Genomic DNA, 144,179 nt, shown 5'->3' on the forward strand with positions numbered 1-144,179 from the left:
ATGATGTTGGATAGGTGTTGTGTTAGTTTAAGGGTTCTCGTGGTAGGCTTTGTTAAAGAGGTAAGTCTTCAGGAAATGGTACAGGCAGGCCAAGTTTTACCTTGGACCTTGTGAAATCCTATTCCTTGGGACAGGCCTGGTTTTGAGTAACCTTGAAAGACACAGACTGGTGCAGATTGAGACTGTAGGACCCTGTTGGGGACAGCAATGCAGGAAGCTTGTAATTGAATCCCAAGAGACATTCCGGTCAATATTCAGCCCGTGATGGTCTGTAGTTTTTATAATGCTGACCGCCATGGCAGAATTAGCCCTGGATATTTAATGCCAGCCCATGTCCAGGCACTACTACTACTACTACTATTTAGCATTTCTATAGCGTTACAAGGCGTACGCAGCGCTGCACAAACATAGAAGAAAGACAGTCCCTGCTCAAAGAGCTATGTAATAAAAGTGAGCCAAGTATAGGACAATCAAGCCATTGTGACATCACTGATGAGGTTGGCTCTTATTGGTGGACTGAGGCATTATGACATCACACTATTAGCTCTGGTTACAAGAGACTACTACTACTACTATTTAGCATTTCTATAGCGCTACAAGGCGTACGCAGCGCTGCACAAACATAGAAGAAAGACAGTTCCTGCTCAAAGAGCTTACAATCTAATAGACAAAAAATAAATAAAGTAAGCAAATCAAATCAATTAATGTGAACGGGAAGGAAGAGAGGAGGGTAGGTGGAGGCGAGTGGTTACGAGTCAAAAGCAATGTTAAAGAGGTGGGCTTTCAGTCTAGATTTAAAGGTGGCCAAGGATGGGGCAAGACGTAGGGCTCATTCTACAAAGAATATGCAGGTCCCAGTCAGTATTCAACCACTTATGTAGGCCTAGGCTGAATATCGCCTGGGACCTGCGTAAGGAATACAGGTGACCTCTGATTCCAACTTCCCTCATCCCAATGCCCCTCCCACTTTTGATGACCTGAAGGCCCAACCAAGCCCCTCCCTCCCATGCCTTCCACCTCATAGAACCCCCCCCCCCCCCCAGGCCCACTTGTTCCTGCCTATTATGGTTCCTTTCACAAAATGGCTGCCATGACCTTTAGCCAGTGCAGGTACAACCATAGTCCACAGAAGAAGTCCTGCCCACCTAGAGAGGATGAGGAGGAGCCTAATGGATAGACAGAGAACCAGGAGAGTCTGGTTCAAATCCCACTGTGACTCGTGACCTTGGCAAGTCACTGAAATCTCAGCTACAACCTTAGATTTTGAGCGTTCCAGGGACATAAAAATCCTTAGTGTATGTGAAGGTAACTCACCTTGAGCTGCAACTGAAAAAGGTGTGAGCCAGATCCAAATAAATAATTACTGCAGTATATATGTATTGAAAATTGTTTCCTATGTAACGCTCCAGGTCGGAGAGGTATAGTTAAGTCTTCCCCTGGATATTCCCTTGAGCCTGGGCTCCAACCCTGAACAAAAATCTCCAAGGGTTAAGGTGTTCCGACAGCAGCTAAATAGTTTCTCAGACTAGGCCATGTCAGGCAGCTGCTGTCTCTCCCCAGCACTTTCTAGGGACTCTCACCACTTCCCTATTGCATGTCAGGGAATTAGACTCCAATCTCAGCCTCTGCTGCCAGTCAGCTAGCGATTCCTCTAACCTCTCTTCTAGATGATGGATTGGTACCCCAGAGCCACAGAAAGACATCTTAACAAAACTGCATTGATCTGGAAACAGCTGGGTGGAAAAGCTGATTTGGCACAACAAATCACCAGAAGTGGTAGGGGAGGGGAAGGAAGCAACACTTTTCTCTTTCCTCAGTATTTTAATAATAGAAGATATTTCATTGCTTGGCAAGAAAATGCAAGAGACTCAAATTGTCTTTCAATAATTCTAGTGCTGCCTCTCTGATTACCCCTCCCCCCTTTCTCCTCTGAATATAGCAATGGAGGCTGCTGTAATTTCTAAAGGAACAAACTAAGATACTATATGAGGCCAACAAAGGGGGGTGTGGATTCCACCTTCCCCACCAGGAAACAAATTGAAAAAGATTGTAGGTGAGGGATCTGGCATGACCTGGCAGAAAATCATCACCGTCTCTTAGTACTCATGTCTCGTTCATAGAAGAAACTCTTTATTCCCTCCCACTCTGCTGTTATTTCTTTACACGTTAGCTATCTTTACAGTTGTCAATGGAGGGGGGCAGTAGCCCTGCATTTCCTTTCCAGATTCCTTGCTCACAGGATGGGAGATCCTGACAAGAAGCTCTGAAATGAGTGGGCATTAGATGAAGTTAAAATTGGAAACACTCGGAAGTAATCTAAGGAAACACTTCTTTATGGGTTGGGTTGGGGATGTGCAAAATCAAATGGCCTCCCAGTTGAGGTGATGGAGATGAGAAAGCAGGGGACAAGCAGGTGGGATCTCTTAGGGGGAAGAGAAGAAGGTGGATGATATATTTGAACAGATAAACAATGAAGCTGTCCAAAAGGTTCCATCTGGAATGACATAAAGACATCTGGATGTCTTTATGTTGTTCCGAACTGAACCTTTTGGACAGCTTCATTGTTTATCTGTTAAAATATATTGTGACCCCTGAGGCAGGCGGTTTGTTACGCTGAAACACGGATCGCGACTTTTAAGCATCAGTTCCTGTGTTGGAGTGTCCATTGTCCACCGTCTACTTTTATTTTGATTGGACTCTCTACGTAGAAGTTCTCCCTGTTTGTTTGTTGTTCCTGGATGATATAGATGGACAGACTTTATGGACCATATGGCCTTTATCTGCCATCATGTTCTGTTTCTACATCCCAGCCCTCTATTGCTTAGAGAGACCTGGAAGATTAAACACAAGATCCACTATCTACGCCGGTTCAAGGAGAAAGGGTCACAGTGTTAGACCTTGGAGCTTTATGGGGCCCAGAAATTTTCACATTGTCCTTAGAAGTGAGGCCCGGCCTTAGCTTTGGATTTTTTTTTCTCTGTTCTCCCCCTCCCCCCCCCCCCCCCCCTCGCCTTCCCCTGTGACAGAGATCCCTGGCGGTCTCACTTTGTGTTTCACTAGGTTATGCATTCTTAATGCTGTTTTCCACATTTTCAGCCTTGCTGCTCTAGGGGCAGGTTAAGAGCACATGAAGGGCTCTTTTTTTTTTCATGCCTAGACATGTTTGAAGTCTTTAAAGCTGGTTTGGGTAAGTGAGCCAAGAGCAGTACCACTCCACTGACTCTCTGCCACTCGGGGGAGGAGGGGGGCTGAAGGGCAGAGATGTATAGATGAGTGAGGATAAATTCAGCCTTTCTTCTTGAAAGGAATGTATAGAAAAGGTGTTGGATTATTTGTAGTAAATAATTAGCAGATTTTAGTACACACAGCTTCAGCTTTAGAAATGTTAATTTCTTTCTTCATCTCTCTCTCATTCACCCCAGAATAATTCACTGCTGAGTCACTTTAAAGTTGAAGTAACAAAACATCTGTTTACTCACAGTTTGTAGTTAGATTATAATCAGACAGGCTTATATATACATATTACTATACATTTGTATTATCAGCTCCTTCCATGTGCTTAGATGGCAATGGATGCTCACACCACCATAGATCCTCTCAGGTTAGGAGAGATCATGAGCTCCATGTGCTCCATGTGCTGCATCTGCTGCATCTAACCCCCACAGGAAGTTGCATAGCTATGTGACCTCTCTAAGTAATTCACATCAGAGGTCACAGAGTAATCACAGAGAAATAATAGGTGACAGGCAATGCATGTAAAATACAATTACATTCCAACAAACCCCTTCTCATGCATAACTGTCATGCAATTATTTATTCATACAAAGTCCAAGCTTTATACGCAGATTCACAAAATGTTCTCTGGGTAACGGTTTGGTCATGATGTCAGCTGTCATCTCACTGGTGTGACAATAGTGTAGACTGATGACCCCTTCTTTTGCCAACTCTCGCACGTTGTGGTATTTCGTTGCGATGTGCTTGGTACGTGACTGAACCTTGTCATTCTGTGACAGTCGGATGCAGCTCTGATTATCTTCCATTATCTGGATTGGTCTCTTTTCAGCTATTCCGAAATCCAGCATAAGTTTTTCAATCCACATCAGTTCTCTGCACGCTTCCGATACGGCCACGTATTCAGCTTCTGTAGAAGACAAACTCACAATACTTTGTTTATGACTGGCCCATGAAATTTGTACATTTCCATACATAAACACATATCCACTTGTGGATTTATAATCAGAATGATCCCCTGCCCAATCTGAATCACAGTAACATATTAGTTTTGGATTACTATTGGCTGAAATCTTTAATTTACAATCAATGGTACCCTTTAAATACCTTACCATCCTTTTAACTGCAGTCCAATCTGATTTGGTAGGTGAGCTGACCCTTCTGCTCAAAATTCCTACTGCATTTGCTATATCAGCCCTGTATGTGGTAGCTAGATATAAAAGCTTACCTATGGCTGATCTATATTGGATGTTATCTGGTAAAGGTTCTCTTACTGTTTCATCCTTCAGAAAATCAGTGATCATGGGAGTGCTTACAACTTGGGCATCTTGCATACCTAAACTTTCAATAAGCTCATTTATTTTCTGCTTCTGGCTTAGAAGATAAGAACCATCATTTTGTTTCTCAATTTCTATACCAAGATAGTATGACACATTACCCAGTTCTTTTATCTCAACATTGAGGTTTAAACACTTTACAATGTCCTTGTACTCTTGCTCACTTTTGCTTGCAATGAGCAGATCATCAACAAAAGCTAAAATGTATGCATATTGTCCATTTGTGCACCTAGTGTACAAACATTTATCTGCTTCACCTTGCTTAAATCCTAAATTTGTCAATATTTCATGCAATTTTTCATTCCAACATTTTGCACTTTGCTTTAATCCATAAAGACCTTTGTTTAATTTACACACTAGCTGTCTTTGTTTTGTATTTATGAAACCTGTTGGCTGTTCCATGTACAAGTCTTCAGTTATATCTCCGTGAAGAAACGCTGTTTTCACATCAATGTGGTTGACTTGCATGCCTTTTGAGACTGCAATGCTCAGAAGTGTTCTTATTGTCGTGTGTTTCACTACAGGTGCAAACACTTCATCAAAATCTTCTCCATATTTTTGAAGATATCCCTTTGCCACTAATCTGGCTTTATACCTTTCCACTTTTCCTTGTGCATTCCTTTTTAACTTGAATACCCATTTGCATCCTATAGCTTTCTTGCCAGGAGGTAATTTTGTAAGAATCCAAGTATTATTTTTATCCAATGCATCAATTTCTTCTTGTGCAGCTTTACGCCATTCAGCAGCTTCTTCTGCTGGCATTTTCTCAATCTCATCCCATGTTAAGGGCTCTTGAGCTTCTGCTGACTTTGTTAGGTAAGACAGTCTTGGGGGTGGAACACCTTTGTTTTCCCTGGATGAGCGTCTGACTACAGGTTGGTCTGACCTTTCCGCATCCTCTAAATCTGAGAGTACTTCTCCAATTGATTCCCCTTCTCCAACTGTACTGTCTTCTTCAATGATCCTTTCTGTGTCTGCTTCCTCTGCCTGTTCCTCGTTAGATACAGGTGAGTTGCTTTCAGACATCTGCCTTGGTATGGCATTTATATACACTGGCATGTCTATTATGGTTCTAGTTTCATATTCTGGATGATAAGGCTCATCTGGGATAATCCAGCCTTTATCAACCCTTTTGTTTTCATCAAAATATGTAACATGTCTTATGCCAACAATGCCAGTTTTCAGATTCAAAATTCTATATCCTTTGTGTCCTGGAGCATAGCCAACTAAAATGCCCCTTTCTGTTGTGGAATCCAGCTTATGCCTTCTTTGCTTTGGTACATGAGCATATGCTGTACTTCCAAATGTTCTTATGTGTGACAGGTTTGGCTTCCTACCATGCCATGTCTCATGTGGTGTGCGCTCAGCGCCTTTAGTTGGCATTCTGTTTTGTAGGTACACTGCTGTGAGAATGGCTTCCCCCCATAGTCTTTTAGGGAGATTGCTATCTGACAGCATACATCTGGTCATTTCCACAAGTGACCTAAATTTTCTCTCTGCAACAGAATTTTGCTCTGGTGTATAAGCTACTGTTGTGATATGCTGAATGCCTTCTTGTTCTAGAAATGTGCGCATGCTTTGTGAAGTGAACTCACCACCATTGTCGGTCTGAAGAACCTTTGGTTTTCTTTCAAATTTATTGCTCACCATGGCTACGTATTTCTTCAGCATGTCTGTGACTTGACTTTTCTCTTTCAGCAAATAGGCCACACAATATCTAGAGAAATCATCCAAGAATATTAGCACAAATCTGTTATTTCCCAATGATGGGATATTAAACGGTCCACATAAGTCACTGTGTATTAAGTCCAGCACTTTATTACTCCTATTTCCTGTGTATGCAGGAAATGAGGGTCTCACACCTTTTTGAGTAACACAGTCTATGCATTTCTCCATATTACCAGCATCTGCACTTATCTGAATGCCGGTGGCCAGTTGCTTACTGTAAAGATCCTGGATCACCTTAGAATCACGATGTCCCAGGCGGCGGTGCCAGATTTCCAGACTACATATACCATCATTCTTCCTTACTTGCACCATATGTGAGGCTTCACCTGAAATGCTCAGTTTATAAACATCATTATGCATAAAAGCTTCAGCATACACTTCATCATTTTTAGAGATTGTGCACTTACTGTTTTCAAAATGAATCACAAATCCCTTCTTATCTAATGTAGATACACTAAGCATATTGCAAACTGCTTACAGACATCACTTACAGGAATTTCTTTAACTTCATTAGACACTTTGCATTTTAAGAATCCAATACCTTTTGCTTGGATCTTAGCAGTCCCTGCGTTTGCAGTTTTAAGAATACCTTCCTCTGGACACATTTCCTGAAAGAAATCTTTACAATTGGTTAAATGGCATGTGCTCCCTGAATCCAAAATCCAAGTACTTTCATTTGAATTATTATTTACCATAGTCAAAGATTTTTCTGCCATTAGAAAGCCCTTGTGTTTATCTTTGTCCTTCATACATTTCCTGGTTTGAAAATTCTTTAGTTCCATTGGCTTAGGTGAGCTAGAGGGAGTGTTTTGTGTTTCCTTACACCATTTAGATACATGTCCCTCCTTTCCACATGAGTAGCAAATCAGCTTGCCCTTGGGTGGAGTTTTCCCATAGCTCCGCCTTCCTCTGTTCTTTGCCAAGAAATTTGTTTCATTTCTCTCTGACTTGCTTTGAGAACACATCTCCTCAGAATCATTTATTATGCATTCCTGCCTTAGTTTTGATGTTGCCTGTTCAAAAGATTGCCCTTCAATGGCCTCATTTACAGACCTAAAAACATCAAACTTCTTTGATAGTGAGGTAAAAAGAAATGCTCTTTTCAATGCATCACACATGGGAATTCCAGAAAGTTCTAGCTTTTGAAATGAAGACATAAGATGCATAATGTGATCATTACATTTACTTTTATCCCTTAATTTGGTTTCATTCAACTCTGCCAGCCAAATTGGTTGCTGCTTTGCATATGTAGTTGCATACATAGTTCTCAGTTTACATAAAATGTCCTTTGGTGTATCTTTTCCCTCCACTAATATGGCTTGTTTCTCTGAGAGAGCTTCCAAAAGCATGCACTTCACATAATAGTTTGCATTGTCCCATTCAGCCATATTTTCAGCTGTTCTGTCTTGATCTAAGCATATATATAATCCTTTTGCTCGAAGGAGACATATGAATCTTAGTTCCCACTGCCGATAATTAAACTCAGTTAATTTAGGCACCTTGAGAGAATAGAAAAATGGTGAATTTCTTCCCTCAGCCATTTTCTTAGCCTTCTGTCTGCTGTGTGGGGGGAGAGAGAGACAGACTGAATCTTTCCTTTAAAACTTAAGAGAAAAATGTGGCCTTTTTTTTTTTTTTTTTTTTTTTTTTTTTTTCTGCCTGGTAATATTTCTCTTCTTTTTCAATTCCTGGACCCTGGGCCCATAACCCTTTTGTTGGATTATTTGTAGTAAATAATTAGCAGATTTTAGTACACACAGCTTCAGCTTTAGAAATGTTAATTTCTTTCTTCATCTCTCTCTCATTCACCCCAGAATAATTCACTGCTGAGTCACTTTAAAGTTGAAGTAACAAAACATCTGTTTACTCACAGTTTGTAGTTAGATTATAATCAGACAGGCTTATATATACATATTACTATACATTTGTATTATCAGCTCCTTCCATGTGCTTAGATGGCAATGGATGCTCACACCACCATAGATCCTCTCAGGTTAGGAGAGATCATGAGCTCCATGTGCTCCATGTGCTGCATCTGCTGCATCTAACCCCCACAGGAAGTTGCATAGCTATGTGACCTCTCTAAGTAATTCACATCAGAGGTCACAGAGTAATCACAGAGAAATAATAGGTGACAGGCAATGCATGTAAAATACAATTACATTCCAACAAAAGGCAGGCAGAGGAAGTCTTTGGTTTGCAGCCACAGTGTAGGAAAAAGGCTTTAGCCTTGAAGGAAGCCCTTTTGGAGTCCTGGGTCTGTTCCTTGTGGCACTAAGTCCCCTCCCATTCACATGAGAGTTTTTATTTGTGGTCTCACTAGTGATGTGACGCCTAATAACGCCACCATTCAAATGCAGATTTTCATTTCTTTCCCCCTCTCCTGGCAGCTGCAGGGCTTTCCTCAGTCTAAATTCACTTTAATGTTCTTTTCTGTGACAGAGAGTTTTTTTTACAGAATCTTTCTGACCCTGATTCTGCTTTACATAATCCCTTTTGTTTTCTTGTGCTGGGAGAAGAGGAGAGAGGGGGGAGGGAGGGAGCTTAATAGCCTTTCTTTTCATGGCTCTGGATTTTTAACATTTTTGTCTGCTTTTATATTGTTTCTAAAGTGAAAGACAATGTAATTGGGATCAGCAATAGAGAAGAGAGTTTGCAACGTTTCCAGTATCGTTTAGTCACAGTACCTCACTCCTGCCTGGCAGAACCTCCTTCTGTTCTCCTACCAAGATTCTGTCCCCCACCCCACCCACCTCTACCAGTGCACCTTACTCCTTCTGTGCACCACCACCTAATAACCCAACATACACAGATTACAGGTTTTGGGGATAATTTTATAAGCGCCCACATGCAAGCAGCCACTGCTTCCCTCTGTGTGGGCTCTGCAGAATTTTCAAAGCAAAAATCTTGTGCATCGTTTCCCTGGGGACGCTAGAACCTGCCACTTGGAGACTTTTCTGGGAGTGGAGGAGTGGCCTAATGGTTAGTGCAGCGGGCTTTGATCCTGGGGAACTGGGTTCGATTCCCACTGCAGCTTCTTGTGACTTTGAGCAAATCACTTAACCCTCCATTGCCCCACATACAAACTTAGACTATGAGCCCCCTACAGACAGAGAAAGTACCTGCACATAATGTGTACAGCGCTGCCCTCTAGGGACAGAAAAAGTACCTGCAAATAATGTGTGCAGCACTGTCTGCAATACATCTAGTAGCACTATTGAAATGATTAGTGGGCTAATTTACAACCATACAGTAGAATTCAGAAAATATAGGTTTACTCACGTATCAGCTGGTTGCACATGAGGGAGTGGAGGAGTAGCCTAGTGGTTAGAGTACCAGTCTTGCAATCCAGAGGTGACCGGTTCAAATCCCACAGCTGCTTCTTCTGATCTTGGGCAAGTCATTGCCTCAGGTACAAACTTAGATTGTGAGCCCTCCTGGGACAGAGAAATATCCAGTGTACCTGAATGGAACTCAACTTGAGCTACTACTGAAAAAGGTCTGAGCAAAGTATAACAAGCTATTTCCACAGATAAAGCATGGTTTTACCTGCCAGGATATCCTACGTTTGGTTTATTCTGTCTGTATATCACCTTGGGTAAATTTCTCCAAAAAGGTGGTAACTAATGAAAAAAAATATAAAAGAATAATACCAAGACACTTAGGACTCTTTTACTAAAGGGCATTAAACCCTAACATGCTTTTAGTGCATGAGAAAAAACATATACGTTCTGCAGTATTTTGCCTGTTAGTGTGTGCTGAACCGCACATTAACTATTTATTTTTTAAAATATTTTTTTCAGGGGGCACGTCATAAGCAGAGAATGGGTATGGAAGTGTTATCTAGCTCCTGCATCTGCATCTGCATCACCCTCTCAGTGGGCTCATTTTCAACACCCCCCAGCTGTTCTGTAGCGCTACCAAGTGATCCAATTCAGGAAGGGACACTCTGGGCTAGTTCAGGGTTTCTAACTTGTATCTAACTGTGGAATTTGGAGTCTGGGCTTTTTAACTCTTGAAATTAGCATTGCAGCTACCACAGTACCTCAGGATGGGGTCGTCAGAAATCCAGGACTGGCCTGAAATATTTCTCCATAAATTCATTTCTGCATAGCCTGTTCACTGCTGAAACACTGGCCATGGCACATTTTGATCACCAGCGAGAAGCAGCTATGCCAGATTAATTCTCTTGTACCAGCAGAGGTCAGCTTGCTAAGTGCATTATTCTGCCGGAGAGAATGTAAAATGTTCGGTTTCGACACCTCTAATTAGCTGACAAGTGTCACATTTAGAAAGCCTTCTGGAAGGAGGCGAGTGAAGAGATCTGGGAGAGAATGTTTGCCAGATTTCAGGACTCTAGAACAGTGGTTCCCAAACTGTGGATCAGCATCCCAAGCGGAATGGGAGTCTCAGAAGCAGGGTTGCTGCCCCCCCCCCTCCCTGGGGATCTCCACTGTGACATGTCCAGGAGTGGCAGTCAGCATGGGGGTCTGCGAGTCCCTAAGCTTCACAGGCTCTATCCTAGGGTTTCTTAACCTATTTCGGTTCTTCTGGCTTTTAAATGATCAGTAGAAATCAAACAAAATAAAACATGGAAAAGAAAATAAGATGATACCTTTTTTATTGGACATAACTTAATACATTTCTTGATTAAGTTATGTCCAATAAAAAAGGTATCATCTTATTTTCTTTTCCATGTTTTATTTTGTTTGATTTCTATTGATAACCTTAAGAGTGGACTAACACGGCTACCACACTCCTCTACTAAATGATCAGTGAAATCCTCGCACCCCCTTCCTAAACCATGACAGCTACATATGTCGCTAAAATGACAGCAGTACACGGTTATATTACCAATAACTGTCCTAATAACTGCCTTCACTTTATCTAGAAAGTTTCAGTAAATTGCCTCGCATTTTGAGACCCGTCTCCGCAGTGACGTAGTGAGGGAGGACTGTACCCCTCACCCCATTACTACACCACTGTAATCACCTCTGCTTAGCTTCCATCACCTCCCCAGCGTGTACTATATACCTGAACTGGCAGAGTCCCCAAGCCCTACCAACAGCCCTCCTGCCCGTGTGCCACGCCACCCCCACCTCCCCACCCACATGCCATAGGAGCCGACTCTGTGGGTGCTGTGGGTGCTTGAGCACCCCCAATATTGAGAATTTCCTTGTATGTGTCCAGGGAAGGGTTATTTCCACTAGGCTTAGCACCCCCAATAATTTTGAAAAGTTGGTTCCTATGCCACATGCAATGCGTGATCGGCGTACTAATGTGTAAGCGGTCTAAGGTTTGGTCACTTATCCCGGAAGTAGGCTGGTTGCCAAAAAAACATTTTTATCTTGTTAGTGTCAGGTGTGTTAGATGCCGTCAGCGCTGGTTACCGCTACGTCAGTTAAGTGACCGCCATTTCTTTACTTAGCAGTTGTGTTATGATTTTTTGAAATTAAATGATACTTTGGGAGAGTTTGGCGTGACAAGTGATTTAAAATGTAGTAAGGTGTGCATTTGGAATAGAGGTCCTTTAAGCTGATTAAAACCTGTCTGATGTCTTCACTCTCCTTTTTATAGTTAATGTTTTAAGACGTCTGTTAAAGTTTTTCTTGCCACCTTGATACCTGCTTCCTTTTTTTTATTTTATTTCTTGCTGTCATACTTTGAAAATGTGGGGGGAGGGGAAAGTGGATGAAGGAGGGGAGAGGCAGGAGGGTTCCTAGTTTGTCTTCATGATCATCTGGGGTCACATTCATTTAAAAGTGTCAAAATGGGGACCCATTAAATAAAAAGTTTAGGACGGCCAGCTGTTTAAATAAGAAAAAAATAGTAACCTCTGCGAGGGCTGAATTCTGTACCAGCATCTCTTCTGCTCATGCCTTCAACCATCAGATCAGACACATAAGTCAGCATTAGCAGACCCCCTGATTACATCACAAGGTCCACTGCTGATGTCATCCAGACTACAAACGGGGGGAAAAAATCAAATCAAAGTGAGGATTAAAAGATTACAGGTATGGTAAAAGCGAAAACTGCAGGTGTAAATTAGATCCCAGTTCTTTTGTGAGTGCTGTAAGGCAGCCCAGGATGGGTATTAAAGGATTTGCAGGCATGCCAACCTTCTGCGTAACCCTGCATCTGGGGTGGGTGGCGAAGCTTTTTAATGCACACTCCCTGTGGTGGGCTGTCGCCCACCTACATGTTCTAGCTTTATTTTAAGAGGGAGAGTCACTGGTTTTTTTTGTCCTCTCATGTCCAGATTTGCTGACATACTCTCCAACCTGTCTTCCTTTGGAAGCTGTGGCATTTCAGAGTTTTTGGCAGGAAGATTCCTACTCATATTGGAAAGCCACCAAGTAACTGCTGCAGATGGGGTGGGAGGGAAACTGAGAAAGTCGCACGCTCTCAAGCTGTTGCACATGAGGTGGGAAATCTCCTGCCCTATCATATCATGTTCCCTTTTCAGTATCCTTAAAACAGCAGATGCCCTAAAGAGACCCCCTCGCCTACTCAAGCTGGACTCCCAGTACACAGTGTCTCTGAACCCAGAGATTTACTGATGCAGGGTACACTGTGCTGCTAAAAGTGAGATTCCAGGTGGTGACCTGCAGAGATGCTTTTGGGCTTCTTGAAAAGAAAATATATAGATGCAAAATGAAATTAGAATTAAATTTGACCTCTTCGGTGATGAACGCCTCATCCAGCAAATAGAGGAGCACTTTATTATACTGGTGAATGTTTTGCCTTTTTAAAGCCTTATCCAATACTGTTCAAAAGACAGAAGCAGAGGCTTGTTCGAGTCTAGGTCAGTGCTTCCCAAGTCCGGTACCTCAGGTTTTCAGGATATCCACAATGAACTATGCATGAAAGAGATTTGCATATAATGGAGGCAGGGTATGCAAATCAAGTTCATGCATATTCATCGTGGATACAAGGAGACCAGCTCAGTCAGTCCTGGTTTCACCTAATTGTAAGCTAGGAGGTGAAGCTCTTATTTCCTATGAAAATCAAGAGTGCACCTCCCTGCATGCACTGCGGTCAAACCAGGACCCAGTTAGTTTGGTCCCCTGGACGTGAGGCTTTCTGGTCAAATGCATACACCAGTTACCAACAATAAGTAAGGAAGAACATTATACCATAAGATAGGTTCTTAAAATACAAAACAAACAAAGAAAAATAAGTCTACAAGCATGCAACAATAAATAGGGGAGAACATTTTACCAAGAGAGAGGTTCTTAAGATACAGGAAAAAGAGCAATTTCATAAATTAAAATATGTAAGGCGAAAGTGTTCATCGGTAGTGTAACCTTGCTCAGTATCAAAGGCTGCCGGTCTGTCTAACCATAGCGTTAGAAAACTTAAAAAAGTAAAATAGCTTTTATTAAGGGTCCTTTTACCACAGCTTAAAATGACGTACCGTGCTGTGTCCTGAGACATCCTGCGGCACTTCTGACACGTACGCGCTACTGGCAAGCTAAACAATAGAATGAATAGTTTTGCTGAGGGGGTGTGTCTGAGGGTGGGCAAATCACTTAAGCGTCCATTGCCCCAGGTGCAAAATACTTAATTGTGAGCCCTCTAGGGATAAAGTACCTGCATATAATGTGTACAGCGCTGTGTATGTCTAGTAGCGCTATAGAAATTATTAGTAGTAGTAAACCATAGATGTCTGCTCAAAGATGACCATCCAATCACCACTAAGCTTGTTGGGTTCTGTGTCTTCTATACAGGATTCCTTTGTGTTTATCCCACGCATTTTTAAATTCTGTTACCATTTTCATCTCCACCACCTCTTGCGGGAGGGCATTCCTGGTATCTAGCACCCTCTCTGTGAAAAAGTACTTCCTGACATTATTTCTGAGTTGGGCCTCTCCACAACCTCAATTCATGTCCTCTAGTTCTACCGCCGTCTCATCTTTGGAAAAGGTTTGTAAATTAATACCTTTCAAATATTTGAACATCTGTATCATCACCCCTGTCTCTCCTTTCCTCCAGGGTATATATCTTCAGGTCCCCAAATCTCCACTCATACGTCTTGCAGAGAGAGTTGAGGAACTTAATTGATGTAAACCAGATATTCCATTTTCGGTGAATGGCATTGAATCTTCGGCTCATATCAATTCTGGTTCCAACATTGGACTTCCAACCTCCTACCTAGACCAAGGTTTCATCAGGGAGACTAAAAAGCAGTCATATAATAAGCGTCAATATTCTTTCAAAGAAACTACGAAATCGAAAATGTTGTCAAAAAATCAAGGCTTATATAATTGCAAATTGTAACTGAAAACTGTACAAAAAAGATACATAGAAAAATACATGAAAGAAAAGCCAAATGCACTGTGGTATGAGGGGACATCCTACAGTATTCAGGACTGGATCTCTTGAGGATATTTTGATATATTAGTAGCCGAAATTAAGGTTCACTAACGGATTTAGTGCACACTAATCATTATCAAGGAGCCCTAAACCTTATGTATGGGATTCTACAGATTTATTGATATATATATTTGGTCCTCTTATTCAGATTTAGCGTTGGGTTCTGTGGTGTTGGCCACTGTGGATATTACCCTTCTTCTATCCTAACATAACTCAAGAGCAAGTGGTTCAAATTGTAGAAAAGTAAATACACTGGGGCTGATATTTAGGCTGCAGGACTTAGCCGGGCTAAATCCCCCAGTCTGTGGTGATGCCGGATATTCAATTCTGGGCTGTTTCTGGTGACCAACATTGAATATTTTTGGCAGGTCAAGTTCAAACCACCCAAAGATATACCAGGTACACACACAGCCAAACTTAGCCGCCAAACTCACGCTGAAAATTGGCAGATTGCCGGTTATATCGTGCAATAGAACTGGCTACCCGCAAATTTTCAGCAGGTCATGGTACTGGCTACCCGCAAATTTTCAGCAGGTCATGGTCGGTCATGTGTCACTGAAAATTCACGGATAGGTGGCAAAGTACCATTTATAACTGGTAGGTGTTGTTCCTAGCTCATTAAATGGTTTTGAATATCGGGGGGGGGGAATGTATCTATGTGTGGATTTTCAGTGGAGAAAATCTAATTTTTTGGCTTCTGTGACACGTAAGGCATTGTACAACATCTTTCTTTTGAAGATTAGGGGTATTTTTGTTTACAAATAAAACACACTGCCACGGAATCTGTCTCATACGTGTTTAGTGTACATCACTGTGTATGTCTAGCGTTATAGAGGTGATCGGTAATACTGGTGATCTATCATTCTAAACAAATAAGCCCACTCAAAATAGAAAAATAATGAATACACTGAAACAAATGTGCTTCATCTTAAAATTGTGACGAAAAGGGATCCTTGGACTCGGAGCTCAGCTCACGTTACCACTGCTCCTCATTGTCAATCAGAGGATCACTAAAGGGCTTTCTAAGTGTCCTTCCTCTCACCTCCACCATTTGAATTATTGCTGTACAGCAGCTTTCAATATTGGTTTTGCTGACGGGACACTGGGAAGAATTTGCAAATACAATTAGATCAAGAAGGACAATTTTTGTGTAGTTTGGTTATCACACATAGCACAAGAGAATGATGGTATAAATGTTTTTGGACATTGGAGGTGGCGGAAGGACACTCGTGAGGCTTTTTTGTGATCCTCTGACTGTCAATAAGGAACAGTGATAATGTGGGATGATCTTGCAGCCTGAGCTTCAGGTCTGAGGATCCTTTTCTTTACAATTTTTAGGATCTAACATGGCAGCGTCTAGCACTTGTTTATACATGGTTTTCTTTGGAGAATCATTTGTTTACATGGTGCCATAATAAAAACTCAGAAACGATAGATTGATGATATCTTTATAATATAGACCAGGTACCTGAAGAACTGTCTTACTTTTTTGCTTGGTTCATATACGCAATAATAATTTATTCTTTACTTCAAATGTCAGCAACACCCTCAAGGGGGCTCGATGGGACCTCACAAGATTAGCACCAAAAATCATGCCATCACTTGGAATTCTATGAAGGCACGATCGCAGGAGAGTAGCACGGTTCTCAGCTACCGTCTAACACGCAGATAATGCTGCTAAGTAAAAGGGACCCAATGTTTCCACCTGAGGCAGTGGGGGGTTACGTGAGCTGCCCAAGTTCACAATGAACTGCATTGGGATTTCAAGTGGGTTCCTCTGGGTCACAAGCTCTAACCATTAGGGTAACCCTCCACAAGTTAAGTATTGCTTGAATACATTTTACTACTGTATAACTTTTAACATTTTGAAAATATCTTTACTGGACTAAAAATGTTAATAATTTTGCTTTGTAAGGTTTTTTTTTTTTTTTCAAATGTGTTATTAGACTAGTTGGTAACCTTTGACATGTAAAGCGTTGTGCTGAGTAATGTTACTGTATGTATGAACTCGCTTTTCTTGCAGTTTTGAATGTATGATAGGCCTGTACTATTCAATGAGGTTTTCAGTCTGAGGTGAGGCCGAAAATTTTCGGAAAACTCCGGTACACAATTAAAAGCGATGAGCTCCGTAGGTCTGACATAATCTTTGAAAGTGAGCAACCAAAAACCCTGGAATCAGAACTACTCTTGGAGATATGGATCCAAGAAAGACTGTGACAGAGGAGAGGAAGGACTTCGTACAGTGAAGAAATATTGTGGCTGCCTCCTGAAGGCATGTAATTATAGTGTTGGTCTTGTTTATTATTTATAATGACTTCCTCTTGCCTATTACAGACAATGGCCTTTCCATAAAGCATGTTCAGCAGTAAGTTGTCATTAAGAGGTCCTCTCAACTCAGCTCCAGAAGGATGTTTTCTAGGAACTGTTGGCTTTCCAGTACCTTCTCAGAGGAGAGTGACCAGGTGTTTTCACGTTGTAGTTGTCAATGGCACTTTCATTTGAAAGTGTCAATATCACTTCTTGTGAAAGGGAAAACCTAAAAACGCTGCATGGTCCAAACCTTCAGTAGCAGCTTGATGGCACCAGATAAAAGGGTGCTGTCAAGTTAATGGGTGAATCTCTGTATAAAGACACTTGATAAATACCAATAAATAAATAACATGAGCTGTGCTGAAGGACTAATCAGAATATTGTTGTCCTCAGAAAAAGGAAAATATGAAGTGGACAGACAATGAACCAAGTGGCATGAAGACAAGAAAAGATTGTGTTGCTCAAAGATAACCAGGAAGGGGTTCAATTCCACCAAGAGGAAGGAGATCATCATCTTCTACAAACAGCCAACAAAATCTGCCTCTGACATTGAGAATAGATTTCTCCAGCTTCCAAGTATGGAACATTTTGCCTGGTGGAGAGGGTCATAGCTGCCAGAAAATTGGAAAAAGAAAAGATTTGAGAAGAATCGGGGCTTGATGTTTGATGACATCATTAACCTCTGTGGATAAGGGTCAGTAAGGCTTTTTTTTTTCATGGCCATAGATGTGGAATTGCATTGCACACACTCTAGGTCAATCACAGTGATTTAACATTATTTTGATACTCAATGAGTTTATTCCTGCAAATCCACTTCAAACTTACATTTTTGGACTGTCTGTCATGCCAGGGCTCCATGTGCAAATTTCCAAGTTCCTGTGGGAGGGGGACTGTTGGAATGTTGAACCTGTAATAGGTGAAGTCCTAAAGATGTTGGCACTTAAATATTTGATGAGTCTCATTTATTGTTTCTTTTCTTGGTCCTGCTCTTCTCTTTCATTCGTCAGCCAGTGTGTATATTTGTGCATTGAATTATTTATTCACACCTCACTCTCACTCCCTTGCTTTGCTGATTGCCACTTTACTCCATTATCTTATCCCCCTCTGCCCTTCCTCCCCCCCCCCCCCCACTCCCCCCAGCTCAGCTCCATGATTTATTGAAAGCTATCCTTGCTTTGTGGTTAGTGCACTCTGTCACAAGACAACAGACTTAAATATTTACCAATCCAGAAAATTTAACATATGACAGAGACCTCTATCTGGAACCCGACCCCCTGTCCCACACCTTCAGATCCTCTGACCCCTGTCCCACACCTTCAGATCCTAGTGAGGGAGGGAGCACCGGGGCCAGTGGAGAAAGAAGCATGACTGACTTTCTGGATGCCTGATGTGGAAAAATATTTTGTACAGAAGCAAATCTAGCCTTAGATCCCAAAGCACACAAGTGGAGGAGTGGCCTAGTGGTTAGGGTGGTGGACTTTGGTCCTGGGGAACTGAGTTCGATTCCCACTTCAGGCACAGGCAGCTCCTTGTGACTCTGGGCAAGTCACTTAACCCTCCTTGCCCCATGTAAGCTGCATTGAGCTGCCATGAGTGGGAAAGCGCAGGGTACAAATGTAACAAAACAAAAAACACATATGAAAGTTATTCTGCCCTAAATGCAGAAAAATGCTGCAGAAGACTTTAAGGCAAGAACAATGTGGAAACCAGGACACCAGGTCTGAGGAGTCATAGAAAGGTTGGCTTGTCCTGCAGCAGGGGCAAAATAGCTAACAGCTGCCCCCCCCCCCCAAAAAAAAAAACCTGACATTCTAGTGGACCCCTGGATCTTCCACATGCCAGGAAGGACCTGCTCTATTCCCTGATATCCCTTCCCTCGCCTAAGACGGTATTCACTCTTGGAAATATTTCCCTCCCTGACACCACCAAAAAAATGTTCATGGTAATCTAGTGTAACCCCAATCCCCCACCGCCCCCCCCAAAGAAATAGCTGGTAGTCTAGCGGACCCTCAAAAAATAATCAGAAATCACAGCTGTATTATTTAGCTGGATGGGAGAAAAAGGCCTTGAAAGTCTTTGAAGTTTAACATTGAACTGTCTCAGCAGCTTAGGCTGAACATTTCTTTCATTGGCCATAAAAAAAAAAAACCTCCCAGAACCTGCTGAAAGAGTTCAATGTTAATCTCTGCAAAGACTTCCAAGGCCTTTTTCTCCTATCCATACTATAAGGATACAACTGTGATTTCCCATTGTTTGTTTGAGATTTGACTATTTTCAATTTGACTGCCTTCTGGTTTTCAATAGTCTAGTGGACCCCAACCCCCCCCCCCCCCCCCCCATCCACCCACCATATACCTTGATTAAGAGAAATGAGCAATGCTTTATTCACTCTTCCAAAATGGAGGAAGGATTGGGAGCTTGTCAGTGCTCGGAGCTGCAGAGTCCTAGCAATTGGAATCGTTTAGATTCTCATCTAGCTTTTCAAACAGAATTTCAAAAGAAACCTATTTTGAAACTATATTTCTCCACGAAACGAGCCTTGTTCTGACGTCAACAATTAACAATAATTTCCTGATGTGGTCAGACAACCCCAGCAGTCTCGCAGGAAACAGTTCCTTCAACTTAAGCCTAAAGCTTTGGCTGTGGGGCCTACGGTGTTTATCCAGGCGTTAATCAGGCAGTGCCGGGTCAGCATGGGAGTTCTTACCACCACCTCAATGGGCGGCGGTAAGAGCCCTCCCCCGAAGTGGCTGCACGGCAAGTACTTCACTGGCTGCGCAGCCGTTTCTTTAAAAAACAAAAAACAGCCTTTTACCTGCTGTGGTTAAAAGGGGCCTCAGCGTGCGTCTAAAAGGACCCTAAATGTTGATAAAACAAAGATATTTAGACTAGGAGTTCCACTTGAAAACTACTGGCCGATAATTGAACCATTCAGAATAGATCTTTCTTTTTAGAAACATCTGGAAACTCTGCCGTTTAAGATGAATTAGAAAATATCGTTCATATAATCATTTCAGGCTTTTCCCTACGTTAGTCTCCAGGTCCTTCCAAAATACAGCAACCAGACTAATTTATGTGCATTATTTTATAGAATGCACTTAGCGAATTATGCGTGTAAATGTTAATTAGCCCCATTTTGCACTGATAAGTGTTAATTCAATTATCAGCTAATTAAGTTCCATGTGCAAATCGGTTACACCTGGAACTTCACTGTTTATAGAATCGGGGGGGGGGGGGGGGGGGGGGGTTAATCCCTAATAGGAAACTAATGTATTCAGGTTTTACTGGATGGTTTTGCACTTTACTATGGATCCGCAATTAACCAAATTTTGGTAATTGCAGTACAGAAGTAATTGTATTGTGTTGTATTTCATTTAATTCAAACAACTATAAGCTAACATTTTCAACAAATCTCATACAGTCAGGCATCAAAAGTTTTATAACAACAACAACAAAAAGAAATGGTCCATCCCGAATATCAACCACCCCCCGAACAGAAAACCGTTCAAGGCAAATTACAATTAAAACAACAAAAAAAAACCCCATTTGCTATACATTTCAGAGCCCTACTCAACCAAAATCCAGTGACCTTAACTCATGTCAATGCAGCACTAAAATCCAAGGGGTCCTTTTACTAAGCTGCACTGAAAAATGGCCTGTGGAAGTGTAGACACGTGTTTTGGGCGTGCGCAGAATCATTTTTTAGCGCACCCGTAAAAAAATGCCTTAACATTTTTGCTGAAAATGAACATGCGGCAAAATGAAAATTGCCATGCATCCATTTTGGGTCTGAGACCTTACCGCCAGCCATTGACCCAGCAGTAAAATCTTATATGGTAACCAGGCGGTACTGACCTATGCACATCAAATGCCACTTGGCATGCCTAGCTGATGTGTGCCAGCCGGGTGGTAACTCGGAATTGGCATGCATTGGCCACTTAAGTACATAAGCATCGTCATGCTGGGACAGACCAAGGGTCCATCGAGCTCAGCACCCTGTCACCGACAGCGGCCAAAAGAACAAGCAATTTGTCCTGCCCATCCTAGAAATACTGTAGTATTCCCTCGTCCATTCAATAACATTCTATGGCTTTTTACTCCAGGAAGCCGTGCAACCTTTTTTTGAAGTCCGCTAAGTTAACTTACGTGGCTTAGTAAAAGGACCCCTAAGCTTCCCCCAGGCTTCCAAGTAGGCCTTGAATTTCAACAGAACCTTTCCAAATAGATTGTAATTTAACCTTACTTCCAAAAGGTTCTGTGAGGTGACCTGAGAATCCTAATCGGATTATAGTTTTTCAATAAATCTGATAACTATGATGGACTCTCTGATAGCGTGGCATTAAATACCAGACAAAACAAATGGCAGCCAATCTAATTCAGCTAAAAGTGGAGCTTTTATTCTTTAATAATCGGACTGCTGTGTTCTGTACTAACTCTAATCTTTTTACTTGGTATTTTGACAGACCAGAATATAAATCATTACAATAATCCATTCTAGAAGTCACATAAGCATGTATCAAAGATGGCAAGATCTTTTTCATCAGAGAAAAGACGGAACCTATGAAGCAATGATAGATTAGGACAAACAGGCTGAACTACAGACACTATGGTTCTCATTTTCAAAAGAGAAAAATGTCTCTAAAGAGACACTTGGAGCCTTATTGTATAAAATTTATGCTCTTAAATGAAGAGCATACTCTGTGCTCCAAAATAGATTAATTTAGGAGCGCAACCTTTAAAGAACAAGGGCTCAAAGTGGCAGATGGACATTTTTCTCACCACTACATCTAAATTATGGGATGTTTTTCACAGACTTTGTCCAGATACCAAAGGGGGTGTGTTTGGGTGGGTTAATAATCTGGACATTTTCCTGGGATAATGGAACAGAAAAAAAAATGTCCAGGGCAGAAAAGAAGTATGTTTTCATCTACACCTGTTTCAGTCATGACTAACATCAAAAACACTCGTTAGAAATTCTATAGAAAATACGCAACAAATTAAGGGCCCTTGTTAACTAAGCCCCTGCTGTTTAGCGTCTACTAAAAATGATGTGCGTGTTAACAAGAGGACACCCCATTAGATTCCTACGGGTGTATCTAGCATAACGTGCGCTAAAAAGCGTGCATGCCTACGGAGCAGCTCAGTAAACAAGGCCCTAATTTCTGAAAACCATGCAACCCACTTCAGGAACTATTACTACTACTACTACTACTAATATTAACATTTCTATAGCGCTACTAGACTTACGCAGCGCTGTACAAATTAACTTGAAAAGACAGTCCCTGCTCAACAGAGCTTACAATCTAAATTGGACAGACGAACAGACAGCTAGGGGTGATAAGTGAGGGTGTTGAGTAAGAGAGTCATGGTTAGGAGTCAAAAGCAGTAGCAAAGAGGTGGGCTTTAAGCCTAGACTTGAAGACAGCCAGAGACTGAGCCTGACGTACTGGCTCAGGGAGTCTATTCCAGGCATAGGGAGCAGCGAGATAGAAGGAACAGAGCCGGGAGTTAGCAGTGGGGGAGGAAGGGGGACGACAGGAGACATTTACCCAGCGAACGAAGTTCACGGGGAGAGTAGCTCAGTAAACAAGGCCCTAATTTCTGAAAACCATACAACCCACTACAGGACTAATTACATTTCATAGCCAGTAACCACAACGGTGGAGCAAAAAAGACCTCAGCACACTATCTTTGCTTTTAAGCTACACAGCAAGAGCTACACAATAGTCGTAATTATTGGTCAGAAGAAAAACTCCACCCTCTCTTCTGAGACAAAACTGTGGTAAATCAAGCAGGAACAATAAAAACATAAACGTTGTAGATAATCGTGTAAACAGTTCAAACAGCCACTTATCTCATCACTCATCTGGCAATTCCTATATCACAGCATAGCTCCACATCCCGAGGAGGAATCCTCGTTTCAAATGCAGTATGATACACAATCGATTACATTTTTGGATGTTAAAATACACATGTTCTCCAAGAGATTCTCACAACGTTTTTTTTTTTTCTAAGCCAACTGATAGGACCTCATTGCTGTATTTTACTAATGAGGACCATATGAGGACCATATTTGGTCAATTTTTTTGCCAGACCATCAGACATCACTGCAGAAACTCAGGCCAAAGTATCGGCCTGCTTATCCCACATTGCTGCCTGGATGTCCAACTGCCACCTGAACTGAACATGGCCAAGACCGAACTTCTTGTCTTCCCACCCAAACCCATTCTCCTCTCCCTCCACTCCTCTATCTCGGTTGATAACACCCTCATCGTCCCCGTCTCATCTGCCCGCAACCTCGGTGTCATCTTCGACTCCTCCCTCTCCTTCTCTGCGCATATCCAGCAGATAGCCAAGACCTGTCGCTTCTTCCTCTATAACATAGCAAAATTCACCCTTTCCTCTCTGAGCACACCACCTGAACTCTCATCCACTCTCTCATTACCTCTCACCTTGACTACTGCAACCTACTCCTCACTGGTCTCCCACTTAGCCATCTATCCCCACTTCAGTCCATTCAGAACTCTGCTGCACGTCTTATCTTCCGCCTGAACTGATACACTCATATCACCCCTCTCCCTCAAGTCACTTCACTGGCTTCCAATCAGGTACCGCATTCAGTTCAAGCTTCTGCTACTAACCTACAAATGCACTCGATCTGCAGCCCCTCCTTACCTCTCAACCCTCATCTCCCCTTACGTTCCTACCCGTACCTCCGCTCTCAAGACAAATCCCCCCTTTCAGTACCCTTCTCCACCACCGCCAACTCCAGGCTCCGCCCCTTTCTGCCTCGCCTCACCCCATGCGTGGAACAAACTCCCCAAGCCCATACGCCAGGCCCCCTCCCTGCCCATCTTCAAATCACTGCTTAAAGCCCACCTCTTCAATGTCGCCTTCGGCACCTAACCACTACACCTCTACTCAGGAAATCTAGACTGCCCCAACTTGACATTTCGTTATTCAGATTGTAAGCTCCTTTGAGCAGGGACCGTCCTTCTTTGTTAATTTGTACAGCGTTGCGTAACCCTAGTAGCGCTCTAGAAATGTTAAGTAGTAGTAGTATTTGCACCTCAGATAATGAATATTTGCTTAGATTGAAAGAATGGAGTCACAAGTTTTTAGATAGGGGCTATCCTAAGAAAGTGAGCTGTGGGGATTTTAGCTGGCGTTTGACACAGTGGGACTGGAGATGGATCTACTATTTTGATCCTGTGGAACCTCAGGGTTTGAATATTTGCATTGAGTGGTCTGTCTGCCTTCTTTTGATTGGTGTACAGTTTGGACTCTGGTTATGCTGGAAGATGATAAATGTTGGTGACTTTTTCCTTGATCGCCATCTTGAAGAACTGGCAGGGGTGTTTTCCCCTGATGCAGCTGAGGCAAAACAAGGATTCCTGGTCGGGATGTGGAGCTCTGCTGTGATATCGGAATTGCCATATGAGTGATAAGTGGCTATTTGAACTGTTTACACGGTTTTGTACAGCATTGTGTTTTTATTGTTCCTGCTTGATTTACAACCGTTTTCACTTTTCCTGGTCTTGCCAGAAGATCTTTATCAAATCAAATTCTCAAATTTTTGACTTCAGTTCTTTTTCAGTTCAAGGAATACCATCTATCCCAGGAGAAGAAAGATGGTATCTAAATCCTTGAAATCCACATCTAATACGTTTTTGTTGTTAGATTCAACTTCAGTTTGTTTTCTTTAGACCATGTGGAAGGATCCGTCAAACAAGTATTCAGTCCCTGCGTTGATTTGGTCTCATCCCCTGCTCAAACTCTATCTAGAGTTGCACATCATCAGCGAATAGATGGCGCTCAAGTCCATGATGTTCTGTAATAGACACTATTGGACTTAAATACAAACGAAAAAGCAATGATGGTAATACTGAGCCCTGTGGAAGGTCACGACTAAGGGGCAGATGCACTAAGGTCCTTGGAAGAGCCCCTCCCTTACTGATTCCATAGTGAATCGGTAAGGAAGGGCCATGCATCAAGGAAAGGGAATGCAAATGAGCTGAGCTGCTCATTGTAACTTAAGCATCGGTGCTTAATTTGGGGGGGGGGGGGATGGTTTGAAGTGCTCTTCCTCCACTTCTTTTTAGACCCCAGAGCAGTTCTGCTTCAGCTTATCCCTTCCATAAAGTCTGCAGATGAGAGGAGGGGAGAGGGTGAGCCTGGAGCAAAGAGTCGGTCCCTCTACTCCATAATCCAGCTGGTCTTCTCCTGTTACTCCCACTGGCCCACCCATCTCCCACCTCCCACAGTTCCACTTCCTTTTTGTCTACAATTTAAACCCTGGTTATAATATTTGAGTTTTGCCCATTCCAAGAGACGTATTGAAATCATTCTGAATCCATCTGACAGCTTCTCTAATGCCTGATTTAAATAGTCTTTTGTAGCAAAGGACGATTTACAGTATCAAAAACAAGTCTTTGATTGTCTCTGAAAAGATACGTAATCTTGATGCAGCTTCCATTCCCCTGGTAACTAAGTCCACAAACATCTCTTCAAAACTCTTCATTAAGAGAGCGATTCTCTCCCCGTTACCTGTGTTGGCTCTGCTCCGAACTACGTACAATGTTCAAGGTGTGGCTGCACGAGCGACCTGTACAAAGATCTGATGATAATCTCTGTTTTGTTCTCATTGCTTTTTGGTTAATCCCTGACGTTGTATTTATTTATTTATCTATTGCATTTGTATCCAGATTTTCCCACCTATTTGCAGGCTCAATGATTTTTTTTCTTCTTTTTCTGGAGTCGTGGCACGGTGTGTTGAAAATTTTAATGTGCCGTCCACTGTGACTCCAAATAGAGAATGGTGCAGGGGCAAAGTACGTCCCTGTCCCCGTGAGCTCTGTCTGATCCCGTCCGCAGAAGCCTCGAACGGTTTTCAAAGTATAAAAAGAAACAATATTCTGTACAACTGTTGTTTTATAAATCACAATCGATACAGAACAAGGGAGGGGGGAGACACCAGACCCGCGCTAATTGTGGTTTTTATTTTTTAGCATGGGAGCGAGACTTTTTTACCACTCCCGCACCGGGAAAATGTTTTGCTGCCGCACCTGCGGTAAACCTTGGTAAACAAAAAAAAATGTTGCCGTGTCGTTCTCTACTCCAAAATCTTTCTCTTGGATGTGACGCCTAACTCAGAAGCTGGTATTTTATCCTCACTTACATCACTCTCCACTTTTCAACGTTAAGGGCCCTGTTTAGTAAGCCACGCTAGCGTTTTTAGTAAACAGGGCCGTAGCTTTCATCTGTCATTTAGCTGCCCAGTGTCCTCACAAGGTTGCTTCACTGATCCTCTCAATGTTCTAACAACTGTCCGTCATTTTGTGTCATCTGCAACTGGGACCTCCTTACCCATCACTCCTATTTCCAGCCGTTTATGAATTTGCTCCCAGGACTGAGCTTTTTCCATGCTGTTAACCGACTGTTAACAGCTCTCCGTTTCTTGTCTTTTACAAGTTCATCCACAATGGGCAGGTCTTAAAACCCGTGATTTTTAAAAATTTCCTAAGGAATCCTTCGTGGGGGAACTTTGCAAACGCTTTCTGAAAATGCAAATACACCGCAGCAGCCAGCTCACCTTTATCCACTGCTGAAGGAAAAATCTCCAATTAAGTCTTTGTGGTGAAAAATTCCCTCACATTTTCATAATTGGCTTAAAAGTCTGTATGTCAAAGAATGAGCCTGGGGTGGGTAGGAACCAAACAGAAACAGACAGACAGCTTTCACCAGCCCTGTTGCATTTTTTTACTTTTTAAATAGATTTTTTGTTTAGGATTGTAACTGCTGCTCTGTGCAGGTTCCCCCTCTTTTGTTTAGGGGTGTAACTGCCGCTCTGTGCAGGTTCCCCCCTCTTTTGTTTAGGGGTGTAACTGCTGCCTCTTTAAGTTTTGCTTTCAATAGAAACAGAGACTCACTAAAAGCATAATAGGTGGGAGCAGTCCCAGCGGCAAATGTACCCTCTGTGCCATTCCCCCAGCTGCTCCTGCCCCATCCCGGTCTCACAACCTAGCAAGGGAAACCCATGGATAGGGCCCAGTTTAGGTAGGACTGCCTGGCTTGTGCCCGGGGTCCTTGCACTGGCCCCACCTACCTCGGCCCCCAGAAGCAAACAGCCCTGCACAAAGCAACGCCTTCTGTAAACAAGGTGTGTACTCTATCCAGGTACCTGCAATTTTTTTTAATAAAAGAGGTGTAGAATGCAATTACACCCCCACACGCACTGGAGCCCTGGGCAGGGCTGCCTGCAAAGCACGTGAAAGTAGATCTATTCCTCCATGTAAAACAGGCTTACCTGTTGAAAAAGCTGCATAAAATTATCTGGCAATGGAAAAAGTCTGAAATCTGCTCCCTTATATCTACCCCTCTCCTCTTCCTTGGATCCAGACACACACATAGTAAATGTGACTCAGAGCCTGGGCAATAACTGCTCCAGCTCACTCTGTTCTGCCAATGCAGCAGCAGCTGAATCTATCCCCATTCACTAAAGCTGTCTGGGTGTAGGGGCAGAAATATCACTTAGCCCCACTCCTGCCCACCCAGCACCCTTCCTCCACGGGCCTGGGTCGGGCTACGCGGGCAGGTAGAAGGAACCAGGGGTTGTAGCCCCCACTGCTAGGTGGCTGGGCCCATAAAGCTCCCTGGCAGGTTCCGCCCACAGCTTCATTTGGTTTGGGTTAGAGGCCCAGGACACTTTGCCCCTTGCACCCACCTGAAGCTGCCACCAGGCAGATAAAAAGGTAGAAATCGTGTAAAAGCTGCTTTTTTTTTGGGGGGGGGGGGGCGGAGGATTGGTCTCCAGATGTGCATAAGTAAGAGAGCAAAGGCGGATAGAAATCACAGCTGAGCACAATAAAGGAAGGAACAAACATGATTTGCATTTTCTCTGAAACGCTGCCGATTTGACCAGCCTCACTAACATCATTCTTCGTGCTTTATCATCTTAATCACGGTAGAAGAACAATCCCACACCTCCAGCTTGACATTTTTATGATGCATTTTGCTACCGCAATAAATTTGGGATCAGGCGCTGCCTGTGCGGAAAGCATGCATGCAAAGAGAGCAGAAGGACCACTGCAAGCCAAGACAGCGCAAGACGAGACAAAGCAAGCAACAAGACTCCCTCACGCTCCCCCCCACCCCGTTGCGAAAAGGACCAGGAGTTGCACGGACACACAACTTTCACGGGAGAAGGAGTGTGGTGTGTGTGGACCCCCGATCCCGAGCTGCTCGTCGTGCCCTGCATGCAGAAAGGCACTAGTACTGAGGGGGCCGGGGGCGGCTCTCGTCTGGGCCCTCCCCTACAAGAGGAGGGGCGCAGCGCTGCAGCCATTCTCTCTGCCTCATTCATTGGCACTAGTAGCGGGCGGCGGCGGAGGAGGACGGGCAATCGCTGTGTGGAGTTACCGGGCAGACATGGTTCCCATCGCTCGCCTGCTCTGGCTCTCGGTCGCCGCGCTTTTCCTCCGGTTACCCGGGAGTGTCTGCAACAACAGGCATGCAATCCACTGGAACAGCTCCAACCACCAGTAAGTGCATGCACAGCCCCCAGATCCGCACAAGTTTCTTTGAGGGATATTTGGTGTTGGGGGGGGGGGGTGTGTTAAGAAAGTTGGTTGCAAGGGCAGGCGGGCGGGCCCGGGTACCGGATCGGACCTGGCGGGCCCGGACTCCGATCTCTTGTTACAGGTAGCTGGTTTGCTTTCTACTTCTTTTGTCACGATTTGGCCGGCAAACTGGACTCTGTGCAGACAAAAGAGGGTTGGGGGTGAGGCTTCAAGGGGTGTGGGAGGGGGGTGCGGATGCATCGCTCTGCCCTGCGGGAACCTGGAGGAGAAAGGCAGCGGGAAAATGGTGCAGCCGTTTGGGTCAACGAATGGGGAGTCTCCACCCATTCCTGGAACTGCAGAAATTGGAAATCTGGGCCCGGAGGGGGGAGGGGAATTGGGGGGGGGGGAGGCTTTTGTCTGTGGCTGCAGACTGGGAGGAGGTGGCTTTAACCCGCCTAGTGCTAGAGTCTCCTGGGGGGGGGGGGAGAGGAGGGATCTGGGGGTCCTATGCACAGGGCAGATGAGGATCGGGGGGGGGGGCAGCTGCTCAGGTACCCCGCTTCCTTGCACCCTAGTCGGGAAGCAGGAGGCTTGTCTCAGCTCACATCTGGGATTCATTTCCTTCTTCGGAGATTTTTTTTTTTTTTTTTTTTTTGCTGGTCCCCTGCTGGGCTGCCGAGGAGCCCCAGGGTCTTGCAAGGACCGCAGTGTGTACTGGGAGGGGGCACCTTAACATCTGCCCCAGCATTCTCCCCCCCCCCCCCCCCCCCCGGCAGGTTGAGGTTTGATTAATGCAAGCCGAGGGCTCTGAGCGCACAGAACGGGAGCCATAAATCAGCCAAGTAACGCTGAGCTCATGGAATCAGTTCACCTTGTCCTTTTTTTTTTTTAGTGCTTCCGCTGGGTCCGGGGGTGGGGGGGGGGGGGGGGGAAGGAGGCCTCCAGCGCTTTACTCGAATGATGAAAGGGGGGGGGGGGTGCATGGCAGAGCTGAAAACATCTGGAAACCTTCTGTTTCTCGGCTCGGAGCAGGTCACTCAGCATCTCTATGCTGGCATCTAAATGTAAGCTCTTTGGGGAGGGGACGCCCGAAATTTTGTGCAGTCTTGTTTATACTTATGTGAGTAACACCAGGAGCTGAGCTCCAGGAGGTTTCTGGCCTAGCACAGCCAGGTTTCCATAAGGAGGCTTGGAGGAAGGGTTGAGTGTTGGGTGACAGATACTGTCCCAGCCTCTTGCTGGTGGGGGGGATTGAGTTTCTTAGAAATCCCAATTCTGATGCTTGAGGTGTAGAAGCTGAGGGGCCCTATCAGTGTTAGCTCCTGTTTTGTTTTTCCTTCCCTTAAGCTGAGACAGACCCCTCTTCCCTCCTCCCTTATTACTAAAGAAGCTGAGCTAAGCCTAACCAGGCCTGAACAGGGCACCTTGGTCTGATGTGGGCGTTTAAGCTAATTTAGCTGTTCTCTTTCTCCCAGCCTAATTTCATCCTCCCAGGGCTCTGCCGCCTTCCATCCTTGAGTAAGGTTGAAATACAGAACACGATGGCTGATGAAGACCATTAGGGGTCCATCTGCTTCCAATGCTATCGAAATCCCCTCTTATCTCCAGCTTTCTTACCATTTCTTCACTCACTCACAGCCCCCTTGAAAGCTGACCTCTTGCTCTTTCTGGTGACTTTCTTGGAGGAATTCGAACGTCATCTCTATTTGCAAACTTAAGTTTCTTGTCACCTTGCTCCTGGTGCAAAGTCTCCTCTGGACCCTCCCTCTCTATTGTGGCCCCCAACCTCAGATGATTTATAGACCACCGACTTCCTCCACAACTGTATAAAGCTGTTACCCCAGAGACATGATTTTTCACTGATTCGCAGAACATCGGATAAACACACAAGCAATTCAATGAACCGTTTTCTAAAAGCTTTCCCCATCTGTTTTAGATCTTGCACATGGGTGTCTGTCTGGGGGAAATCTAGTATCTTCACAAAAAGACAAACTCTTTCTGCTAACCCACTGAGACTAGATCAGGAAGATGCTGAAAAACAAAATCAGCCCTGAGGCTCTCTGTTAATCACCTTTCTTTTTTTCCAGTGACTTCCAGTAACCACCACTCAACCAACCAGTGTGAAATCCAGTCTGCTAGCCTGGGCTCACTGTGGGGCTGTTAAGTTTATCAGGTCAAAACATTTGTTGAAATCCCAAGTGGACCACATCAAAGGCATGTCCCTGATCTCTCACTCTGGCCAGTTGGAAGGGGCATCCTGGTGGGTCAGTGGACTGTGTGAGGGACCTGCTCTGACATCTGGCCAACAGCTGGCAGTTGCCTCCCTTTTTCTGACACTGCAGGGCATGGGTGAGGTGTGTCTTGCTAATATTTCTGGCAGGATTAACTTGACACACCTACCAATGAGCCCTGTCTGAGTCTCCACAGGGTGCGGTGTGGTGGGGGAAGGGGGGGGGGCTTGCAGCTGTAGTGTATTTCCCCTGTATCACGTTTGCAGATAGACACACTCGTATCTTGTGAAAGTCCAGCATATAGTGAAAAATATTCCCGCAAAGACGGAATACTGTCTGGCACAGCCTTGGGTTGTCTGTGCTGAAAGTTCATCCTCCTGATCTGTCAACGGACGGACGGATGCAGACATGGTTGTCTTTGTGTCTGTGGCATTTGTACTCTATACTTGCTTTCGAAAATAATTCTGAAAACATAGAGTGATAACCTGAGATGGATTTTAGCTGTGTGTGTGTTGTGATAAATGTAATTTTAAACTGGTTTTAAATTGGCTTTAAGTAATAAGGTTATGTTTAATTTAGGTCTTTGTTTTCTGTATTTATCTTTGTTTGGTACATTTTCTTTACTGTTGATTGTACCATACCTTGAATTTTATGTAGGTGTGTAATAATGATTTGGTAAACTAATCCAGCTAAAATATAATGTTCTGGTGTGGGCAAGAATCCTTCATGGCCAGTAAGCCACATTATGATTTGCAGTGGCCCAGTGTTGCAAGGAGCTATAGGGGCAATTTGCAGAAAACACAGGAATGTAACTTTGCCTGCCTTAAGGGTTTTAATACAGGAGACGGATAAGCTAGATTAAATGTGGGTCTGTGTCGCTGTGCAGCTCCTGAATCCATTGTGTCCCCTGGATTGCTGGCATTGGCAGGGAATTCCCTTACATCCTTTGCACAGATTATAGGCGAGTTTTCTCATACCGGAATCTTAGTAAGAGCTGTCTTCTCTCCCCCCCACCCCCTGGCCGCCTCCTATCCATGCTAGCTATTTATTTATTTATTGGGATTTATTAACTGCCTTTATGAAGAGATTCACCCAAGGTGGTTGTACAGAGGTCCAGTTTAACGTAAAACTTACAATTTTGTTAACAGCATAACAAAATAAACATAAATAAAAGAGGTAAACACGAGAACAGTAAATTATAAGCTAATAATAGGACTAACATGAAACAATATCAAAACTATACGTGGGGGGGGGGGGGCTGGGAAAATATTCTAGGAAAGTTGCGATTTTAACACCTTCCACCCTCTTAGGAGTCTGTTGAGAGGCAATTACTGTCCTGCCACCCCTCGCAGTGGAAGACGCGGACTGTCTGCTTGCTGGATGTACAGCGTTTCCTACGCTGAGGAGGGCTGGGGGAGATTCGCGGTGGTCCCTCGCTCGCTGCTGCTGGTTATTGAGCTTTCGGTAGAGGTATTCTTCGGTGGACTTTCAACGTCCGGCTGTCTAGAAGGTGCAAACGTGGTTTCTGATTTCTGGAGGACGCTGGTATTCTGAGGCTTTGCCTCGATGAGACTGCGTAAACTCCTGGGAGCACAGACCGTCTCTTCTGTGTATCAGTACAGCACCACATTTGGTTTATACAGAAATATGGGCCCGGGTTCTGTGTTCTCATGTTGTCAGTGCTTATGGAAGGGACTTAGCAAACCCTGGAAGGTGTTTTGCTAACACTTGTTAACCATCCGGTTCTGTGTTCGTCTTTACAGCATATTTTTGCTTTCTGTTCAAATACGGAGAGCCAAAGATGAACAGGTGAGAGCTTCAGCCTGGACTAATGATGCACTTTGCAGGTAACTTTATAAGGTGTTTTCCATATAGCAAGGATGTTTTATAGGTGGATGAGTGGTAAGTACGCCTGCACTGGGGAAAGAGTTCATGGGACAGAGTTGCGATACATGTGCCCATTATAAATCAGATGTGAATGTGCACATCGGCGTTTTCACGCTGTCGGGGCTGGATCTGGGAGCCTCACTTATAAATCCACATAGTGCTGCTTACAGACACTCGGACCCTTTGTGACTAGCCCACCGGTTGCCAAACAGGTCCTGGTGTGGCACGGTCCGTCCAGTTCTTGAGATAACCACAGCGAACGTTTATGCACTTTTTGGAGACCTACTACAGTCTGTCCTTGGAGCAGTGGACTTAGGGAAGAGCAGACAGCTGCCAAAAAATGAAAGAAAATTTCATTAAAAATTGCTGAAAAAAATGAAAGAAAAAAAAAACGATACTACACAGAAAAATGGGCGTTAAAATAACAAAAATATATAAATACACACAGTTCACACATACAACAGGGGCTTGTTGAAAATAGGAAACATTGAGGGCAAAGAACTATGCCCTCCTCTGAGGATGGAACTGGCCTTGCAGCTTTATCTGCTACAGAATCACTGGGGTCCCTAGATTAGCTTTGTCTGGCCAGTTTCTGTCCTGAGAGTAATAAAGGAGCCTCACTGCTTCTTCCTTCAGAAGCATCCTAAAATCCAGCAGTGCTCCTGTCCCTTCCTTTCAGGATTTCTGGAGCAGAGCAGGAGACTTAGGCAGTCTGGTACAGTCCTAACTGGGAAGTGTCTGGAGAGATGTTCAGCTCCCACTGTACCGTTTTTTTTTTTTTCTGTCTTCTGCTGTATAAAACCTGGGGTGGGGTGGGAGGGGGGACCACAAATCCAGTCCTGTCCTGTGGCGATATATTTCAGTACCTAATCGTCAGCATCTCTGAGTTTCGCAGCAGGGAAGGGGCCCCTCTGCCTTCTGGTTACAGTTCCCTGGATACTTTCTGTTGTGTTCTGGAACAATTTTTATAGCTTGCGACAGTCGAGGTGCAGAAAGAAGCTGCGTCAAAAGATGGAGAGCTGCAAATGCAGCAGCGAGAGTGGAAAAAAAAGACAGTTTACCTGAAATATTCTGTTTAATCACAGTGAGATTTGGAAATGGTGCACAAAAACAGACATTGGGCAGAGTTCTGATTTAAGAAAGCTCATTAGCTGCACAGGAGCTGACAGCGGGGGTGGAAGCAAGGAATTCACCCTCATTTTCTCAACAGCTTTACAAAACTTATTTTCTGTCTCTTAATTTGGATGAATTCTGCTCCTCTGGTTCTCTTTAACTTTAGCTAGTACAGATGTGCGTGTCCTGGTGTTCTCATGCCCTTTTAACCCCCTCCTCCCCCACCACTCTTTAAGAGGGAGTTGGTCACACACCTTAATCTCTGCATTTTGGAAAAATAGTACAGTAAATGACCCCCTCCCCCCCTCAGGCTTTGAGGGTTCTGTTAGGACAGATGGTGATGGAAGGGAAGCCTTGCAGATCTTATCAAGAGGCTCTGCTCTTTTTTTTTGGTTCCTTTCTGTTTTCATTCCTGGGCTGCTGTGACAGGCTCTGGTTCCCTTAGGGGCAGTGGTTCAGGGATGCAGTGCATTCCTTTCCTCCTCCCTGAATTTTGGAGGGCAAGGCCTGGTCCCTGCATCTGAGGTGTCCTCAGGACCCAACTCACTCTTAACCTGTCTACCAAACAGTTAGTTTCCACCTGTGTCGTAAGCCTTGCAAGAACCTGCTGCAGGTTTTCCGTGGATATGTGTGGAAGGAAAGGAGAGGTCTGAGGACAGCGGAATCACTGATGGGTTACATCCTAGCTAGACATTTAATAAATCTCAGGTTTATCGTATACAGACATGCCGACTTTCTATAATCCCAGAACGTAGATTGCTGTTCCCTGAAATGTGGAGAAATAGAAGCTGAGAACAGATAAGGAGATCAAACCCAACTACCTTCCTGTTATAATAATGTGTCGTACATGATCTCTGGTTTTATACTGAAACAGCGATGAGATCAGACTACCTGAGAGGCCGTGTGAGGAAGGAACACCCCCCCCCCCCCCCACGTGGTCTGGATCGCTCAGGTGTTTCATTTTCTATGGGTAATTCTCAAGTCCGTTAATTCACTAGGGAAATTCTTGAATTATCTGCCTATTTTGTCTCACCCACCTTCTCTGGCAAGTCTTTCCATTCATTTCTTTCCCCTCCCCCCTTCCTTCACAGTTTCCTTTCTGTCTGAACAGTGCTGTGTGTCTGTTTCCCCATTCACCACCAGGCTACATTCTGCCAACCCAGTACCCATCCACTTGGACACTGCCTGCTGCTTTCTGGAGGCAGAAAATGAAGAAGAAAGAGGCAAATGTGTAGGATTCATCCAGCTTTTGGTCTAGAGCAGGGGAGGGCAACCTTTATACAGAGAGTACCGATGTTCACGTTGCCCTATCTGGAAGGTATTGTTGGAACCAGAAATGCATTAAAAATGGTGGAAGCGAACTGCTAGAGTGGCTATTCTGAACATTTTTGAAAGTACGGTATTTAAAATTGGCAAAACTCTGTGTCTACTTCCCATGGTCTCGTGGGTCACAGTTGCTCACCCCTGATCTCGAGCCTCGTCCTTTATCAAGGCACGTTTTGCAGCTGGAGCCCATTTCGGAGATTGCAGATGTGTGTTTTGTCTCTCTGTGTGGTCTACATACGTCTGTGAGTGTATCTGTGTTGTATATAAAATGTATTTACACACAAACACGCCTTTGTATAAGTGTGGGGGTGTTTTCACTATGTTCATCTCTTTATGTGTCTTCTGGATATGAGACTCTGTTTATAATTAACATTAGGTGTATAGACGTAGGAAGACAGCTATTAGCCAACTCTGTATCAGACACATTCCCCAGGTCTTGTCTTCATGCTTCACATATGTCAGTGTTACACCTGCATGGGGGCTTGGATGAGCCCCCCCCCCCTAATTTGCTTCCATTCTTGAGGGTGGAAGCTTTAAACAAACAAACAAATAAACTGTTATCTGCTTAGCTACAAAAGGAAAATCCGAAATAAGCATTGTTTGGATTTGGGATGTTTGGCTAATACTGGTGCTTTGAAATGCTCCCCCCTCCCCGGATCCCCCCTTCTTCTTTGGATTTTATTTATCTTGAGGTTCCCCCTTTCCTCTCCCTCACCTCATTCCTTGCTGGTGACAGGGTCTTGCAATGCCCACCCATGGCTCTTTCTTCTGCCACCTGAGTCGTGAGTAAAGGCAGGAAGGGCCCCCCCCCCCCCCAATGTTTATCCCATTTTCATCCCTTCAGACTCGCAACAAAAATTCTTAGGCTGCCTCTTAAATATATTATTATTATCCAGGAAAGTCTGTTCTGTCTTGTCATGCTGGTCTCATAGCTTTTCTCATTGAATTACTGTTTTCCCCTTCAGCAATGGACCAAAGAGACAACAGGCTTTATGCTGTGTGCCGCTTCAAGGCGATGCTTCTGATAATTATCGTCATTGGTGGAGATAGGCTAGGCTTTCATTCAGGAGGATCTTTCTGATCTGGTACAGATCCATGTTAAAGAAGCCGGGAGCCTTTCAGTCCCTGAAAATGCAATTCCCCGCTGTCTGTCTCTGGGGATGGGTCTGCTGTTGCTTTGTGATTGAAGTCTCACCACCCCGTTTCCCTTCCCTCCCCCTCTGGTTCCATCAAGGATCCCCATCTCATCCCTTCAGCCGCCAAACTCTCTCCTTTATGTGTGAAGGGGTGCCTGTGATTATGGTCCATCTCTGGTACTTTTATAAGCACAGCTACCCCAGTTACTGCACTGACCCTGTGGACAGGCCGGGGGCTGCCAGCATACAAACCCAAACTCAGAGAGAGATGGCAAGGTGAGGGTTCAGTGGCTTGTAACCCGTGTGAAGCAGTGTTTGTGTTGCAGGAGGCACTCAAAGCCCGTCTTCAGAGGCCCTGCCTTGGCTCCCCATGCTCTCCAGCCAAATTCCAGGCCGAAACCCCCTCAATTGCCGTCCCTGTTTTGTGATTGTGTGGTGAGCAGAGGGGACAAAAGAAAGGGCAGGGAGTGGATAAGACCAGAGTAAACGGGGGTTTTAAAATATTATGCTCCGTTGGTTTTCAGCTCAGTCTTTCCAGAACAACAGCTAACCCCTCCCCCACCCACCTGCCAGCATCGTGTGTATGTAGTGGGGTTTTTCTCCATCCTAAGCCATCAGTCACCTAGGAGGTAGGTGGAGGGGTGCAAGAGTATTACACAGAATCACAGCAGCTACACTTCTCCGCTCCTTCAGAGGATTAGGGTTCTTAGACTTGCAATTATTATTTTTTTTTTAATAATTTAAAATGCTGAACTCTCCTAAGAGCTCTTGAAAAAGAATCCATTTTATCTGTTAATAATCCCAGCCCTGCATGAGAAACAGATTTTATGGCCAGAGACCTGGATGCTGTTTTAGTGCACTGAGATATGCAGGAACTTCGCAGCCATTAGATGGGGACCTGGGGTGGGAGTGGGGATGGGGGAGAAGGGTCTTTGTAGCTCGGGTGCATCGTCATCTTCTGGGACAAATGAGTCTCTGGCTCCTCCTAGAAGCTGTGTACTAGAGATGTTGTCTTGGCCATGATGGTACCCCAACTCCCCCCACCACCATTCTGCTCTGTGATTCTGGGCCTGGTCTCATGACAACTGTCAGAACCCGTGGGGATCCCACACGAAAACACCCACACAGCTGATGATTTTTAGACATGCTGCATTCATGTGAGGGAGAAACTTGCATGAGGCATCTTTCTGCCTGTGTGCCCAGATTTTGTCTGCACACACTTGGCACCCAGAGAATCAAATCCATAATTTATAAATGAGAGAGTTCAGCAGTTTCAGCAAGTCCACGTGGGTCAACGGAGCAAGTCACTGACTACAAAATATGAAATTGAATATTAAGAGCATGAGGAATGGTTGTATGTGTATCCACATCCTTTGCTGCCCTGATTAAAGCAACTGGGACCCTGCAGTGTGTATGTGTTCAGTCCTTAATCTTTGAGAATTTCTGTTCTTGAAATGCTGGGATCAGCCTGCCCAGCCACTGCCTCACATCGGCCCACTATCCATGCAGTAATCGGGCAAAGAACGTGCAGGACAGGAGCCACAGGTACACAGAGCAGCCATGTTTGATTTCCACGTTTAGGGCTGTTTAAGAGAACTTTTCTTCTGCCCATCTCACAGTCCAAGGTGTATTAAAAAAGGTATGAAACAGTATATAAAACGGAATAAACAATCCATGCCTAAGGTATTCCACAGATTTAGTCCTGCAGTTAAAAAGCTACTTGCATGCCCCCGTGTGACACACAAGTCTCAAAGATGGAGCCATCTTGGTCCTGTGATCCCAGTTCATACCCTGGCTGATGTAGTGTTTCACAAAAACACATGAGAGACAGTTCAGTGTGAGGGAGTCATAGCAGCTGAGGATGCAGGCCACTGTCTGTTAGAAGAGACCTGGCTTTTTCCCCAGATCCTCTTCCAAGATAAACTTGACAACTGTGATTGATCCTTTGACTATTCCTTGTTTAAAGAAGTGGGATATCGGTACGTGAGATGTATGACGTCCGTATATTAGGTGAGCAGACGGGGATGTGGCTCTTGCTGGTGCATCCTATACTGATGAGTGGCCTTGGAGGCTCTCTTCTGATGAGTCTTGTGGAGGTGATATTGGCTTTGTGGGCTCTCTTCTGATGTATTCTCTAGTGGTGAGAGTGTTTTTGTAGGTGCCTTTCTGTTGTATCTTGTAGAGGTGAGCGTGGTGTTGGCGGCTCCTTTCTCTTGTATCTTGTAGAGGTGAGAGTGACGTTGGAGGCTCCTTTCTCTTTTATCTTGTAGAGGTGGGAGCGGCGTTTGTGGCTCCTTTCTCTTGTATCTTGTAGAGGTGGGAGCGGCGTTGGCGGCTCCTTTCTCTTGTATCTTGTAGAGGTTGGAGAGGCGTTGGAGGCTCCTTTCTCTTTTATCTTGTAGAGGTGGAGCGGTGTTTGTGGCTCCTTTCTCTTGTATCTTGTAGAGGTGGGAGCGGCGTTGGCGGCTCCTTTCTCTTGTATCTTGTAGAGGTTGGAGAGGCGTTGGAGGCTCCTTTCTCTTTTATCTTGTAGAGGTGGGAGCGGCGTTTGTGGCTTCTTTCTCTTGTATCTTGTAGAGGTGGGAGCGGCGTTGGCGGCTCCTTTCTCTTGTATCTTGTAGAGGTGGGAGCGGCGTTGGCGGCTCCTTTCTCTTGTATCTTGTAGAGGTGGGAGCGGCGTTGGCGGCTCCTTTCTCTTGTATCTTGTAGAGGTTGGAGAGGCGTTTGTGGCTCCTTTCTCTTGTATCTTGTAGAGGTGGGAGCGGCGTTGGCGGCTCCTTTCTCTTGTATCTTGTAGAGGTTGGAGAGGCGTTGGAGGCTCCTTTCTCTTTTATCTTGTAGAGGTGGGAGCGGCGTTTGTGGCTCCTTTCTCTTGTATCTTGTAGAGGTGGGAGCGGCGTTGGCGGCTCCTTTCTCTTGTATCTTGTAGAGGTGGGAGCGGCGTTGGCGGCTCCTTTCTCTTGTATCTTGTAGAGGTGGGAGCGGCGTTGGCGGCTCCTTTCTCTTGTAACTTGTAGAGGTGGGAGCGGCTCCCTTTTGATGTTTTTCTTGCTACAATCTCTCGTCTGGTCTGCCCATTATGGTGTTGTCCACCCATATGGAACGCTGTACCCAGATCCCCTTTAAGAGTGGTTTCATTGCCTCTTAAGGTTGTAACTACCACTCCACTCCATTCAGGTGATCTCCTATGCTTTCTCATAAATACAGTGGTCTGTAAGAATGTAGCAGCCACACCATACGGACAATACAGAGTGCTTCATTCCAGTCCTTTTGCCTCTAGGAATTCTCTCTCTTTTTTTTTTTTTAATCCTATGGGTTTTGAGTTTCTCTACCTTCAGAAGGTGTCCCAGAGAGCTGCTACATTTCCTTCGAAAACCTATTTTCTGACCCTTGAAGTTTCATACTGTGACCCATAGGAGCCAGCTATGTGGGTGTTTGAACACCCCCAATATTGAGCAGACTCCTTGACTGTGTCCAGGGAGGGCTAATTTCCATTAGATCCTGCGTGTTTTCTCCTGTGACATCTAGTTTAGCCTCCACACCAGTCTCTGGACTGCCTCTAGTTTAGCTTGTCTTTTGCCCACGTTTTCTCCAGATGAGGCCTCAGTAATGACCTGTATTTTTTTTTTCATGCTCAGTTCTCCTCCCTTTGCCTCCCTCCCATTCTGGATGTAGCCTCCACCTTGTTGCACCTTGAGAGCGTTGGACGCTGACTTCCTGAGCTTATTGTCGAGCTCGCCAGCTCCTCGTCTCCTATTCTGTACTGTTGCTGTGGATTTCTGCACCACAGGATGACTTAAAATGTATGGTCCGGCTTTCGCTCCACTACGAGCATACAAAGTGGATTACAAAGGCAGCAACATGGTAGATGACGACAGATCGAGAGCACAAGAGCCCATCCAGTCTGCCCCATCGGTTGTAACTGCTGTTCCATGCTGGTTGCCCTCATGTTTTTTTTTTTTTTTTGGAAGCACAGTGCACTTATTTCACTGCCGTTTTGGGCTGAACTGCTGCTCAGTGCTTTCCACTAAGGATCCTTTGTGCTTATCCCTACCACAGGAGCTGGAGCCAGGGACTGAGGCTGCAGGCTGTCACACTGGGGCTATTCAGTCAGATTAAGAGGAAGGAAGAAGGTCTTGGTGCTGCTGGAATAGGGTTCTCTTATTCCATTGCTTTCCCCTACTTTGTTCCCCTCACCCCACCTGCCCTCAGATTGCTGTTTTCTGCTGTTAGTGCTGTATTTCTTTTGTGTGTATAGGTGGATGATACCTGCGTGGTGTTTCTGATGTTGAACAGGAGAGAAGCATCGCATTGTGCTTATGTTACTATTGGTGGCAGCAGGAGAAGCCTTTTGGTGTTTTTCTGGATGAAAGTAGTACTAGTTGTTAGCACAGCAGGCAGATAATCCGGAAACCAGGGTTCAAATTCTGCTTCTACCACTCACATTCTCTGAGACCCTGAGCAATTCTCTTAACGCTCCATTACCTCAGATTTTAAGCACCCTTGAGAAGGGAAATACCTCCTGTACCTGACTGACTTCACTGAACTCGGGTTTGAAGATGTTTCTTTTGACACGCCACATTTGCTGGCTACCAGGTCACTGCAGTTTAGGTAATCAAATTAAGGGAACAAGAAAGGAATGCAAATTTTGTCAAAGAAAAGGTCCATCAAAACAAAGGGGATAAGAAAGCCTTAAGGAAGTGGAGAGCATATGCCCAAAAGTAGACTTGAGTGTGGATAATGAAACCAAGAATCCACATCCAAACCCTTTGGGATAAAAAGAAAAAGGTGTTTTGTTATATCAGCCTCCTGAGCAATGCCAGTTAAAATATCTGACACAAGCAAACCAGTGTAATGGGGCAGGGGAGATGCCTGTAAATGAAGACACAGGCTCTGGTCCCTGGAGGGATGAGGGATGCAGGATGCTCCTTCATCTCTCTAAAACTAGCAGCAAGATGCAAACTAACCTTCTCTCGGGAAGGGATTGATTGACAGACCTTCATCGAAAGGTGAACTCAGGACTTGCTCAAGCCTCTCAAATTATGCCTTTACATGTAGCTGGGTGCTTGTCCCCCCCCCTTCCCCCTTCATTATGTCTCCTGCTGCTTATTTGCATTTTATGGGAGGCACTACAACAGTGACAGGTGGGGTTTTTTGGGGGGGGGGAAGGGTGGTCCCCACTTTCTGCTTTACACTGCATTTTTTTTTTCTGGAGGGGGAAAGATCACATTCATGGCAAGAATGGAATCCGAGTCCCTGTGGGGAGAGATCCGGGAGGCAAGAGCCGTGATGGAGCAGAATGTTTGCCACCCTCCCCCCCCCCCCCCCCATCAAAAATCTTCATGCAGCATACGGGGGAGGGGGGCTGCGCATTAACTGCAACCCTGTAAAACATATGGTCTCCATGTGCCCTTGGCTTTCTCTTCGCATGATTGACTGAATAGATTCTGTGCTCTAGGGGAAGGGGAGGAAGATGTTGATATGAAAAAGGGTTGGGGTCTGTGAGGCAGAATGTAGGCAAAATTAGCACAATGTCATGGTGATTAGAGTGTCCAGAGGGCCTCTAAAGCATTTATTTCCTTATAGACCAGGCTGTCTCATGGCCACCTCAGACGTACATGTAACCCAAATATCTCCTTGAAGTCCTAGCTTAAGTGGGTGAGCTGCCGATATTTCCAGTCATGAAGAAAGACAGATGATTGAGGGGGAGGGGGAGAGACATCTTTTATCAGAATTTCTGATGTAAAATAAGTAATCACAGTATCTGGAAAATTTTTAAGAAAGAGCTGTGAAGAAATTTCCAACAAACCAGAACCTGGAACTTGGCTTCCGTCTACTATTTTCTTCTGTGGAACTTGAAGGTAGCGGGTACCTGTGCTCTGACTCCCTTGGAGCCTTATACCATGGGGGTTAGTTAATTAGAACGTTGCATTTACGCCTTAATTAGCTGAACCCCCCTCCCCCCACGGGTTTATTAGAGTTGGCAGCTGTGGATTTTGCTGACCCATGGGAGGGATGGGTGGGCGAACGTGAATCTTCTCATATCAGCAGAGAAGTTAATTTTACTGCACATGAGTCAGCCCAGACGTAGGCACTTTTTATTATTTAATTTCTTTTTACGGTTTTTAAAAGAGGGAATATGTCAGCAGAAACAGAGCCAGGGATAATCAGAGCCACTCATAAACCCAGTAAAAAAAAGGAAATAGCAAGCAATGAATAATCCGGCTCCTACTGTCCCTAGCCTTTCCCTCCAGAAGGAGCAGGGCCAGCTTCTTCCCACAGGAGGCACTGTAGGGGGAATGAACCTGAGTTCTGGCTATGGGGAAGCTTAGGGTTTCTACAGCCCCAGCCTCTCCGGGAGTCTGGTGTTTTTCTTTTCATGTTGAAAGCCATACCTGCCCAACGGCTCTTTGTTCACCTGCAGCTGGTATTCCTGGAGGTTCCCAGGGGACTGTGTGCATCAAGCTTTCTACTGACTCCGTCTACTGGGACCGTTCAGTGAAGCAGCTTCTAATTAGCTGCCTTGTTTTTGGTGTCCCCACGCTCCTCCAGAGAGAGATATGAGGTGGGCACCATTGTAGGCTTTTAGTTGCTGTGAGATTTTCCCCAGAAAGCCCCAGGGATACTGCGAGAAGCCGGCAACTCGCAGATTTTCAGGTTAACATTGTTGTGTAACGAATACTTTTCCTTTGTCTCATCAGATGTATTGGAGAGAGCATTTCTGATTCATTCTTCATGGTCATCCACCTTCTCCCTTTTTGCTCCTTTTAGTGGCTGCTCCGTCTGCACATCTTTCTTCATGCCCTTATTAAACGGTGCATGTTTATTCTGAATCGTCTTTGCTGTTCAGTCTGCATAGATTCGATTCTTGACAAATGAATAGTGGCAGCAGTTAAGGCTGGCTGAGGCACCTTACAATGGGTCGTACGTCTGCAAACCTTTCTTTGTGTTTTGGCTTTGATGTCTGTGAGCCGCTCCCAGGTATTGGACTGTCTACTTCCTCCTGTCGGGTCCCTGCACATAGCATAGGGAGGGGTGAATTTTCATTGCTCTTTATTAACAATAAGCCTTTTTCAGTCCCGCTGTGACAGAGCACTAATGAATTCACTAAAGCATGATAGTAGGGCTGGTCCTGGAAGTAGGTGAGCAAGGCCATGCCATGGCTGGAGCAGGACTGTTGGAGCTGGACATCCACAGGGAAGAGAAATGAGGTTCCCGATGGACGATCTTGGGTCTAATTGCAGAAGGTAATAGAGCAACCAGCTTGAGATTGATCGTTTAATTAAAACCCAATTAAAAACTCTATTGATCCTGTTAAGCAAAGCCCAAAAGGTTGGACTTTAAAGAGATTAAACAGACTTTGCCTTTGTCAGTAAATAGAATAAGTAAATCTCTCTTGTATTATAAGTTTATATATTTTTTTCCTTTGATAATAAAGCAGAATGTGCAGTCTTCACACATGAGTGATGCTGCCAGAAAGAGACTTGGGCCAGACAATAGTGAAGAAAGGCTTTAGGAGGTTACCAGAGCAGTGGACTCTGTCTGTCTGTGTCGGTCTTCTGCGCTGTCATTGTGTGAGGTGGCCTCATTCTAGGGCTTTGGTTTTTTTGTAGAGCCCATTGAATGTTCAATTTAATCTCTATAGGTTAACTACAGTATGTTCCAGAAGTTTCTTTTTCATATGAGTTGCCTTAGTACCCCTTTGTTAGGTTTTTCAGTTGGTTCTGTACTGGTGTTCTTTGATTTTTATTTTTTTTTACCATTGAGCTGTTTGATATAAAAACAGCCAAATGTGAAATCAATATTCCAGCAACAAATCTGCCAGTGATTTCAAGAAGTGCGGGTGATGTCCGTCAGAAACACCCCATTAATTGTACCCTGATATGTCTGGGACCCAAATGTGAAATCCATAGTTGTACCACCTGTGAAAACATGACATGTAGAGTCTTTGTAGTTCTCATGTTCCTCTGAGTCCTACTGTAGGTCCATCACTATCGGCCTCTACAAACCCCTGGAGCTGCAGCCTCAATACGGAGTATCAGTAGAGGCCTTTGGTCAGGTGTCATAGACAGAGTGCTGAAATCTTCCTCATGTGAGGAAAGGCTAAAGAGGTTACGGCTCTTCAGCTTGGAAAAGAGACGGGTGAGGGGGGATATGATCGAGGTCTACAAAATCCTGAGTGGTGTAGAACAAGTAGAAGTACAAAGACCAGGGGATGCTCGAGGAAGTTACATGGAAATACTTTTAAAATAAATAGTTAAGCTCTGGAGCTCGTTGCCAGAGGATGTAGTAACAGCGGTTATTGTATTTGGGTTTAAAAAAGGTTTGGACAAATTCCTGGAGGAAAAGTCCGTAATCTGTTGCTGAGACAGACATGGGGGAAGTCACTGCTTGCCCTGGGATTGGTAGCATGGAGTGTTGCTACTATTTGGGTTTCTGCCAGGTACTTGTGACCTGGATTGGCCACTGTTGGAAACAGGATACTTGCTAGATGGACCATTGGTTTGACCCAGTATGGCTAATCTTATGTTCTTATGACCATCACTGAAGTCCCACTCAATGAATGCATTAAGGGATGTCAAATGAAGATGAAGGGGTATCGGTATTAAAGTTCTGTGCATAATGCTGGAATGCGGAGCTGGCAACATCTCTAGTCTCAGAGAGGACTGCTCATCCTTCTTCACAACTAAGGGCATACAGCAGCTTTCAAGGACCAGGGACCTCAAGTGACCAGGAGGATGCCACTGCTTCTGTAGGCCAAGTGCCATTAGCATGGGTAGTCTGAGGAGCTGGACAGGAAGGTCCGGGAGGCACCGTTGGTGCTTTGGCATCTTCTGCCTCTCCTGTGCACTGAGGGAGGAAGCACCAGCCTACTCTAAAATTTAAGCCCCAACAGATACAGGAAAACCTCCCAGAGGCATTGTCTTCTACACAGGTTTACTTCCCATCTCTTTTACAAAACATTTTCTCTAATAGAGGTTTGGATGCACTAGAACCCTAACTCGCCCTTGCTTTCCCTCTTCAGCCTTCTTTCTTGGCCATGACTGACTGACTTAAAATATATATATATATTGTTGTTGTTTTCTTTCCCTTTTTCCTTCAGTGAGCCTGTGCATCTTGGCTGTTCCATGAAGCATGACTCGTCGAGGAAAATAAAATCCTGGAAATCAATCCAGTTTCTTTGTTTGTTGCCCAATCAATAGTAGACCACATTTGCCAGAAGGTCAAACCTGCTTCAGCAAAGCATGAGGGCCTTGGGGTAGGAGGCTGGGGGATCATTGTTCCCTTCTCTCCACTGGCCTTACTGCAAGGAGTGGGGGTGGTCTGGTGTGCTTCAGCAGGTGACCCCCATGCTGCAGAGTCCTTGACTTGGTTAGCAAACCTTAGTACCTGGTTCCTGTATTCTGAGAGAGGTGATTTTTATGGTGTTGCCTTTTTAAACTCTCATCTACAGAATGGAGCTGCCCCCCCCCCCCCCAGCACACAGACATTGACATGGTCTTCCCTCCTCTCAATGTATCTCCCTTGAGGTGCTCATCATTGCCTGGGAATGCCCACAGCCCAACTGATAAGGAAGATGTGGGGTAGAATTAGATGTTGTGACCACCCTGATCCCTCCCCAGCTGCAGCAGTTGTGATCACACATGCGATCTGGGTGGGAGGGCAGCAAAGCTGATAACCTTTAAAACTCCTCTTTTAAAAACGTGTTCATGCAGAAGGCGATTTGGACAGGATTACGTTTGTTGTCTTAACCCTTAGGCAGGTTGCCGACTCATTTTTCTGGCTGCAGTTCTTCCTTACGTTCGCCCTGTGCTCGCTCTCTGGGGTTTCCTTCGCTTCCTGGAGATTGTGATAGTGAGTTTGAATATTGGCCACTTAATATGTGATAGATAAACAATTTGTAAAAGCTTTTATTTCATGAACACTTATATCCCGCCAATCCAGAAACAATTCCTTCTCTCAGTGAGTTACATTTTTAAAACATATACAATATCATAAAATATAGAAAAACGAAGGCAGTTAAAGATCAGGGGGCTCATTTTCAAAGCACTTAGACATTACAATGTTCCATGGGTTACTATCAGGCTCATTTTCAAAGCACTTAGCCTTCCAAAGTTCCATAGAAACCTATGGAACTTAGCCTCCCAAAGTGCTTTGAAAATATGCCTCTATGTAACTTTGTAAATCTTTGAAAATACACCTCCATATGAACTATCAAGTCTGCCCATCCATACCATCTGCTGTCGCTGTTGCTCCCATAGAGATTCCATGTACTTGTCCCAAGATGCAAATATTACACAAAACCGAACAATATAGAAAAAAATATTAAAAATACAAACACAGAAGGCAGTGATCCCCAAACCTGTCAGGTTTTCAGGACATCCTCAATGAATACGCACGAGAGAGATTTGCATGTCGAGGAGGCAGTGTAATCAGATTTATCTCATGCATATTCATTGTGGATGTCCTGAAAACCTGACTGGCTGGGGTTTGCTGCACGACAGGATTGGAAATCAGGGACATAAGGTCTAGGGACCGTAAACAAATAAGTCTCCGTTGTAAAAAGAATGGTCTCCTGGGAAGGTGATTCCACATGATTGGATCTACTACTGAGAAATGCTCTAGCCCTTGTTACACTCAGCTTCGCCTCCCTCTAGTCCTCTTCATCTTCGCCCTGTTCACATGGTCATGTCCTTACTAAGGGGTTCTTTTACTAAGATGTGGGGAAAAAGGGCCTTGGCGGTAGCGGCGAGGACCATTTTTCCCATGTGCCAGGGCCCTTGTTATCGCAGCGGGTAATAAGCCCCACCCCCCCAAATGACCATGCGGTAAGATTATTCTTACCGTGTGGCCATGCGGGGGGGGGGGGGGAGTACTTTACCACGTCCCATTGACGTGGTGGTAACTGGGCAGCACACAGCAATGCTCGATTGTCACCGAGTTAGTGCCCGCACTACAAAACGCCGGAAGTGGCGCACGGTCGAGGTAGAACTGCTGCCGGCCGTGTTGGGCCGGCATTGGTTCCGGGTTAGCGTGCGGTAAGTTGGCGTTGGGTCGATGCTTTGTAAAAGAGCTGCTAAGGGCCTCTTGTACTAAATTGTGCTAGTGATTCCCAGCACGTCAAATGAGAGGAAGCCTGTTCAATTCCTGTTTGCCGTAAGGGACTTGCTGGCATGCCTTAGAAAAAGAAGCCTTAAAATTCCATCCTTCCTTTTGCTCTGGATTCTCCGAGGCTGATATTCAATGGGACAGGCAGTTTATAATTTGAAGCATCTCACGTAGACAGTTCTAATTATATTATGTCGTCAACGCATGCCCAGAGTAGGTGTTCAATTTATACCTGCTTTTTGTATGGCACAGTTACAAGATTAATATTGCTGCTTGCTTATATAAGTTATACGTGTGTCCGGCGCTGGTCCCTTTTTGTGGCTGTGTAATTCCGGATGTCTGTTCACATGTCCAATTTTTAAAACACTTATGCAGCTGACATCGGCACCAGATTCATAACTGCTTTTCGATACTGACCTGTGCGTGTCTGGCTTGGTTGGATCCTCAGTGACCACTTAAGAGTTCCACATTTCCGTAAAGCACCCCCAGCCCTCGAGATGCCCTCAGGCTTTCAGGATACCCACAATCAATATACATGAGATACATTTCTATTGTATACAAATGACTTCAATCTTTACCCGGTCCTCTCGTGGCTCTCCTCCTTTCTTTCAAATCGTACTTTTCAGGTTGTTCTCTCTGACTCAACTTCTAAACAGAGGGAGTTACACCACGGAGCTACCTTAGGGTTCAATCTTTTCTCCACTACTCTTCAATCTCTACCCGAGTTCCCCTCGCTGCCCTTAATCAGTCTTTTGGGATTTCTGCCTATTTCTATGCTGATGACGTTCTTCTCTTCTGTCCCACATCATCTGTCTCCCCCTCTCTCGCTCCACTGCAGACCTGCCTTGTACCTATAGCTAACTAGCTTAAGGAACATCGGTTGGTTCTCGGTCACACCTCTCTCCCTCCCTCCCTTCAACTATCACATTCTTTGGCACCTCAGTCTCAGCAGTATCTAGCTTTCGATATTGGGGCATTAACTGACCAGCTTCCGCAAACTGCTGAAGACCCATCCCTTTGACAAAATATACCACAAAGATCAGCACAAGAGAAATTTCCCATAGATATCCAAAAATGTCTAATAATGCCTTCTGTCTTAGTACTATCATGTATTCCACTACCATACAAACCAAAATCCTTCTGTAACACCAAAGGTCTAGGTGGTGGGAGGCGGGGCTGGTGGTTGGGAGACGGGGATAGTGCTGGGCAGACTTATACGGTCTGTGCCCTGAAGAGAACCGGTACAAATCAAAGTAGGGTATACACAAAAAGTAGCACATATGAGTTTATCTTGTTGGGCAGACTGGATGGACCGTGCAGATCTTTTTCTGCCATCATCTACTATGTTACTTTTCTTATTTCCACTATCCATGATGTATTGTAAGCCACTTTGAGCCTGCAAAGAGGTGGGATACAAATGCAACAAATAAATAAAATAAATAAATACTTGATTCCTCTCTCTCAAACACAAATTACTAGAAAATGGCAAAAGCTTTAGGGAGCAAGTTACGGTCTTTGCTTAACTTTAGCGAAATGGAACCTGACTAGCTCTTCACACCCTGTTGGTCTTGCCCTTTTATTTAAAAAATATATATATTGTCATAAGTTACCAGAACGCCAGTTTTATGTCATAAATCATAAAGCGGAAACTGGGAGTAATTGGGTAATATTCATGAGTAGGTCGGTGGAGATTCAGGGCAATTCCAGTAAAGAATCTGTTTGTTGTAAGGTTTATAGGAATGAAGAACTTTACCCCGCAGGAGGTGGTGGAGATGAAAACGGTAACAGAATTCAAAAATGTGTGGGATAAACATAAAGGAATCCTGTTCAGAAGGAATGGATCCTCAGAAGCTTAGCCGAGATTGGGAGGCGGGGCTAGTGGTTGGGAGGCGGGGCTAGTGCTGGGCAGACTTCTACGGTCTGTGCCCTGAAAATGGCAGATACAACTCAAGGTCAGGTATACATATAAAGTAGCACATATGACTTTATCTTGTTGGGCAGACTGGATGGACCGTACAGGTCTTTCTCTGTCGTCATCTACTATGTTACTATGTTTACATACGTATTGCCATACTGGGACAGACTGAAGGTCCATCGAGCCCAGCATCCTGTTTCCAACAGTGGCCAATCCAGGTCACAAGTGCCTGGCAAGATCACAAAACAGTACAATACATTTTATGCTGCTTATCCTAGAATTGAGGAGTGGATTTTCCCCAAGTTCATTTTAATAATGGTCTGTGTACTTTTAGGAAGCCATCCAAACCTTTTTTTAAACCCCGCTAAGCTAACCGCTTTTACTACATTCTCTGGCAACAAATTTCAGAGTTTAATTACACATTGAGTGAAGAAATATTTTCTCTGATTCATTTTAACTTTGCTTGGAGCTGTCCCACATTTCTGCGTGGCCAGTCTCTTCGGGGGCATGTAAAGGTGTATATTATACTCGGTTCCATATTCTTTCCACCCTCTGCACAGGATATTAGCTACATGGAGAAATTTCTAAAACTGCCTCTCTCAACAGAAATGCTTGTCTCAATTTACGCATTTCTGGACCGGCGGATCCTATTTTCATGAAACGCTCCTTTTGCCCCTACTTTTGTTAACTACAAATTTCCCAATTTCTGCTGCTTGGTTTCTTTAACCCTATCTCTCACGTGGTCCTGGGTTGTGGGGCTTGGTCTCAGATAGTAATAGATGAACACCAAAGTGACACATAAGATTTGTTCTTTGGATAGATGAATTCCCAGCTGCAGGGGACGGTTTTAGATCTCGGTTTGTTTGGAGGAGAGGATGCAGGAATTTGCATTGAACTATAATTTCTTTGATTGCTATGCAGTTCAGTCGGATGTGCCTCAATGTTCAGCTCTGTCTGCCATTTATTTTGAATATTTTTGTATCTGTACTGATCTTTGGGTTGTAATTCCTGTGACTGGTATAGCTGAGGTTTTGGTACAGGTGAATGAATGCTCGTCGTTGGTTAAAACTTGGCTAGTTTTCAATGTCTGAAAAGGGGAATTTTACTGATTAGCTGTTCTGCCTTACTGAGGAGTCTTTGTGGTTCCTGTAGTTTTGGAAGAAGGAATGCAGAGGAGATAACCTGCAGCCACCTTACTGGGCAGATGAGCTGGACCATGCTGGGCTTTGTCTGCCATCAGCATCAAACATATAAACGGCGAGTGACCGTACTCACTCGCAAATGCGCAGTAGAGACTTCCCTCTCTGCCCCGCCCCCGCTTCAATACGTGATGATGGGGGCGGGACAGAGAGGGAAGTCTCTACTGGCATGCTGCAGACGTCGGAACCGCTCCCCCTCCCCCGGAGTCGCCGCCGCCCCTCCATCTGGCCCGAGCACTGTGAACTTACATCACCACGCAGCAGCAGGCACATCAGCAAAGCTGCCGTCGGGCTTCCTTCTCTGCCTTTGTCCCGCCCTTGCCGATGTTATGTCACACGAGGGCGGGACACAGGCAGAGAAGGAAGCCCGCCCCGACGGCAGCTTTGCTGATGTGCCTGCTGCTGCGTGCTGATGTAAGTTTACAGTGCTGCTCGGGCCGGGTGGACGGGCGGCGGCGGCAACTCCGGGGGGGGGGGGGGGCTCGGAACCCCCCCCCCATTCCAAAAGTAGCCCGTTTTCACAGGCTCAATGGCTAGTTTACTATAAAAAGGGAGTTGCAGGAATCCACTTGGCAAAGGATCAATAATTGGAAGTGTGTAAAAATAAGAGAAGCATTTAGTCAGAAGCCTGTGAAACACACATGGTTTCCTAAAGGAAAAGTCCATAGACCATTAATAAAATGGACTTGGGGAAAATCCACCGTTTAGTTCTAGGATAAGCAGCATAAAATGTATTGAACTTTTTTGGGATCTTACCAGGTATTTGTGACCTGGATTGGTCACTGTTGGAAACAGGACACTGGACTTAATGAATCTTTGGTCTGTCCCAGTATGGTAATACTTATGTACTTATGCTAGCTCCTTATCATAGGACTTTTGAATTAGAGTGTACTACTGGATTCTCAACTGTAATTCAAGTGATATTGTAAGGAGAGAGTAAACTCTGTGTTGAGTCTTCTTACTAAATGCTTCTCCTAGTTTTACGCACTGATCCAATTATTGATCCTTTGCCAGTTGGGTTATTGCAATGCCCTTTTTATAGTAACATAATATATTTATTAGGATTTATTTACCGCCTTTTTGAAGGAATTCACTCAAGGCGCGGTGTACAGCAAGAATAAGTCAAACATAAGCAATAGACAATTACAGCAGTAAAAATATTCAAACAACAATACAAAGTATGGGATAGTTACTACTTACAATGTCAACACAATGCGTAATAGAACATTTTCATAGACAGCACAGGGTGTAAGCAAAGATAGAACATATAGATAGGTAAGATAGAATAACAGAAGTAGGAAAATAGTGGACTAGTTTTAAAGAAACTTGCTTGAACATTAGCCACTCTTACCCTAGCTAAGATAAACATGTCCTGCTATAGTATGTGCAGCTGGAATTTAATGGAATTTACTTATTCTGTTGAAGGTCTGGTTGAAGAGCCAAGCTTTCACCTGCTTCTTGACGTAGAGATAGTCTTTTGTTAAGTGAAGCCTTTCAGGGGAAGAGTATTCCAGAGTTTGGGGGGGGGGGGGGCTATTCCGGAGAAGACTCACTTGTGGGTATCACATATCTGATGTCCTTTGAGGAGGGTGTGGTTAGGGATACTCCTTCAGACGACCTTAGTGACCTTGAAGGTGTGTAGAGGGAGATCTTGTTCTTCAAGTACTCGGGCCCATTTCCTTTAAGGGCCTTGAACATCAGACAGAGTCTTAAAATTGATTTTGTGTTGTACTGGTAGCCAATGACGTTTTTGCAAAAAAAGGTGTGATGTGGTCACATTGCTTGCAACCTTCTATGACTCTTGCTGCAGCATTCTGAATTAATTGGAGCTGGTGCAGGCCCTTTGTAGTCGGACCAGTGTAGAGTGCATTACAGTAATCCAGTCGATGTTATCATGGCATGCACAACTGAGACAAGACTTGCCTTCTTGATGTAAGGAGACAGGCAGCGTAGTTGTTCCAAATGATAGAAGCAGCTCTTGAAGGTTGCTTGGATTTGGGGCATCAGAGTAAGTGTTGAATCTAACTGTATTCCACAGTTCCTGATTTGTGATTTGAGGGGGAGTTCGTATTTCCCAAAAGAGATTTGGATGTCAGGTATGTATCCACTTAGTTATGATGGCAAAGACCAGCATGGTCCATCTAGTCTGCCCAGTAATGTGTCTGCAGATTAACCTGTCTTCCATCTGATTCGGGTTACATGTAAGCAGGGCGGGCAACAAGAGTTGGCTAAGGATCCCAAATTTCATCAGGGCATGAATTTCTGTGCTTGACTGGTGTGTCCTTGCCCCGAACAAGAGGTCAAATTCATGCCCAGTTTGTGGTTATGATGGACCTTTTATTGTCCCAGTGCATTTTCTTTTCTCCTCCTTCCAGTCCAGTTGGAACCCAAGCTGAAATTTGCCACCATAGGCCTTCACTTACAGCCACCTGGGGATTTTTTCCCATTTGTTTGACCTTGCTTAGCGCTGGTGCAGTGATAATTCTGACAACCTGGAGCCTTACATTAAGGCTTCGACCAGAACCCCATATCATGGTCTTCAAAGCCACCCTTAGCAGTGATTTTCTTCCCTGACCAACCGCCCTCTCCAGACAGACTGCTGCAAGGCTAAACACTGCCCCAAGCAGTCAGGTCCCTGCTGGAGCTGGCTTATCAGCCTACCACCCTGGCCTTCTGCTCCTCTTGAGGGGTTCTGCTGAACCTGGCAGAAAGCCTGAGCCAGGAATCGCATAGGGGACCCCTCTGCAGGGCAGCAGACAGCTCTGACCCCTCTTTCCCTTTTCATCCTCATAGTCTTTCCCTTCTGTCACCTTCTCTCCCTCCCTCGTTCTTTCATCACTTTCCACAGGTTTCATTATTTTTTTCATCAGTGATCCAGCAGCCTGTTAAAGGGTCTTTTTGTCATTGCAAGAACTTTTTTTCTGTCGTTCTCAGTATTAATTATATTTTTTTTTCCAGCAAGACTTGAGGGCAGTTTTTTTTTTCCTTTTTAATATGAAGTGATTCAATTTTTTTTTCTCTTTAAATTCCTGGTACATCAAAGGCATTGACTTGAAAGGTCGGAGGCACAGAACCTCTCCTGCCGTGTCTTTGATGTTTTTCAAACAATTAAAACAAAAAAATTACTCTGAATTATATAGAAGCTGGTTCTCCCATCGAACCCCAAACCAAGAGGGTAATTTCTGAACCTTTTTTGACCTGCTTTTCCTGGACATTTTTTGTATTTGAACAGTTTTATGGATCTCTTAACCAGACATCCCTTCAGCTTAGGGCTGGACAGTCCATTCCACTCCACATTGTCTGAAAGAGGGAAAGCCTGTCCTCATTTTATCTTTGACAGTGCATGTCACACCTGCCTAGGGTTACCCCGCAGCCTCTTAGAGGGTCTATCCCCAGCACAGCTCAGGTCCGCCTGCACCTGCTTCTCATGCTCTACACTAGCACCCTCCTCCCACCGACTGGGTCACAACTGCTTCTGGCCAAGTCTCTAGCTCTCAAATTATCCCCAGTGATTTCTAGGTTATTGGAGCCACACTCCCAGTGGTCCCACAGTTCCCAGGAAGCACTCGCAGACCAAACATACAAACCACCAAGATTCTTTATCATTCCAGACAGGCAGAGGCAATAAACAATTATTATTGTCTTTAAAAATTGAACAATGAACAAAAAATGTGCAATCAGCAAAACAAACAGGTAACTAAAATATGGGTCAATTATAAAACTAACTAAACATTTGCATACTTCCTAGAAAGTACCTGGAGAGATCATGGCATATATCTGTTCACAGAGCTTCAGCAAAGATCTCTCTCTCTCTCTCTCTCTCTCTCTCTCTCTCTCTCTCAGCAAAGCCTTTTGAAATGGTTCACTTAAAAATAAACTGAGTGCCCTCGGCACAGGCCTTAAGTGATTGGGTTAGGAACTGGTAGTGGTTAATGAAGCTGACTTTGAGGAAAGGGGAGTTATGAGTGGTGTTCTGCAGGAATTGGTCCTTGGTCTGCTTCTACAAATAACATTTGTGAGCGACATAGAATGGCTATTGTATCATTTTTTATTTTAGTTACATTTGTACCCCGCGCTTTCCCACTCATGGCAGGCTCAATGCGGCTTACATGGGGCAATGGAGGGTTAAGTGACTTGCCCAGAGTCACAGCCGGGAATCGAACTCAGTTCCTCAGTTCCCCAGGACCAAAGTCCACCACCCTAACCACTAGGCCACTCCTCCACTGCAAAAAGGAAACTATTCACAATAGGGCAGATACCATGGAATGTGTTGAAAACATGAAGTGGGATCTAGAGAAGCTTGAGATATGATCCAAGGCTGTGGCAGCTCAGAAAGATTTGATTCTTAGAAATATAATGCAGAGTCAATTATTTGGGCTGCAAAACCCCAAGGGAGTGGTACAGTTTAAGGGATGAAGTTTTATGGAGAAAGGAAGAGTGGGACCTTGGAGTGATCATATCTGGATGATCTTAATGTGTCTAAACAGGAGTTAAGGCAATGGCAGAAGCTAGAAGGAAGCTTGGATGCACAGAGAATACCTAAGTATAAGCGTCTGGGAAACCTCATTTGAAGTACTGAATGCAGTTCTGGAGACACACCATCAAAAGGATATAGACAGGATGGAGTTGATCCAGAAGGTGACTGCTAAATGTTCTTACCATCTTGTTGTGTCACACCAAGGTCCTTGAGCCCAACATCCTGCCTATAACAATGGCCAGTTGGGGTTACAAGTACCCAGCAGGTTCAGAAAAGTAGATCTGTTTCCCACCGTTTTCCAGGGGTGAACAATGGATCTCCCAAGCCTACCTGGCAAATATGTTATGGACTTTTCCTCTAGGAACTTATCCAAACCCCATTTGAAATCCCACTATTAGTCACTTTGATCACATCTTCTGGCAGCAGATATCCACAGCTTAATTACGCACTGCAGGAGAAAACAAAACTTTCTAAGATCTGCTTCTAATGTGCTACTTTCATGGTCTTCCCTCTTGTTCTAGTGGTCTTTCAAAGATTAAACAGCCAATCTCTCTGTTTAAACATTCCACCCCGCTCATAATTTTTATAAAAAATTATCTTATCCCCTCTCAGGCGTCTTTCTATTTTTTTTTATTTTTTAAACTTTATTTATTTTATGTGTACACTAGTAAGAAATGCCCGTTTCGGGGGAAAATGAAACGGGCGCTAGCAGGATAATCCCCTCCCCACCGTCCTCCCTCCGTCCCTCCCTCCCGAGTTCCAGACACCCCCTCCGTGCCTCCCTTCCGAGTTCCACACCTCTCCTCTCCCTCCCTCCGTCCCTCAGTGACGTGGTTGCGAGTTTACGAAGTTCGGTGCGCTCTCCCAGCAGCTGTCAGAGAATGTGTGAAAGTCGTCCGTTGTGTCTTCGCCGCCCCGCCCTCTGCGTCATCGCGTGTTGATGCGAGGGCGTAGGTACACTGACTGCAGACCCGCCCCGCCCTCAATGTCATCGCGTTTTCACGCGAGGGCGGAGCTACAGTGACTGCAGCCTGCAGGCCAAACCGGATATCTCAGGCGCCTCAAGTTTCCGGCTTGAGGCTTCAATGGAACGTTGGAGGTGCCTTTTATATATATAGATTTGTTATACTGTCAATTCGTCAGTGACATCAAGGCGGTGCACAGACCAGGCATTTAGAACAGTAAAAACCACAACAAAGGAAAAGAAAATGAACATCAAGGGAGAAGAATAGCAGAGCAGTATAAATCCTCGTAATGAGACAACAAGGGGTAGATGGGATTTAAAAATAGCTACAAACAAGTACATCTAAAACTCCCTACTTCAAATATAGATCGAAAAGCCTTACGAAAAAAAAAAACGGCTTTTAAGTGCTACCTTAAAGCTGGGATAAGAGAAAAATAAACAAATATCGGGAAGAAGGTGACTGAGCACAAGAAAAGTCAGTGTGTCTGGAACTGAGGAGCCAGAGGAATCGCTAGTAAATTGCTATCCGCTAATCGAAGAGATCCAGCTGGATGGTAAGGAACCAGAAGAGAAGCAAAGACGAGGGAGTGTCGGAGTAAAAAGCACATTGTTCAATTCTGGTCACCGCATCTCAAGAAAGATATAGTAGAATTGGAAAAGGTGCAGCGAAGGGCGACTAAAATGATAGAGGGGATGGGATGACTTCCCTATGAAGAAAGATTAAGGAGGCTAGGGCTATTCAGCTTGGAGAAGAGACGGCTGAGGGGAGATATGATAGAGGTCTATAAAATAATGAGTGGAGTTGAACAGGTAGATGTGAAGCGTCTGTTCACGCTTTCCAAAAATACTAGGACTAGGGGGCACACGATGAAGCTACAAAGTAGAAAATTTAAAACAAATCAGAGAAATTTTTCTTCACTCAGCGTGTAATTAAACTCTGGAATTCGTTGCCAGAGAATGTAGTGAAAAAAGCAGTTAGGTTAGCAGGGTTTAAAAAAGGTTTGGATGACTTCTTAAAGGAAAAGTCCATAGACCATTATTAAAATCGATTTGGGGGAACCCACTGCTTACGTCTAGGATAAGCAGCATAAAATTTATTGTACTGTTTTGGGATCTTGCCGGGTACTTGTGACCTGGATTGGCCACTGGTAGAAACAGGATGCTGGGCTTGATGGACCATTAGTCTGTCCCAGTATGGCAGTACTTATGTAAATGTGCTTTTTTTTATCAGCCATGGCACACTGGGTGAAAATGCCAGTGCATTGTCCACACAGAGTCCAAGTCTTTTACCTGGTTGATGACTCCTAACTTAGATCCCAGAGTTTTGTGCCTATACTAGGGTTTATTTCTCTCTTTCATGAATCACTTTCTACTCATCCATTACCAAAAGCCTTGAAAACTACGTACAACCACCTAAACTTCTGGAAATCACTGAAGATTAACCTGTTTAAAAAGGCATGCCCCACTGATCCAACTTAAATGCCTACTCTCTGCAACACAACAAAAGGAAAGTACATAATGGACATAACACAACTCTTCCGTTGACTTTGACTGTCCACATGAACTTTATCTAACCACAACATCACTTTGTATTTGTTCACACCGGAGTCTGGGAACGCCCCTCCGGTACTTTGTAAGCCACATTGAGCCTGCAAATAGGTGGGAAAATGTGGGAAACAAATGTAACAAATAAATAAAATAAATCACACCCTAACATTTTGCTTGAATCACCCCAACCTATTTAGATATTTCTTTACTGTACCTGTCACTGTAATAGTACCCCTATACTGTATTTGTTCACACCGGAGTCTGTAACACCCCCTCTCTGGAACTATGTAAACCACTTTGGGAAAAGGTGGGATACAAATGTAACAAATAAATAAAAAAAATATTAAACTGCTGACTGTAAAGCTTATAGAGACAGACATACACTTTGGAAGAATAACGGGACAGGGAAGGTGTGCTCTACGCTCTAGAATGAGGGTGAAAAGGAGTTAGTTTACTGTTGAATCTTAGGGAACTATTTCCTTACAGAAAAAGTGATCAATATGCGGAATGGCTTCCCAGTGGAGGTGAGCTATGTATCTCAATTAAAAAAAAAAAAAAAAAAAGGAGTGAATGAATGAGAGAAGGGAGGGATTGTAGAGATCAGTAGTTGGTATGGATGGACAGACTGGATAGGTTGTTTGGTCTTTGTGTCAGTTTCTACGTACAGAGGATCTCTGAGGGAGAGGGAGGGATTGTAGAGATTAGTAGTTGATGTGGATGGACAGGGACAGTAGAAGGTAGGCCATATGGTGTCTGCTTCTGTGTTAAACTGATTCAGTGGTACAAAGGCCCTATCGTGACACTTCATTGGGATTTCACCTTATGTCTGGATTCAGAGACAGTCGTTTCCTGGTGAGATCATTATTGTGTCGATCTTTATTCAACTACCTACTAGAGGTAGTTTTGATGTTATTTATTTAATATTTAAATTATAGTAGAATTAGCAAGAATAATAACTAAACCAGTAATCTGGATTCATAAACAACCTTTCGAGTGATTTCGCAAGTGTGGAGTCTGGAGTGAATGATGGTGGTTGAGGTTGTAGAATTGTGGCCCCTTGACTAAATGAAAGGTTGCGATCCTTGATGGAGTGGGAGATCTGTTCTCCAATTATTGCTAGCAACCAAGGCACAGAGAGAGAGTGAGTGAGAGGGGTCGTCCTTTGAAAAACATGCAGAGTGCTGATGGGGCATCCTACTGTAAATTGAGGCCTAGTGATTTGGAGAGAGCTTCAGTTTGTTTGTATGCTCAGGCTTCTCCGACCCCTTTTACTCCTCAATATCCCTGTTGCCTTCTCTCTAAAGCTCTCATACACACTTGTAAATCACCTGCTAAGAAACCAACAGCTTCCAAGCACAGAAACCTTTGCACAAAACTGATTTGCTGAAAAATTGCAGTAAGTGTTTTAAAATAATGACTCCATTTATTATTAGTTTTGCAATTGATGGCATACAAGCCCTCCCAAGTGGTTCCTGAGCTTCTCGGCCTATCTGTGGGAATGTGTGCTTAGTCTTCCATAATCTTATATTCATCTGAGGAGCCTGGGCCCTGGGGATTTGCATAAGATGTCTCAGAGTAAATGTATTTTTCGTTTGTTGTTTTACTTATTTATTTTGTCACAGGGTTGAAGTTCTTTCAGAAGACTCCCCCCTCCCCCTTTCCTTTATACCTTAGAGAGAGCACATTCTGTGCTGCAAATTTTTTGTGAGCTATGGTTAAAATTGTATGAAACCAGAACTGAAGTGAAATGTCATCAAGCCCTCCCCCAGTTTGCCTGCTCCACAGCCCTGAGAGAGAAGCTTTTCTGTTGCTTGTGTAGCATTTTTAATTGGGATGGAAATGCCTGGGAGTGTGTGAAGGTTATTCGAGGACTACTACTACTACTATTTAGCATTTCTATAGCGCTACAAGGCATATGGAGCGCTGCACAAACATAGAAGAAAGGCAGTCCCTGCTCAAAGAGCTTACAATCTAATAGACAAAAAATAAAGTAAGCAAATCAAATCAATTCATGTGTACAGGAAGGAGGAGAGGGAGGGTAGGTGGAGGCGAGTGGTTACAAGTGGTTACGAGTCAAAAGCAATGTTAAAGAGGTGGGCTTTCAGTCTAGATTTAAAGGTGGCCAAGGATGGGGCAAGGCGTAGGGGCTCAGGAAGTTTATTCCAGGCGTAGAGTGCAGCAAGACAGAAGGCGCGAAGTCTGGAGTTGGCAGTAGTGGAGAAGGGAACAGATAAGAAGGATTTATCCGTGGAGCGGAGTGTACGGGAAGGGGTGTAGGGAAGGACGAGTGTGGAGAGATACTGGGGAGCAGCAGAGTGAGTACATTTATAGGTTAGTAGAAGAAGTTTGAACAGGATACGAAAACGGATAGGGAGCCAGTGAAGCGACTTGAGGAGAGGGGTAGTATGAGTAAAGTGACCCTGGCGGAAGACGAGACGGGCAGCAGAGTTTTGTCTGTTAATGGTTGCCTTTTTGAAAGCAGTATCTCTCTGTTGCCTTTCTTGTGCATATCTGTGCATCCCAAAGGTCTCCATCCCTCCTCTTACTCTTGAGGACTTTCCAGTGGAGCAGACGAGTAGCCTAATGGTTAGTGCAGTGGTCTTAGAACCTACAGAACTGGGTTCGATTCCCACTGCAGCTCCTTGTGACTGGGGAAGTCACTTAACTCTCCGTTGCCCCTGATACAAAATAAGTACCTGAATATATGTAAACCGCTTTGAATGTAGTTGCAAAGTACCACAGAAAGGCAGTATATCAAATCCCATTTCCCTTTCCCTATTTGAGATTCTACATGGAATGTTGCTACTATTTGAGATACTGTTGCTACTATTTGAGATTCTACATGGAACGTTGCTACTATTTGAGATTCTTTTTAGACTCTAAATGGAATGTTGCTACTATTTGAGATTCTACATAGAATGTTGCTACTGTTTGAGATTCTGTTGCTACTATTTGAGATTCTACATGGAATGTTGCTACTATTTGAGATTCTGTTGCTACTATTTGAGATTCTACATGGAATGTTGCTATTATTTGAGATTCTGTTGCTACTATTTGAGATTCTACATGGAATGTTGCTACCATTTGAGATTCTACTGCTACTATTTGAGGTTCTACATGGAATGTTGCTACTGTTTCAGATTCTGTTGCTACTATTTGAGGTTCTACATGGAATGTTGCTACTATTTGAGATTATGTTGCTACAATTTGAGGTTCTACGTGGAATGTTGCTACTATTTGAGATTCTGTTGCTACTATTTGAGATTGTACGTGGAATGTTGCTACTATTTGAGATTCTGTTGCTACTATTTGAGATTCTACGTGGAATGTTGCTAGTGGAGGAGTAGCCTAGTGGTTAGTGCATTAGACTTTGATCCTGAGGAACTGGGTTCAATTGCCATTGTAGCTCCTTGCAACTCTGGGCAAGTCACTTAACCCTCCATTGCCCCAGGTACAAATAAGGACCTGTATATACTTTGTAAATCGCGAAATTGATTACCACCTATGTCGCTAAAATGTGGAAACAGAGCTGGCATTGCAACCCAGCCCTGCTGTTTGGACACCCTAGCCTGGGACCCTCAAAAAAAACAGGATACACTGCGTTCGTGCAGAGGACCATAATTGTTGGAAAACAGTCCATCTTCACGGAGTGGATATCCTACAAATACCCCACGTGGCAACAGTGGCGCGCCCGAATGCTGTTTATGCTCCGTATGAAATGCATGGGCATAAAAGATTTTGACGCTACCCAAGGCATCAAATTCCAACAAAGATGGAGCCCTTTCTGGGATACCATGAACCCGAAGGCCAGAAGCTATCTGTTAAATATCTGAATTTAGATGGACAAATAAATAAGAGATTGAATTACTAACTGCAGAGAGATGGGGTGGGGTGGGGGGATGGAATGAGAATATGCTTGGGGAGGTGAGGAGGGGAGAAAATTGAAACGGGACTAGAAAATCAGACCAATCGGCAAAGTACAGAGATTAGTAGTTACTTAGGGATGTCAACCACATGGTAGTTTTGACACTGTTGGAAAGATTGATGTACTAAATTGTTGTTAAAAATGTTGGCAAACTCAAAATGTTAAACTCAACAGCCAGTAGGAAGAAGGAGGTGGTATATCAAGTCCCACTTCCTTCTTTCCTTCCTTCTAACTTATGGAGGAGGCAGGTTGTGCCACCTACCCACATCCCTAGATATGCCCTCTGACAGCTTCACCTCTATTGCTGGTACCATGAGATCACTCATTTTCGCCAACTAGCCTGCTACTGCTTTCAGCACTCCTGTCCCATTGAGGATTTTACTTCCAGAACTTTTACAACAATCTCTCAGTTAAGCATTCCTGTCATAACACCAGAGATTCACCAGACCCCTGAGGCAGGCCTTTTGTGCTGAAACATGGCCATGTCGGTCGTCTTTTAGCTGTTTTCCAATAAAGACCTTTTGATATTCTCCTTGGATCTACCTCATTGTTTTGTTGCTCACGTTCACGTGAGGCCTTCGCCTCCTTTTTGCTTGTTTAGGAAGTACAGACGCCATTTTGATCCCAGCCCACCAACAGGGCAGGAATGACTGGAGATTGTTACTGCTCCCTGCTAAACACCAAGGGGCCCCGATAAGAGCTGGGGGAAGGGGGGTATGATGGGTGAGATTTTTAAAAGATATTGAGGGAAGGGGGACTGGTATGTGGAGATGTGCAGAGTTTTTTGTTGATATATAGAAGCCACAATAAATACATCACAGACATCATAGGTGCATCTGTGTTGTTCAGAATGTACATTTCCTGTGGTAAATGTCGGACTTTCGGGAGATGCCAGACCATGCCCCAGAACAGTTACTGCATAGTTTTTTCAGTGACTGCATATTAATTTTTCAGTTTATTGTGTGCTAAGCACAAAGGCTTGCTACATTATTAAACAGATCACAAAGTATAATTTCAGCAAGAAAAGGTGAGAGTATGAAGCAGGACAGAGGGACAAAGGTTGACAGTATAAAGCTGGACGAGGAGGGTAACGGAGCAGGATCACGCTATGAGGTTTGACAGGAGGGTGGAAGAGAGCTGTCATGTGAGACTGGATAGGGGCAGGTACAGAATGACCTTCAGGGGAGGCGGTGGGGGCAAAAGAGGCAACAACATTAGAAAAGCCTGGGATAAGACCGGAGAGCCTTAGTACTTACTGTCTGTGGTCTTATAGCAGGTGGCTGATGGGAGAGTCTTTAGCTGATGCTTTTCTGGAGATGAAATGAAATTCTGCAGCTAGCCCATTGCCTGTACACCCTGATTTCCATGCTCCCCTCCCCATGCCACCAAAGCTTGACTTTTCCTGTACTCTTAGCAAAGAAACACACAAACACAGCTGAGAGAGGATTATAAAGTGCGCCCCCCCCCCCCCCTCAAGTCTGCATTGTCTTTTTCTGCCATTCAACAAATGAATGCAGACTGGACTCAGCGGGCCGGGGATGCGGCCTGCCAGCATCTATTAGATCACTTGTTCGAAATCAGAGCCCTCTTTTCTGGCGCATTCAGCTGTGAAGAGCTCTGATTGGGGGAGGGAGAATTGCAGGAGGGTAGGGGGGGGGGGGTATATGGTGATAGCAGAACAGAATAATTTGTCTTCCACTCACCCCCATCCTAAATGAGCTGGTAGAGAGGAAATGTCCAGGGGTGAATGAGGGCCTTACTGGCTGGTAGCTGCCGTCAGCTTCACATTTAAGGGGCATCAAGAGCAATGCTGTTTGCCTTTGTGTCCTTCATGATGGTGCAAAGTTACATGGAAGGGGCCCGATGACGAAGTCCTCCTTTCTGTGGATTTACACGTCTCCCCCTCACCCCTGTTCTATCATTATATTCGTTGAGTGGAGGAGTAGCCAAGTGGTTAGCGCAATGGACTTTGATCCTGGGGAACTGGGTTCAATTCCCACTGCAGCTCCTTGTGACTCTGGGGAAGTCACTTAACCCTCCATTGCCCCTGGTACAAAATAAGTACCTGAATATATGTAAAGTGCTTTGAATGTAGTTGCAAAATACAACAGAAAGGCGGTATATCAAGTCTCTTTCCTTTCTAACCTCATATACCTCTGTGGTAGCTCCCCTTGGTCACATCTTTCTCAAACCGAAGATCCTTGGCTGTTTGGAGTTTCTTTCTAGGTGAAAAGCTTGTGTTCTGGACACATGAACACATGATTTCTTTTAATGATCGATCTGCCATACTCGAGTAGTTCAGCACTGTCATGCCAGGAGCAAAGCAGTTACCAGAGCACCCTGTGACTGGTTGGAACCAACATGGGTGATCAGCAGAGGAATAACTGCACCCTTTGTACCCTGGGCTCTGTTACTAGTGCTTCATGAATGGGGTGGCTGGGGTTGCTTCAGCTGCAGCTTTCCCTGAATATGGGGAGAGGAGGGGGGGGGGGGGGATTGCTCGTCTTCCTTCATCCCAGACTTCCACCGGCGTCACCTTGTAGATGTGCTGAGATTATTGAGCATCCGATGGTCTGACTTATGAAAGTTGGGTGTGTTATGTATTCCCATCTTCCTTCATGCAGCTGCCTTGCTCCAAGGAGCAGAAAAATGATTCTCGGTGTGAGTAATTTGTAAAGCGACTGAGGCAGTGTCATAGCAGGAACTGGTGGAGGAAGAGAAGAGGGTCTCCCCTTACTGTCAAAGCAACAAGAGGATCAGGGTGATTCCAGAGTGAGAAGAGGAGAGAACTAGGCAGAACCAGGGAAAGTGAGATGGTGACAGGATTTAGTAAAAGGCTTACAGTTCTGTTTAACTGCTCTAGGGCTGACGCAGTAAACTGCGCTGTGCTTTATGCTTGATTTTCTCATGCTGATCTTCCAGTGCAGAAAGGAAGGTCAGCATGGGGAAATGGGCATAAACAGCTGTGTTAAATACATGCAAGTAGCTGCATAAAGTATTTGTTTTAATGTAATGCAGTGTTTTCCCTCTTTTTAGTACTGAATCTTATTTAGAGCACCTTCAAGCTGGCAGAAAGATGCGTCACCTGATGTGATCCAAGCCCTGGTGGCCTGTAGCGCCCTGATCTCCAAAACCACCAGCACAATTTCTCTAAGGTCTGTGGACCCCCAATACCCTGTCCAGAGCCCCCCCCCCCCAAACACACCTTCAGAATTGGCTGCGCGGAGGCAGGAGAGAATCCAACCTCCCATCATTGCAAAATGGTGGAACCTAACACCAGTTTATATGACCTGAGAGTCTCCCATGGAGACAAGGGGACAGTATCTGCATTTAGGAAGGCCTGGGACAAGCACAAAGGATCCTCAGGAGCTTAGCCGAAATTGGGTGACGGAGCCGGTGGGGGGAAGAGGGGTTGGTGGTTGGGAGGCAAGGATAGTGCTGGGCAGACTTATACGATCTGTGCCAGAGCCAGTGGTGGGAGGCGGAGCTGGTGGTTGGGAGGCGGGGATAGTGCTGGGCAGACTTATACGGTCTGTGCCAGAGCTGGTGGTGGGAGGCGGGGCAGGTGGTTGGGAGGCGGGGATAGTGCTGGGCAGACTTATACGATCTGTGCCAGAGCCAGTGGTGGGAGGCGGAGCTGTTGGTTGGGAGGCGGGGATAGTGCTGGGCAGACTTATACGGTCTGTGCCAGAGCCGGTGGTGGGAGGCGGGGCAGGTGGTTGGGAGGTGGGGATAGTGCTGGGCAGACTTATATGGTCTGTGCCCTGAAAAAGACAGGTACAAATCAAGGTAAGGTATACACATATGAGTTTATCTTGTTGGGCAGACTGGATGGACCGTGCAGGTCTTTTTCTGCCATCATCTACTATGTTACCACATTACTTTGAGGGAGCGCTGAGCAGTTTCTATGGATGGCGTAGACTGGATAGACCAAATGGGCTTTATCTGCTGTCATTTTCTGTGTTTTCATGCGAGAAATGAGAGCGTCTGGGCAGAAGACGTGCTGTTTCAGAACCCCAGGTATGAAGTCATACTGCATCTTCTGCCTCCGGTGTCCAGGAATTGGGCATTTAAAGCTACTGCCAGGAACTGCTCACAAGGAGAAGGCAGCATGTTCCTTTTGTAAAGTGTTAGTATTTTCTTTTAAAGGCTGAAGTGTTAAACAGTGCCCTGTTTAGCCGGCTTAAATGCCACTTAATAATTGCAGGATGACTGAGCAGTGTGTTCAGCCTTCGGATATCAGAGGGATGAGAATTCAATGGACTGGGATTAGGTGACTGGGGATCCTCTCCTGCTTGGATCTGAAGGGGACTGGAGTGTTTAATTGATGCAAATGACTTCCCTGAAGGCAAACCAATGGCATTAAGAAAATAAGCAGGAATTGAAATTGTAAGAGGCTGGAATTGCTTTGTAGAGGAAAATGCTCCCTCACTAGGGAGGGCAGCTGTGAATGAATACCAAGGGGACAGGAGATGTTCTCTGTTGCTCTCAAGTGGAAGGATCCTGGAATTTATGGACAGCAAGTCCCCTTGACTGGTACATTACAGCCTGTGCTGTGCACACTCAGAGGTGCATTCATGAGGACTTAGAGGGTTAAGTCTCAAAAAGCCTGTTCATTTCTTCCACACTGCATGGATAAATCTCAGCGGCTAGCCATCAGGTGTGACACCTGTAGGACATCACTGCTTCTTCTAATGCTAGTTTCTTATCTTCCTCTAGCTTCTGCCTAGCAGAGCATACGTGACCTGGTTTGTAACTTAATGCACACCTCTCACCCTCTCCGATGTCCACCCGTAAGATCTCACAATAATCCAAAGTGTTGCCAGCGGCAGCACGGCAATTATCTGAAGATCTGACCTCCCAGGTCCCATTTCCCTTTATGGATGGAGCAGACCTGACTTCATTGCCATGCGTGTGGTCTTTTAGCTGCTGACCGCTTCCTCCACTGGCACTTCACCTATTAGCAGTGTGCTTTATCCCGTCATCCAGTCTTCTAAAGCCAGGGGTCAGGAGTCCGCTTTGACTTCATTTCTCCACTGTTGATACCTGGCGGTAGAGCTTGTATAGAGGTGCTGACGAAGTTTTATCTCCTCCAGAATTGTCAGAAGGGGCTGCTAGTCTTAGGAGCAGTTACAGACTGTCAGCTCTAAGGGACAAGGACATTGTGAGCATTAATTTAACCGGTATGGAGCTGTGTACGCTTATTATATAAGCCATTAGTAAAGATGGAAAATCCACACACGAGCTGAAATACCATTTGGGCTACCTGGCCTTGGACACCTGGTATACATGGACGTCTGTCTCCTCCATAATCAAAGTCTCACAGACAGCTTTCACTGTGGGTTCCTCCTGTTTCTACCCATATAGCTGGGGAGCTGCCACTAGGTTCTTTGGCATTATAGAGCTGCATCTGTGAGCGCTCTTGGTATGTTTGTGTTGGTTTATTACCTGCCCACCTTGCATTTTTAGCACATAACCAGGAGCAGTTCTCCCTCCCCCCCCCCCCCCCCCCCTATAACATGGCATCCCTGGGTGGGGCAGGCCAGTACCTCACTTTGAACGGGGAGTTTGCTCCTTCAGTTTTGTAAACGTTTGAAAGCATTTCTTTTTACTGAAGCTTTTGATTCTGTTTAGTGTCTTATTATTCTGATATTTTACTGAATGACACTGCTGTACTGTGCAAGAGTCCATTGTTGTGTAGTGTGTGTGTGTGTGTTTATTCTGTATGAAATGTTGTCTGCCAAGAGTAGTAGGATTGTGTGGAATACATTTTTTTAAAATTAATAAATAATTACTGATGCTGGCTACACATTTGCTGTTTATATGTCTGTGCAGCAGTGCACTCGAAGATTTAAAGGAGGCTTGTTCTGGGTAGAACTGCAGTATGTGTATGTACACCTAGGAAATCTTCCCTATCAGCGTTTAGGGAAGATTTGCACACAACCCCTGACGAACTCACCGTTGTGACATGGGCTTTGGAGGGCTGCTTCAGAAATACCCACTACCTCCTTTTGCCTCAAATTTGTGCTCCAGAGCTCAGCTCCTTAATCAGTCCCTCCCATATGCGCAGTTTTCAAAACTTGGCATGTACAACATCTAAGCGATAAATTTGTGTTATGTATCTTAACGCTGCTTACACATATGGATTCACCGGTGGCTCTGCCCTTTGTGAAGGTCTTTTATAAAATGGCATCTCCTGTTCTGCCTGATGCCACCTCTGTTTTCTCAGCTAGATGACCTGTACAGAGTTATTTATTTTTGTTACATTTGTACCCCGCGCTTTCCCACTCATGGCAGGCTCAATGCGGTGTGCGGATGTTATAATGCCGTTGTATCGCTCCATGGTGCGACCGCACCTGGAGTATTGTGTTCAGTACTGGTCTCCGTATCTCAAAAAAGATATAGTAGAATTGGAAAAGGTACAGCGAAGGGCGACGAAAATGATAGTGGGGATGGGACGACTTTCCTATGAAGAGGCTGAGAAGGCTAGGACTTTTTAGCTTGGAGAAGAGACGGCTGAGGGGAGATATGATAGAAGTGTATAAAATAATGAGTGGAATGGATCGGGTGGATGTGAAGCGACTGTTCACGCTATCCAAAAATACTAGGACTAGAGGGCATGAGTTGAAGCTACAGTGTGGTAAATTTAAAACGAATCGGAGAAAATTTTTCTTCACCCAACGTGTAATTAGACTCTGGAATTCGTTGCCAGAGAACGTGGTACGGGCGGTTAGCTTGACGGAGTTTAAAAAGGGGTTAGATAGATTCCTAAAGGACAAGTCCATAGACCGCTATTAAATGGACTTGGAAAAATTCCGCATTTTTAGGTATAACTTGTCTGGAATGTTTTTACGTTTGGGGAGCGTGCCAGGTGCCCTTGACCTGGATTGGCCACTGTCGGTGACAGGATGCTGGGCTAGATGGACCTTTGGTCTTTCCCAGTATGGCACTACTTATGTACTTATGTACATGGGGCAATGGAGGGTTAAGTGACTTGCCCAGAGTCACAAGGAGCTGCCTGTGCCTGAAGTGGGAATCGAACTCAGTTCCTCAGTTCCCCAGGACCAAAGTCCACCACCCTAACCACTAGGCCAGTTATCTTCTGCAGATATACTTTGAGGCTGATTTTCAAAGACCAATACCTGCAATTCAGATATGTACGAAGGCAGCATGGGCTTTCCACCTGCTGTGTGTGTTAGTCGGCTGGGTTTCCCAGGTGAGACCGGACAGTGTGTAGGTATTGTTAGAATAGTTTTCCATGTCTGATACTATATTGTATATTTGTGTATTTTCTTATGCAATTTAAACCACTCTGGTCTCCTTGTGGGAATATGGTAGTTTAAGGTTAAGAACCAAAGACTGCATTACCAATGTGTGTTCTATTTTCCTTCCCTTCTAAACAGTCTCCCTTGCATTCTGTGGATGCTTTAACCAACTAAAAGGCTGGTTTACCCAGCTAAATGGGTTTGAAAATCATCCTTTTCTGTGTACATCTAAGGCTGGATGAGGAGGAGAGGATAGACATGGGATGGGGCCCTAAGGCCCACTGGCAGTCTCTGCCTTTCTCAGCTTTTGTCAAGCTCAGAGCCTCGGGCTGTTGCCCTGATTACCTGCCATCAACACTTGCCCTTCTTGGTGCGAAGAGAGTCAAAACTAGTCTGTGTTCTGTTCAACACTGCAAATTTCTACCCTCTTCCTGAGAATGAGATAACACATGATTTTTATTTTTTTTTTTTTTTTGGGGGGGGGGGCATATTCTGCATCTGGATTCTTTGCTTCCTTAGTACTTGTAGGACAGTTCTTCCCTCTGGTCACCTTCCCCCCACCCTGATTCCTTCTTTCTTGCTTTCCCTCACTTTCATCTCACCTTTGCTCTGCATCTTTTTTTCTTCTCTCAGCTGCTTCCTCATTCCTGACAGCTATGACTTCTTAAAAGAAGCGAGACAGAAATATCCCAGACTGGCAGGTTCAGTTAAGGTTCCTTGAAAATCCAAGGCTGCTTGTGGAAAACGTGTAGAGCAAGAGAAGGAAGGGCTTTGTGCAAGTGGGCAATGTCCTTCTAAGTTTGTAAGGGAGAGAGGCCTCCACCTGTGCTTTAACACAAGGCTTAACAGGTACTATGTCAAGGTCATATATTAATACGCAGGATTAGTTATGTCCACTATAACTTCTTCGAGTCCAAAAAAGAGCATAACTGCTCTGGAACAAAAAATACATAATTGACCCTACATTTGCAGGGAAAAGCCAGTAGGAAAGACCCCCCCCCCCCCCCCCCCCTCTGATCCTTGACCTCTTGTCTCATTGAGAGGAAAGCTTTCCTCCTCTCTTGGGTAATTTTAGCAACATCCGGGTAGATTCTTATCTTCTGACCATAGAAAGGATCTTGAGAGTGTCTAAAATATTGCTCCATTATAGCATTACCATCTTCTTCAAATACCATAAACACTAATAAAGTGGTCCATTCTGTGGATTCATTGATGGACTCCTTAAAATAGCAGAGATATTTTTCAGATCCATTGATGGTGCAGGCTCTGAACCAACTATTTCACCTTGCACATTTTTTTAAAGAAACTGGAAGATAATAAATCTTATTTACTAGGGTAGGTTTATTGTTGTGCAATTCCAGTCTCCTAAGTCTATTTTATTTAAATAATGCTTGATTTAAGTTTTTATTCTGGTGTACAGTTATCATGATATATTGTAAACTGCTTTGATGTTGCTTATTACCTCAGCCTCTCATTTAACATAGATGCACAGAAAATGTCAGCAGATCCTCCTGTTTCATCCACACAAGTACCCCCCCCCCCCCCCCCCCCCCCCCCCCCCAATGCTGTACCATCTCCTTGGATTTATGCAGCCTAAATGCATAACCCTGCATTTTTTTACCATTAAATCTTAGCTGCCAAATTTCAGTTCGTTTTTCGAGGTTAGCTGGATCCTTTTTTGTGTTATCGACACACTTCAGGCCGTCTGCCTCGTTGGCAATTTTGCAATTACTAGGCATGTTTCCTGCATTCTTTCAATTCTAGATCCTTCCCATTAGAGTAAAGAAGGGATTCTGTCACAGTTTGTGAGGTTGGCAATGGAAGGAAGGTGCGAGACTTTATCCTTGTGTGGGAGGTCAATGATTAGAGGAAAAAGGGAGATCAGTGATTAAGGAAATTGGTGACTTTTTCCCTTTTGGTGTGAGCGATTATATATTGATATATAGAGAGAGAGAGAGAAAATCTCTCACACCAAAAGGGCAATTTACCAATTTCTTTAATTCCCCCCACAGGAACGCTTCCTAAAGGAAAGATAAATAGATTACTGTAGAGAAGATACCTGATAATTAGAACAGAACAAACTTGGCCTTGCGAGATACCTACCTCCAACTCTGTTCCTCTGTCCTAGAGAAGGCGTCTGTTGTTTTCAAGACTAGAGGTTTAAATTGCTATTAAGATAGACCTGGGGAAAGTTTGTAGTTGATTAAAACTTGTTGTACTGCCTATGTCAAACGGGTCTAGGTGGTGTGCAATCGCTAAGAGTTAAAACCACAAGCAAATAAGGAAAAGAATGCCATCGTAAAATAGAACAGTACAGCAAACAGTCAAGACCATGCGTTCAGTGCACTAGAGAGTGTTTCAGTGAACCCTTCCATCAGACACACCCTGCCGCTACGGTTGAAAGGCTTACTGATAGAAACGTATCTTAAGTAGGTTCTTAAATTTAGGGAACGATTGTTCATTATGAAGGTTTGATAGGGAAAAGGTTGGCCACAGTTTAGGGGAAAGAAAATAAAATGCTGAATGTCCGAGTCTGTTTAGGATAAGAAAGAACCAATTGGTTTGCATCAAGGGACTGTAAATTGTGAGTTGGAGCATAGGGAATTTACTTTGGAAGATCAATAAGAAGGGATCCCTAGGTATTAAGCCTTATGATTGAGAATTAAAATTTTGAACAGCATGTAATATTGTACTGGAAGCCAATGTAATCGAGTAAATAGTGGAGAGATGTGATCGGTCTTTTTAGACTTGCAAAGACGTCTGGAGAGTTTGAAGACGCTTTATTTCTGATGAAGGAAGACCAGCATAGGCACAATTACAGTAATCGAGATGAGGTGTAAGGAAAGCATGAAAAGGAGTATGTAAAGAGGCAAAATCCAAAAAGTCACATAGGTTTTGAAGCCAAATTGAAGTACCCCAGAAATTTTGTTTTGTGGAAGCAAGTTTTGAGTCCAGCCAGACCCCAAGATAACAGAAATTCTCCACGAGTGTAATAGAAAGTCCAAAAAGAATGGGGACATGTTGAGGTTGGGAGAGAGATCCTGTAACTTAGCCAGGGCCGCTGAAATGGGGGAAGGGGGGGCAAGATTCCCTGGACCTGGCCTCCAAGGGGGGCCCAGCGCCTGGGGTCTGTCTCTCTCTCTCGCTCCTGATAGAACCCTGGTGATCACATCCCGACAGGAGCAGGAGAAAGAACTCCAGCACTGGGCCCCCCTTAAAGGCTGGGGAGGAGCAGACACAGGACTTCAGGGCCTCTGGTTTGTCTGGCGGGGGTCCCGATGCCCCACCATCAGAAGTCTTCCTCCAGCGCTGTTCTCCACTGCAGGGCAGGCAATGCAGCAGAGAACAGTGCTGGAGGAAGGCTTCTGCTTGCAGGGCTTCAGGACCCCCACCGGCCAAGGTATGTGGAGTTGTGGTGGGGGCAGGGAGGTGGGGCAAAATGTGCCTCCCTACTTTTGGCTTCACCTCCCTCCCTCAATTTTTGTGGTCTGACTAAGTGGTGGTCCTGGGGGGAAGGGGTCCTGGCAGCGGTGGCCCTACCTCGGGCCCGGCTCAGTCTTTTGGCGGTCCTGAACTTAGCAAGCAACATTCCTTGTCTGAGTTTAGCATCAATTTATTAACAAGTCACGAGGCAAGGCCTGATAGACAGGTCTGTAGTGGCTGAAGATTAATATTATTAAGTGGAGAAATGGGAGAGAACAACAGTATGTCATCAGCGTAAATAAAAAAAAATTGAATGTTAGGGGATTGAATCAATGTGGCAAGGGGACTAATGAAGATATTGAACAACAAAGTGGATAATACGGAGACTTTAGGGACTCCACAACTGATTGAGGAAAAGCCTGAATCCTGTGAATTGAGAGAGGAGGAAAGGAGAGAACCAGTTGAGAACTGACCCAGTGAGACCCTAAAGAACATAACCGAGAGAGCAGTAGAGAATGATTAACCAAATCAAAAGTTGCTGAGGGATCAAGTGAAACAAGTAAAGGGATATCGCCCCTTTCCAGGATCTGATGAAGGTCAATTAGCAAAGACGTGGAAGGCCACCTCTTGTCCCTGGGATGGGTAGCATGGAATGATGCTACTATTTGGGTTTCTGTCAAGTACTTGTGACCTGGCTTGGCCACTGTTGGAAACAGGATTCTGGGCTAGATGGACCTCTGGTCTGATTTGCTATGTCAACTGTTATGTTAGGGGAGTGGGGGTTTTTTTCTCTACATACCATGTATTCTGCATGAAGTACAGATGTCGTTTGTGGAGTCAGACATTTTGCAAAAGACCAAAATGGAGCAGTACCAGGTGCAGGTTTACAACGCAGAAGTGGCTGCTTTGCAACCTCACATGTTCAAGAGGGGCCAAGTAAGAAAATGCTATATTTTTTGGATCGTGCAGATGGTATTAAACACCAGAGAACTGAGCACAGTTAAACACAAGGGCCAAAGGAGCCGTTAGCTGACCATGTGCTTCAAAGGCGGTTTTAATAGCCCCGTTGAGGTATTTTACGGTTGTGTGTAATGCTTTTATAAAAATCCAAAATACATACATTGTTTTCTGGTCAGCGCAGATAGTACATACGTGCGAGTAGCAGCTTTTAAAGCATGGGACATTTATGTGTGCGAATGACCTCTTTTGGTTTTATTTGTTAACCTTTACTTCTGTGTATTCATGCGGAGTAATGCACCAAACCTCACTTCCTTTTACTAATTACAAAAGAATAAGCAAATGAAAACAGCAAAAATTTATTTTTGACTTCCAAAGTCAATGTTACCAAGGAGAACCACAGTTGGAAAGGTTCAAAGGCCTTCTAAAATTGCCGTGGGGGAGGATGGAGGTGCCAGGGCTACAGAAACTCTTTCGGTGTTGATGAAGAGGCTAAGGAGAGAGAACATAATGATAAGATTAGGAATTCAGACCACTAATCTCACATTTTCCAAGTACTTTAGACTTGCTACATAATAATCCCTTACTGGGCTTTGACACTTGCTACCCGAGAAGCACTGGAACTGGTGTTGGGGAGGGGGAAACCAGAAAGGATTGGCAAGAGGGTATTTTGATGCTTTTTGGGGTCCTCCGCTCCACCACCTCCTGCTCGGATTCTATATTGAAATTGGAGTTACAGCAAGTCGAGAGAGGGGAGGCACTAAAGAGATACAGAAGTCCATAGAAAATAGATATCCTCCCCCCACCTCCCTTTTGCCCTTTTCTCTGAAGTTTGTTCAGTCCTGCTGCATATCCAGTGGACTTTCCTTACTCACATGTTGAACTAAATTTAGATGCCAGAGCTGGAGACCTGGGAGAGTGGGCGCTACTGACAGAAAGAGCGGATGTGAAGGATGGTGGAAGCTTGGCAGGGAAGCAGAAGAGGGCTGACAACATTGGGAGGGGCAAGGAACCATTGTTTAAGTGCATAAGTATTGCCATACTGGGACAGACCGAAGGTCCATCAAACCAAGCATCCTGTTTCCAACAGTGGCCAATCCCAGGTCACAAGTACCTGGCAAGATCCCAAAACAGTACAATACATTTTATGCTGCTTATTCTAGAAATAAGCAGTGGATTTTCCCCAAGTCCATTTTAATAATAGTCTGTGTACAGTGGCCAATCCAGGTCACAAATACCTGGCAAGATCCCAAAAAAGCTCAATACATTTTATGCTGCTTATCCTAGAAATAAGCAGTGGATTTTCCCCAAGTCAATTTAATAATGTTCTATGGACTTTTCCTTTAGGAAGCCATCCAAACCCTTTTTTAAAACCCTGCTAAGCTAACCACTTTTACTACATTCTCTGGCAACAAATTGCAGAGTTTAATTACACGTTGAGTGAAGAAATATTTTCTCCGATTCGTTTTAAATTTACTACTTTATAGCTTCATCGCATTCCCCCTAGTTCTAGTATTTTTGGAAATTGTAAACAAGCGATTCACGCCTACCTGTTCCACTCTACTCATTATTTTATAAATCTCTATCATATCTCCCCTCAGCCGCTTTAGCCTTTCCTCATAGGGAAGTCATCTCATCCCCTTTATAATTTTTGTCGCCCTTCTTGATACCTTTTCTAATTCCACTATATCCACTAAACTTCTTTCTTATCTCTCCAGATTTGACACCAGCAGGTTCTGCAGCCCATGTATGAGATTTGACAGGAACCAATATCAAGCTTCTGTTCCTGGGGGCAAGGGGTGCTTATTTTATTGGTATTGCAAGGCACATTTTGTTTGGGTACTGAAGGTTTTCCCTGCCTTAGAAGCTTGCAGTCTAAGGGCTAGGTATATTAAAATGTTATCATATTACCAGTAATGTGCATTATTTTACTGCAGGTCCCAGTTTGATGTATTGGGACCTTATTACTGATAACATATTAATGGCGTTAGCAGTCATTAACAGTAGTGTACTTTAGTAAATCCAGCCCTGAATTTGTAGCTGACACCATAGAGGTTAAGTGGCTTTGACCAAGGTCACAAGGAGCATTTGCTGCCATGAACACGTTGCCTGCGTCGCAGGTTTGCTGTGCCCGTGACTCACAGGGCAGCCCTTCTTTTGCCGAGGAGGCTGAGAATCGCCTCATCCAGGGTACGGACAGTCCAAGAAAGGGAAGTGATATGGAGCCTGGGTCTCTCATCCAGAGAAGGCAATGGCTGCTTTCCAGAGCTAAGCAAGCAAAAGGACTCTTGCTTTAGCTGCGGCAAATAAGTTGATTAACTGCATATTGTGCGTCTGCCTGAGCAGGGAGAACAAGGGGGCCAGGCGGATGCTGCATGTTCAGGCAGCAGAGGGACATGACAGGCTTCCCAAGTAAGCCCCCAGCAGGCAGCTGTCTGCCCCTATATTTCTGCCTTGACCAACCCATGGAAGCTGAGTAGCGTCATGACACCCAGATGACGCCAAAGAGGCTAAACAAGTCCTACTTTTAGCCCAAAGCATAAAGAGATGTACTCCTCTTCGGGAAATATGAGCTACTGCTTCCAGCATGCCAAGGAGTAAAGCGGAGACGCTTTGTCACTGGCACCTGGGTGAAGGGGGGAGGCCTGCTCTTTTCACTTCAAGCTCAGCTCCAGGTCACTGAGAAGATAGAAGCTAAATTCAGAAAGTGCAGGGACAGAAGGAAGCTAAGGCCACTGGCAGGGCCCAGCCTGGTGAATCTGTTGTACCTCCGTGTGAAACCCATGGAGGGATAAATCAAGACGTGACAGCGAGTTCCCGTCCAGCCTGCAAACTGCTTCATTAATTGTGGTCTCTGCCTGTGCTCTGTTTGTTTTAATTTGGCTTTGGTCAGACCTTTGAAATGTTCTAGTTAAGTGGGAAGGGTGCAGAGAGCAATTGCTTTACAGGATTTTAACGCTGCGCCATGTTTCTGTGCCAGGTCACTTCTGTCATGTGTGATTTTTATAGCAGAGCTGCCAAGTTACCCGTTCCAGGAGGGAGACTTTATGGGCAGTCCTGGTTTTAAATGTACATCTCCAAAGCAGTGTGGGATTTGTAGTCCATGATTCTATCCTTTGAAATCAGGGCTGCAGGTCCCATATTGCACCAGATGAGATTGGCAGAAGTCCAGGACCGGCCAGAAAGTCTCCCTCCTGGAATGGGTAACTCAGCAGCTCTGTTATAGTGGTACCAGATTTACATGGAACTGTACAGAGCTTCATATCTCAGAATAAGCTTCCTGTGCTGGGTCACTCCTCATAAGGAATGGGGTAATCAAGACATGACTTAACAGCACGGTGTTGAGGCTGGGGTCCTTACAGCTCCCTTCTTGCATTGATGGTAAAACCCAGGGCTGACTCAGCTGGGTGGTATGCAATTGTCCGATCACCTTACGTCCTGTTGGGTGATCCTAGCAGCCATTGCTCCTCGCTCCCACCCACCCCCCTGACACCACCCTGGGCAAATAACCATCCCATCCTGAAGCCCATGAAACGGAGAACATGAAGTGATAAGAATCATGAGGCCCGTCCAGTCTGCTTTCTGCCATTCTTGCCTGTGGCCTTCTCTTTGAATGCAAGAAGGTATTTCTCAATTATCACAGGTTTTCTTGAGTTGAGCTATTGGTTTATCTGCATCACGGCAATGTCTTCCCTAGTCAGAGGTGGCCCTTAACCATTTCTGAAGTCACATTTGGCCCTAGAATGGTTTATAGTTTATTTGTGCTCGATATACCGCCAACTGGTAGATCAAATTGGTTTACAAAATTAAAAATAAAGAGAGAGAATCAGAAAGGAACTACAAATCATGACAGGAAAGAATACAGTCATATCATGTACAATGGGAAAAGGGAATGTTGGTGGAGGTGTACATTGTACTTATGAAGGCCTGACCCACAAACAGGAACAAATGGGGAACATCCACTCCAACCTAATTGAAAGAAAAGGCCTTTTTAAAGAGCTACGGTAAGAAAATAACAAGGGGACAAAATTTGTCCCCGTCCCTGCCCCATCTCCGTGGGTTCTGTCTCCATCCCCACCCCATCTCTGCAGGCCCTGTCTCTGTCCCCGTGGGCTCTGTCCTCATCTGCAGAAGCCCCAAATACTTATGATTTTATATTTAAATCTTTTTATTAAAGTATAAAAAGGAACAATATGCTGTGCAACTGTTGTGTATAAATTACAAGTAGAAAACAATAATAAAAATGAACAGCTATAATAAACCCTCCCACCACCACCACCCTCTCCCCTTCCAACCCCAACAATAGCTGACTTCTGCTAACCCAAGGAATCCTAAGCCACCTTGTTAAAATGTCCAGGGGTACAAAATACAACCCGTTCTGTATGCCCTAGAGGGGAGAAATATGCCCTATGAAGCACTGTTATGATTTTTTAATCTGTGGATGAATAAGAAGTCATCAACAGTCTCAGGATTCAGTCTATCTCTCCCGTCTTTCACAGTCCTTCCTGCAATAGAAGATGTCTTCTTAGAAGATGTGCTGGTAGCAGGATGTACAGGATTCATAGTAACATAGTAAATGACGGCAGATAAAGACCTGCATGGTCCATCCAGTCTGCCCAACAAGATAAACTCATTTTACTTGATAATGCGATACTTTATATATATACCCGAGTTTGATTCCCCCATGCATATTTTGCTAGTTGTGGCTAACATGTTTGCTTGTTTGTCAAAAAAAATCAAAATATTGTTATCTGCATCATTCAAACATATATACCAGTCCAATTGATTAGCAGGCTTCAAAGTAGAAAGTGACATGGGGACAGAGTTTGTTCCCATCCTCACGGGCTCTGTCCCCATCCCTGCGGGCTCTGCCCCATCCCCATGGTTACTGCGGGTCCCTGTCCAGTCCTTCTCTAGCTAGCTAGATTGCTCAGATCCAATAGAGAGGGGAACAGAATTCCACAACCAAGGGGAGACAAAATAGAAAGCCTTGTCTGGCTCTCATCCTTCCTTTCTCTCTCTCCTCAGTCCCTCTTTGTGATCTGTGCTGTACGATCTGCCTGGGGCTGATGAATACCCCCTGCCATGCCTAGATCCTCTCAGAATCTGCCTCTAATTTAATTACATCCCACTTTGTGACCTGCACCCAGATTAAGGAAGGAAAAGCCAAACCTAAGACCTGAATGTTGAGTGCAGACCCTGTAATTCAATCACTGTAAAGAGCAGAGGCTTTGGAGTTTCTCTTAAAATGCCAGTGTTAGAGTTAAAAGGATGTTAACCCCATGCTGTTTGTAGCACTGCAACACAAAGAAGGGCTGAATTGAGGTCAAGGACAGACAGGCTGATTCAGTGCTTTGATTGGCTGAAGGCATTTCTGTGGGAGGGTTGTGGCTCTGAGGATTGTTAATACCAGCATGCCAGTTCACTTTATTTACATCCCAGTTTATCTAGTTGTAACAGGGTTGTTCTGCTGTTAAACCCAGTGCTGCTGTTTTACTTCTCGGAAGCCTTATTCAGGGCCAGATGCACTAAACTTAACGAGCAAGTAGTAAACCGTGGCATGCAAGTAGTAAACCGTGGCATGAACAAAAGGGAGCCATTTTCCGATCACAGTAGCAGCTAACGAAAACGGAATGCATATGAGCAAATTAGTACCCCAATATGTATAAATCGTATTGTAATGAGATGCACTACTGTTTTCCGATTGCCTAACTGTGGAAAATCTAACAGGAGGTCTGTACCTCTCGTTGGGGCTGCGCGGGATTTATTTGCCTCTAAAAACTTCTATAAATTTAACAAAAAACTGGGTAAAAAAAACATCCAGGTGCTCGTCCTTCACTCAAAACAACCAGCCGGAAACCTTTGCCTAGCCACGTCCAAGTGCTCGTCAGGGCCGTCCTTCTAAAGTGCCTAACATGGACGTCCTTCACTAAAAAAGGACGTCCCTGATGAGCACTTGGACGTTTTTCCCCCAGATTTTTTGTGATGGGTGCGAGGACGTCCAAATCAAAAAAAACTATTTGGACGTCTCTTTCGATTATGCCCCACCTCCAGGTCTCTCTCAGCCAATCACGGCATGTTTAGCTGACACCAGTGACAGCTAAATGTGCTGTGGTTGGCTGAGAGAGACCTGGAGGAGGGGCATCGGATGTGCTGCTAACACCCTAGGGCAAGGCGGCCGGAGCAGAAGCCGCCAATAGCTGCCAGGTATGAGTTTAATGACACGGTGTGGAGGGGCTTGAGAGAGAGGTTCTGAACTGCGGACAGGGAGGAAAGTAGAAGACTGAAGACTGGTTCCCTGATCCCCGGCTTTCAGATGCAGTTTGCCGCCTGCGGGATGCCTTTACAGGGAGAGAAGGTGTGCCTCGGCAGAGACGTCCTTTTTTTGTTTGTTTCTTTTAGTGAAGGATGTCCATAAAGGACGTCCTTGGCATGCGCAGAGCAACCAGCATAACGCTTGGCTGCTCTGCGCATGCTTGACCGGCCGACTGACTTCCGAGGGAATAGAGAATGCAAGTGAGCTACAACGAGCAGCTCATTTGCATTACATTTCCTTGATGCATGGCTGTTCCCTACCGATTCGCTATGGAATCAGTAAGGGAAGGGCTCTTCCGAGGACCTTAGTGCATCTGGCTCTCAGTTCAGATGCCAGAAAAGAAATTGCTGTCTCACCATTCACCCCAGAGGTGGCTACATGTATTAAACTCCAACATGTGCTGGGATAAAAGTTGCTTCCTAAATCCAGCTGCAGGATCCTTAGCAAAGGGATGGCACAACTTTCTCCAGATCTCTCACTACATCACAACATGCCCAGTTACCAGCTCAGACGGGGACTGGCAATACCCAGCTGCCATATCATGGTGCGGAAGCCAGAACCAGCTCTGTGGGGTAAAGGTGGGGGGAGTTTCAAGCCTCCCAGTATGTTAGACCTTTCAGTGGGATGGTAGCTGTAAAGCACTAACTCCAGCCAAAGCTGGGCTGCTTCCTTGGCGGATTGGCAATGTTTCTGGTCTATAATTTGGAAGGGGTGGCTTACCACCACGAGAGTGCCTGGTCCCATCACCTCTCTCTAGCCTTCATAGGGGGCAAAAGGGTGGGGGGGGCCCTCTTCAGCATCTGATCTGAAGTCTTCGGCAGCCATTGACAGGCAGGTGCAGAGGAGCCAGATGCAGAAATCGGTGTAGAGGTCAGGAGGGCCACAGAGCACTGTTAAGTAGCAGCATTGATTTCCCATACACCTCTTTCATCACACTGGACTGGAGGACACGTCCCCCATCTTCCCCCTCCCCAGAAAGATGATCGGCTGCTTCGTTCTGCTCTAAGCTGCGCAGGGCGCATGAGGGGCTGGAATGAAATGAAATAGGACCCGTGATGAAAGCAGTCTCTGTTGTTCACTGGTTCTTGCCTCTTTTGCACGGCCTGAGCTCTATTCACAGCTAAAGGGAGATTTAAAAAAATAAATCCAGTAACAAAGAGAAGAGCTGTTGAAGGGCTATGAGGGCCTTCACCACACAGCCAGAAGCCTACCTTACAATTCAGAGCAGCAGCTAAATTGGTTTCAGTCCTGGCTTGGCCCAGTTACTGCAGTGAACTCGTCAGCATCATAAAACACTGAATGGTGCAGGACTGCTGCAGAGAGGCCCAGAACAAATAAACAGGAAGGGAGGGTACCACAGGGCAGGAATGAGGGGTGTTGGCAGAGCTGTGTGTGTCTGGGGGGAGGGTCTCAGTACTGGAATAGCAGAGGCTGCTCTGGGGCAGGAGTGAGGGGCACTGGCAGAGCTGTGTGTGTCTTGGGTGGGGGGGTCTCGGTACTGGAATAGAAGTGGGTAGTGCAGGGCAGAAGTAAAGGGCATTGGCTGAGCTGTGTGTGTATAGGAGGGGTCTCAGTACTAGAGTAGCAGAGGGTGCTGTGGGGCAGGAGTGAGGGGCATTGGCAAAGCTGAGGGGGGGGGTCTTAGTTCTGGAATAGCAGGATGTGAGGGGCATTGATAGGTCTCCCACTTAGCAGAGTTTTTCACATCGGTAAAAGCTCTGCAACGTTGTCTATCTGAGCAGAGTTGTCAGAGCTTGTTCAAATAGTTTCCTATTCTCTGTGTCTGCTCTGTATCCCTCAGACACCCCCTCCCTTGCTAGGATGGCTTTTCCAGCTCTGGTAATGTCTCCCTAAAGCACTTCTCATGTTTCCAAGCTTTCTGCCTTTCCTAATGAGAGAGAATGGATGGGGGTTGTGTATCTGTTTGGGATCCTGTCATCTGTAATGGGCAGCAGTTGTATCATGTAGTCTAGTCTTGTATTAATTGTATAAGACATAAGCATCGCCACACTGGGACAGACCAAAGGTCCATCTAGTCCAGCACCCTGTCTCCGACAGTGGCCCATCCAGGTCACAATCACCCGACAAGATCCACAGAGCAAAGCATTTTGTACTGCTTGTCCCAAGAATAGTGGATTTTTCCCTACTTCCATTTATTTATTTTTATTTTTGTTACATTTGTACCCCGCGCTTTCCCACTCATGGCAGGCTCAATGCGGCTTACATGGGGCAATGGAGGGTTAAGTGACTTGCCCAGAGTCACAAGGAGCTGCCTGTGCCTGTAGTGGGAATCGAACCCAGTTCCCCAGGACCAAAGTCCACCACTCTATCCATTAGGCCACTCCTCCACTTTTCCTTCAGGAAGCTGTCCAAACCATTCTTAAACTCTACTAAGCTAACCACCTTAACCACATTCTCTGGCAACGAATTCCAAAGTCGAATTACGTGCTGAGTAAAGAAAAATTTTCTTTTATTTGTTTTAAACTTACTGCACTCCAGCTTCATCGCATGCCCCCTTGTCCTAGTATTTTTGGAAAGTGTAAACAGACGCTCCATATCTATCTTTTCAACTCCACTCATTATTTTATAGACCTCTATCATATCACCCCTCAGCCGCCTTTTCTCCAAGCTGAAGAGCCCCAGCCGCTTTAGCCTTTACTCAAAGGAAAGTCGTCCCATCCCCTTAATCATCTTTGTCGCCCTTCTCTGCACCTTTTCCAATTCCACTATATCTTTTTTTGAGGTGCGGCGACCAGAATTGAACTCTAGGTGCGGTCGCACCATGGACCAATACAGTGGCATTATAATATCCTCATTTTTGTTTTCCATCCCTTTCCTATTAATACCTAACATTCTATTTGCTTTCTTAGCCGCAGCAGCACACTGAGCAGAAGGTTTCACCGTATCATCAATGCTGACTCACAGGTCCCTTTCTCGTTCCGTGACTCCTAACGTTGAACCTTGCATGACGTAGCTATAGTTTGGGTTCCTCTTTCCCACATGCATCACTTTGCACTTGCTCACATTGAACGCCATCTGCCATTTAAACGCCCAGTCTCCTAGTCTCGCAATATCTTCTTGCAACTTTTCACATGAGACTTTTTTTTTCACTTTTGCCCTGGATGGGGTAGTGCACTGTGGCTTCTTAGTGCCCCTATTTAAATTGACCTTGTGTGAGAGAATGGAGTAATAACAGATCCCAAGCTTTTTTCTGGTGGGCTGCCATGACTCTGTCATACAGTAGCAGGTAATCCTTCACAACTGGCGCATATGACTTTGAGCAGGCGTGGTCTCATCTTTGGGGGCACATGGCAGTAACATCTCGTCTCCCACTCTCAACTACATGTTCAGGCTGAAGTCATAAGCCCAGAAGAGGGGAGTTCAGGCAGTAAGAAAATGAAATGCTCAGTGGCACAATTCAGCCTCTAAACATGTAAATCCCAACACCTGAACAGCAGATACAACTTTTAAATGGATAACAACCAGGGAAAACTGTAGAAGCTTTTTTAAAAATAAAAGAATAATTAACCCTACAGATACCCTGCTGAACATGGTGACTTATTCCCTCTAAGCAAAGGCAATCTCTCCATTGGTTGATATAAAGCTCCATTCTGCATAGGAAGAGCTCTGTGTAAGAATTGGGATGTTCAGATTTCCCCGTTATTTCACAAACTACTCTTCCACAATTTTCCTCTCTCTCAAAAATCCTCTGTACATACAAACATAGAAACTGACACAGATAAAGACCAAACGACCTATCCAGTATCTCCATCTACTAATCTCTACAATCCCTTCCTCTCCCTCAGAGATCCTGTGTACATAGAAACATAGAAACTGACACCAATAAAGACCATACGGCCTATCCAGTCTGTCCATCCACACCAACTACTAATCTCTACAATCCCTTCCTCTTCCCCGGAGATCTTCTGTACATAGAAACATAGAAACTGACACAGATAAAGACCAAACGGCCTATCCAGTCTGTCCATCCACACCAACTACTAATCTCTACAATCCCTTCCTCTTCCCCGGAGATCTTCTGTACATAGAAACATAGAAACTGACACAGATAAAGACCAAACGGCCTATCCAGTCTCTCCATCCACACCAACTACTAATCTCTACAGTCCCTTCCTCTCCTTCAGAAATCCTCTGTACAGAGAAACTGACACAGATAAAGACCATACGGCCTATCCAGTCTGTCCATCCACACCAACTACTAATCTCTACAATCCCTTCCTCTTCCTCAGAGATCTTCTGTACATACAAACACTGAAATTGACACAGGTAAAGACCATACGGCCTATCCAGTCTGTCCATCCATATCGATTACTAATCTCTACAATCCCTTCCTCTCTCTCTCAGAGATCCTCTGTACATAGAAACTGACACAGATAAAGACCATACGGCCTATCTAGTCTGTCCATCCACACCAACTACTAATCTCTACAATCCCTTCCTCTCCCTCAGACATCCTTGAGTGCTTGTCCTCTGCCTTTTTTTTAATTCAAATACAGTTCTTTTGAGTATGTCCCCTTTCACCTTAATCATATGACATCTCACTCCAGACCTACTTTCATTTGAGAGCCCCCACCCCACCCTATGCATTTAGGTCATGCTTGGGTTTAAATGTCTTCATCATATCTCCCCCTCCTGCTTTTCTGCCAAAGTATATACATATACTTGATAATGATGACCACTGATCATTTTATTAGCCATCCTCTATAAGATGAGGTCACACCAGAGAATTATATAGAGGCGCTTTCACTTTCTTTTTCTTGCTGGCTATTCCTCTCTATGCACCCAAGTATCCTGGCTTTTTACACCATCCTAAGATTGTATGAACACCCTCAAATCCCACCCTTCTTTCATACACAGAAGTAATTCATTTCCTATATTGTATTGCTCCCTTGGGCTTTCCAGCCCAAATGCATGACCCTATATTTTATAGCATTAAATCTAGACCATTCCTGTAGCTTTGCTAAATCCTTCCTCATGTTATCCATACCCACAGGGGTGTCTGCCCTATTGCAGATGTTGGTATAATACACAGAGAGGCAACCTTTACTCGTCAGCCATTTCTCAATATTGTTTCCAAAAATATTAAGGCCAAATCCATGCAACAATGCCCTTATTCTCAGAATGAACTCTGTTTACCACTCTCCTTTCTCGACTTAACCAGTCAGTCACTTCAGGGCCCAGACCAAGGGCACTCAGTTTATTCATTAGTCAACTGTGCAGATCCACGTCAATAGCTTTGTGGAAATCCAAGTACTGCACAGTCAGTGCTCTCTCAATCCAATTCTGGTCACCCAATCAAAAAAATTAATCGGATTCATCTGATAAGACCTGCCTCTAGTGAAACCATGCGGCCTCAAATCCTGCAATCCACTGGATTCCAGAAAGTTCACTGTCCTGATTTAGCAGCAGTATTTCCATTAATTTGCTCACCAGAGGTCAGATAAATCGGCCTATAGTTTCCATTTACTCTGTACTTTCTGTACTATAACTGCCCTTCTATAGTCCTCTGAAATCAATATTTATACCTGTAATTAACCTTCACCTGTAAACGCTGTAGATGTTTTTAAAATGAGCTCCGTTCTTATTCGGCAACTGATGTGAAGGAATAGGAGGGCAGTGTCTTACGGTGGCTTCGTAACTGGTGGGGTGAAAGGTTGTTTTATTGGTGATGTAGCGGCTAGCCAGGGCAGGAGTGATCCTTGGTTGCTCCTATCCAGGCCAGAACTTGAGACCTCCAGCAGCAGACTCGTGAGACTGCTGCTGTAGACTGGGGCAGCCATTTTGAGATTGGAACTGGCTTGGGCATGAACGATTAGGTCAGGAGGGTGTCTGTGGGTGGGTCCAGAAGGGGGCTTCTCTTTTGTGGGGTGGGGAGAGTACAGAGCTCTACCCATTTAGGGCCTGGAGTGGGACAGGACCAGTTTCTGCCGAAACCGAGCAGCAAATTTTGGCCACAGATTCTGTTTTGGCCGAAAGTGGGAAAAAAAAACAAGTTTCAGTCAACCTTTTTTTTTTCCACACAGTGCAGTTTGACTATGGAATGTGTTACCAGAGAACAAACTCAAGGTGACTAACAGTGAGATTGCAGAAGCTCTTCAAGTCCATAAAAAATTATTACTTAGTAACATAGTAAATGACGGCAGATAAAGACCAGCATGACCCATCTAGTCTGCCCAGGGCTGTGCAGGCTACTCTTCCTTCCCCCTCATGCCTTTTTATCTTTTTCAGTGTGTGGTAACACACCCAGGGCTTTTTTTGAGGGGGTACTTGGGGGTAGTGAGTACTGGTACCTTTTCCATTGTTAAAATTGACCCATGGACCCCAAACTTTAATGAAAGAGCTCAGGCTCTACACACCAGTTCTGCCTTGTCATAGATTCTGTGACCGATTGCAGGGGGCCTGGCTGTTGTGGGGTGGGTCCCTGAGTGATCACCCCACCCCTGAAGGGTGATCTGGCATTTGAGTACCAGCACCTATTTTGCTAGAAAAAATGCACTGAACACACCCTACTTTCATCCCATCTTCCATCTTCATGCCATAGTGGGATCCTCTATGTTTACCTCACACCTTTTTGAATTTCATCGCTGTTTTCGACACCTCCACTTCCCATGGTAAACTTGAGAGATCCATGGTTCATCCTTGCAAAAGAACCGTGAGAAATATCGAATTTAGGGGATCTGGCAGGTACTTGTAACCTGAACTGAGCCCTGTTGGAGACAGGATGCTGAGTTTGATGGGTCTCTTGTCAGCATGCCTTATGTTCCTGAGTCCTGCACATGTCCTCTGTGCGTCTGGGCATGGAAACCAGAGAGGTTGATGCAGTGCTGCTTCTGCTGCACTGCATGCTGGGAATTTGTAGTGCTACATTGCACTAGGCATTTATTTCTTTATATCCTGGATTGCTGCTTTATGTGTTGTGTTAATTCTGGGGTTCAATATTCAAAGTGATTTAACGGGCTACAAATGGCTCCTGACCAGTTAAATACTTGTTCAGGGCTAATTGCTCATTTTCAGTGGCACTCAACCAGATAGAGGCGTATTTTCAAAGCACTTAGACTTACAAAGTTGCACAGTGCCTTAGTGTCTCTGAAAATGACCACCTAATGCAAAACCAGCTATTTTGAGGGCATTCTGCCTTTCGAAAATCGTGATGTGGACGTTTTCAAAGCAGATGGATGTTTTTTGACCATTTTCAGAGGTCCATCTGCAGAGAGAGAACCAGTATTATTAGTTGCTGTGTAATACATTTTTCAGATAGTTGTACATTTAGATGTAGTATTGCACTCGCAGTTTTTACCAGTTTTACGTTATTCCAGTGTTCTTTTTCTGGAATTGCTTGGGACGGTGTTAAATTGTTTGCAGAGGGAACAAAATATGTCAGCAAGATTGGTTACAGGTTTGCATTATCCCCTCATTCATTGAGATGTGTTGCTGATTGCAAGAGTGCGTATTGGGGATGATATTAACCCTCGCATTGACTGAGTCATATTGGTTACTCCTATGTTTGTCTAATATGGATAGAAGTGTGCAGGAGAAAGGGCTCACGAGGACTTTGATTTTTCAGTTCCGGTTGTGCTCAGGCGTTTTGCATTTAATATGTTCCTCTTTGTAGGCTGCTTATCCCATGTTTTTTCCATGGTAAGACCCGCAGCGTGGAATCAGCTGTTATTAGAGATGTGAAAAGAATTGGATTTGATTACATTTAGAAAGAAGCTAAAAATGTTTTTGTTTAAAGGCATTTCAGGGGGAGTTTTGGCTTTGTAGGATATGGTGCTGTGTAGCGGAAGTTCGAGTTGAGGGATATAATGAAGGGTGATGGTTTGTACGGGTGGGGGTTTTATGTCTTTGTAGGTTTGTATTTCATTGTGTCTGTTTGTTGCTAATTGCTTAGAAATGTGTTATGATAGATGAGGAATACAGATTTTTAATAATAATAATGACATGGCCCATTTATGACCAGGAAGGTTGTTAGATGAGGACAGGCTAAAGCGGCTAGGGCTCTTCAGCTTGGAGAAAAGGCGGCTGAGGGGAGATATGATAGAGGTCTATAAAATAACGAGTGGAGTTGAACGGTAGATGTGAAGCGTCTGTTCATGCTTTCCAAAAATACTAGGACTAGGGGGCATTTGATGAAGCTACAATGTAGTAAATTTAAAACGAATCGTAAAAACATTTTCTTCACTGAATGTGTAATTAAACTTTGGAATTCGTTGCCAGAGAATGTGGTAAAGGTGGTTAGCTTAGCGCAGTTTAAAAAAGGTTTGGACGGCTTCCTAAAGGAAAAGTCCATACACCGTTATTAAATGGACTTGGGGAAAATCCACTATTTCTGGGATAAGCAGTATAAAATGTTTTGTACTTTTTGGGGATCTTGCCGGGTATTTGTGAGCTGGATTGGCCACTGTTGGAAACAGGATGCTGGGCTCGATGGACCTTTGGTCTTTCCCAGTATGGCAATACTTATGTACTTATGAGATGAACTTGGGGGAAGCCACTGCTTGCCCCGGGATTGGTAGCATGGAATGGTGCTGCTAACTGGGTTTCTGCCAGGTACTTGTGACCTGGATTGGCTACTGTTGGAAACAGGATACTGGTCTGACCCAGAATAGCATGTTCTGCCACACAGTACAGGTTACTATCCCCATGGGTCTCTTGAGTTAAAGAACGTTGTCCAAATCACACCTAAAAATACCTATTGTGCATCGCATCACATACAAAATTTTACTGTTAGTATTGAAGGTTCGTACCTCTGACGAACTGCCCTTTTTAGTACATTCTCTAGTTCCTTACTTTCCTCCTTGGGCCCTCAGATCTGCGCAACTTCAATCTTTCAATGTGCCTACATATAGGGAAATTCACCATGAACATACTGGATATTCCATTTTTCCAGTTCAAGCTCCTGGACTTTGGAATCCATCACCTATTCATTTACAGCAGTGTTCCTCCTTAGATACGTTCAAATCCAAAGTCTGAATTTTTCTTTTTCAAGATGCTTTCTCAAATGTTTTATGATCGTCCCATTATACCAGTTTCATGCTTATGCTTATGGAATTGGGCACAGAGTACCTTTTGTACTATTCCCCCCCCCCCCCCCCCAACACACACACACACACTTTCCTATCATAAATTAGACTTCTCCCCGCTTTTTCCTACTGTATTTATTTATTTAGGTTTTGCTCACACCTTTTTCAGTAGTAGCTCATGGTGAGTTACGTTCAGGTACTCTGGATATTTCTCTGTCCCAGGAGAGCTCACAATCTAAGTTTGTACCTGAGGCAATGGAGGGTTAAGTGACTTGCCCAAGATCACAAGGCGCAGCAGCGGGATTTGAACCGGCCACCTCTGGATTGCAAGACTGGTGCTCTAACCTCTAGGCCACTCCTCCGCTCATCTAGTCCCAACAATCCAACCCTTTTTAATTTTAAACTGTACGCTGCCTAGATAGTAGTTCCCGTTAGGCAGGATAGTAAGTTTTTAATGAAACTTGTGGGGCTGGGGTTGTACCTGCTGTGCAGTGTGGGTTACTCCCCCCCCCCCCCCCCCCCCATGATTTCTTAAATTGCAAAAGTCAGTACGTAGCAGAAGTGCTCTGTGTTTGGTTTAATCTAGGTGAGATCATGGGACAGAAGAACCGTGATGCAAGGTCACAGTGATCTTGGACAATTATGCCTGCCCATGAAGGTGGTCGGAGGGTAAGTCTATGGAGACTCTCCTTTGACAGGGCCTATCAAGGAATGGGTTGTATATGCTTAAGCTGACTAGGCCTTTGGATCATAGGACCAAGTCTTGTGACCAGGGGCGTAGCCAGGCTTCGGCGGGAGGGGAGTCCAGAGCCCGAGGTGAGGGGCACATTTTAGCGCCGCCGACACCCCCCCCCCCCCCATTGCCGACTGCCCCCCCCCCCCCCCGCTGCCGACCCTCTTGACCCTCCCCTCCCGCCGCCAACCCGCCACTGCCTACCTTTGCTAGCAGGGGACCCCCAACCCCCGCCAGCCGAGGTCCTCTTCTGCTTGCAAAAGGCTTCCTTCTGTTTCTGACGTCCTGCACATTGTACGTGCAGGACGTAAAAAACAGAAGGAAGCCTTTTGCGAGCAGAGGAGGACCTCGGCTGGCAGGGGTTGGGGGTCCCCCGCTAGCAAAGGACGGCAACGGCGGGTTGGCGGCGGGAGGTGGGTCGGGCGGGTCGTCGGCAGGGGGTCCAGGACCAAATCTATGGGGGCCCTGCCCCCCCAGCCCCACGTAGCTATGCCACTGCTTGTGACACAATCCTCATTAAGCTAGACTAATCATAAATTGCCAACCTCCATTACGTGCACGTTAACCTGTCAACGGCCAATGACAGGACATAGTATTAATGGCTATAGACACAAATCCCCAAGGGGGGGAGAACAGGGAAGGTGACAAATTCCTATTCAGATTGCGCTAACCTCAGAAATGCTGCTACAGTGTTTTAAAATCAGGCTCTTTTTGGAACAGAACTGGCCTGACAACAACTGGCAAAGTCTAAGTCTATTAATCAAACTTGGGGTAAGCTAGAGTAAATATGTGATATTGACTCTGTGTGGAAACATTAAACATAACATCTTATTGACATACAGAGATTGTAAGTTCCTATATATTTCTTTAATCAGACCCTACGTATGTTTAATTAATCTGTGTACCTATTAATTGGAGTTAAATAAAAGCCATATGTTAATTCCCAAGCAGAGTTGTATTCATTGAGCACCTCTCGCTTATATAAAGCATAGCATTGGAAGGGTAACATAGTAAACGACGGCAGATAAAGAAAGACCTTACGGTCCATCCAGTCTGCCCAACAAAATAAACTCATTTTACATGGTATGTGATGCTTTATATGTATACCCAAGTTTGATTTGTCCTTGCCTTTCTCAGGGCACAGACCGTAGAAGTCTGCCCAGTACTGTTCTTGTACTAAGTTCTGAAGTCAATGTCGAAGCCCCTTAAAATTTACACTCCAGCCCATCCCTATCTATTCAGTCACAATCAGGGCATAGACTATAGAAGTCTGCCCAGCTCCCGTTTTGTTTCCCAATTACCGGCGTCACCACCATGGAACCATTCCTTCTAAACAGGATTCCTTTGTGTTTATCCCACGTACGTTTGAATTCCATTACCGTTTTCATCTCCACCACCTCCCACGGGAGGGCATTTCACATATCCACCACCCTCTCCATGAAAAAATACTTCCTGACATTAGTCCTGAGTCTGCCAACCTTCAACCTCAATTTATGTCCTCTAGTTCTACCGCCTTCCTGTCTCCGGAAAAGGTTCATTTGCAAATTAATTCCCTTCATGTATTTGAACATCTGTATCATGTCACCCCGTTTCTCCTTTCCTCCAAGGTATACATGTTCAGGTCAGCAAGTCTCTTCTCGTACGGTTTGCAAAGCAAATCCCATACCATTTTTGTAGCTTTTCTTTGCACCGCTTCTAGTCTTTTTACATCTTTCGCAAGATACGGCCTCCAAAACTGAACACAATACTCCAAGTGGGGCATCACCAATGACTTGTAGAGGGGCATCAACACCGCCTTTCTTCTGCTGGTTATGCCCCTCTCTAAGCAGCCTAGCATCCTTCTGGCCATGGCCGTCACCTTGTCGCATTATTTCTTCACCTTTAGATCCTCAGACACCAACACCCCAAAGTCTCTCTCCTGAGTCGAGCTTACTAATCTCTCACCTGCTATCCAGTATCTCTTTTGGGTTTCTGCACTCCAAGTGCATCACTCTACACTTCTTAGCATTAAATTTTAACTGCCAGACCCTCGACCATTCTTCTAACGTTTGGAGATCCCTTCTCATCGTTTCTACTCCCTCCAGGGTATCCACTTTATTGGCTACTTTCGTGTCATCTGCAAAAGGGCACACCTTTCCTTCCAACCCTTCAGCAATATCTCCCACAAATATATTAAATAGAATAGGCCCCAGCACCAACCTCTGAGGAACTCCACTGCTCACCTTCCTTTCCTCCAAGCGGATTCCATTTACCACCACCCTCTGCCACCTGTCGGTCAACCAGTTTCTTATCCAGTTCACCACTTTCGGTCCCAAGTTCAACCCTTTCAGCTTATTCACGAGTCTTCTGTGGGGGACCGTATCAAAGGCTTTGCTGAAGTCCAAGTAGATTGCATCTAGCGTACATCCCTCATCCAGTTCTTCAGTCACCCAGTCAAAGAAGTCAATAACATTCGTTTGGTAGGATTTTCCTTTGGTAAAGCCATGTTGCCTCGGGTCCTGTAACCCGTCGGCTTCTAGAAAGTTAACTATCCTTTCTTTCAGCAGCAATTCCATTATTTTTCCTACCACCGACGTGAGACTTACCAGTCTGTAGTTTCCCACTTCTTCCCTGTCTCCACTTTTGTGAAGAGGGAACACATCCCCGCCGTCTCCAATCTCGCAGAACCTCTCCTGTCTCTAAAGATCTTTTAAATAAATCTTTAAGAGGTCCCACCAGGACCTCTCTGAGCTCCTTCAGTATCCTGGGATGTATCCGATCCGGCCCCATAGCTTTGTCCCCCTTCAGATTCTCCAGCCATTTAGGGTATTCAGGTAATGCCTAATAAGGTATAAACAGATCTTTTAACTCCACAATCTGCTTTCATCTCATGCAGACCAGGATGCGTTGTGTCCTATAGCTAACAGTCTAGAAGCCTGACAGCTATGAGGAATTTGCTGGGTCTTGGCAGGGTCACTTCTCTTCAGAGATTTGAGGTTGACGAGTGGACACTAATTTTTTGTTACATTTGTACCCCACGCTTTCCCACTCATGGCAGGCTCAATGCGGCTTACATGGGACAATGGAGGGTTAAGTGACTTGCCCAGAGTCACAAGGAGCTGCCTGTGCCTGAAGTGGGAATTGAACTCAGTTCCTCAGTTCCCCAGGACCAAAGTCCACCACCCTAACCACTAGGCCACTCCTCCACTAATACTTTTTGGTGGGTTAGTACAAGGGTCACAACCACATAGCTTTGGTCCCTCTGATGGTGGTTGCAGTGGCGGAAACTGAGCTGTGGGAAGCCCTGGCATTACCCTTCCTCTGCCTCACTCCCCACCCCTCCTCTGTTTCGGTGTATTTTGCATAGGGTGCCTAGATCGAACAGAGTTGATGGAAGGGTCGGTGCAATGTAGCCAGCTGTAGAGTTTTCATTTAGCCTCATAGGTGATTTTACAGAGGACCTCGGGTTGAGAAGGAATGGGAACTTTCAGTTTGAGAGCTGGTGACGTCCTGTGCTTTTTCAGCACTATATCAGCTGAAGTTTCAGGGGTACAGTTCCGGTGTTAGTTTTCGGGGGAGGGTCCCAAGCAGCACCACTAGAAGGATCTTGTCAAAGTGCACGAAGAATGTATCAAATGGAGACAGCCAGGCTCTGCCATGTCTTGGTAGGGAGCAAATTCTGAGAAGCTGGATTCTGAAAAATCCACCCCCCACCCCCCTCATAGGCTAGAGGGAAGAGGCATAGAGCTCCCAAAGGGCAGGTTGGAACAGGTGTAATGTTTTGGTTGGAAGTGTTTTGTCTCCAAGGCAGTGTTCTCCACTGCTCTTCATTGTTTTCTCTCTGCCATCTCAGGAGAGAAAGACACTTTTGAGAGTCTTCTGTGTATGAAGATAAACCCTTTGCATAATCCAGCCTGTGTGTGTAATAATTAAACCTTCTGTTATCATTTAAAGGGCTTTGCAAGTTCACATGATACCTTTTGTAAGGCTTTGTCAGCATAGAGTAGAGACCCAAGAACCCTGGCAGGAAATGTTTAAGAGACAAAGGGAAGGTATGGGGTTCAGTGACCAAGCAGAGAAGCAGGGGCCACCTGACTCACAGACTGTGTTTGTCAGCTCCGAAGAGAAGCAGGGGCCACCTGACTCACAGACTGTGTTTGTCAGCTCCGAAGCCTCTGCCCTTTCCACACTGGGGGTTTCTTCCCCTGGCACTTGTGTGTTCTCTCTCTCTCTCTCTCTCTCTCTCTCTCTTCCCCCCGTCTCTCTTCCCCCCTCCTCTCCCCCCCCCCCTTATTCTATTATCCCAAGGAAAAAGCATTATGAGTTGCCATTTTTTTTTTGTCTTATGTGCAGGAAATTTGTAGGACATGTCAGGACAGATATGAGGACTGCGACTGGGTGAGGCAGCTTATGAGAATCCATCCTGGTTCCTAGTTGAGGCTCTGGAGCATTTTCTTTTTCATCTTTCTACCAGTTACTCCCCCATTTTGTGTCTTTCTCTTCCTTTCTAATTCTCTCCATTTTTCTGTCGCTCTGCCCACCTCTTCCACACCTCCCTACTCTCCCTCCCCATCTCCCCCTTCTTTCTCCCGCTCTCTCTCTCCAGCCTCTGTACTAACTGCTCTCATTTTTCCCTGCCATGCACAGCTGTGTGTGCCCGCTGGCTTAAATTAGTCCCACTGAATAGAGACAGAAGAAGGGAGAGGGAGGGAGAGCTTAAATTATAGAAACTGCCGCGCGCCTGTATTGGCAGGGTTTGGATTCTGAGTTTGAAGAAAGGCAGGCATTTGGAGAATTATACCTCTCTCTGCTGCTATGATTCTGCCCCTTCCCTGGCTCTACCTCCATATTTGTGGGGAGGGAGGACCCAGGACCAGCATCTTTTCACTTCGTGGTTAACCCTTTCTCCCTACTCAAAGCAGACTTTCCATGTGTACTCTGGTACTGGAGAACCCAAAGACATCCTTGCTCACCAAGCAGTGTGTGAGAAGTGCTGAGCTCCAGAGAGGGCTCTCCACTGCCCTCCTAAGTCTATTGCAGACAGCTGTGCTCCCAAGTGCCCTGCTTATCTTGCACGTAAAGCTCTGGGCTGCAGAGAGGGCGGCGTTGTGGGTTAGGAGGAAGGGTTTATAGTGCTAGAGGCAGGTGGATAAGGCAAACCTAGTAAAGGAAGTGCTGTGAAAGGTTAGTCTGGGTCCAGATCCCTGCACCAGTGATGTGGCAGTTTGAAGGATGATCCTGGAGATTCCTCCACTCCCAGACCCCCAAACCCCTAAGTATTCCAGCCCTCCTCTCTTTAGAACCTGCCCCAGATGTGTCAAGAGTGCTGAGTTCAGGGCACAGCTTTCTGTAGCTGCTACCCTTACTCTTCCCTGCATCTATCAAACAAATCATGTCGGAGAGTCCCCAGAGCCTGTGCTGCTTATATTTCCAAGTTACTCACTTTAACATCCTCCTTTAATCTCCAACTATGCTCCACCTCCCCCACTCATCAAAACGGTCACCGTCTTGATCTCATCTTCTCCTCCAACTGTTCACCCTCTAGTTTCCTTGCCTCTGATCTTCCCCTTTCTGATCACAATCTTATAACTTTCACACTTAAATCTCCTCCCTCCCAGTCCCGTCCTATCTTATCTAATTTATCAAGGAATCTTCACGATATTGACCCTTCATCTCTATCCTCCCATGTTTCAAACCTCCTCTCTACTGTGGCACCATCCACGTCTGTCAACGAGGCTGTTTCTTCTTACAACAATACTCTATCCTCTGCCTTAGACACTCTTGCACCTTTGATGACCCGCCCTATAAGGCGTACAAAACCCCAACCTTGGCTGACGTCTAATATCCGGTACCTACGTTCCTGTACCTGCTCCGCCGAACGCCTCTGGCAGAAATCTCGGGCCCTTGCTGATTTCTTACACTTTAAGTTCATGCTGACCTCCTTCCAATCTGCTCTTTTACGCGCCAAATAGGATTATTATATCCAACTGACCAATTCTCTAGGCTCTAACCCTCGACTTCTCTTCACCATATTGAACTCTCTCCTCAAGGTGCCCCCTCCCCCAACTCCCCCTTCATTATCTCCTCAGACCCTTGCTGAATTCTTTCATGACAAGGTTCAAAAGATAAACCTTGCATTCTCTACCTCGCCACCTCTCCTTCCCCTCATTCCTTTTCCTCCTTTCCTGAAGTTACTATAGAGGAAACTACACTTCTCCTTTCGTCCTCAAAATGTACCACCTGTTCCTCTGATCCCATTCCCACCCACCTTCTTAATGCAATCTCACCTGCTCTTATTCCTTTTATCTGTCACATTCTCAACCTCTCACTTTCCACTGCAAATGTCCCTACTGCCTTTAAACATGCTGTGGTCACACCTCTCCTTAAGAAGCCTTCACTCGACCCTACTTGTCCCTCTAATTACCGACCCATCTCCCTCCTCCCTTTTCTCTCCAAATTACTTGAGCGTGCTGTTCACCACCACTGCCTTGATTTTCTCTCCTCACATGCAATTCTTGACCCACTACAGTCTGGTTTTCGCCCTCTCCACTCAACCGAAACTGCGCTTACTAATGCCTCCAATGACCTATTACTGGCTAAATCCAGAGGTCTCTATTCCATCCTCATTCTTCTTGATCTTTCCGCTGCTTTTGACCCTGTCGATCACAGCATACTCCTCGATACCCTGTCCTCACTTGGATTCCAGGGCTCTGTCCTTTCCTGGTTCTCTTCCTACCTCTCCCTCCGCACCTTCAGTGTTCACTCTGGTGGATCCTCTTCTACTTCTATCACTCTGCCTGTCGGCGTACCTCAGGGTTCTGTTCTTGGTCCCCTCCTCTTTTCTATCTACACTTCTTCCCTTGGTTCATTAATCTCATCCCATGGCTTTTCCTACCATCTCTATGCTGATGACTCCCAAATCTACCTTTCTACCCCTGATATCTCACCTTGCATCCAAACCAAAGTTTCAGCGTGCTTGTCTGACATTGCTGCCTGGATGTCTCAACGCCACCTGAAATTAAACATGACCAAAACCGAGCTTCTCATTTTCCCCCCCAAACCCACCTCCCCACTCCCCCCGTTTTCTATTTCTGTTGATGGCTCTCTCATTCTCCCTGTCTCCTCAGCTCGAAACCTTGGGGTCGTCTTTGACTCTTCTCTCTCCTTCTCTGCTCATATCCAGCAGACCGCCAAGACCTGTCATTTCTTTCTTTACAACATCTGTAAAATCCGCCCCTTTCTGTCCGAGCACTCTACCAAAACCCTCATCCACACCCTTGTCACCTCTCGTTTAGACTACTGCAATCTGCTTCTTGCTGGCCTCCCATTTAGTCACCTCTCCCCTCTCCAATCGGTTCAAAACTCTGCTGCCCATCTCGTCTTCCGCCAGGGTCGCTTTACTCATACTACCCCTCTCCTCAAGTCACTTCACTGGCTCCCTATCCGTTTTCGCATCCTGTTCAAACTTCTTCTACTAACCTATAAATGTACTCATTCTGCTGCTCCCCAGTATCTCTCCACACTCGTCCTTCCCTACACCCCTTCCCGTGCACTCCGCTCCATGGATAAATCCTTCATATCTGTTCCCTTCTCCACTACTGCCAACTCCAGACTTCGCGCCTTCTGTCTCGCTGCACCCTACGCCTGGAATAAACTTCCTGAGCCCCTACGTCTTGCCCCATCCTTGGCTACCTTTAAATCTAGACTGAAAGCCCACCTCTTTAACATTGCTTTTGACTCGTAACCACTCGCCTCCACCTACCCTTACCCTCCTCTCCTCCTTCCTGTACACATTAATTGATTTGATTTGCTTACTTTATTTATTTTTTGTCTATTAGATTGTAAGCTCTTTGAGCAGGGACTGTCTTTCTTCTGTTTGTGCAGCGCTGCGTATGCCTTGTAGCGCTATAGAAATGCTAAATAGTAGTAGTAGTAGTGCTGCTGACACTAAACCTACCTGTGGTACATTTATCCAGGGAGAGCAAAAGGGATTGTCCTGATCTGGGACTCCAGGAGGAGGGATGGTATGAGGTGGGGGTGGGAGAGGAGACTGAGGAATGACCTCTTTGGTTTTTTTAACCTCAGTGGTTAAGTGTCCTTCGGTTCTTATTGTACCATGATTGGAATGAAATTTTCTTTCCAGCCTACCGTGGGCCCCACTACCCTGCTCTCCTCTCTCAGCATTTCTAACTTTCTGCTTTGTTACTGTCTGCCTTCCAGCTTATCTTTTAAATATCCTTCCTCAGGAGTCAGCAAGTTGAAAGTAGTCCTATGGGGTGCTTAGTTGGTGCACCCCTGCTTTTGGCTCTCGTCAGCGAGGGTTCAGCCATTATGCCTGATACGGAAAAGCCCACTCCTCTGCTTACCTTTTCTGATTTTTGCTTTTTGTCTTCTGGCAGATCAGAGTGGGCTAATGCATAGTGGATGCCAAGTTCTCTCCAGATCTGTTGGGAGATACAGTGTGGTTCCTCTGAATTAGTATTCATTGAGCCCCAGTCCTAAAAAGGTCTGAAGTGCTCTATACCTCAGACAGCTGTAGCTGTCTGTCTAACAGCGTTCAGTAGAGGTGAGAGCTCCCACCCCTGAGAGAATCTTCAAACATCAGACCTGCTCCATCTTCCTTTAATAATTCAGGAGTGGAGGAGTGGCCTAGTGGTTAGGGTGGTGGACTCTGGTCCTGGGGAACTGAGTTCGATTCCCACTTCAGGCACAGGCAGCTCCTTGTGACTCTGGGCAAGTCACTTAACCCTCCATTGCCCCAGGTACAAATAAGTACCTGTATATCATAGTAAGCTGCATTGAGCCTGCCATGAGTGGGAAAGCACGGGGTACAAATGTAACAAAAAAATATATATATCTAATACTGTATGTCTAGAGGTTTTTCAGTCAGTATCACTGTCCCACTACCCATACCATTAGCCATAAAGGGGCAGTCCCTGCTCTCTAGAACTTATTCCAGTCAAGACAGACAGCTTCAGGAGATCATGTAAGAATGAGGAGAAATTAACACATAGATGCATTTATGTATCCTGGGGCAAATGTGAGTTGATGGTCTTACCCCAGGGGCACAGTGCTCTCTTGCTGAACACTGCCTCCGTAAAGCGAATGCTACATACCTGTAGAAGGTATTCTCCGAGGACAGCAGGCTGATTGTTCTCACTGATGGGTGACGTCCACGGCAGCCCCTCCAATCGGAAACTTCACTAGCAAAGTCCTTTGCTAGCCCTCGCGCGCCCGCGCGCACCGCGCATGCGCGGCCGTCTTCCCGCCCGAAACCGGCTCGAGCCGGCCAGTCCAGTATGTAGCAAGACAATACACTTCAAGGGAAGACTCAACTCCAAAGGGGAGGCGGGCGGGTTTGTGAGAACAATCAGCCTGCTGTCCTCGGAGAATACCTTCTACAGGTATGTAGCATTCGCTTTCTCCGAGGACAAGCAGGCTGCTTGTTCTCACTGATGGGGTATCCCTAGCCCCCAGGCTCACTCAAAACAACAACATTGGTCAATTGGGCCTCGCAACGGCGAGGACATAACTGAGATTGACCTAAAAAATTTACCAACTAACTGAGAGTGAAGCCTGGAACAGAACAAACAGGGCCCTCGGGGGGTGGAGTTGGATCCTAAAGCCCAAACAGGTTCTGAAGAACTGACTGCCCGAACCGACTGTCGCGTCGGGTATCCTGCTGCAGGCAGTAATGGGATGTGAATGTGTGGACAGAAGCCCACGTCGCAGCTTTGCAAATTTCTTCAATGGAGGCTGACTTCAAGTGGGCTACCGACGCAGCCATGGCTCTAACATTATGAGCCGTGACATGACCCTCAAGAGCCAGCCCCGCCTGGGCGTAAGTGAAGGAAATGCAATCTGCTAGCCAATTGGATATGGTGCGTTTCCCTACAGCCACTCCCCTCCTATTTGGATCAAAAGAAACAAACAATTGGGCGGACTGTCTGTGGGGCTGTGTCCGCTCCAGGTAGAAGGCCAATGCTCTCTTGCAGTCCAAAGTGTGCAGCTGACGTTCAGCAGGGCAGGAATGAGGACGGGGAAAGAATGTTGGCAAGACAATTGACTGGTTCAGATGGAACTCCGACACGACCTTTGGCAGGAACTTAGGGTGAGTGCGGAGGACTACTCTGTTATGATGAAATTTGGTGTAAGGGGCCTGGGCTACCAGGGCCTGAAGCTCACTGACTCTACGAGCTGAAGTAACCGCCACCAAGAAAATGACCTTCCAGGTCAAGTACTTCAGATGGCAGGAATTCAGTGGCTCAAAAGGAGGTTTCATCAGCTGGGTGAGAACGACATTGAGATCCCATGACACTGTAGGAGGCTTGACAGGGGGCTTTGACAAAAGCAAACCTCTCATGAAGCGAACAACTAAAGGCTGTCCTGAGATCGGCTTACCTTCCACTTGGTAATGGTATGCACTGATTGCACTAAGGTGAACCCTTACGGAGTTGGTCTTCAGACCAGACTCAGACAAGTGCAGAAGGTATTCAAGCAGGGTCTGTGTAGGACAAGAGCGAGGATCTAGGGCCTTGCTGTCACACCAGACGGCAAACCTCCTCCAATGAAAGAAGTAACTTCTCTTAGTGGAGTCTTTCCTGGAAGCAAGCAAGATGCGGGAGACACCCTCTGGCAGACCCAAAGAGGCAAAGTCTACGCCCTCAACATCCAGGCCGTGAGAGCCAGGGACTGGAGGTTGGGATGCAGAAGAGCCCCGTCGTCCTGCGAGATGAGGGTCGGAAAACACTCCAATCTCCACGGTTCTTCGGAGGATAACTCCAGAAGAAGAGGGAACCAGATCTGACGCGGCCAAAAGGGAGCAATCAGAATCATGGTGCCTCGGTCTTGCTTGAGTTTCAACAAAGTCTTCCCCACCAGAGGTATGGGAGGATAAGCATACAGCAGACCTTCCCCCCAAACCAGGAGGAAGGCATCCGACGCCAGTCTGCCGTGGGCCTGAAGCCTGGAACAGAACTGAGGGACCTTGTGGTTCACTTGAGATGCGAAGAGATCCACCAGGGGGGTGCCCCACGCCTGGAAGATCTGTCGCACCACACGGGAATTGAGCGACCACTCGTGAGGTTGCATAATCCTGCTCAACCTGTCGGCCAGACTGTTGTTTACGCCTGCCAGATATGTGGCTTGGAGCACCATGCCCTGACGGCGAGCCCAGAGCCACATGCTGACGGCTTCCTGACACAGGGGGCGAGATCCGGTGCCCCCCTGCTTGTTGACATAGTACATGGCAACCTGATTGTCTGTCTGAATTTGAATAATTTGGTGGGACAGCCGATCTCTGAAAGCCTTCAGAGCGTTCCAGATCGCTCGCAACTCCAGAAGATTGATCTGTAGATCGCGTTCTTGGAGGGACCAACTTCCTTGGGTGTGAAGCCCATCGACATGAGCTCCCCATCCCAGGAGAGACGCATCCGTGGTCAGCACTTTTTGTGGCTGAGGAATTTGGAAGGGACGTCCCAGAGTCAAATTGGAGCAAATCATCCACCAAAACAGGGATTCGAGAAAACTCGTGGACAGGTGGATCACGTCCTCTAGACCCCCAGCGGCCTGATACCACTGGGAGGCTAGGGTCCATTGAGCAGATCTCATGTGAAGGCGGGCCATGGGAGTCACATGAACTGTGGAGGCCATGTGGCCCAGCAATCTCAACATCTGCCGAGCTGTGATCTGCTGGGACGCTCGCACCCGCGATACGAGGGACAATAAGTTGTTGGCTCTCGTCTCTGGGAGATAGGCACGAGCCGTCCGAGAATCCAGCAGGGCTCCGATGAATTCGAGTTTCTGCACTGGGAGAAGATGGGACTTTGGGTAATTTATCACAAACCCCAGAAGCTCCAGGAGGCGAATAGTCATCTGCATGGACTGCAGGGCTCCTGCCTCGGATGTGTTCTTCACCAGCCAATCGTCGAGATATGGGAACACGTGCACCCCCAGCCTGCGAAGCGCCGCTGCTACCACAGCTAGGCACTTTGTGAACACCCTGGGTGCGGAGGCGAGCCCAAAGGGTAGCACACAGTACTGGAAGTGGCGTGTGCCCAGCTGAAATCGCAGATACTGTCTGAGAGCTGGCAGTATCGGGATGTGTGTGTAGGCATCCTTCAAGTCCAGAGAGCATAGCCAATCGTTTTGCTGAATCATGGGGAGAAGGGTGCCCAGGGAAAGCATCCTGAACTTTTCTTTTACGAGATATTTGTTCAGGGCCCTTAGGTCTAGGATGGGACGCATCCCCCCTGTTTTCTTTTCCACAAGGAAGTACCTGGAATAGAATCCCAGCCCTTCTTGCCCGGATGGCACGGGCTCGACCGCATTGGCGCTGAGAAGGGCGGAGAGTTCCTCTGCAAGTACCTGCTTGTGCTGGAAGCTGTAGGACTGAGCTCCCGGAGGACAATTTGGAGGTTTTGCGGCCAAATTGAGGGTGTATCCTTGCCGGACTATTTGGAGAACCCACTGATCGGAGGTTATGAGAGGCCACCTTTGGTGAAAAGCTTTCAACCTCCCTCCGACAGGCAGGTCGCCCGGCACTGACACTTGGATGTCGGCTATGCTCTGCTGGAGCCAGTCAAAAGCTCGCCCCTTGCTTTTGCTGGGGAGCCGCGGGGCCTTGCTGAGTCGCACGCTGCTGACGAGAGCGAGCGCGCTGGGGCTTAGCCTGGGCCGCAGGCTGTCGGGAAGGAGGATTGTACCTACGCTTGCCAGAAGTATAGGGAACAGTCTTCCTTCCCCCGAAAAATCGTCTACCTGTAGAGGTAGAAGCTGAAGGCTGCCGGCGGGCGAACTTGTCGAATGCGGTGTCCCGCTGGTGGAGAGACTCTACCACCTGTTCGACTTTTTCGCCAAAAATGTTATCCGCACGGCAAGGCGAGTCCGCAATCCGCTGCTGGATTCGATTCTCCAGGTCGGCGGCACGCAGCCATGAGAGCCTGCGCATCACCACACCTTGAGCAGCGGCCCTGGACGCAACATCAAAAGTGTCATAAACTCCTCTGGCCAGGAATTTTCTGCACGCCTTCAGCTGCCTGACCACCTCCTGAAAAGGCTTGGCTTGCTCAGGGGGAAGAGCATCAACCAAGCCCGCCAACTGCCGCACATTGTTCCGCATGTGTATGCTCGTGTAGAGCTGGTAGGACTGGATCTTGGACACGAGCATAGAGGAATGGTAGGCCTTCCTCCCAAAGGAGTCTAAGGTTCTAGCGTCCTTGCCCGGGGGCGCCGAAGCATGTTCCCTAGAACTCTTAGCCTTCTTTAGGGCCAAATCCACAACTCCAGAGTCATGAGGCAACTGAGTGCGCATCAGCTCTGGGTCCCCATGGATCCGGTACTGGGACTCGATCTTCTTGGGAATGTGGGGATTAGTTAATGGCTTGGTCCAGTTCGCAAGCAATGTCTTCTTCAGGACATGGTGCAAGGGAACAGTGGACGCTTCCTTAGGTGGAGAAGGATAGTCCAGGAGCTCAAACATTTCAGCCCTGGGCTCGTCCTCCACAACCACCGGGAAGGGGATGGCCGTAGACATCTCCCGGACAAAGGAAGCGAAAGACAGACTCTCGGGAGGAGAAAGCTGTCTCTCAGGAGAGGGAGTGGGATCAGACGGAAGACCCTCAGACTCCTCGTCAGAGAAATATCTGGGATCTTCCTCTTCCTCCCACGAGGCCTCACCCTCGGTGTCAGACACAAGTTCCCGGACCTGTGTCTGCAACCTCGCCCTGCTCGACTCCGTGGAACCCCGTCCACGATGGGGGCGTCGAGAGGTAGACTCCCTTGCCCGCATCGGCGAAGCTCCCTCCGCCGACGTGGTCGGGGAGCCTTCCTGGGAGGTGGCCGCGGTCGGCACCGCACGCGGGTACCGACGTCGGGGACCTCAACCTGGGCGATGGGCCAGCCGGCGCCACGCTCGACGGTACCGGAGGCGCAAGCACCGCCGGTACCGGAGGGGTAGGGCGCAACAGCTCTCCCAGAATCTCTGGGAGAACGGCCCGGAGGCTCTCGTTTAGAGTGGCTGCAGAGAAAGGCTGAGAGGTCGATGCAGGCGTCGACGTCAGTACCTGTTCCGGGCGTGGAGGCTGTTCCGGGCTGTCCAGAGCGGAGCGCATCGACACCTCCTGAACAGAGGGTGAGCGGTCCTCTCGGTGCCGATGCCTGCTGGGTGCCGAATCCCTCGGCGACCCAGAGCTCTCGGTGCCGACATGGGGAGGAGACCGGTGTCGATGCTTCTTCGATTTCTTCCGAAGCATGTCACCGGAGCTCCCCGGCACCGACGAGGAGGACGTCGAATCCATCCGTCGCTTCCTCGGGGCCGAGACTGAAGAAGGTCGATCTCGGGGGGGCTGTACCGCAGGAGCCCTCAGGGTAGGCGGAGACCCACCCGAGGGCTCACCGCCACCAGCAGGGGAATGGACAGCCCTCACCTGCACTCCACCCGATGCACCACCGTCCGACGACATCAGCAGACGAGGTCCTGGTACCACCGACGTCGATGCAGCTATCCGATGTCTCGGCGCCGATGCAGAGGCCCGATGCCTCGATGCACTCGATGCAGGGGCGGCCGAGGAAGATGGTCTGGACGCTGACGACGTCGATGCACTCGAAGATCCCGGTGCCGATGCCGACGAAGAGCCCGAGAACAACACGTTCCACTGGGCTAGTCTCGCTACCTGAGTCCGCCTTTGAAGCAGGGAACACAGACTGCAGTTCTGAGGGCGGTGCTCGGCCCCCAGACACTGAAGACACGACGAGTGTCGATCAGTGAGCGAGATAACCCGGGCGCACTGGGTGCACTTCTTGAAGCCGCTGGAAGGCTTCGATGTCATGGGCGGAAAAATCACGCCGGCGAAATCAAAAGCCGAAATGGCGAAAATTGAAGCACCAAAATTTAGAGGGAGAAAATCTCGACCGAGGCCAAAAAGAGGCCTACCCCGACGACGAAAGAAAACTTACCGGGGCAAAAAGCTGGAAGTACGGGGAGGATTTACACGAAACCCGGCGGGGGGTTTCCGGAGCACTTCCCGACTAAGTAGAAAACTTTCCCGAAGGAAGAAACACGCTCAAATAAATTGGACGCGCGAGGTCGACTTTCCGGGGCTCGACACGGCGAAAACACGACCGTACCGAGTGCGGACAAAAGAAGACTGGCCGGCTCGAGCCGGTTTCGGGCGGGAAGACGGCCGCGCATGCGCGGTGCGCGCGGGCGCGCGAGGGCTAGCAAAGGACTTTGCTAGTGAAGTTTCCGATTGGAGGGGCTGCCGTGGACATCACCCATCAGTGAGAACAAGCAGCCTGCTTGTCCTCGGAGAAATGTCTTAACACTGTTTATTCAGTGTCTTAACATTGTTGCCGTGATTTCCAACCCCACCACCACCACCCCCAGACTCCTAATGATGGGAAAGAGGCAGATGAAGCAGTGGCCTCAGAGTCCAGGAGCGTCAAGGTTTTGGAAGGATTTTTGGAGATCTGATACATTTTACAGCATTTGTGAGACTTGGAAGGGATGGAAACCCATCAAAACTATATAACTCTGTTTTCCCATCCCTGCAGTCAGAAAGAGGAAAAAAAACAACATTTTTTGTATTTCAAAGCAAACAGGGTTCTGGGTGTGTTCACTGTGTACAATGACACATGAAAGCTGTAAGCTTGGAGTGCCCCCTGATGGAGACCAGGCAGCATTGCCTGTCCAGGCTGGCCCCAGACCTGGGAACCTAAGATGTGATATCTTTACCTGAAAGCAAAAGTGTGTGTTTGTTTTGTTTTGGGTTTTTTTTTTTAGGGGGGGGAGGGTGCATGAAATACAAGAGACTTATTTCAGTACAATGCCAAACTATTGTTTTTTGCTATTTACTACATAAAATTTGATATATCATTGGCAATGTATAAATAAACACTTGAACTTCATGTATCATTTCTGTGTTTCGCATCATGCTGTCAGGCGATGATATGCAGGACCCATTCACCCCCAGGGCTTGTTGGCCTTTAGCCTGGACTATGGGAGAGATGTCCTTTATTGCCAGAGTTGGGCCTCCTCAGTCCTTTTCCCCATGTGACACAGATGGGATTTCAGAGCCGAGCACTCACTAGACATGTGCAATTCTCTGGCTTTCTCAACTCATCTCCTCTTTCTAATACTCTATGATTAAAGGACTCTCACACGAGAAAATGATGAGAAAAGAAGTGCATTTTTGAGTTTTAATAAAAGTTGAGTGCCTAGTGGTTAGGGTGGTGGACTCTGGTCCTCAGGAACTGAGTTCGATTCCCACTTCAGGCACAGGCAGCTCCTTGTGACTCTGGGCAAGTCACTTAACCCTCCATTGCCCCATGTAAGCCGCATTGAGCCTGCCATGAGTGGGAAAGCGCGGGGGTACAAATGTAACAAAAAAAAAAAAAAGTTTGGTGGGTGGGTTTTTTCAGAGTTTGGGGAGAGAGGAGACCAGTTGATGAGTGCAACTGTGACAAAGGCACCCAGGGCTCTGTTTTAAATTAGCCTGGGCCCCCTACCAATTCCCCTGGGCTTCCAGGAATTAACTCTAGGGAGCTGTTCAACCCCTGTCCGCAGTAATTTGATTTATTGATATACTGCATTACACAAAAATGCATCAAAGTGGTTTACAATACAATACAGATTATACAACATGATGTTCCATAAACTAAACACATTAAACACTCAGATTATCAATGTACTCCAGCACTGCAAAAAAACTAAAGCAACATATTTCACAGCTGCCCAAAAGAGCTCTCAAAAAGCTATGCTTTCAGGGCTTTATGAAACATTAAATAACTATTAATGTTTCTAATTTCTTCTGATAAAGAGTTCCTAAATGCATGATTCATGGCTGAAGACAATTTAACCAAAGGTAATGGAGGGCGTACCAACAAAGTTTGCAGAGAAGAACCTGACTGCCTTTGCCTTGTAGGTGTTTATCTCTTAACCATGTCAGAAAGATACTTTGCAATTCCCATACGAAAAGTTTAAATTACCAGACATAATATTTTAAAGGTTATTCTCGCAGCTCGCTCAAATTAGCAGCCAGTGTAATGCGGCCAGAACCGGTGTGATCAGTCCTTTTCTTCCCAGAGATCAATTGTGTTGCAAACAACATGATAGGCTCTGATTGGTTCATTCAGTGTCTGTCAGACGAGGATCTGGTGGGAAAGTGTTTGCAAAGGAGGAGCAAATGTTGTGAAATTGTGCAATTAAACTCTAGAATTTGTTGCCAGAAAATATGGTAAAAGTAGTTAGCTTAGCAGGGTTTAAAAAAAAAGGTTTGGATCATTTCCTAAAAGTCCATCAGCCGTTATTAAGATGGACTTGGGAAAATCCACTAATTATGGAAATGTAGTTATGTCAACGCAGGACTGAAGTACCACTACATTGGACCATAGGCAAAAGTCCATTTGTGGGCTTCTGTTCTTTTTGCACCAATCCCAGGATACGCATTCATGCTCTTTATCCTCTGTCCCCGAGCTGCCCTCCGCCAGGTCATCTCTCCTGAAGTGGCTTGGCGGAATTGGGTGGGCTGGTTCCGAGTGTGACACTACTTTCATTTGGAGGCTTGGCAGGTCTGTGGGCCCTAGGCATGTGCCTGATTTGCCTGTATATTAATCCAGCCCTGCATTGATTTGTCTGTAGTAGGTCTTTTCTAGTGACAAGAACGATGTGGCAGCCCCACGGGCAGCAGAGATTTTTTTTTTTTTTACCATGTCTGATTCCTCTTCTTTCTTGTTTGCAGCTTGCGGCGGGAAGGTTACACAGTGCAGGTGAATGTGAACGATTACCTGGACATTTACTGCCCACACTACAATGAATCCAGCCCTGAGCACAAGGTGGAACAGTACATCCTCTTCATGGTGAACTATGATGGCTACCGGACCTGTAACACGAGCCAGGGCTCCAAGCGCTGGGAGTGCAACCGCCCACACTCGGTCCACAGTCCCATCAAGTTCTCTGAGAAGTTCCAACGCTACAGCGCCTTCTCATTGGGCTACGAGTTCCACGCCGGACACGAGTACTATTACATCTGTAAGTATGCAACCAATGACTGGTAGGTCCAGTCTTTCAACTGCCCACTTCTAGGCCAAGAGGGGGAGTAGGATCAGCAACCAGCTCCGAGGGGGGTGACGATGAGCATGAATAATATTTACAGATTTAAGTAGTGGTAATTTGCTTCCACCTTGAAAGTGAGGAAGCATTGTAACTGAATACAACCAATAAATAAGGGAAACCTGGAGTGCTGAAATCAGGTGAGTATCCTCAGGAGATGCAAACTACCTCTCTTACCTTTGATTGGAAGAACTTGCAGTTGATCCAGCCTTCCAGACGTAGGTGCCAGTAGGAACTGGGAGGCAGGTAACCCCAATGTGCTGCTCACCACCTGTTGACCCAAAAATGCAGGTATATTGATTTAACAGCCGGTGCAGAGGGGGAGCAGTGTGGGCAGGGACAGGCAGTGCAGGAGCAGCATGTGCTACGGCCAGTGCCCAGGGAGCAGTGTGGGCAAGGACAGGCAGTGCAGGAGCAGCACACGCTACAGCCAGTGCCCAGGGAGCGCAGTGTGGGCAAGAACAGACAATGCAGGAGCAGCACATGCTACAGCCAGTGCCCAGGGAGCAGTGTGGGCAAGGACAGGCAGTACCTAGGGAGCAGTTTGTGCAAAGACAGGCAGTGCAGGAGCAGCACACGCTACAGCCAGTGCCCAGGGAGCAGTGTGGGCAAAGACAGGCAGTACCCAGGGAGTAGTGTGGGCAACGACAGGCAGTGCAGGAGCAACATGTGCTACAGTCAGTGCCCAGGGAGCAGTGTGGGCAACGACAGTAAGTGCAGGAGCAGTACGTGCTACAGCCAGTGCCCAGGGAGCAATGTGGGCAAGGACAGCCAGTGCAGGAGCAGCACACACTACAGCCAGTGCCCAGGGAGCAGTGTGGGCAAGGACAGGCAGTGCAGGAGCAGCACAAGCTACAGCCAGCACCCAGGGAACAGTGTGGGCAAGGACAGGCAGTGCAGGAGCAGCCCTTGCTACGGCCAGGGAGCAGTGTGGGCAAAAACAGGCAGTGCAGGAGCAGCACACGCTACAGCCAGTGCCCAGGGAGCAGTGTGGGCAAGGACAGGCAGTGCAGGAGCAGCATGTGGTACAACCAGTGCACAGGGGAACAGTTTGTGCAGGGACAGGCAGTAAATTGCTAACCAGTCTGGCTGTGCATTTTCTTGTAATTTTCTCATTTCTCTAAAAGTCATGTTTTCTGTCCTATTTCTCTTCAATTTATGTGTCTCTCACCTCTCTCTTAGACTTTGCTCTGTTTCATCCTGTTTCTCCTTTTTCACTTGCATGTTTTCTTCCTCTGCAATATCTGGCAGTTATATGGGTACTTGGCACTGTGACAAGAACGTTTTGTGAAATCCTTTGCATGCCTTTTCTACCTGAGACACAGCCTCCACAATATAGAGATCCCACAAAATCTGACACCAGATGGCAATTTAAAGATACGAATAGGTAGAGGACAACCCCTGCGGCCAACCCCTGCATTCTCTTTTCTTTGTGTCCCTAAACAGCAGTCTGGGAGCATTATATTAGCATAAATATCACTGCTACATGTGAGACTGAATTAGGGAAACTCCATCATAGTTGTGTGAGTAAGACGCCAGCAGAGCGTCTAAGTTCTGGGTCTGTTTGGATGCTGAGTTTTAAGCTCAGGGAGGGGGCAGAGGATGTTCTGTTGTACCTGGTCCTGTCTTGTGCCTTTTGCACTGGCTTTTCTAGTTATCTAAAGGGTCCTTTTACTAAGCAACAGTAAAAAAGTGGCCTGCGGTACGTTGGATGCATGAAATTGGTGCACGCTGGGCCATTTTTAATTGTAGCTGGGAAAAAGGGCTTTTTTAAATGGGGGCAGTAAATGGTCAGGCTCTAAAATTAAAGGTAGTGCATGGTTATTTACTGCCTGAGCCTTTACCAAGATCTGTTGACCTAGCGATAAGAGCTCACGCTCTACTCGTGCAGTAATCGGTGTGCGCCAAGGTGGCCACGCTGCCAGTTACCCCAGGATCACCCCCTCCACCCATGGTAGAAAATAGAAAAATATTTTCTACTGTGGGGAACGGCACACTTCAACTTTGAAACTTCCACAGGGCGCCCGTTCTACCCCTGTGGTACTGCCAATCTGGTGTGTTCTACCTGAACATTAGCCCTATCTAATACTAGGACTAGGGGGCATGCGATGAAGCTACAATGTAGTCAATTTAAAACAAATCAGAGAAACTTTTTTAAGCTCTGGAATTCGTTGCCAGAGAATGTGGTAAAGGCGGTTAGCTTAGCGGAGTTTAAAAAAGGTTTGGACGGCTTCCTAAAGGAAAAGTCCATACACCGTTATTAAATGGACTTGGGGAAAATCCATTATTTCTGGGATAAGCAGTATAAAATGTTTTGTACATTTTTGGGATGTTGCCAGGTATTTGTGACCTGGATTGGCCACTATTGGAAACAGGATGCTGGGCTTGATGGACCTTTGGTCTTTCCCAGTACGGCAATATTTATGTACTTATGTACCACTGCTTAGTAAAGGGACCCCTGAGTGCCCTTCCTGTTAACGAGTTGGTCTTTCAGATCTTCCCTGTCAAACCTTTTTGATAGTGCCACCGCCCTCAAGGTCAGGAGCTGGACTCTACACGAAGCTCAGCTTTTGGGATTATCCTCCATCGAGCTCGTCAAAAGTTTAAATCCTATGTTGACACTTGGCTTTTTCAGCTGTCTTTTCCCAGTATTGTTGGGTGTTGCAGAAGGGCAAGCTGGCTTCTCCTTTTCCCTCTTGTCCTCAAAAGTTATCATTTCGTTCCACCCAGTCATCGTTCTATTTATCCCCTTCCTTGTGTTTATTTTTCCTCAAATTCCTAATTCTGCTTTGTTTTGTTTCTGGAGGTTTGGTTGGATTTGTAAACTGCTGTGTTGGCTCTTATGTTCAAATGGCAACGTACCAAATGGTTCAAATCAATAAATTAATCGATAAATTGTGTTCTGTTTCAGCTACACCAACCCACAACCACCGGCGAGCGTGTCTGAGGATGAAGGTGTTCGTGTGCTGTGCCAGCAGTGAGTAACAGCTCAACTTTCTTCTTTTTTTCGTTTCCAGATGTTAGCTTTGCTGTCTTTGGTATCCTTTCCCCTAGATAAGCGACTCGTTCCCGTAGCTTGGCTCTGAGAACTCCAGTTTTCCTGTTCTTCCTCCAGAAAACAAGGTCTTGCTTTGAGATCTCTCTCGGAGTTTTGGAGGGAGCGAATGTACATGCAATGGAGCACCATTGGGGGGAGGATCTTTAGAGAATGAAATGCGTTTTGCAGAGCCTAACCTTGCTTTAGGAGTTGTTTTGATTAGCGTGGGCAGAAAGAAAGATTTTACCACACGTTCTTGGTCAAATTGTGTTCTGCTCAATACATTAATTCAAGTTTATTAGGGACTTGCCCACCCATCAAAATGTGTGTGACAATCTGATAATCAGAAAATTAAGGGACAATGCAATCATACATCAAGACGTGACAAAAACAGGTGGAGACACAAGGAGCCAGGGAAGAACTGCATTAATAGGAAAGAAAGAGGGTGAGTAAGAACAGGTGGGGGGGGGAGGGGAGGGAAGATACGGTTGGTCAAGCTACCTATCCAGCTAGTGCCCAAATGCCTCCAGGAAGAGATGAGTCTTTAAATCAGTTTTGAACTGTGCAATGGTTATCAATAGAAATCAAACAAATTAAATATGGAGAAGAAAATAAGATGATACCTTTTTTATTGGACATAACTTAATACATTTCTTGATTAGCTTTCGAACTGTGCAATGGAAAGAGACATCTTCAGATTCGTAGGAAGAGAGTGCATACAGACTGGAAGCATTATCTGAGGAGACCCTGAGTCCCCAGGTTTTGCCCTGGTGTTTGAAGAAATGCCAGTTATGTTTTGTGTTTCATTAAAGGTGCTTTTTATACAAAGCTGCCTAATGGCAAGATACACAAGGGAAGTTTTAGACAGGAGCTACTGGGGTGCTTTTCTCTGGTTTAAAAAAAAAAATAGTGACCCAAAGGAAGGTAGTTATGAAATACCTGTGGGCTGCTTGATGAGGCAGAACTTCACAGGTAGGTTTGAAAATTCAATTATAAATGCTTTTTTTTTGCAGGATTGAATTCTTATAGAGAAGAGCAGAAGCAGAAGTGGCACCTTTCAAATGCAAACTGCATATGTACCTTCCCTCCAAAATTTGGTGCAAAATCCAAGGCTAAAAAAGTACCCGTGCAGTTGGCAAAGGATGAGAAATGGGTTTGCAGGGAACTCCAATAAAAATACAGCAACCTGTGTAAAGTCAAAATCTGGGAGATCCCAGCAGAATGGAGCTATGACTGTGTCCTGACCTCATGAAGGCTGGTCAGCAGCTTAAAACATGAGAGAGGACCTCGTCTGCCATTGACCCTGATCCCTACAGTCATCAGGGACTGGACTGTCATGAGCTTTCAAACTGCGTCGCAGTCCCACTGTATCCTAGTTGAATGCATTTCTGTAGCAGCTTAAGTAACAATGTCATATTGGTGTCTGAGCTGCTGACAAGTCCCCAGAGGAGGAGAGGAGAGGGAACTGGGGTTACAATGGAATTCTCTTGGGAACAAGTTAATTAGTGAGTCCGTATTTTAACTTTACAAACTTTTTACTGTTCTCCCTCCTCAGTCTTTCACCTGCTGCACTAATGATTTATTCTGATGTAGCCATGAAATTAAATAGACCCTGCTCCAGCCCAAGCAGAGGAGGAAGGGGATAGCTCGAGAAATACAGTGAGGGATGGGGAGCAGGGTGATCAGAAAGTACAAGAGGGAGAAGAAAGCAGGGGGCAATGAGGAAGGGAAGAAGTAGGAAGTTAGCAGGAAATTAGAGCCTGTGAATCATTGACTAATTCCCTGGTAATTCAGTAAATGAAGTCTGACATGGCCTCCGAGGCTGCACGAGGTCAGCTCAACTTCTGTTACTGTGTCGTCACGCTGGAGTCTGAAAATAAATCGGTGCGGGCAGCAGCTCATGCATTGCACCTTGTGTATTGCGAGTGCCTGGTCCTGATCCCCCAGCGTTTGAAGGTGGTGACCCTTAAGTTAAGCTCTGTGGAGTAGCGAGTAACCCAATAGGTAGGCAAGAAGTTCTGTTCATTTCTTTAGTGTTCGTAAGTCTGCACGAAATCTAAAAGGCTCTTCAAATTGGGGACAGGGGAAGAGGGCAGGGCATGGAGGGTCCCAACCCACATGACGGTTGACCCATACCGTATACTTCACTAGCCAGATTGCCAATGGGCTTCCAAGAAATGAAGGATCATGGGAAAACTGGCACCAGTATTAAGGCAGAGCAGGTGGTCTCCGGCTTCTGCCAGAAAGGGAATTAGGAAAAAAGCAAAACAAATAAATAAATAAATAAGAAAAGAGAAATACAGAATCTATTCTGGCAGGGTTTGGGGAATTTGATCATTGGGTTGCCTCGGCAACCATCATCACTTCTTCTTCCCTTTGGAGCCAAGCGGGTATGAGCCCCCCTCCGTCAGGCTGCTGCTTACAGCCTCTTTTTTTCTTCTTCTTCTTCTTTTTTAGCCTCACATTCTGGAGAAAAGCTCTCCCCAACCCTCCCACCATACACGATAGGCCCTGAAGTAAAGATTGAGGATCTAGGTGAGTAGATTTCAGATTTGTTCTTTTTTATTTTGCTAGACGCTTACATTTCTGCACTGTTCCCTGTAGCACCTCCTGCGGGGAGTGGCTGGGACTGCAGGAGCTGCGAGTGCCCCCCATGGCCAGCAGTTCTGCGCTATTCCCTACATCATCTCCTGCAGGGAAAGGCTAGAATTGAAGGGTTACATTTCTTACAACAGTATCTAAAGGAAGAGAGTTACAACATTTGAGTGGAGAGACTGTTTTGTGTGTGTAGAGAAATGAATTCTGGGCGTACGCTGCCCTTTGGCCTTCGACTCAGCAGCACTATCGTTGTGTACATTCCTAAAGCAAACAGTCGCTTTGTTCCCCCTTCCAACCCTCTGCGCTATTTATTTTTGATTTAAAATGTTTGATCTGCCTTGGCAGGAGAAAGAGCCTGCCTTTGGTTTCTGTGGTGGAGATCACTGCAGGACAGCACCTGCAGGGTGAAAGACTTGAGAATCCCCTACTGGGAATCTGTCCATTCTTGTCGAGAGTGTAGGTGCCAGATTTTCATAGCAGAGCCTGGCTCTGCTGAGTGGGCAAGAAATTCCTGCTCCGTTTCGGCCTCAGTCGTGGTAGAGTGAGCCTCCTGCAGTATTGGCTGGTAGGGCAGCTAAAGTCCTGGCCGTATCTCGCTGCTCCACCTAGTACAATCTCTTCTGAAGAGGTCACCTAGACTTCTAGAAGCAGTGAGTTGGAAAGGACCTCAGAAGGTCCTCAAGTTCAAGTCCCTTCCTACCCTGGCTTTCTAGTCACTGGTTCTTAAATCTGTCCTGGGGAGCACCAGCCAGAAAGGTTTTCAGGGTATCGGTAATGAATATGCATGAGATAAAATAGATTTGCATGCACTGCTTCCATTCCTTGCATATTTACTGCCAACGTCCTGAAAAGCTGGCTGGTGCTCCCCAGGGCAGATTTAAAAACCACTGACCTACAGTCATAGAAAGACTGGGCCGAAAGGAATGTTGAGAGGTCACCTAGCAGTGTTCCCCAAGTCCAGTCCTGGAGTAGCCCTTGCCAGTCAGGTTTTCAGGATATCCACAATGAATATGTGTGAAAGAGATTTGCATATAACGGAGGCAGTGTATGCAGATCAAGTTCATGCTTATTCACTGTGAATATCCTGAAAACCTGACTAGCAAAGGCTACTCTATGACTGGACTTGGGAAACACCGACCTAGAGTAATAGATTAGGCTGGAGTGGCCTAGTGGTTAGGGTAGTGGACTTTGGTCCTGGGGAACTGAGGAACTGAGTTCAATTCCCACTTCAGGCACAGGCAGCTCCTTGTGACTCTGGGCAAGTCACTTAACCCTCCATTGCCCCATGTAAGCCACATTGAGCCTGCCGTGAGTGGGAAAGCGCGGGGTACAAATGTAACAAAAAAAAAAAAAAACTTTCACCAGGTCAGCTTGCCCATTCCCTGTCTCCAGGCAGGATTCATTGAGCCTTGCCCGTCCCTGCTTGTATACCCTCTTGTGACAGACTGCACCATCTCCTTGGGTAAAGCTTTCCAGCACCCAACCACCCTTTACAGATAGATAGTTGACAGAACATTTAGACAATCATTGGGCGGAGCAGCTTGTAATGAGAAAAGCACAGGTCCTGATATTGAAGGGCAGTTTTATTTGGATAAGTGTCACTGGCCACTTTGGAAACAGGGTACTGGGCTAGATGGGCTCTTGGTCTGATCCTGTGGGGCAAGTCTTGGGTTTTGCCATCTGCTGATATTTTTCCAGATAATGATGGTGAAAATGACTATCCAGAGAGTCCCGGGGCAGCCTGGGGGTGGAGCTGGAGTTTACCCAGAGACCGGCACTGTTCAGCACTGCTACTTGGACAACTTAAGTGTTGGCCAGTACTGACCCTCTGGGAATAACTGTGAAAGCTGCAGCTGGTGTTCGACTGTGGAGTTTTGAATATTGCTGCCAACAGTATATAATAAAATCAAACACAGAAATTTATAAAGGTATAAAAACAATATTAAATAACAGGATTGCATAAAATAACAATCACTAATTTATTACACATTCCCCAGAAAAGCTTCCAAATTACCAAGAAGTATTTATTTATTGATCTAACTATAGGGCTTCTTTAGTTTTTCTTGCCCTTCCCTAATGTATCCAAAATAACTCTTCTTTTCTCACCTTCCTTTAGGTAACTTTAACCCTGAAATTCCCAAGCTGGAGAAGAGCATCAGCGGGACCAGCCCTAAGCGGGAACACCTACATGTGACTGTGGCTATCTCACTCTTTTTAATGACGTTTCTGGCCTCTTAGCTCTGCTGCCACCGGAGGAACAGATCCGGAGGCCTTCAGAAACCAATTAAAAGAAATGAAAAGGACCGAAAAATACACTAGGTGGAAGGTGGAGAAAGTTGACGTGAAGGTGAAGACGTCCCTCAGTAGGACAGGATGTAATCTTGGGAGGTTCCCCTACCTTTTTCCACTTTGCTTTAATTACTTCTGGACTTCCTGCTTTCGGCGAGATCTGGAAGAGAATGGAGCGGATGGGATAGAGGACTGAGTGACATCTGGAATCCACTCTCAGGATGATGGGGGCGCTTTGAAAATGCAGCTCATGCCTCGCAGCAAGAGTGGGGGGGGGGGGGGAATGGGAAGCGATCCTGATTGCAAGAATCCTCTTCCTCTCTCCCAGGATAGTTGGAAGTTCTTGGGGGAGGGGAGAGGATGGGAAGGGAGAGGTGATACACGTAGAACATCTGAAGAACTCATTGCCAAAGGAAGACTGTGATTGGACCTGGAGGCAGGATACCCTGCTGAGTTTTGCTAGGAGGGTTGCTTCAGAAGCATACCTGCTCTCTAATGAGCCACCTTGGCACAGCTGCTTGAAGGAATCGAGGTTCTTGACCAGAGAGAGACCATAAAACCATCCTTTCGACATGTTCATGACTAGAAGCATTCTTTAAGTTCTGAGTGCCTACTGCTCCCTGTCATGGTGTAGAGAGGGCTGGCCAGCAGAGCCCCTCTGAAAAGGCTTTTAATGCCATCAGCTGGGGTATTCCACTCAGCAGCTACTGCACCTCTACAGATCTCGGATGGTGCTGCCTTTCCCCAGCTACTCCAGTACTAGCCCGGGACATCCCTGCTTCTAGAAAGTGCCAGTTCCTGCCATCTTCACCAAGCTCTTCAGAAGGACGCCTGTTGGTTTTGTTTCATTGACTTCTGTTCCACAGACAGGGATAAATGATGAACTGAAAGAATCTAGGGGGTGGGGTGTGGGGGGTAATAACTACGCTGTTCAGGGAGGAAGGTAGGGCATGGAGCAGCTGGTGGGATGCATATTGTGTGCTGTTACCCTCTCACCTACTCCCCTTACTACCTTCAGCTGAAGAGCCCAGTTTGCACTTTACTGGCTGGTCCTGCTGGGCAGTAACTGATTTTAAACCAGTAACCTGAACTGGAAAACAGAGAGTATAGGACAGACGGGGTCACAGACACAGTGACCTCACTCCAAGGTTATTTTCACAGGGGAGAAGTGAAAGCTTGGCCATGGTCCTACAGCAGAGCAAGGCTGAGCATGGTGGAGAAGGCTGACAGAGGTCATTCACACTGGCCTGGGAAGAGGAAATAGTGAAGGAGGGTGGGGTGGGGGGTCCATGCAGTTTGCTTCCTTGTCGTGATCTGTACTCTCTGCTGTATCGGCTGTTGTTCATCACTTACACTTGTTCCTCTGCGGGCGTTTTGGGACCCCTCACCAAGTTCTCATGGGTTCTCCGTATAAGTAGTCATCTGAGGTTCCTTATGCTCAACTATAATCAAAATTAAACTGTGTCCAGCACCACACTCATCCTGACCCTCACCCTGGAGCCATTTCTTTGCATCCATTCTGTTCTCAACTTGAACAGGATCAATGCATTTGTCATGAATCCCAACTGGCTTGGGCTGCCTTTACCATTGCTCCGTTGCCCCTCTGTGCTGATGAGGCATCAGACTCCCCTCCTTTCACCCTTCTGCTGTGATTTCAAACTTTAAAATACCTTACTCGCAGTTCCTTTGGGTTGGGGTCCACAGCCACCCAACCTTCAGAAACCCCACCCGTTGCCTCATGTTTTCGGGGAAATGTGGGTTTATCCCTTCACTTCCCAGAAGCCTATGTTTATCTTGGCTTCCCTGCTCTTCTCACAGACAGGTCAGTAGGGGCCACAGCAGAGCTCCTGGCAGTGTCAGAGGAAGGTGGAAGGAGAACATTGGTGCAGCTAAGTCCTAGAATCCATCCTGGATGGGAGCTGCTATGACAGATGGGAGGCCCTTTTCGTTTAGAAGCAGCAGTGAGGACGTATTGATGGGCAGGAAAGCAGACCCCATGGACAAGAGATGCAAAAACCTTTCCCACACTGTGTGTGCGTGTGTAAATGCACACACTGCCTGCCTCTGCGTTTCTTAGTCCCTGCCCTTGGTGCTCCACAGTCCTCCTGACTACGCGTATAGCATTCGCTGGAATCTTATTGTCTTTCCACGTAATGCTGACACATTGATCTGGCAGGTACCTAGCAGAGAGCAGGGGTAGACCAAGACCCTACTAGCTTACAGCTACTTGGTGATTGGACCCTGTCTCCCACTGGCAATAAGGCAGGATTTGGGAATGGGGCCAGCCCATGCTTCCCCTGAGGTATGTGTGGCTCCCTTCAGCTGGCACAAGGGGTCTCTGTGCATATCGTTGAGATAAACATATAAATATATATATATATATAAAAAGAGAGAGATTCTCTCTGTTCATGTATACAGACAAATATGTATAAATGTAGCTTCCAATGAATAGTAGCCTGTAAATACATTTTTCAGTGTTTTATTTGTGTTACTTTGTGGGGTTTTTTTTTTCCTTGTCTTCTGTGAAGACTGACCTATGCAAAGCACAGACACTTTTGGGGAATCAGAAAAACAAAGCGACTTTTTAAAAACTGCTTTGGCTGTGATTTTCATATTCTGCTGTTAGTCTACAAAACAAATATAATGTATTTAAAAAGAAAAGGAAAAAACTGGGCTGTTTTTGTTTTTATTAAGTATAATCCATTGCATTCTTATCATCCCACCCATCTCCTTTGGTTTCTCTGCACTGTAATCTCAAATGCGTACCACAAGGGGGCGTACTCTTATTTGTTTTTATTTATTGGGAATTATTAACTGCCTTTATTTAAAAATTCACCCAAAGTCGTATACAGTAGGTACAATTTTAAAATCAAACTTAGAATTTTATTTATTACGATTTATTTACTGCCATTTTGTTAATAGCATAACAATAGTAAAATGAACAAGTGTAAACATAAATATAATGAAACAGGACAACTTGAAAACAGCAAATTGAAACCTAATAATAGGACTTACCATGAAACAGGATCAGAATATACACACTAAACAGCACTGAAATTCAAGTAACAGAGATATAATGCAATGGCAGCATAATACTAATGAAACATCAATAAGCACACATTAGAACATTCAAATAACATAGATATGACGCTAATGCTTTTCTACAATACAGCTAACCTTATAGCCGAGGGGCCAAGTGCAGATATATAGATGGGGACAAAATGCGTGGTACAGAGTCATTTGGGAGAAATAAATGGGTGGCTAAACTCAAGGCAAGTTCCTTTGTACAGTTAATCAAGACATAAGGAACTGGTCTAAGTTACAGTGTGTGTAGCAAGATAGTCCAGGTGCAGAATGAGTGTAGAGTCAGTCACCCTATGTATTAAAAGGCTCGGGGGAAGAGCCAGGAGGTAGTCTTGAGTTATACATAGCCCCTCTTAAAAGAAATTCCAGAGCATGGGGGCTACTCCTGAGAAGGCTTGCTGGCGGGTGTCACCATCGTTCAATTTCTTTTGATGAGGGGCCAGGTAGTGATCCTTCAGAGGACCTTAGAGGTCTCGAAGGTGTGTAAAAGGCTAACTTATTCTTTTAAGTATTCTGGCTCATGGTACGTTTAAAACATAAAATTGGGGATAACATAAACAAAAACTGGAGTATATATACTTCAGAAATATTCAAATACAGATAGTCCAGACAATTTTAAACAAATTCAAAATATTTAGTGATACACTCACAATCACTCCATCTCATTCATACCTCACCAACATATTAACAGCTTCAACCAGTGGAAAACTAAGCGTGACAGTCCTTCAGATGAATATGCAATGATGTAACGTACTGAACAGCTGGTCCAATGACAGCCTAACGTTTGTGGCGTAGCTTCGATGAGTGTGAAGATTTTGAGTCCATCTGAAGGATCTGCTGTATATTTGGAGAGTTGATGCTTGTCAATATCGGCATTCACAGAGTGGAGTGTTAATTCATCGTTTGACTGGTGATACTTCGTGAGTGAACTTTTTACCGTTCTGTGGTGCTTCCCTATTTGGTGGACAAGAAGGTATTCAGCAACACACTTTTTCCTCATAAAGGTCTTTCCTTGGACAAAAGTTCTATTTGATTGCATATTCATCTGAAGGATTGTTATACTTAGTGCTTCCACTGATTCAAGCTGTTACTAATATGTTGGTGAGGTATGAATGAGATGGAGTGATTGTGAGTGCATCAATAAATATTTTGAATATTTGAATTCACGCTCGAAACCCACGTGAAGAACACAATGAAAAAAATGTTCCACGCTATGTGGATCTTCCGGATCCTGGTACAGTCACTGGTACTAAGCCACCTAGACTATTGCAACGCACTCTACACTGGCTGCAAAGAACAAACCATCAAGAAACTCCAAACAGCCCAGAATACCGCCGCCAGACTCATATTTGGAAAACATTTGAAACTGCAAAACCCTTAAGGGAAAAACTGCACTGGCTCCCACTTAAGGAACGTACCACGTTTAAGATCTGCACGATTGTACACAAAATCAGCCACGGAGACGCCCCGACTTACATGCTAAACCTTGTAGACCTGCCTCCCAGAAATGCCAAAAGATCATTTAGAAAATTTCTTAATCTACACTTCCCCAACTGCAAAGGATTAAAATATAAGCTTATACATGCGACTTCCTTCTCCTACATGAGTACGCAGCTATGGAACGCTTTACCTGCCGATCTGAAAACAATCGAAGAACTACCTAACTTTCGAAAATCCCTGAAGACATATCTCTTCAACAAAGCCTACAAAGAGGATCCACAGCTTAACTTTACAACCATACAAACTGTTCTTTAATAATTATTTTCTTAGAACTCTTTCCCACTCTCAATCTCTTTACATCACCAATTGTATCTGACTCACTGGAATGGCAATGCCATAACAGACCTCTGTAAGCCACATTGAGCCTGCAAATAGTTGGGAAAATGTGGGATACAAATGCAATAAATAAATAAATAAAATTGTCTGGACTATCTGAATTTGAATATTCCATGGTACTTTTAGCCATGAGTCTATGGCACTTGCCTTTTATTTTATTTATTTATTTGCAATTGTATCCCACATTTTCCCACCTATTTGCGGGCTCAGTGTGGCTTACAATACATTATGAGTGATGGAAATACAATTTGTTACAGTACGCTTATGGGTTGCATTGTGAAGAGTTGTGGGAAGACAGAGTAAAGTCAGGATATCATTTGGGAATAGAACAATGGAATAAAACAATGGGGAGTTGGGGGGCGATAAAACAGTATTAAGGGAACATAAAGGTCTAACAATTTTATCTGTGGGTTGAGTTTTAAGAGAGTTGAGGATACGGGGGAAGAGAATTCAGAAGAGAGTGTGTTGATGCGTATCTGTTAGGGTGTATGGACTTCATGTGTTTTTATCCTTGCTGTAGATTTTCTCAAAGAGATACGTCTTCAGTAGTTTGCGGAAGTCGGTTAGTTCGTAGATCGTTTTCAGGTTGCGTGGTAGTGTATTCCAGAATTGCGTGCTCATGTAAGCGAAGGTTGATCCGTGCAGTACTTTGTATTTTATGCCTTTGCACTTAGGGAAATGGAGATTGAGGAAGGTTCGGGATGATCTTCTAGCGTTTCTGGGTGGCAGGTCTATTAAGTCAGACATGTATGCAGGGGCTTCACCGTGAATGATTTTGTGGACTAAGGTGCATACTTTGAAAGTGATACGTTCCTTGAGTGGGAGCCAGTGTAGTTTCTCCCGTAAGGGTCTTGCACTTTCGTATTTTGGTTTTCCGAAGATGAGTCTGGCTGCTGTATTCTGGGCTGTTTGTAGTTTCCTCAGTATTTGTTCTTTGCAGCCCGCGTATAGTGAGTTGCAATAATCCAAGTGACTGAGTACGCCTTGCAGTTTAGCCAAACACTTTGCTGCGATCTCCATCCCTTTCAGCTCTCTGCACTGTTCCAGAGTCTGCTCACCTGAGCTACCACGCTGGAGAGTCTTTGGGGGAGGGGGGTTATTAAAACACGCACCTGCGCAAGCACTTCAGCTCTCATGGCTGCTTTGTAGCTACAGTCCTGCCAGGTTTTTATGTGGCTATTTTGAAATGACATGTAGCTGTCTTTGTCTTCATAAAATAGCTAAGCAGCCTGATAAAATTACCCTAACTCAGTACAAGAAGAACCAAAATATACTATGGAAAAAGAGACAGTTTGTCTTTAGCTGAGCGACCTGATTCCCCTTCACTAAATCCCTATATATAATACCATGATGTGTATGTTACATCCAATCTTCAGTCATATTTGAAAAGCGCATGGGGGAGGGAGATGACTGCAGCTACTCTCAGACCTTCTGAGGTGTATTGTCCTTGTACTCTGGGGACCCTTAATTTGGATTTATGCCACTGACAACTTCCCTTCGCTGCTTGCCCTAAAGTAGAAAAATGATTTTGTGTCCCTTCCACTACCTGATCTGGATTTTGCAGAAGGAATTTTTATTTCTCTGCTAAGAATCTTCCCCCTCTCCTTCCTTCGTATCAGCTGGTGGCTGAAGCCTGCACCTCTTCATCCCTTCAACTGCCGCTTACATTCCTTTCTGTAACTCGGCGGTTTTCACTGCGCTCATCTAGGCAAGTTTTCAGGATTTTTATTTATTTTTTATTAGGATTTATTTAACGCCTTTTTGAAGGAATTCACTCAAGGCGGTGTACAGTAAGAATAGATCAAACATGAGCAAAAGGCAATTACAGCAGAAAAAATATTCGAACAATACAAAGTATGGCATGGTATACTACTTGCAATGACAACACTATGTACTAGAACATTATAATTGGTAGTGAAGGGTAAGGTAAAGTTGTAACATATAAATGAGTAAGAAAGTAGGAAGAATTAGAAAGTGAGGTGATTGATTTGAAGAAAGTTGCACGTGAGGTCAGAGAGATGGTTAAATATTATCTCAGCTAGGGTAGAAGTTGGATAAACATGTCCCGCTGCAGTATGTGCAGCCCAAGTCAATCCTTGTGTGTGTGAGTGAGACTAACAAGTTAGTTACTTCTTCCATTAAAGGCTTGGTTGAAGAGCCAAGCTTTCACCTGCTTCCTGAAGTAGAGGTAGTCTTGTGTTAAGTGGAGCCTTTCAAGCAATGCATTCCAGAGTGTAGAGGCTACTCCGGAGAAGGCTCGCTTGCGGGTATCACATCGTGTAATGTCTTTTGGAGAGGGTGTAGTTAGTGAAAGTCCTTGGGAGGACCTTAGTGTCCTTGGCGGTGTGTGGAGGATCATCCTATTCTTCAGATACGTACAAGATATGCATGAGCTAATTGTTTGCAGATCTGTGTCTCATATTCATTGTGGGTATCTTGCTGAGTATATCCCAGAACCTCTGCAAAGTAGCAAGAACTGATTTGGACACACAAGTATATTGGGATGAAATCTGGATAGAACCTCAGTAGCATCAGTAGAAGCAGGTCAGGGGAACTGCTTAAATATGAGGAATATAATGCTATGCCCCCCCCCCAAACAATAATTCACGCACAATCAGCCACATGTGGAAATATGAAAAAATCCTAATCCGAGAAAAAGGCATGTCCACAGATGCAATGGGACTGAGTGTCCCTCCCCCTCTTATTAGGACAGAAGCTGTGCTTTGAGTCTCAAGGAGGGGTTCAGGCCCAGATCTTTGCAAGATAAAGAGACCCCACCAAAGGCACAGATCATGGAAGGAGACTGAAAATAGGGGTCAAACTGTGAAGTGAAGCAATCCTGAGGCTCCAGTCAAGAAGAGAGGAATCCAGGGATTTAGGATGTATGGTTTAGGTGATTTTAGACCCCTCTGTTACCTTCCTTGTTAAGTTTACCCATGAAAGTTGAGTCTTCTGTTTGTTTTCCTGCATGTGAGCATGCCTTGGGCTCCGATCCACAGCTGTTTCTCTGGCGTGAGTAGATGTTGATCCTGCTGGGCTCAGACATTGCTTAGAGCAGGAATCCCAGTCTGAATGTGTATGTGTAATAGAAATAGCCCACAGCCACATGCCATATCCAGTGTCTGATGCCAGATCAAGGTAGCAAGAGGCAGGTTGAGACAGGCTGTAGGAGCCTGAGCCCTCCTTAAACACCTTGAAATAGACATGAGAAGCAGGGAAGGCTGAGCACAGGCTGACTCTGACTACCTCCTTCTGTGCCTGAGCCATGGCCTTGGGCAGCACTGGGCAGGGGGAATGGAGGCTAGACTTTGTACAGACCAGGCATTCTGGCTGTGAGAATTGATGTATTGGGGTCAGGTGGGAGATCTGACTCAGCACCACCTTCCCTGCAGTAAGTGATGGAGGAATTGTAGTGCTGACTCAGCTGTGAGTCACATGTACTGCATATTCTGGAGAGCAAGGTGTTATTCAGCTTGGTTGTTCCCTATTATGTGCAATGGATTTCTAGTTCTGATTTTTCTCTTCCATTGTCCTTGAGAAAATCAGAAATGTAAATCATAGATGAAGTGTACCTAAACCAAGACTGGGGGGGGGGGGGGGGGTGAGAAGCTAAGTCTACCTGGGTTTGCCAGCTTGTCCCATGTTTCTAGTTATGCTGCTCCAGCCACTTCCAGTTCCTGAGGGCTTCAAACAGGTTGGATTTTCAGGATGTCCCTAGCGAATATGCATATGAGAGATTTACTGGTATGCTACCTCCATTGTGGAGTGGAAGAGCAGCCTAATGATTAGAACACAGGTTGCTGTGGTTCAAATCCCACCTGATGCTCCTTGTGACCTTGGATGAGTCATTTAACCTTCCACTGCCTCAGGTACAAACTTGGGCCCCTGTTTACTAAGCCATATTGAAATAGTATACAGTTTGCCCAAATCTACTGCCAGATTTGCTAATCTGTGGTACTTCAGTACCACATGTTAATTAATCCTGTGGTAAATGTTACTTTTGCACTGATGCAGCTGGGAATATCCTGCAGATAAGTGGCTCCAAGTCAGATCCACTATCTTTTAAACAATTGGACTGTTGCTTAGAAAAAAAAATATCCCTCACGCCCACCTCAGCACCTACCCCTGATGACTTCGAGAGATCCAGAAAGCCTGACCTGTTTACAGCTCTCGAGGACTGAAGGGGCACTTGAAAGCTCTGGTCACTTCATGTTGCTCCCAGGAAACCCTTCAAGAGGGGTTAATCTTTCAATGAATAATGCAGCTTGTGAGATTTAATGCAAGCTGCATTATTCATTTTGCATAATATTGAGCTAATCCGTTGTCATTGCATTAAGCATATGGATTTCATGCTTGTTCTTAGGAATGTCCAGCGTTTCTACGTTCCATTGGGAAGAATCCGGTGGCCTGAGGTACTTTGCTATCAGGTAGTACAGCGTTAATGTGCGCTGAGTAGGGGGATACCCCAATTCATTGCATTAACCGTGGCAGCACACTTCAGTAAGTCTCTCCCTCTAGGAGTCCTGAGTGCTCGTTGCTATAATTCTGCATAGACCATCCATCCACCTGGGAATACGAAAGAAACAAGCTTCAAAGCCGCTGACTCAGTGTTGTTGCTGTTTTTCTGTAAGTCTGACCTAAAACCTAAGATTACATAGGTTCCAGGCTCAGTTACTATTAAATGCCAAAGCAGTTCTCTACGCTGAGGTGAGCTGCCTCATGCCAAAACTCCTCCCTACCGTCACCCCTGCAATGTACAGCCGTCTGGTCTTGGTAGCCCCAGAGTAAGATTGCAAAACTGTGCAGGCCCTGCTGAAAGACCCCTGCGTCTCCTGCAGGTGTGAGTCTAATCCCTGTGGCACAGTGAGGTCTCCTGCAGGTGTGAGTCTAATCCCCGTGGCACAGGGAGAGATAACAGCAGCACACTATCTAACCACTTAAGCAAACAGCAGCTACTGAGGCACAGCTCTGGGAAAAGACCCATTGTGATTAATTAAATTTGCTGAGTAGCAGACAGGCCTGCTCTGAAAACAAGTTATCAAAAAGAAATATTAAGTGTGCACACAAAGCCTCTTTGTGCATTTGACCACAGCCTCGTGTTCAGCCTTGAGTCGTGGGCTTGCTCACCTATGCACTTCGTAACTTGGGAACTGTACAGATGAGGCTCAGAGGTTCTTTGCATGCAATGTCGTGAACAATTTTTCTGTGTGTTACCGTGTCCCATAATTACATCTCCCCCTTTCCCCCCCCTTACACACTCCCCCCACCACCTCATACTTCCCTGGAACAAGTTTCTCTGATATACCTGCTAGGCGAGTTGGTTAAGGGCAGCAAAGAGAAAGGTAGATAAAGGGAACAGGCTTTCCAGTTGGGTATTTTGGACACATTTTTTAAGCTAACATAACATAGTAAATGACGGCAGATAAAGACCTGAACGGTCCATCCAGTCTGCCCAAAAAGATAAACTAATTTTACATGGTATGTCATACTTTATATGTATATCCGAGTTTGATTTGTCCTTGCCTTTCTCAGGGCACAGACCGTAGAAGTCCGCCCTGCACCGGTTTTATCCTCCAAATACCGGCGTCGCCACACAATGTCCGCTAAGATTCCATAGATCCATTTCTTCTAAACAGGATTCCTTTGTTTTTATCCCACGCATGCTTGAATTCCATTACCGTTTTCATCTCCACCACCTCCCGCGGGAGGGTATTCCACGTATTCACCACCCTCTCCGTGAAAAAATACTTCCTGGCCTAGTGGTTAGGGTGGTGGACTTTGGTCCTGAGGAACTGAGTTCGATTCCCACTTCAGGCACAGGCAGCGCCTTGTGACTCTGGGCAAGTCATTTAACCCTCCATTGCCCCATGTAAGCTGCATTGAGCCTACCATGAGTGGGAAAGCGCGGGGTACAAATGTAACAAAAAAAAAATTCCTGAGTCTGCCCCCTATTGTTTTTTGCTATTTACTACATAAAATTTGATATATCATTGGCAATGTATAAATAAACACTTGAACTTCATGTATCATTTCTGTGTTTCGCATCATGCTGTCAGGCGATGATATGCAGGACCCATTCACCCCCAGGGCTTGTTGGCCTTTAGCCTGGACTATGGGAGAGATGTCCTTTATTGCCAGAGTTGGGCCTCCTCAGTCCTTTTCCCCATGTGACACAGATGGGATTTCAGAGCCGAGCACTCACTAGACATGTGCAATTCTCTGGCTTTCTCAACTCATCTCCTCTTTCTAATACTCTATGATTAAAGGACTCTCACACGAGAAAATGATGAGAAAAGAAGTGCATTTTTGAGTTTTAATAAAAGTTGAGTGCCTAGTGGTTAGGGTGGTGGACTCTGGTCCTCAGGAACTGAGTTCGATTCCCACTTCAGGCACAGGCAGCGCCTTGTGACTCTGGGCAAGTCATTTAACCCTCCATTGCCCCATGTAAGCTGCATTGAGCCTGCCATGAGTGGGAAAGCGCGGGGTACAAATGTAACAAAAAAAAAATTCCTGAGTCTGCCCCCCTGCAACCTCAATTCATGTCCTCTGGTTCTACCACCTTCCCGTCTCTGGAAAAGGTTCGTATGTGGATTAATACCTTTCAAATATTTGAACGTCTGTATCATGTCACCCCTGTTTCTCCTTTCCTCCAAGGTATACAAGCTCTTGGATGACATTTAAAAAAAAGAGAACCTGAAAATGATGTAATTCAAGCCAGTCAACCGGAAAGAGCCTGAGCTGATGCTTTGAAGCCCCCCTAGGGAACAATGACTCCAAAACGAAGAAAGAGCGATGTTTCACAAAAAACGCACGCCTGGAACGCCAGACGGAAGACATACCTTCCTCATGTAGTGTTTGGCAGAGCCCAGGTATTTCAAAAAGGTAGAGAGTGAAAAAAAAATATCTCATTGTTTTGAAAATATGCAACCAGGAATAATTAGTGAGTTCCCAAACCCAGAATCATAACTTCTGGCAATTAACCGTGCCCTGTGGTTTCTCTCATCGAGTGGGTGTTAATCCTGTCCGGGAACAACGGGCTCTTTATACTGAGTTATCACTTTCAGCAAAGCACAGGATGAGATACAGAGCCTGGACCAGCCTTTGGGGAGGGTGAGCTGGCTGTCCTGGGTGCTGCCAGCATTACCAGCTGAACTAGTCAACCAGTGATAGTAATAGCTAAGTAAGTGCAAGAGAGACCACTGCAGCTAGGTAGCCCAGCTTCAAGAGTCTGCACCCTTAAAAGGATTAACTGTTCCTGTGCCAGTGGCATTGAAATTATCCCTTGCCTATGCACTGGCCACAGTGCAGCAGGCCTTCAGCCTGGACATGAGGAGCACTAGATGGGTAGCCTGGGATGGGGTGGCAGGCAGAAGATGTAGGTGCCAATAGAGGAGGAGGAGTATAAGAAACAGGAGAATTAGCAGTCAGTGTAGCAGGGCCTCTGCCCCCCCTCCCCCAGGAGGAAGTGAAAAGAGAGAAGGAAAGGGGGCAGAATGCCTGGGAGAACAGTGGGGGAAGCGAGAATGTTGGGAGGAGGAAGGGGGTCACCATTTTGCCATATTGTGTACACTCTTTGGACAAATGCAGAGGAGCAGGACTCAAGTGAATGGGATTGGGTGTACCTGTGCGTCATTCATACAACTGCTTCAGTATTTATATACGAAGACTCCAGGAAAACGGAGAAAGCAAGGGCTGAAAACGCCAACCAGGGCTATCGTTGGGTAAAATGCTTTCATCACCTCCTTCCCTTCAGACTTGCAAGCTTTCAGACTCGCAAACTGACTCAGTGCGGCACCCTCCAAGACTCAGTGCCCTGAGTATTCACCCTGTTTGCCCGTACCTTGTGACAGCCCTGACTCCAGCAAAAGGAGCACATGGCAAGCATTTGATGTGTGCCTGCTTTTGCACATTCGGACCTGCAGCTGTGTGTAGATTCCAGTAGAGGGCACTATGGAGTAAAAAATGGCTCATCTGCCATGTGGAAGAGGTACTGTACTAGGTAGGGATGTTCCCTGGCTAATGATTTGGAGAGACCTTAATGACTAGAGCAGGGGTTGTCAACCCAATCCTCGGGACACATCCAACCAGTCAGAATTTCAAGATATCAACAAGTAGAGAGGTGTGGTAGCCGTGTTAGTCCACTTTTAAAGGTAATCAATAGAAATAAAACATGGAAAAGAAAATAAGATGATACCTTTTTGTTATTGGACATAACTTAATACATTTCTTGATTAGCTTTCGAAGGTTGCCCTTCTTCGTCAGATCGGAAATAAGCAAATGTTGGTAGATGAACAGTATATATAAGTGAAACATCACAGCATTTCAGTGACAGTCTAACAGGATGGGGGTGGATAGGTGAGAGACAGGAAGAGTCCGGTGGATGAGGGACAGGGAGATATGCATGGAGACAGGAGGGTGACAAAGCAGTATAATTTTATGGTTTATAATGGGCTAGAAAACCCAGATCTTTGTTAAGTCCTGTCTGATGGGTGTCAAAATATTTAATCATTCTGACTTCAAAGGTCTTGACGTTCCTGTATTGTTTTAAAGTTCCCTTTCAGGATTCTTACCATGAAATCACTGGTACAGTGTTCTGGTTTTGTAAAGTGCTGCCCCACAGCGGTGACATCCTGATTGGTACTAGCATTTTTCATATGGTGTCTATGTAGATTAAATCTCTTCTTTAGCATCTGACTTGTTTCTCCAATGTAGCAGCCTTCGTTGCATTTTTTACACTGAATGATATATACCACATTGGAAGATGAGCACGAGAAAGATTCCTTAATGTTGAATATTTTTCCTTTGTGAATGACTGTGGGGTCCTGTGAAATGTTTTGGCATAGTTTGCAGCTGGATATATTGCAAGGATGTGTACCATTCTTTTTTTTTTGAGTCTGTGTTGGGAGCTTACTTCTAATTAGCTTGTGTTTTAAGTTGTGTGGCTGTCGGAAGGCCAGCACTGGTGGGGATGGGAATATCTCTTTCAGTAATTCATCCTCCTGGAGTACAGGCTGTAGATCTTTTATGATTTTTCTTAATTTTTCCAGCTCTGGGTTGTATGTCACTATAAGGAGGATTCTGTCTGTGGCTTTTTTTTCTTTGTACTGTAGCAGATTTTCCCTGGGTGTTTTGAGGGAGGAGGCAATATTCTTGGAGATTATTTTGGGGTTGTAGCCTTTCTGTTCGAAGGATGCAGTCATGATTTCAAGGTGTCTGTCTCTGTCCCCTGGGTCAGAGCAGATACGGTGGTATCTTGTGGCTTGGCTGTAAATAATGGATCTTTAGGGGATAGGCCTCGGATAAATCTGTAAGCCCTCCCTGCATTGTATAGGAATCTGTCTCATGCATATTCACTCTGGGTATCCTGAACACCTGAGTGCTGGGTGTGTCCTGAGGACTGAGTTGAGAACTATTGGATTAGAGGTATTTCAGTGGTCACAGCTGAGCTCCTATTCAATGCAGACAATACACTTGTTACCCTTTCACATCTCCAAGACCAGCAGAGCTGCTTTCCTGCCTCCATCTCCCATGAAAATGGAGTGCCTAAGCGGATCATACCTGCAGGTACACGGACATCTCTTATCTTGGTCCCAACCACAGTGCATCCTGGGACTTGTGGTCTGTAGAGCAAGTGGCAAAGGCTTGCAGAGCATGCCTATTGGAATTGTTTCCAAGCCCTGTGTGTGTGTGTGAACCTGGAGTGAAAACAGGCTAAATAGTTTGAATGAGCAGTCCTCAAACATTCTCTTGATTTGGGACAATAATAAAAATCAAAACAAGTGGGGGAGGGGTGAATTTTGTAACAGGGCACCAAATTTTATAACATAGCTTTATACTACACTTACTACATTCTATTTTATACGATGTATAAAATGCACTTTACAAACCTAGATATCGCTGTGAACAGATTTCTAAGAATGGATTTTGCAGGTTATTCCCTGGGTGTCCACAGGAGGCAGTACACCTAGCAACCAGTAGCAAATGTCACAGCTCAGTCGCCATATGCACTATTAAGAATTTTTATCTGCTTCAGTTATTAGTTGTAAATTGAATTTTGATTTATTTTACTAGATTTTAAATGTATGCTTAGTGAGCCTTGTTTCATATAATTTATGTATGTTAAGCTTATGATCCACTTAGAACTTGGGATAGTGTGGAACAAAAATGTTTTGAAATAAAAAAAAAAGAGAGATTGTACTGCAAAATTTATGAAAATAAATTACACATCGGAATCACTAGCCCAGCATGGATGGTGGTGTAGCAACGGGGGTGCTGTGGCAGGGGCACTATTTTAAAAATTGTGGGTCTCTCACTTGTGGATAAGCATTTGTGTATATGTGTGTCTGCCTTCCCTGTGGATGGGTAGTGCAGGTGTGCGTGTCTGACACCACTGTGAGCTCTTCTGTATAATGTCTTCATAACATTCTGCTGGGTTGGAAATTAAAATTAAGCGAGTGTGATAATTCATCCAGCTATTCGATGTCACTATCAACAGCTTCTCTAGCTGCTGGGCCTCCCTCTCCTATAGAAATGCATTGGGACTTTGGGGCTTCTCGGAGGGGTGGACTTTATCCAGAGCCTCTGCCCAATTTTCAAGTCGGTGTTTTCCCCTGTGTCGAATTTGGGCCCCGTTCTATTCAGTTTTCAGAGTATTTTAGCCCCAGGCAGACAGATTTTAAAGCCTCCTTGTTCCTAATTAAAATTTCTTTCCAACATTTTGTTGCTGGAGGAGGAGAAGGCCAGCAAGCAGAGGTCTGAGGTTTGAAGGCCTCACTCCTGTCCTCTGGGGTTAGAATTCATTCCCGTAAGCCCCTTAGACGTATGAACATGTGTCTCATCTCTGTGGACTAGCAGGCTGGTAGGTAGCTGCGACTGACGGGCTGATGCAGAAGGCTTGCATTTGGAAGCTGTGCACTACACCATCACATGCACAGATGTATGCTGATAACGGGTTTTTTTCTGCTCGGACCTGTGTGTGGCTGTGGCTGTAGCTGCCCGTAACGTAGAACCTTCGCTTCCTCTGATCTGTCTTGGTTTTACACATGCACTTCATGGAAGGTATCAAAGTTGGCAGGTCCTGTATGCTGACAGGAGAAAGAATAGGGCATTCGGTCCTCACAGACGTTGTTGACGAATAAGCGAACCCTTCTACTCCGTGTTGGGCTTTAAGTCTTATGCGCACTTCTGTGCATCAGCATGGAATAGCTAATTAGCCTGACTACTACAGTTTTAAATATGCTGTGTGCTAAACTTTACACGGGGTTCGCATGTGCGCAAACCCCCTTTCTGTGTCTTGTGAACACAAACCTGTGCAGTACAGCCATGGTATACGTACATGCACTTGATTGCATTGGCCTCTGCATCTTTAGGGTCTGTGCCTTCCCCCCTCCCCCCCCCCCCAATCTTGCTGGAGGGGCTCTCGTGTTGCTCTATGTGTATCTCATCTAATTCCGTCCCCCCCCCCCCCCCATTTTTGTTTGTTTGAGTATTTGATATACTGTCATTACTGATGTATCAGATCATAGTGGTTTACAATAAGAATACTGTAACATTAAAATTGAGGATAGGAACTCCATAATTAGCGAAGAAAGACATTAACAATCATACCAAGAGCATTCACAACAAATACCAACAAAAACAGAAAGAAAGGCCCGAGAGCTTGTCTTGACGGGCCCAGTTAAACGAGGGCTGGGCCTATTCGGGAAGGTTCTGGGCAGGAAGGAGAGAGTGGGAGGGGGGGTGAGGGGGGGTTAGTGTTCTCGGCCGGAGGGCTCGGGGCCTGGAAGGATTGGTTGGCTTAAAAGAAGCCAGCCAGTCAGCCCTTGAGCCTGATTCTTGCTTCCGATTGGAGGAGAGGTTGCCGGGGCGGGGCAGTGGGGAGGGAATAAAGGTTGGGCTTCTTCCGAGGCTCAGGGCGTTTCCTGATCCTCGGAGGCGGCTTTGCCCTCCCTCCCGCCCTCACATTTAATTGAGGGGGCGAGGCTTCCTGTGTTGTGTTGTAGAATTCTGTTTTTCAGGTGAATGGCGTTGGATTTGTCGCAGCGGCAAAAACCCGAGCTACAGGAGCAATGGTTCATGGGGATGAGCCAGGGTATTAAGGGTGGGTCGGGTGACCCGGGATAAATGAGTGGAGGTCCACACGGGACATGGCTCTTGCTGTTAGGGCGGAGCTGGGAAGAGGAAGAGTTGCGGTGACAGCAGGAAGCGGAAGTTGCTGCTTTGCTATCATGGCGAGCGAGCGGTGGAGGGGGGGCAGCTGTTGATTTTATGCTTTGACAACTGTAGCTCGGGGGTGGGGTTATCCTTTACTAATGTTAATTTAAAGTTTAAATGTTAATAAATCAAGCTGTGGCCTATGGTTATCTCACAATTGTGTGCAGAAGAGTTATTGAGCGATGAGGTATGGGAGGAAGCAAAGGTAATGGGGGGGGGGAGGGGGTGTATGCCGGGTCGAACGGGTCCCGGCTGCAAGGATTAATAATGAACCGATCACAAGACACAATGTGCTGCATCTCCCCTAGCGGCCCATGCCAGGGAGATCAAACCCAAAAGCCTCTTTGTTTCTATTTATTAATTTATTTATTTTGCCTTTTCTATCTTGTGTTCTTAGGTTTAATGTGGCTTACAGGTACAGAGAAATACACGCTGTGTAGTGCAGTTGACTGCAATTAAGCATTACATATTTTACAATAAATCTTAGAAATGCAAACAGAAAAACATGCGAATTGTTTCACAATGTTACAGAATGATGTCCTGTTGTTCCTTAAGATCTGCTGTAATGCAATGCAAACCAAGATACCAAATAAGTGAGAGGGAGGTGCAGATCTACTTTCCACCTTAGAAGGAAGGTACGGGCTGTGACTGGCCAAATCTGTTTGTGTTTTGTCATTTCTGTCCCCTGTGACCCATGTGTTGTACTGTATTTACATTGTATACCGGAGTAATCCTGCCTTTTTTACTGACTGCATGGTAGAATCTCCTTCCAGCCCAATAACCCCTGTGACCACAGTGCTCCCTTACTCCCCTGCAGGGTGCAAAGGGATCGGAATAGGTCGCCTCTGCCTTCATGCTTCAGGAGGCTCTTGGCCCCTCTTTCTTCTCACAAATTCTCCTGTGAAAAGTCGTCACACTGAGCTGAGCCTGGAGGAACATGCACATGTCTGTAGCGAAGCATCCATGCATAGGGAGCTGGGGAAAGGTGGAGGAATCCAGGGAAACTTTTTCCTTTTCATGGCAATGTGGGATCCTCACGATGGCTTCCACACAGCTCTGTGCAGCAGAAAGGGGTACAGCCCCTTTTGAGGACGGACTAAGCTGACCCCTCTTTCAGCCTTGGCTCACACAGGGACCTGAAGGGAGTTGAAACTCCATGTCCTTTTGTACCTTGGATAAAAAAATTAAAAGTAGCGAGATCAACACATTTCCAAGACACCATAGAGGTGAGTAATAGATAAAAGTACTTTATTTTTTAAAAAACTCAAAAGACTCGGAGCCATGTTTCAGTGAAAAACGCCTGCTTCAGGAGTCTACAACTCAAAAGGAATATTTTTAACCTATGCATTTTTATACTGCTGTTTATATTACAGTTAATTTAATAGTCCCATTTATTTACCAGCCTTATTTTATTAACAGTCTTCTTGGATGTCTTTTATTTGTCTTTTTAGTACATGCTTTTTATGCCTTTGTAAAAAAAAAACTCCTTGTTTTATCAGTCATTACTTTTTATATTCTTGTAGTAAGTTATATATTTTTATGTATTGTAATTGTATATTGCTTTTGATTTGTAGACTCCTGAAGCAGGCGTTTTTCGCTGAAACACAGCTCCGTGTCGAGTCTTTTTTGAGTTTTTTTTAACATTGTTTTTTTTAATAAAGTACTTTTATCTATTACTTGCCTCCACAGTGTCTTGGAAGTGTCGTGTTGATCTCACTACTTTTGTGGGTTTTTAAAAAATCTTTACCCTCGTAGCAGATTTACTTTCTCTTGTTGGTTTTTTGCTTGTTTCTTTTGTACCTTGGGACATACAACACTTACTCTGATTCCCCAAATCCAAGCAACATTCAAGAGCTTCTTCTACTATTTGCGACAACTATGCTGCCTCTCTCCTTACATCGAGAAGGTAAATCTTATCCCAGTTGTACATGCCATGATAACATCAAGACTGGATTACTGTAATGCACTATACGATGGTCTGACTACAGAGGGCCTACAGCAGCTCCAGTTGATTCAGAATGCAGCAGCAAGACTCATAGAAGGTTGCAAGCAACATGACCACATCACACCATTTTTGCAAAAACTTCATTGGCTACCAGTACAATACAGAGCTAAATTTAAAACTCTATGTCAGATCTTCAAGGCCCTGAAAGGAAATGGCCCTGAGTATCTGAAGAATAGGATGATCCCCCCACACACCGCCAAGGACACTAAGTCCTCCCAAGGACTTTCACTAACTACACCCTCTCCAAGACATTACACGATGTGATACCCGCAAGAGAGCCTTCTCCCACTCTGGAATGCATTGCCTGAAAGGCTCCACTTAACACAAGACTACCTCTACTTCAGGAAGCAGGTGAAAGCTTGGCTCTTCAACCAGGCCTTTACTGGAAGAAGTAACTAACTTGAAAGTCTCACTCACACACACAAGGATTGACTCGGGCTGCACATACTGCAGCGGGACATGTTTATCCACTCTACCCTAGCTAAGATAATATTTAACCATTTCTCTGACCTCACGTGCAACTTTCTTCAAATCAATCACCTTACTTTCTAATTCTTCTTACTTTCTTACTCATCTATATGTTACAACTTTGCCTTACCCCTCACTACCAATTATAATGTTCTAGTACATATTGTGTTGTCATTGCAAGTAGTATAAAATGCCACACTTGGCAGAGTTTAAAAGGGGGTTAGACGGTTTCCTAAAGGACAAGTCCATAAACCACTACTAAATGAACTTGGGAAAAATCCACAATTCCGGGAATAACATGTATAGAATGTTTGTACGTTTGGGAAGCTTGCCAGGTGCCCTTGGCCTGGATTGGCCGCTGTTGGGGATAGGATGCTGGGCTCGATGGACCCTTGGTCTTTTCCCAGTGTGGCATTACTTATGTACTTATGAATATTTTTACTGCTCTAATTGCCTACTGCTCATGTTTGATCTATTCTTACTGTACACCGCCTTGAGTGAATTCCTTCAAAAAGGTGGTAAATAAATCCTAATAAATAAATAAATACAAGGGTGCCCTTAGCTTGGGACCTTGGTTGAAAGTGATTAGAGGCTGCTCAACTCCTCTGAGGCATTTTCAGGTCTCCCTCCCAGCTTCCTGGTGGCATGTGATTATTGAATAACTGCATCTGTTATGTAAAGGCTTCTGAGTCAGTGATTGTACTCTATTCTGAGCCTGAAACTCACACTGAAGCTACCCTTCCTTCTCTTGCACAGGGAAACTTCTATTAAATTGAATAACTGCCTCCCCCACCCTCAGATCCAGTTGCCCCATTACTGAAACGGGAAGCTGAAACTTGCGATTGGCCACTGGAAACTGTTACCCGCTTTGGTGAAAGCAGGATACAAATAACTAAAGATAAAGATGCCAGTTTCACCATTCCCCTGGGTCGGTCTCGGACACATGAGAGTGATTTTTCTAAAATATTCAACCGAAAGTTCACCAAACTTAGTGGGAACTAGTTTCATACAAGCCCACAGGGAGGAAGAAAGATTTGGGAAGGGTCTCCTGTACTGGACAGGTTTCTTTATGCAAAGAGAAATGTTATAAAGTAGCAGACCAGGTTAGTACAAGGGGGTCTTTGTTCCTGGTTGCAGAGATTCTTGTAAATGATCAGTCCTGAGCACTGGAGGCTTTATTGATCCTCGCACACACTGTAAGGGCAGGAGTGTTTGTCTAAAACTGAAAAGCAAAGGTGTTTTCTTCTGATCTTAAAATCCATATTCAGCATTTTATTTTGAACAAGGCAAGCTAGTGAAAGAAAGCTGAGCTGTGGGCAAAACTCCATGGAGTCATTTCAGCCTCCAGCAGATAGCGTGTGCTCATGGGAATAAAAGAGGCCCCTACAGCATGTAATGGTGTTTGTTCATGCTGTCTAATGCAGCTCTGTTTTATTCCTGCTTCAGAAAGTACGTGCTAACGCTTAGTAAATGACCTGACCTCCTTCCCTCCCCTCCCCCCCCAAAGAGAAAGCACCTTGTAAGAAGTGGCAGGAGTATGAGCTGCTGTTCAGCTGTCTGTGCTGTTTTCCTGCACTTTCTCTATTTAATGTGACATCAATATGGAGCTGTAATGAGAGTTGTACAATAACCTGGAATATCTACTCAGAAATGAAATTGAGATCTGAATGACTGAAGCAGACAGTGGACTGACTCTGGCTTACACCGGGGGGGGGGGGGGGGGGGGGGGAGAGAGAGACACGGAATGAAGGCACCATGAAAATACCATCCCAGGGAGGGAAAATGACTGCTGGTACAACAGTGGCCAATCTAGTTCCTAGCACTGAGGAAAAGCAATAGGAGAGAGCAGGGGCATGTTTCCTGAGAGTTAGTTCTTTTCTTGCAAATGGAGTTGGTGGAGTTTCAAGTTTATTCATAGATTTACTGTCCATCCAGCAAATGTCTGGCTGGCCTACAGCCTAATATTTATTTAGATTTTGCTCAAACCTTTTTCAGTAGTAGCTCAAGGTGAGTCACATTCAGGTACTCTGAATATTTCTCTGTCCCAGGAGGGCTCACAATCTGTTTGTACCTGAGGCAATGGAGGGTTAAGTGACTTGCCCAAGATCACAAGGAGCAGCAGTGGGATTTGAACCGGCCACCTCTGGATTACAAGACTGGTGCTCTAACCACTAGGCCACTCCTCCACTCCACAATATAGGGGTGAGAAAGATAAGGGAAGGAGGGAAGAACTACAATGGGGAGGGTATTGCATGATGGCTGCTGTGCAGTCCAGTCTCACAGCCTAGAGAGTCCTGCTTAACAGTAAACGTGTGTGAACAGGTAGCTTTTTAAATCTGTCTTGAAAAGTTGAAGGGAAGAATGTAGTCTATAGTCTAAGGTGGTTTGGAAGATTATTTCAGAGTTCTGGACCCTGGACAGAGAAAATGCAGTATCTGGTGGAGTTGTATACGTTTTTACGGAAGGGGGAACAACGGGCCTGTTCTAGACGGACAGAAGTCGAAAGAGAAGTAGAGGTTCACCAGTACGTGAATTTTAAATACTAGGAAAAGGAGTTTGTATATGATATGATGAGAGATGGGTAACCAATGGGCTTCTTTCAGAAGAGGTCTGACATAATCATATTTCCTGTGTCCGGGGATTAGATAATAGCCGTGTTTTGCACTATTTGGATGTATTTAAGGTCCCTTGATATAATTCCTTGATAAAGTGCATTACATTAGTCAAGCTGGGTAATGACAAATGAGTTAATAAAGATATTCAAAGCAGAATGATCCAAAAGTGAGCGTACAGAACAAATCATCTGAAGCTTTCACCAAATAAGCATTTCACGATGGTAGAGGTTTGAAGGGTAAACGTCAGTGAATTGTCTACAGTGACCCCCCCCCACCCTGGAATCTTAACAGTCCTAAGCAGACAGGCAGAAGACGGGACTGAGGTCAGTTTCCAGCACTGACTAGGCAGGGGTTGCTGGGCCCTTCCTTGCTGCAGGACCATTTCCCAAAGTCAGGGTGATCAGATCTAACTTCTCAGGATACAGTTTGGCAGAGGTGTGATCAGTGCCATGTCAATCAGATCCCACTTTTAGGCTCTTGTAATTTGGCTACACCTGCCTTTCCATGACAGACAATAGGAGAGGGGTGTATCAAGAAAATGTAATATAGACCCCAGTTCTTCTGACATTTGTTCCCTAGGTATAAGGAGCAGTCGACATGCTGAGCTCCATTAACATGTTGCTCTGGTCATACAGGGAAGAAAGTCTGAAAATCCTCTGCCCGTCCCTTCTCTGTTCCACCCAGGCTATATCTTCCATTCTTTCTGAAAAAAATGTAGAGGCTCTGGATGTGATGAGGCCACATCTCTGGAAGAGAGAACCATGGGCCAGAGTGCTCAGAAGTGATGTAACCTGGTGCCGTTGCCCCTCTGAGAAAGAGGGGTGGGAGGAGCTTTCTCCACCCCTTCTCTGAGTGGTGGGCTACTTCTAGTGGGCAGCATCAGCTGGGGAGAGGGGAAGGGCTAGGGTCAGACCAAGGGAGGTGGGCCAACTGATGGGATAAAAAGGGGCAGAGTCAGGTGGCTTGGCCTCTTTCCCGTTGAGGAGACCCACATACCTGCCCCCTGGGACTCTTGTATGCAAGTAGGTGACACAAGATCTTATTACAGCTTTTGGGAAGCATACACCCAAGCAGAAAGGCTACCCACCCCTCAATGGTATTACAGAATGGCAGGTGGAGACGTGTGGCAAAGGGATGTGGGCTGCCCATGGATCAGAACCTTCGGGATATGCTGAGGGATTGACCAACTCAAGTGAAATGGTTATAAACCAGTAAAGCTGTGAACGTGTAACCCTGAGAATGGAGTGTCTGTGAGTAATTATTGGGGGATGGAGGAGCCAATGGCTGCCAGAGGTACTGGTCATAGATGGAGATGCTACACTGAGGGAGAGTTTGAAATAACTATGGCAAGGCCTTCTCATGTCCCTTTTTAATGTTGGCATTTGTAGGCGGGGAGGAGGGAAGGTAAAGATTTTATAGACAGCCTTGGCCTGGGGTACGTCAATTTGGGGGGGGGGGGTACAGAGGGCTCCTTCCTAGTGTAGGGCTGAGAGTAGATTTGGCAAAAATCAGTTCTTTTCACATCATATCGCGTTAAAATGATTCTATATGTTTACTTAAAAGGATTTTTGGAGGGAGAATGATTGTCCTGCCTATCAAATGCTAAGATTATCAGCAGAACCAGGCTGAGTGTACAGCAGGGTGAAAGAGAGCCAGTGCCTTAGACCAGAGCTTCTGGTAAGAGATGTGCTTTCATGGTGATCCATAGCGGGATTACTCGAGGGCTCATTCACTGTATGTGTCACTTGAAAGAGAGCTCCTTCCTTCATCTATTTCTTCCCTTTCTGGAAACTCCGCCCCTTGGTCCTCTGTTGAAATCACTGCTGTTGTGTTGTTACCCAGATTCTTGGCATTGTGAGAATGCTTTGGGTGTTCCTCACATGCTCTCAGCACTTATTATGCAATGCCACTAGCTGGGGAGAAAGCAGGTGGAAGGTGCTTTGCTTCCGGTTTCCTTCCTCTTGCATACCACCTCCTTTGCCTGGGTCTCTGTACGTGGGCTCCTCGTGGCCGGCAGTCACTTGTAATGGGATCTGTGGGTGCTCTTAGGAAGAAATACTAGCTGCCTCAGTATAAGAAGTATTTCACACCTCTGAAAGGTAGTTGGACAGCAGAAGAGAAGAATACCGGCCCAAAATAGAGCTGGTAAGGCACTTACCCACTCCTACAGGTCTACACTGGTTGTCTTTGATCATGCAAATATAAACATCAACTATAATAGAAAAGAAATACATACATAAAAAACAGTAAGGAAATAAGTAAAATATAAGAAAAGAAAATGTTCCAATAGCCACTGTGTAGAATCAGGGGAAATTGAGCGTCACCGTGGAAAAATGAGTCTCAGTTGCCTACTTTAAACTTAGAAAACAATCTCTTGCTTTGTGGATCTTCAGAATAGCGGAGCCAAGATATAAAACACAGAGCTGAGGGTGTCCTTCAGTCTAGCACAAGTGGGGGATGGAGTAGTCATCAACCGATCAAGCTCAGACCATAGCGACTTAAGTGTACAGGGGTATCAAAACCTTGAACGATATTTACAAAAATCCAGTTGCAAGACCTTTATGAACCAAGCAAAGCAATTCTAAAGGTAACCAGTGGCTTTCAGTAAGCAATGATATAACATGATCATAATACCAGGCAAAAACAAATCAGCCAAACTGCTGTGTTTTTAATAAACTGCAATCTCTTGTAAAGTTTGTGTAATCCCATTATATAATTTATTTATTTATTTAACACATTTATATCCCACATTTTCCCACTAGTAGGCTCAATGTGGCTTACACAATACCGTAGTGTAGGCTACAGTTAGTAAAATACAATTTAACAACGTAATAATAAGATAGTAAATCGAATATGCAACGTATAAGACAACAAAGATAATAAATGATAATTAAAGATGATAAAGTCCATGAATTTTGCTGTAACAAAGAAGAAGTAATTGCAATAGTCCAGTTGTGAACCATGGCAGTCAACGTCTTTTTACCTAGAAAGTTATAAAGAGCAAAACTACATTTTCAAGTTCCACTATTAGTTTTCAGACCTTTAAGAGGATTATTTCCTGGTTATCTTCAGTGTTGTATTAGGCCAGATATTGTGACCTGGATTGGCCACTGTTGGAAGCAGGATACTGGGCTAGATGGACTATTGGTCTGACCATGTATGGCTGTTCTTATGTAATAGTCTTTCCTGTGGTCTTCAGCCTTGTTTAATGTCCAGTGAAGAGCTATGATTTAGTGATGCACATTGTCAATCCTTTGTCCGACAGGAGAAGGGGTTCCATTTTTATGAATTCTCTACCATTGAAGATGCTGGTTATTTCACCAATAGTTTGGTGATTTATCTGGCTTGTGTTTTGTTTATGTGCTAGATTTATCTCTTTGGACCTTGTCTAGCTGATTTAGGATGGGTATTGGGGGCTGATACATTGCCTAATTACTGCATTTTATTCGGTTATAATGATGCTCCTGAGCCGCCTCCTCACAGCTTCACATCATGTCCCCTAGTTGTACAACTTCCCCTCCTTGTAGAAGTGTTCATTTTTTGTGCATTGATAACTTTCAGGTATCTCCCTGGCCCTCCTCTGCCTCTTCTCTCCTCTCTGGCAGAGTCAGATCTTCCAGCCTCTTCTCTTAGGTTTGTTGCACCGTTTCGGTTGCTTTCTTGTGAATGGCCCGCTTCCTCTTAGATCCTTACTGAGGTCTCACCGGTGACCTGTCCTTTCTGCTGATTCAACCCTCTGGCTCTGACCCACCTTATCCCATTGTTTCATTGCCTTGAGATTCTCAGACACTTGAGATTCTCAGACACTGTCAACCCAAGGTTTCTCTTCTCGTCTGTACACATTGGCCCTGCTTCCCCCCCCCCCCCCACCCCACTCCATTTGTAGGTACTGTTTGTTCTTGCATTGTATTTTGTGTGTGTGTGAAATTTAAGGTCATGGATTTAATATACTGCCTTTCTGTGATACAACCAAAGTGATTAATATCTATTATATGCGGGTACTTTCCACCTTGGACTTTATTTACCCCATGGAAAAGTATAAATGTGTTAATTAAATTGGGGGTGTCTGTATGATAAATACTGGTCACCTTTGTAGAGAAAATATTGAGGTCCTTCAGTGGGGAAGGAATGAGACTGCTCTGTTTTAAGGGTATTGGGGTGCCTCTGTGGGAAGGAGACTGGCAACTGTATAGGAAGGAGATCGGTGTATCCTGCAGCTCGGTTGATTTGAGGGATCCACATTAGACTAGTTAGAGGCTCCATTTTTGTGTGTGTCTTTGACCCTTTTCCAGGGGATGTGAGGTATCTCTGTGTGTCCCACACTTCCAGAATTCTTCCTTCAACACTTAAGGTACCTCATGCTGTCTGATGTGATACCTAAGGAAGGGGGGGAGGGAGAGTCTGTTGGTTTTTCTCTTCCTTAGGCCAGGAGTCTCTTCTGCACTGCAGAGATCCAAAGTTCAGCAAGGGATGTTGAACCAATCCCAGGCACCCACTCCCATACAGCTTCCCAAATTTCCCATAGAGCGAGAGGATCAGGTTGCAGATATGCAAGCCACAAGATTCAGGCTCTCAAGTGAAGGCGTGGGCAGACTGAGCCGCTGACGGTTGGAAGCCTGAGATCTGTGGCAAGTCCCTGCAAGACTCAACAGAGTCTTGGGCTGCCAGGTTTGTTTTCCTTTCGCCTCCATCCCTCTAGTGCAGAGAGTTTGCAAAAAGGCTTCCGGAGAATGGTCTGTGGTTAACTACAGGGCAATGAAACCACTCCAGCATTTCCAAGACAGTGAAAAGGTCATGTTTAGGAGAGTCCAACCTCAAGAGGCTTACCAGAATGTGACCTCCAGTGCCTGGGGTCAGCTACTTTGTTTTTCCACCTCTTGCCAAATCTAGCTTGAAGTCCCAAGTGGAATGTGTGGCAGTTCTCAGAAGCCAGGACTCTGCATTATGAAGTCACAGTGGTCTGTTTGGAACAGTTGAGCTGGTTCTGCTCAAACATCAGTGTAGCATTAATAGTGTTTGATGAGGACTGTCTAAAAATTCTAGTTCTCGGTTACATGGCAGCAGAAAATGTTTTGGTCCACCACTAACTTAAGCAGTCACTTTACACCCCTGTACTCATGTATGTTGTACTGGTCTCCCTGTGGACAGTCTTGGAGTTGTCAGGAACTGCGGAAGCCAATAATCTAACCTAGTTTTTAGCCTTGGCAATGGTATTGCGATTGAATAACTTAGCTTCCATTACTGCCACACACCCGAGAGGCAGGGCCCAAAATTATGGCTGTGCCAGGTGCCTCCCAAGTACCATTCAAAATATTTCATAATTACTATTTCCACTCTTTGGAGATGCATCTCCCATCAACTGCTGGCACAAGTTTATTCACTCCCCGTCACCGGCTAGGGCTCTTCAGCCTTCCCTTCTTCATCACCAGAATCTGACTCTCCCATCGCTTTCCATCACAGACTCATTGGAGATGCCCAGTCTTGGTAAGAGAACGTGTTCACCGCATCAGTTCAAACTGAGGGGTCCCCTTGCAAAGGTTCTGGCTTGGCCCCCAGAAGCAGGGAGGCCCTTCCTGAGAAAATCCTAGACTGGCTGCAAATGAACATTACCCTTGGGCAAGATTTAGACCAACATTTATGAGTGTAAACATCTCAAACTTCAGCTCCCACCACATCATAATTGAGCAAGGTCAAATGTCACCGCTCAGCAAGGGACAAATACTAAAAGGGAAGGAATGAGGTGCATTAGGGAAACTGTGTGTGAGGGTCTCAGCACTGGAATAGCGGGGTGTACTACAGGGCAGGAGTGAAATGCCCTGTCAGAGTTATATGTGGGGTCAGGGTCTTTGCCAGGGCACTTCATTCCTGTCATGTAGCATGCCCCGCTATGCCAGAGACCCTGATCCCACGCATAACTCTGCCCGGGCACCTCACTCCTGCCCTGTAGAATGCCCTGCTATTCCAGAGTTGTGTGTGGGGTCAGGGACAGGAGGGAGGTGCCCTGGCAGAGGACCTGTTTGGGATCTCACTATTAGAATCTGTAAGGGAGCATGTGCATGGGAAGTGATAGTATTCCCTTATAAATAATTAGGCCTGGCATGCCAGTGCTGCCTGGGGAAGAGGAGGGGAAAATCTGTCAGGTTTCCAAGACCTGCGAAGCCTGTCGGACTTGTTCTGGGACTTCAGCAATTAATGAATGAGTGGAACTGTTAATACTCAGAAAGATGAGCTTGAGGGAAGAGGAATGGGTTAAAGGCAGGGGGAACTGAATTTTGCCTGCTGCTCTCTCCCCCTACCTTCTTGAATTAATGTTCCTGGCTCAGGGGTCTCAAAAGCACTTTTTTTTTTTGTTACATTTGTACCCCACGCTTTCCCACTCATGGCAGGCTCAGTGCGGCTTACATGGGGCAATGGAGGGTTAAGTGACTTGCCCAGAGTCACAAGGAGCTGCCTGTGCCTGAAGTGGGAATCAAACTCAGTTCCTCAGTTCCCCATGACCAAAGTCCACCATCCTAACCACTAGGCCACTCCTCCTGTGTGATTTTGATTTCTGAATGCTGTACAGTGCTGGAAGGAAAGTCTCATAGAAACAGAGAAAAATGTAGGCAGATAGTAACATAGTAACATAGTAGATGACGGCAGAAAAAGACCTGCACGATCCATCCAGTCTGCCCAACAAGACAACTCATGTGTACTACTTTTTGTGTATACCCTACTTTGATTTGTACCTATAGTCTTCAGGGCATAGACCGTATAAGTCTGCCCAGCACTATCCCCGCCTCCCAACCACCGGCTCTGGCACAGACCGTATAAGTCTGCCCAGCACTATCCCTGC

At 45.5% G+C, this 144,179-nt stretch overlaps 1 protein-coding gene across 2 annotated transcripts; it reads left to right on the forward strand.

Annotated features, from left to right (window-relative positions):
- The first annotated feature begins 27,876 nt into the window (after positions 1 to 27,876).
- On the forward strand, positions 27,877 to 117,503 carry EFNA3 (ephrin A3). Of its 2 annotated transcripts, XM_030187920.1 has the most exons (5): positions 27,880 to 28,522; positions 106,829 to 107,118; positions 110,111 to 110,176; positions 112,694 to 112,771; positions 114,951 to 117,503. In XM_030187920.1, the coding sequence occupies exons 1-5, from the start codon at positions 27,984 to 27,986 to the stop codon at positions 115,070 to 115,072; spliced, it is 1,095 nt and encodes a 364-aa protein (XP_030043780.1). In that variant the 5' UTR covers positions 27,880 to 27,983; the 3' UTR covers positions 115,073 to 117,503. The 2 variants fall into 2 exon arrangements, with proteins under 2 accessions (XP_030043781.1, XP_030043780.1); XM_030187921.1 differs by lacking the exon at positions 112,694 to 112,771 and having other exon boundaries at positions 27,877 to 28,522.
- The last annotated feature ends 26,676 nt before the right edge of the window (positions 117,504 to 144,179 follow it).

This window comes from Microcaecilia unicolor, chromosome 14 (assembly GCF_901765095.1).
Source record: "Microcaecilia unicolor chromosome 14, aMicUni1.1, whole genome shotgun sequence".
NCBI lineage: Eukaryota > Metazoa > Chordata > Amphibia > Gymnophiona > Siphonopidae > Microcaecilia > Microcaecilia unicolor.

What these genes read in the sequence shown, in the direction of transcription:
- EFNA3 (XM_030187920.1), top strand. Translation starts at nt 27,984, where the DNA reads ATGATGCATTTTGCTACCGCAATAAATTTGGGATCAGGCGCTGCCTGT. An exon ending in TGGAACAGCTCCAACCACCA is followed by an intron (nt 28,523 to 106,828) that starts GTAAGTGCATGC and finishes TCTTGTTTGCAG; the next exon opens with CTTGCGGCGGGAAGGTTACA. An exon ending in AGTAAAGATTGAGGATCTAG is followed by an intron (nt 112,772 to 114,950) that starts GTGAGTAGATTT and finishes ACCTTCCTTTAG; the next exon opens with GTAACTTTAACCCTGAAATT.